This window comes from Syngnathoides biaculeatus, chromosome 14 (assembly GCF_019802595.1).
Source record: "Syngnathoides biaculeatus isolate LvHL_M chromosome 14, ASM1980259v1, whole genome shotgun sequence".
Classification (NCBI taxonomy): domain Eukaryota; kingdom Metazoa; phylum Chordata; class Actinopteri; order Syngnathiformes; family Syngnathidae; genus Syngnathoides; species Syngnathoides biaculeatus.
Window position 1 is genome coordinate 14,658,517 of NC_084653.1, and position 118,176 is coordinate 14,776,692.

Here is a 118,176-nt window from a genome sequence, read left to right on the forward strand (position 1 = left end):
TAAAACCAAAATATTCCCCAAATACTCATGCTGTCATCTTGGATTGGTTAAGATGTCACTTAGCACTTACACTCAAGCGACCAACATGTCAGGTGAGTCAACTTTTCCTTATGTATTATTATTTTTCAATTGCTATGTGTATGTGCATGCACAAAATGTTTTTTTTTAGGCTATAAAAATGTTGTGCTTTCATCAAAAGCCCTCATTGTTCAGGAAAAGGCTATACACGACACACATATGCACTGTTAAATGTTTAACATGTAAAAGTTGCCATTTACACACAGGTTTCTTAAAATGTTTAAAAATGCAGCTTGTTGACATTACATCAGTGGATTTGCTCACAAAAAGGTTTAATTGAGCCAAGAAACATGTTTTATGTAGCCGTGAACGACATCATAAATGGACAAAAAAAATACTGTACTAATACAGTTACTTTCCGTTTCCTAGATATGTGCCGCTCCTACTTTCGTACACGATCTCTTTATGACCAACAGGTGTCGCCGTTGCTTTCAATAGAGTCTGTCACTGCTATAATTGCGAAATGGCAGAAGCGAACGTGTACTACTATTGTTTTACTACACTGTCAAGAGAGTGTTGGTCATGAATGTGCGTGCTTTTTTGTGTTCCGTGTGTGTACGTACAGACGTCTGCGTTCCTGTCCTTGTGTGTAATTTTGACAAGGTTGTCCATCTGTTGTAAGAATGTGCATGCCCGTGCATCTGTGTTGTGTATGTTTGTTTTTTTTGTGTGTGTTTGTGACTACTGTTAGCTTTCTTGTCTTACCTTGTGAAAGCGAGTGTGTTGATAGTTTGTGTTGCTACTGTGTGATAACTTTTGTTTTGTGGTCGTGTGCTGATGGTGGTGTGTGTCATCTTCCCTTGAGTGTGTTTACCTGTGTAGATTTTTAATCATTCAGGTTATGGTGATCCACAGATGTACATCAGACGTATGCACTGCGGTCAGATCAGTGTCATCCATTGAAGTTACATGGCTCATTCAAAGGTTCACATTACATTCTCATCAGAAGATTTTTAAGAACAATTTTGTGTTTTTGCAAACTTAGACTGAAAATGTCAAAAAACAAAAAAATACAGTACAATACAACTACATACCAAGCCAACTATTAGCTATAAATTTGATTTTTTTTTTTTTTTTTTAACCTACAATGATATCCCCGTCTGTTTTTTTGGTGTAAAACTGAGTTATTGCTTGCAGAATATCTTTTGCAATGTATATTGAAAGCGGAATGATTCTCCCAAACAGTTTTAGGGTTAATGTTATGTTATGTTATGTTATGTTATGTTATGTTGTCTCCTGTATTTAAAAGACAGAATTAGCTTTTTGGGCAATGTTATCGTCTGTGCTTTCATCCTCAATCAGGCTGTGCCAAAGTGGAGTTTTAAAATTACACACCATCTCATCCTGCACTTTCTACTTTGGCTTCAGACCAGACCTTTCTCACTCAAAAAAGAGACAATTTCATCCAGTTTCACCACTATTTCTTCTATTATTCACATACCCCAGTGTTTGTAATTATGAGTTTCTTCTTCTTCTTCTTTTCCTTTCGGCTTGTCCCGTTAGGGGTCGCCACAGCGTGTCATCTTTTGCCATCTTAGCCTATCTCCTGCATCTTCCTCTCTAACCCCAACTGCCCTCATGTCTTCCCTCACCACATCCATAAACCTTCTCTTTGGTCTTCCTCTCGCTCTTTTGCCTGGGAGCGCCATCCTCAGCATCCTTCTACCAATATACTCACTCTCTCGCCTCTGAACATGTCCAAACCATCGAAGTCTGCTCTCTCGAATCTTGTCTCCAAAACATCCAGCTTTGGCCGTCCCTCGAATGAGCTCATTTCTAATCCTATCCAACCTGGTCACTCTGAGCGAGAACCTCAACATCTTCATTTCTGCCACCTCCAGTTCAGCTTCCTGTTGTTTCTTCAGTGCCACCGTCTCTAATCTTTGCCCTTCATCCTAGCAGACACTCTTCTGTCACATAACACACCAGACACCTTTCGCCAGCTGTTCCAACCTGCTTGGACCCGTTTCTTCACTTCCTGACCACACTCTCCATTGCTCTGTATTGTTGACCCCAAGTATTTGAAGTCGTCCACCCTCGCTATCTCGTCTCCCTGTAGCCTCACTCTTCCCCCTCCACTTTTGTCATTCACGCACATATATTCTGTTTTACTTCGGCTCATCTTCATTCCTCTCCTTTCCAGTGCATGTCTCCATCTTTCCAATTGTTCCTCTGCATGCTCCCTGCTTTCACTGCATATGACAATATCATCTGCGAACATCATGGTCCAAGGGGATTCCAGTCTAACCTCATCTGTCAGCCTATCCATTACCACTGCAAACAGGAAGGGGCTCAGAGCTGATCCCTGATGCAGTCCCACCTCCACCTTAAATTCCTCTGTCACACCTAAGGCACACCTCACCATTGTTCTGCTGCCATCATACATGTCCTGTACTATTTTAACATACTTCTCTGCCACACCAGACTTACGCATGCAGTACCACAGTTCCTCTCTTGGTACTCTGTCATAGGCTTTCTCTAGATCCACAAAGACACAATGTAGCTCCTTCTGACCTTCTCTGTACTTTTCCACGAGCATCCTCAAGGCAAATAATGCATCTGTGGTACTCTTTCTAGGCATGAAACCATACTGTTGCTCGCAGATACTTACTTCTGTCCTGAGTCTAGCCTCCACTACTCTTTCCCATAACTTCATTGTGTGGCTCATCAACTTTATTCCTCTATAGTTCCCACAGCTCTGAACATCCCCTTTGTTCTTAAAAATGGGAACTAGAACACTTTTCCTCCATTCTTCAGGCATCTTTTCGCCCGCTAGTATTCTGTTGAATAAGTTGGTCAAAAACTCCACAGCCATCTCTCCAAATTGCTTCCATACCTCTACCGGTATGTCATCAGGACCGACTGCCTTTCCATTTTTCATCCTTTGTAGTGCCTTTCTGACTTCCCCCTTAGTAATCATTTCCACTTCCTGGTCCTTCACTCTTGCCTCTTCAACTCTTCCTTCTCTCTCATTTTCTTCATTCATCAACTTCTCAAAGTATTCTTTCCATCTATTTAGTACACTACCGGCACCAGTCAACACATTTCCATCTCTATCCTTAATCACCCTTACCTGCTGCACATCCTTCCCATCTCTATCCCTCTTTCTGGCCAACCTGTAGAGATCCTTTTCTCCTTCTTTCGTGTCCAACCTGGTGTACATGTCTTCATATGCCTCTTGTTTAGCCTTTGCCACCTCTACCTTTGCCCTACGTCGCATCTCGATGTACTCCTTTCGCCTCTCCTCAGTCCTCTCAGTATCCCACTTCTTCTTCGCTAATCTCTTTCCTTGTATGACTCCCTGTATTTTGGGGTTCCACCACCAAGTCTCCTTCTCCCCTTTCCTACCAGATGACACACCAAGTACTCTCCTGCCTGTCTCTCTGATCACCTTGGCTGTCGTCGTCCAGTCTTCCGGGAGCTTCGGTTGTCCGTCGAGAGCCTGTCTCACCTCTTTCCGGAAGGCCGCACAACATTCTTCCTTTCTCAGCTTCCACCACATGGTTCTCTGCTCTACCTTTGTCTTCTTAATCTTCCTACCCACCACCAGAATCATCCTACATACTACCATCCTATGCTGTCGAGCTACACTCTCCCCTACCACTACTTTACAGTCAGTAACCTCCTTCAGATTACATCGTCTGCACAAAATATAATCTACCTGCGTGGTTCTACCTCCGCTCTTGTAGGTCACTATATGTTCCTCCCTCTTCTGGAAATAAGTGTTCACTACAGCCATCTCCATCCTTTTTGCAAAGTCCACCACCATCTCCCCTTCAAAGTTCCTTTCATGGATGCCGTACTTACCCATCACTTCTTCATCGCCCCTGTTTCCTTTACCAATATGTCCATTACAATCTGCACCAATCACAACTCTCTCGCTTTCTGGGATGCTCAGAACTACTTCATCTAGTTCCTTCCAGAATTTATCTTTCAACTCTAGGTCACATCCTACCTGTGGTGCATAGCCGCTAACCACATTATACATAACACCCTCAATTTCAAATTTTAGTCTCATCACTCGATCTGATACTCTTTTCACCTCCAAGACATTCTTAGCCAGCTCTTCCTTTAAAATAACCCCTACTCCATTTCTCTTCCCATCTACTCCGTGGTAGAATAATTTAAACCCTGCTCCCAAACTTCTAGCCTTACTACCTTTCCACCTGCTCTCTTGGATGCACAGAATATCAACCTTTCTCCTAATCATCATGTCAACCAACTCCTGTGCTTTTCCTGTCATAGTCCCAACATTCAAAGTCCCTACACTCAGTTGTAGGCTCTGTGCATTCCTCTTTTTCTTCTGACGCTGGATCCGGTTTCCTCCTCTTCTTTGTCTTCGACCCACAGTAGCTGAATTTCCACCGACGCCCTGCAGGTTAGCAGTGCCGGGGGCGGGCGTTGTTAACCCGGGCCACGACCGATCCGGTATGGGATTCTTTAGATGAACGCTCATATTTGCTTGGCACAGTTTTTACGCCGGATGCCCTTCCTGACGCAACCCTCTGCATTTATCCGGGCTTGGGACCGGCCTACAGATTGCACTGGTTTGTGCCCCCATAGGGCTGCATTGTTTGTAATTATGAGTTTACCCCTTTAAAATGGATGGGGGCGGTGTCAGGTAAAGTAGGAAGTAGAGTGTGTGGCCTGATGTGGCTGAGGAAAAGGTCTTTGAGAGAGCCATTGTGCTGCCATGTTTTAAAAAAAAATAAAAAATAAACGTTTGGCTGTAGTTCACTGCACTGGATCTCTTTTCCTCAGCACTGAGACTGCGCAAATGTGCAGTTGCGCAGCTTAAAGGGAACATTGGTCAAGAGACCGTAAGCAGAAGTAAGTATAGAGTAGCCACAGGTAGAAATTGTACTTTAGAGTACTGTTACTTCAGAATAATGTGAAGTAAAGTAATCTCCCAAATTAATCAAGTATTCACAGAAAAATATACTGAAGCACTGAGTATATGGTAACTCAATTTCATCAAAGCATGAATGTCAGTCAACTTGAGAGAAATATAAAATGGGAAAGTTCAAATTCAGAACTTGCCCAACAATGTTAGACCCTGATAAAGTTTAAGCAAATGCTGCCACATGAAGTTCTCTTTCAGTTCAAAGCACAATAGACTAAGAGATTACGTAGCCATTCTTTTCAGTTGTTTTTGACAGGTTTCACATACAACACCCAGTGAAAGATTTGCTTCTGTGAGCCATTGTGTGTAGTCAAGGGACTGCTTCGTTCTGTTGGATGAATGGAATATAACCAGAGATTATAAGGATTGTTTCTTCTTAACAAAAATACTAATCTTAAAGTAAAAAGCATGTTGCATGAAAAGTACTCTAACAACCAGTACTGTGTATTCCAAAAGTTATAACTGTAATTGAGTAAATGCAGCAGGTTACCTGTTCTGACCCATTAGGCCTGCATAACTCCACATGAATCCTGATCTGAAACGACAACCTCATTTATACACCTTATACCCCTTTATACTTAAACTTATATATATATATATATATATATATATATATATATATATATATACTTTTTACTTTATACCCCTTATACACATTGGGTCCATGTTGTTGAACGTTGGTGTTGATGTCCATCGTGACAGAATGTTTTAGTGTCCTATCATGCATCACTCATGCCCTCGGGCGATATCCTGTTTGTGTGTGCTTATGTTTGTGTGCATGAATAGGAGCGCTTTTGCAGCAGGAACAGCCTGGGCCTTATTCACGTGTGCCAGGCAGGTGTGTGTTCAGCTGGAATCGACACGAGGACGAGCAGGATTAGGAAGATGAGGAGGCGGCAGGGTCGTAAATCCCCACCAAAAACATTTTCTCATCCTTTGCGGGGCCTGAATGCAGCTGAGAAAACACGGTGGGGAATGAAGGAGGTAGGAACCGCTGGACTTGGGCCCGTACACACACGCACATACTGCTGTTTTGTCAATGTTCCCTTATATCATCATGTTAAAAAATAAACGGGGTTCAGCTTGGAAATGGAAAAAAATGGAAACTCAAAACACAGGCATTACTTTAATTTGTTTATTGCTTTTTTTTTTTAATCTGACCTGTTACTGCTAGCTGACGTACCCAATTTTATGGCAAGTAATCCAATTTCCACCCGCGCACAAAGAAGGAAACTTAAATCTTTTGCAATTTATCTTGGCCCATCTGTTTATGATTAAGGGTTTAAATTTGTGAGCCGTTGGACAATAGAAACTACAATGACTTCCCTTTGAACTGGGTCCAAAATGGCAGTTTCTAATTGTACTGATATGGAAAGAAATCCCAAAGACCATTGAATTATTATTAAAAGCACAAGCTTTTTTTTTATTTTTAGGATCTTTCATTTTCAAATTTCATTTGGTTCTTTCAAAGTAACCACGTCATTGTATGCAAAACTGAATCCATTCAAGAGCAGCATCAGTTCTTGTTTAAAGAGCAAAGGAAAATAGTGTAGTGTTTATAGGATCTTGTTCTGTGATGTTGTTCATGTTGATATGGTGACAAAAGAGCTAATTAACCAATTTTTTTTTTTTGCATAAAGAGAGCAAGTCACTAACATTCATGCAAAGTTGCAGTTCCCTTTATGTCGGGAAAAAAGAAGAAATTAGCCCACATGACAACATCCCAGGTGAGAAGTTGCACACGCACACATGACCACAGATGCACACCGCTTTGCAAACAGCACACACACACACACACACACACATGTGCACGCACACAAGCAAACACACACTAGATGGCGTTTGTGCAAAGATAAATGAACTACATTCAGCTACTTGTGATAGTGCAATATACACACACACATACATGCGCGCACGCATGCACTGGTGGTCCCATCTCAGTGGCGACTCCGGCGATGAGCTGCTCGGGCTTTTCCTTGCAGGTTCCGGTCCCACCGCTACGCACGGACGGACACACAAAGAAACACAGGAAGTGAAGTGTTTTTTATCATTAAAGGGACGCACAGACCCAAGGACACCAGGTCAGACAGAAAAACAAGTACGGATGTAAACCATCTGCCCCAAACACACTCTTACAGGGCAAAAACTCCTACCTTGACTTTGCGTCCCATCTTGTCCTTCCACTTTTGCACGATGGAGCCGTCAATCAGCAGTAACCTGCAATAGACACCCCTCCACGTCGTCAGCCACTTCCCGTTACGGTGCGAAATCAGCTAGCATAGCAGACCTACCTGGACGTCTCCTCGTTCTCATATCCCATAATGAGGTACTCCTCTCCGGCAGTGACAGGTGGACATTGGCACGAGGACGAGTAGTGAAGAGTTACCGTTTCTCTGGGGATGTGCACCAGAGAAGACTTAAGGACCTCGCGAACCTCCACCACCGCCGTGGGCTCCATGCCCTGCGTGCGGACCTCACGCACACGTGCGCGAATCACTGCACGGATCACACGTTTGATTTATAACGTGCGAGAAATGAAATTGTCACAGCAACAATATTCACACAGAAGAGCACACTCACTAAGGAAAGGACACAACACAAACATACCAAAGGACACACGCTATTTGAGGAAGATTCCACTTTTGTCTAGTTTAGAAGTTGACATGTTTTCGGGATTTCTACTAGGCCCGTGTGTCCTGTGAGATTCCCACCGGACTAAATTTCACAATTATGTGATTGGGCAGGAACTGGGACCGAAAGTCACTGGGAGTGGAAACCATGATGTTGTTCCCACTCCCGGTGACTTTCAAGGTCTTAATTTATCCAAATCAACAAATATTTTCCACAGTTTGCAAGTGCAAGTAAAGGTCATTTTTACACTTGCCCTTAAATACAACACTAAGGCCAGCCAATTGCAAACATTTCATGCTGGCCTTGCATGACAGCCAAAACCATCTCGCGGCAAATTTCCGATGGTTATAGCAACGAAGGATCGTGCGTAATACACAGTGGGGAATTTGGTAGAATGTAACAGATTTTAGATGGGTGTGTGGGTGTGGGTGCTCTGGGTTTGAAGAGTGGAGAAGATGTTTTGTAAACATTCCCACAGACACGCTCAAAGTGAGGGATGGATGTTCTAAGACACGTAAATCCTGACAAAGTTTTGCAACAAAGCACAGTTCAGTTGAAAAATCATTTTGAGAGAGTACATAAAAATAAACTGAAATAATCTGGTTGCAAAGGTTTGCACACTCACTTGTGTATGACTGGTTGCGTGACTGTGTTCAAAATCAATCAATAACATTCCTAATGACGTTTTTATGGGAGTATCTCTAAATTGAGTTCAGATGTTCTGGTAGACTTTTCTTGACAGTGTTGGCAGCCGTATAATCACAGTTGTACGTACCGTATTTTCCGCCCTATAAGATGCACCGCATTATAAGGCGCACCTTCAATGAATTTCCTATTTTACACCTTTTTTCATATATAAGGCGCACCGCATTATAAGGCGGATAGAACAGACTCTACAGTAGAGGCTGGGGTTACATTATGCATCCATTAGATGGAGCTGCACTAAAGGCTCAATATTGATCTATATTGATTATAAGGCACACTGTCAGCCTTTGAGGAAAATTAAAGGCTTTTAGATCCGCCATAGTGCAGAAAATATGGTACTCCCCCTTGAAAATCTCATGATTTTTTTTATAATTGAGTTGTCCAGGTTATAGGCTGCATTAATGGCTTTGAAAGATTTAAAATGATTTGTCTTTGTCGCTTATCTGAAAAGGGATGTGTAGATTTATTTTTTTATTAATATGCGGACACTGCAAGCTCCATCCATCCATTATCTGAGCTGCTTATCCTCAAAGGGTGGTGGGAATCTATCCCAGCTGTCATCGGGAAGGAGGCGGGGTACACCCTGAACTGGTTGGCAACCAATCACAGGCACATGGAGACAAACAGCCGCACTCATAATCACACCTAAGGGCAATTTAGAGTGTCAATTAATGTTGCATGTTTTTGGGATGTGGGAGGAAACTGGAGTGCCCGGAGAAAACCCACGCAGGCACGGGAAGAACATGCAAACTCCACACAGGGAGGGCCGGGATTGAAACCCGGTCCTCCGAATTGTGAGTCTAACGCTCCAACCAGTCGCCCTACCGTGCTGCCCACTGCAATCTCATACATGAAATATGCTGGGTAATTAGGATGAACTCACCATAGTTGTAGTTGTTGTTCATGTAGGTTTTAAAACTCATCTTGACTGTCTTACATTTGCAGCGATCTACACACACGCGCACACATGGAGAGGGTCAGTTTGTATCTCTCGGTTGGGCCGCTTCCCCAACGTGTAAATTTACCGACGGGTCCTCTGCAGTGAAGGTTGTTGGCGTCCAAGGGAAAGTCTGGACTGGATTCTGTCAATCACATGGAAAAATTCACTTTGTGGAATTGTCTAGAAAGGAATGCTTTTGATACTGTGGGTTTGTACTGGGTTGAATTGACCTGGGTTGCACCTGGCTGGGTCCTGGTAGTACGGATCTGCAAACATAATGACAACACAACTCAACAAAAGAAACTTTCAAGAATAATTCCCATATTATAAAACCCGCAAAGGCAAAATTTTCTAATTTGTTATCAAGTCATCTCATTTGGCATTCATTATTTTACATTCACGCACTTGTTCATATGCAATTGTATTTTTTTCATTCCATATTTTGTTGTTGACAGATCTTGTTCAAAGATAAAGGTGACGAGATATATACTATACGATATAGGTGAAACCGTGACTAAATGTTTATTTTTGTTTTACATTAACCATTTTTTTCATTTTGTGGAATTTGTACCAATGATTTTGAGTACTATTACTCCAAAATGAATGTTTAAAAAAATTGTATTCATTCTTTGTTTTGTCATTTTTTCAATGTTGTTACAGTGTGTGGAAAATGTAATTTGCATTCTTTGTAAGTTTTTCTTGAATGTTTTTTGGGGGTCAAAATTGTATTCCTTCCAACACTTTTTTTTTCAAATGTAGAATCTGACATTTTATGTGGAAATCTCACATTTGAGAGTGATCAAATCAAGGAAAGACAAAAATTAATTTTGACTTTTCATCTTTGAATATTGGTTGAGAAGTTGATGAATGAAGTGAGAAGTTGATGAATGAAGAAAATGAGAGAGAAGGAAGAGTTGAAGAGGCAAGAGTGAAGGACCAGGAAGTGGAAATGATTACTAAGGGGGAAGTCAGAAAGGCATTACAAAGGATGAAAAATGGGAAGGCAGTTGATCCTGATGACATACCGGTAGAGGTATGGAAGCAATTTGGAGAGATGGCTGTGGAGTTTTTGACCACCTTATTCAACAGAATACTAGCAGGCGAAAAGATGCCTGAAGAATGGAGGAAAAGTGTTCTAGTTCCCATTTTTAAGAACAAAGGTGATGTTCAGAGTTGTGGGAACTATAGAGGAATAAAGTTGATGAGCCACACAATGAAGTTATGGGAAAGAGTAGTGGAGGCTAGACTCAGGACAGAAGTAAGTATCTGCGAGCAACAGTATGGTTTCATGCCTAGAAAGAGTACCACAGATGCATTATTTGCCTTGAGGATGCTCGTGGAAAAGTTCAGAGAAGGTCAGAAGGAGCTACATTGTGTCTTTGTGGATCTAGAGAAAGCCTATGACAGAGTACCAAGAGAAGAACTGTGGTACTGCATGCGTAAGTCTGGTGTGGCAGAGAAGTATGTTAAAATAGTACAGGACATGTATGATGGTAGCAGAACAATGGTGAGGTGTGCCTCAGGTGTGACAGAGGAATTTAAGGTGGAGGTGGGACTGCATCAGGGATCAGCTCTGAGCCCCTTCCTGTTTGCAGTGGTAATGGATAGGCTGACAGATGAGGTTAGACTGGAATCCCCTTGGACCATGATGTTCGCAGATGATATTGTCATATGCAGTGAAAGCAGGGAGCATGCAGAGGAACAATTGGAAAGATGGAGACATGCACTGGAAAGGAGAGGAATGAAGATTAGCCGAAGTAAAACAGAATATATGTGCGTGAATGAGAAAAGTAGAGGGGGAAGTGTGAGGCTACAGGGAGAAGAGATAGCGAGGGTGGACGACTTCAAATACTTGGGGTCAACAATACAGAGCAATGGAGAGTGTGGTCAGGAAGTGAAGAAACGGGTCCAAGCAGGTTGGAACAGCTGGCGAAAGGTGTCTGGTGTGTTATGTGACAGAAGAGTGTCTGCTAGGATGAAGGGCAAAGTTTACAAAACAGTGGTGAGGCCGGCCATGATGTACGGATTAGAGACAGTGGCACTGAAGAAACAACAGGAATCTGAACTGGAGGTGGCAGAAATGAAGATGTTGAGGTTCTCGCTCGGAGTGACCAGGTTGGATAGGATTAGAAATGAGCTCATTAGAGGGACAGCCAAAGCTGGATGTTTTGGAGACAAGATTCGAGAGAGCAGACTTCGATGGTTTGGACATGTTCAGAGGCGAGAGAGTGAGTATATTGGTAGAAGGATGCAGAGGATGGAGCTGCCAGGCAAAAGAGCGAGAGGAAGACCAAAGAGAAGGTTTATGGATGTGGTGAGGGAAGACATGAGGGCAGTTGGGGTTAGAGAGGAAGATGCAGGAGATAGGCTAAGATGGCAAAAGATGACACGCTGTGGCGACCCCTAACGGGACAAGCCGAAAGGAAAAGAAGAAGATCTTTGAATATTGGTGTTTTTTTTTTTATGTTGACTGAACTGTGAAAATCACATCATTCCCCTCTTTTGGAATTTTTTTTTATCTGAATTATTTTTGTTCAAATTAATTACTCAAGTTACAACATTTACATGTATTTAATAGCTACATTTTTTTGTTGGAAAACCTTTATCTGTTTGTTTGAATTAAATTGTGTATTACATTTCTAACATTTTAAAAAAACAAAAGTCACACCAGAACAATGCACGCAACCAGTTTCTCCATACAGGAGAGGGCTTGAAGCTGAATTGTTTAGATTTTTTTGTTTAAGTAACTTTGATTTGGGGGATTATTTATTTATTTTACTAAATACTTTGATTATTTTTGGTCTGATTTGTCTTTGTGAAAGTTTGCAATGTATGTTTTAAGTTTTGGTCTGATCATGAGTAAGACATTTTGTGCATTTCTGTGGAAATGTCATAATGTTTTGTTTTGCTGCTGTTTTTTATGCTTCTTTTTCATAAATACCTGGCCCCTCCGCCTTGACGATAGCCTCAGGAGAGATGCAGACACCGCGGTCGTAGAGGGGCAGCTCACTGCAGTCCAGGCTGTCAGGCCAGCTATGGTTGTAGCGCCTCATGACGGGCTCGCAGCCCTGTTTGGCGCGCTCACACACAGCCTTGCACGGCTTGATAGGCTCGTGCTGGAAGTCGATGGTGCAGATGGGAGCGTACATGGCGCACAGAAAGAACAGCAGGTCGGCACTGCATCCCGTGCCTTAAGGTAACAACAACATAGTCACAAAGGCGCATGTACCTAGCATGTTAACGTATGTGTATACTTTTGATATACAGTAGCAAATCAACAGCAGTATCTTCTCATAGGTCCACTTCCATATCACTCAGCTGAAAAGACCCACATTTTGGAAGCATACAGACATTCACAGCCAAAGTTACTCTTGTCAAGAATGTATGTAAAGATGGTGACCCAAGTGGGCAAAAATAATACTTTGGTTGTACCATATTTTTTTCACTAATGAAGAAGATTATGTGTGATACATACAGTATTGAAGCATAAATTTGTGCACTCTACTGCGTGGATTTCGTCCATTGTGGGTGCGATCCGGAGTGTGTGAATGAGATTAAAATTATACCACAATATAACGTATTTCGAAATAGGACAATCATTTAACAAAACATTGCAATGAGTAAAATAAGACTGTTCCTATTCAGGGATAAGTAGCTTGTTTAATATACTGTATGTCAACAATGTATGTTGCATATTTACATAATATTCCATGTAGCATATTGACATTCTATGGATAAGTTTCCAATTACGCCATCTTGTGTGTCATAGAGGTCAGAGAACACTGGTGATAGGTGAAGCGTTAAGTTTTTTCCATCGTTAATTTATCCGATTGGTCTAAGGGACTGTGGTGATGTCATTGGAAACCTCTCCATACATTGTCTATACATTCCTGATTCATCAAACCTACATATTTAGTGTTTTTCACCGATGAGATTGCATTCATATTGACTCAAAATGGGGCGTCTTTCATCCGATTTCTCGCTTTGACTTGCTAGGAAATACTAGAAGTACGAGTGTTGTACAGGTGGCAGTGAAGGCAAATCACTTTTTGACATTCAATTGTTTAAAAAAAGATAGTCCAAGCTGTTTGTCACTCCCAGTTAAAGTTAAATGTTTAAAAAAAAACAAAAAAAAACCCCAGGGAAATAATTTTGTTGTCTATGTAAAACAACCTCCTAACTTTGCCTTTCAGTCCGCTAGCTAATGGTTAACGTCATAAATGAACTAACGATTACCTTCTATTTGGCGGCATTATAATAAAATGTGTAGCACATTACCAATCCTAATTGGAAAGGAATGTGTCCGTGCAGTGACCCTCGTGTGCACCAAATAAGTTGTTAGGCACTGTGTATGGAAGTAATAAGGCCCCTCCTGTAGGTTTCAGTGCTGATGCACTTGTGGCAATTTCAAGGATTTTGTGGAACAGGAGCCTCCATTTTTCGAAATCACTTCTCAAGCATTTTTTCTGCCGATGTTTCCTACTCCTTTTGTCCCCCCCATTGTTTTTAACACCTGAATATATTTGTGATGTTTGACACCTTTTGATGACATACAGGTCGAATGACTGTAACCTGAACATCCACTACTACTACTACTACTACTACTACTACTGCAGTAGCATGGGATACATATCCAATTCATATACATGTACAAAAGAAGCCTGGGCCATATTGTAAAAAATGATAACCGTACTACTGACATGAACATGAAAAAAAAACCTAGATACAGATCACTTTTGGCCTGCGGTATGAACATAGCCTTACATCGGTTGTGAAACTCTTACTCCCTCCCCCCACCCAGACAACCTCTCCACCTCTTGCTTCTGGCCATTGTTTCAACTTGTGGAGTGACCGATAAACATGTCCTTTCATATCGACATTATGTTTGATGTTGTATACGGCTCGGCAGTGTTTTACGTGGGGGCGTGGTGAGGGGAGGACCGTTAAAGGTCAGACCGGTTCAAAGTCCCTCTGAGGTTTTTGGCCCCTCTTTCCGTGCTTTGCTCTGTCATTAGCATTCTTCTGCTCCTCCGTGTTTCCAACCGCTTCCGTCTGGGAAGCAAACCGTCTCCTGACTGACAAACTCTTCATCGCGTTGCCATTGTGGTTTTACAAGGACAAATCCAATCAACACACAAGGAGATGCAAGATGACGCATAAATACGCTAGAAAACTGGCGTCAAACTCAAGGCCAGGGGGCCACATCCGGCCCACCATATGATTTTACGTGGACTGTGAAGGCAAATCATGTGTACAACTTTCATGATTTTTGTTGAAATATGTACCAAAATTTCATATTGTCATATCACAAATGATAACAGATATTGCAAGCATTTTTGTGTTACCAAGCATCAGCATTCGTTGAAAAACCCATTACTCCTGAGTTCTGATTCGCAAAACTAGTTTATGAATTTCACGGCTAAATATGATGAGGCAAAAGATTTTCATGGTTTCACAGTCATAACCTCCCTGTGTGGGAAACTGTAACTACAATGTGGCCCGGGACAAAAAAGGAGTTTCACACCTCGGTGCTAGAGGACACGCAGTCGAGACAAGACTACACATAATCGCCACTAACACGAGACCACAAAAAAAATCTCATGACTACAATGAACAAACAGACAATCAAGACAGCGTTACACATGAGGACACAAGACTTCACAAAAACAATTGATCAACACAAAGACAGATGGGTGCCCGTAGATTGCAGTGTTGTATCGCATTGGAATTTGAGGTCAGAGCGACTTCTGAGTTTGAGATAACCATTAGTCGGTGAATCTCTGCTTGAATCATCGATTATGAGGGCGAGAAATGCCAACACTGTTGAAGTCCGGCAAGTTCAGGCCCCTAAAATTCAGATGTATGTATATGAATGGTGTAACCGGGAATATGTCAGGGTAGGTGGTAGAAAGTGTGTTGCGATCGTGAGAAAAGATAACTCAGTACATCGAGTGGATGGCGAACGAAGTCACTGACGTTCATCTTGAGCCATGCGGTGATTTAACATCACTCACGGCGCATTTCATAGTCGAATATACGGCTCCAAACATATTGGAGCAGCAAAGTAAATTGGTTCTTGTTGTATGTGGAAGATATTTGGGTTTCACATCAAAAGGTGACTATGATACCAACGTTTAGAATTCCAACTTTTATTTCATGCTATTTACATCTTGATGTGTTGACTCAGACTAGACCATCAAAAGTGTTTGAACGTTGACTGATGGATGTTTGTAATTGTGCTTTAGTTTCTTTTTAGATTCATTAGCATTAGGTCATGTTTCTTTTTTTGGCTTTGGGTTTCACCTGGGAAAACTGCATTTGCTGTTAAGTCCGCATGAAAACCAGAGAGCTGCCTGTGAGAGAAAAGCAAACCTTTTTCACGCTGAGAGAAGCGGGTGCCTTCCTTGGCATTGCAATGATAATCTATGCTCTCAATTACCCAACCTCCCCAAAAAAATGTTAAATAGAAAATAAAATAAAATATCAGCAAATAGGCAAGTAGGATTCTTTTGTCATCAAAAACATTTCCTCAGTCTTGTTTTGTGGTTTTACAGTTTGAGGTGTCACAAAAGCAAAAAATATCTGCGTCAAAGTTCTGCTTGACCTAATTTTTGCTTTCTTCACTTTTTGGTTGAAACCAATGTTGATGAAACCAACCCATATTCGACCACTAATTAGAAGAGAAAACCCTATAATCTTTTTTTCACGTGAAAAAATGGACTACTCTTTCTTGGGTAGGTCTGCTGCTTACATTGTTACAGAACACAATATTCTGTGGGTCTTGAAAGATCAGTCAAAATGCTTTCGAACGGCTATTTGGAAAACTCTGCTTTAAAACAGATGCCAAAGAGTTCTTTTGTGGTGTCCACACTTTGACCCTGAAAGCCAAGACTGGTAAAAATGTTTTCAAATGCAAAGGAGTTGAAGGTAAAGTTGAAAAGAGTCAAATAAGATGTTTGCGTAGCAGAGGAATGCGCAGAGCGCGCTGGCTAAAGACCCAGCTAGTCGTGCACAAAAGCAGGTTATCATCTGAGAGCATATAACTGATATGATTGGCTCTGCAGAGATGTTCTGGGAAGACGAAACAAAATGAAGCTTGTTGGATATAATGTTTGAAACCCATCAGGACCCATACAAACGTCTGTGTGACTACAATGTTCATACTTTAACGGATGCACTCATACAATGGACTAAAGCAGTGATTCTCAAAGTGCGGTATAGTGTCACTGCTCAAGTCCGTTCAAGTTGGGAGTGTGCCAAACAAACGACTTGGTGTGGTGACCCCTATTTGGTGCAACACAATTTTCCTTGAATCAGCCCTACTACAAACTGATTCAGTAGTAACACAAAAGAAGAGGAAGAAAAAGATCAAGACCATGAAGACTGTAAAGAGGACCAGATCAAAACTGATTCCAAAGATTAAGCTGATGAATAAGACCGGACTAAAATGAAGAAAAAGAAAATGACACAACAAGATTAAAAGAAGAAGAGGACATTGAGTCCTAGACTAAAACAAATGTGAAGATAGTGAGGAAGTCATAGATGAAGTAGCTAAAAACTAAAATCCATCCATCCATCTATTATCTACTGCTTTTCCGGGTGGGGTTGCGGGGGATGTAGCTTCAGCAGGGATACCCAGACTTCCCTTTCCCCAGCCACTTCTTCCAGCTCTTCCGGAGGGTATCCCGAGGCGTTCCCGATTTAGCCGAGAGACATAGTCTCTGCAGCGTGTCCTGGGTCGTCCTCTGGGTCTCTTTCCGGTGGGACATGCCCGGAACACCTCACCAGGGAGGCATCCGAGAGGCATCCATATCAGATGCGCCAGCCACCTCACCTGACTCCTCTCAATGCAGAGGGGCAGCGGCTCGACACTGAGCCCCTCCCGGATGACCGAGCTTCTCACCCTATCGCTAAGGGAGAGCCCGGACACCCTGCGGAGGAAACTCATTTCGACCGCTTGTATCCGGGATCCTGTTCTTTTGGTCATGACCCACAGCTCATGCCCATAGGTGAGGGTAGGAACATAGATCGCCTGGTAAATTGAGAGCTTCACCTTTCGACTTAGCTCCCTCTTTACCACAATGGACCGATACAGACTCCGCATCACTGCAGATGCACTGATCCATGTGTCGATCTCCCGCTCTATTCTTCCCTCACTCGTGAACAAGACCCCAAGATACTTGAACTCCTCCACTTGGGGCAGGATCTCATCCCCGACCTGGAGAGAGGACGCCACCCTCTTCCGACTGAGGACCGTAGTCTCGGATTTGGAGGTGCCCATTCTTATCCCAGCCGCTTCACACTCTGGTGGGAATCGCTCCAGTGAGAGGTGGAGATAACGGCTTGATGAAGCCAACAAAACCACATCCTCTGCAAAGAGCAGAGATGCGATGATGACGCCACCAAACCAGGCACCCTTTACACCTCGGCTGCGCCTAGAAATTCTGTCCATAAAAGTTATGAACAAAATTGGTGACAAACGGCAGCCTTGGCGGAGTTCAACTCTCAAAACTAAAATGTGAGACTAAAATGAAGACTGAAAGAAAATGAAGCTCTTGACAAAGAAGACAAGGAAGACTTAATTAAAATGAGGAGATGGATCTTTCTGAATGTGACTGGAACCGCAGGTTGCGTACAACCTGCCCTAAACAAAGCAACTCTTCACCAACTTGTCAATTCCAGAAGCTTCTTTGCCCTTTTAAAACCACTTACTACTAACTTAACTAGTGTTTGCCAGAAGTGGGACTTTAAAGAGAGACTTAGTTTTAAAGCAAAAGCTTAGTGTAATTGTAGCGTAATTAGAGTATTTTCGGTAAAGGGTACTGACCGAGAAGTCCCTCGAACTGTTCGATGGCGAGCACGGCGTTGTCCTGCGTGCTGTGGTGCAGATGGTTGGGCATCTTGGTCATGTTCCAGGGCATGGAGCGGCACAGCGGGATCCGCACCGGCTCGCACGCCGCCGCCCTAACCGGTTCTGGACCCCCTGGACAAAGTGCGCACCAAGCGGCCAGCGCCGCCACCAACACTGCCCACCGCCGCATCGCCAAATGAGCACTAGTTACTCGCTACTTGTAGAGTTAGTCACGAATGGGAGTTAGTCAGGAATGGGTGCACACCGGCGATCTGCTGCCTCTCCTTATGACTCCAAGTCCGCTCACACCCGGGATACAAGCGAAGGGAGGGAGGAGAGGGGTGGGGCACTCTTCTTCTAATCCTTCTCCTCCTCTTCCTTATACTTTCTCATCCCTCCTCTTGGCTCTATCCCCCTCCCTCGTCTTTCTCCCCTTATGTCCACTCTTCCTGTCTTTTCTCTGCTCTTTTCTTCCATTTCCCCCGCCCTCCTCATCCTTCCCGCGTTTCCTTTCTTCTCTCTGTCAACTCAGCGCTTTCTCACCTCTCCACCCTTCCGTCATTCACTTCCCCTCTCTGCTCATCTTCCCTCTTTCTCCAGTTCTTCCCGTCCAACTTTCCTCCCCTTCCTCACACATTCCCTTCTTTCTTTCTACCTGTCCAACCCTCCTTTTCCTCCTTGCTTCTCTTACTCTTTTCCTATCTCCCCCCTCCTGTTCAACTCTTCTTTTTCCTCACCCATTCCTCCTCCTTCTGCGCCCCTCCTTCCTTTTCCTCACCCCTGCCCTTCTTTCGCCCTCCCATCTAAGTGTCCTCCTCATCCCTTCCTCCCATTTTCAACACTTTTCTTCTGCCTCCTCAACTCTAACTCCCGCTTCTGCCTTGACCTTCTTCCTCTGATCTTTCCCCATCTTCCCTTTCTTTTTTCTGTTCGTGTCCATCACCTTTCCCTCTTCTGCTTTTTACTTTCCCTTTCTTCTCATCTTCTCTCCATTCCTTTCCCACCCTGCTCTCTTTTTCCTCCCCCTTTTCCCACACTTTCCCCTCACTCGCCTCTTCTTTACACTTTCTTCCTCTTCCTCCCTATTTCTTTTCCATTTTTGTCCCTTCCACATTTGCCGTTTCCCTTCGTTCCACCCTTCTTTTCTTGCCCCCCCTTCTTTCTCACGATGTTCTTCATTTTTTTCTTCTCTTTGGCCCCCCTCCTGCCTAGCGTTCTTCTTCTTCACTTCTCCCTTCTTACGTCCTCTCACATCCAATCCTCTTCTTCCTCACCTTTCATCTTTCCCCTCCTTGTCCTCACCCCTTCCTCCCTTCTTTCCATCTTTCCAACCATTCGCTTCCTTCCTCTTCTGCAGTCTTTTCACTTGACTTTACTCGTTCCTTCTTCCATCTCCCATGCCCCACCATCATTTTCCTGCCTACTTTTCTTTTGTCCTCAGCAGTTTCATCCCTTTCCTTCCCCCATCCTATCAACACCTCTCCTCTTCCTCACTCACATCACCCTTGTCTCCATCTCTCCCCCATGCTCAACCATCCTTACCTTCCTCTCAACTTTCCTCACCCGTGCTTACCATTTTTTTCTTCACTCCTCTTCCTCACTCCTATCCAACTTTCCTTTTCATCCTCCTTCTCCTCGTTCCTCTTCTCCTTTCCGCAAACCTCCTCCCTTGTCTTCCTTACCCCTCCTTCTTCTGTTCAACCCTCTCCTTTTCCCTCCCCCATAACCAGCTCTCTTTTAAGCGCTTCCTTTCACCTCTTTCCTCTTTTTCTCCCTTCTTTCCTAGCGCTTTGTGAGGATAAAAGTAAATGTCATTTAATTTCTGTTTTGTGTAAATGCTAATAATATAAATTTACCGTGACAAGACTAGAGTAAAGTAAACGAGGCTAAATGGTGGATGTAAAAGGAGTGCAGACGTGTGTGATGGATGTGTATTTGATCAAAGTATCAAATGATCACTTCCAGTCACGGGAAACCCGAGAAGACTCTTGCCAAAGCTTCTGAATGTTAACTCATCACACTCCAGCCATGCAACACAGCACAACAGAAGCACATCTAATTACAGTTATTGCTCCATCACACAATATGACGCAATGTACCACAAGCTAACAAATGCAACACAATGTAACAGAAATATGACACAATCTGAAACAACACAAATCTGACCATGTAACAAATATGTCGCAATGGAACAAACGGGACAAAGTAACACAAATACAGGCAAAAATAAATGCAACACACACCACGCAACTCAATATCTCGAGCACTTTAACAACTGCATTATAAGAAAGTGCCCAACATAAAATACAGATGGGTGAATAAGTACTGTAAATAAATGAAAGAAGGTAAGAAATGTGAGGCAACGTAATGTGTAATACAGACATGACAACACAAAGTAACACAATTGAACAACAGAAGACAAAGACACAAGACAACGTAACACAAACACATGACAAAATATGACAATGTAACACAAACTCAACACAATGTCATGTTAATATGACACAATAAGAAAACAGAGCACAACTACGACACAATATAAAAGAAAACAATGTGACACAAACATACCACTATGTAAGTCAACGTCACCCAAAAAGGACACAATGTAACAATTATAATAAAATAGAGCCACACATTGGAGTGTTTTAGGAATTCCATTTTATGAACCACAGATTGAGTTCTGGATGTACGATTTAGAGTTGTCAACTTTTGGACCTGACACGACCAGGACCAGGACCACATGTACATGACTTCTCCTCCGCGGCTTCATATTGCAGTTAGGTGTCCTGAAAACTTTACATTTATTTATCATTCTTAAACATTTTTTTTGTTAAAACATCACGCTAGAGTCAAATGGGAACAAGAACCTATTGAGTAAAATTGTGGCAGTGAAATTTCCCACTTCATTCACCCCATTAGTGAACTCCACTTCCCAGCGCGCTTTGCAGCCCTCACCCATATATGTACCGTATTCATCCTTTACTGACTGACTGAATCAACTTTGAACCCCCAGTGCTTAAACTCCTCTGTTCTGTTAGTCTTCCGACCAAGTGGGATGACGCTGCAAAGTGTGCGTCTGTGTACGTGTGTGCGTGTGATAGCAGTAATGGTTGTCAGATGTTGCAGCAGCAGCTTCTCGTGTTTGGGTTGACTTGCTGCCAACGCGGACACGCACACACAACACACATACTCACAGTGGGTTTTCTGACTCATGTGTCAACACGCAGAAGGGAGTCCGTCAGCACTTTCTTCTCCCTCCATCCTTGCTTTATCCCTTCTCTTTGCCTCCTCTCGTGTCTGAATGTGCTTGTCATGCCGATCATATCAACAGGGAATTTATATCATCATCATCCTCACTGAAAGCCATTGACTTAAGTGCATTTAATTGGACGGCAAGTACAAGTACACAACTAGCACAGCACTGACGAAAATGCATGCGTGTGTGTGGGTGTGGGTGTGTGTCAAGGGCATGGAAGGGTCCAATTAAAGGCAAAAAAGTCTTGCTTTCCCTCTTTTTTTTTTTCCCTGCACTAAAATATTCTCGGAAACTACCAGAGTGTTTTCCAACATAAATACGAGCACAGCTGCACACGCACGCACACGTGCGCAGACACACAGGCATGTGCACACACATGCACGCGTACGAGCTTAGTGCCACATCCAGGAGAGGCCTCGTCTTTCAAAGATGGTAAACGTATGAACAAGCGTAACTTTGCAGGAATAAGTCAGACAAATGTAACTCAATGAGACAAATGCAAGACAAGTTAACATGATGTGACACATTGTAGCACAACTGGTACACATGACTGAAAAATGAAACAACGTAACACGAATGTGACAACATTGATGTGATACAATCGCAATGTGAAAACTTCAAGTCAAATGCAACAATGTGTCAAGTGCGAGCGATGTAGCACCAATGTAACACACTAACACAAAGCAACATGACACAATGGGAGAATTTGACAGTGTAGTGTAATCTTAACACAAATATGACATACTGTACGTGTAACTAAAAGTGACACAAAATGACAAAGTGACACAAATACAACACGATGTTAAAGAACGCCACGCGGTGTGGTACAAATGTGACGTAACGTACACGTAAAACAATGCCAAACAGTAACACAATGTGACACAGTTGCAAACCGGAACAAAAACGTGAGTCAAAGGTGTCACCAGTGTGTTGCAATGTAACAGAATCACAACACATGACAAGCGTAACACAAATATGACACATTGTGACGCCGGGTAACACGAATATGACAGCCTAACAAAACTAAGTGTGACACAATGAAACACAATAGCATGTGCAAGGCTCCATTTCCTTTATCTTTCAAACGTCTTTCATTGAGTAACTTGTGTTAATATTTACAGAAAGTGAAGTAGCGACATTTTAGTGCGAGTGGAACTAAAATTGCGATAGCACAAGCAGTTCATGATGTTTTCTTCATCATATTCTCACGTGTTTCCATCATTTTATAATGTTATTGTTATTAATTGTCTAGATGCAATAAGACTGTTTCCCTTCTTGTATATTTAATGTGTATTTCCTTCAGGTTCCTCTGGTATAAAGTGAGAGTGTGATGGCCTCTAGTGGATATTTTCTATAACTGCATGTCCTCATGTTCCTTTATCCATCCATCCATTTTCTTTGCTGCTTGCCCGGAGAAAACCCGAGCAGGAATGGAATCCAAGCGCATGCAAACTCCAAACAGGTGGGTCCGGGATTGAACCGGGACCTCAGAACGGTGAGGCCAACTACCAGCTTTATCACCGTGCTGCTGTTCCTTTCTCAAGAACTGAAAATGTGAATTGACAAGTCCTCACATCTGCAGTACTTCATATTTGCACATCATAAGCTATAATTTTTGTAACACAATTTAATGTTTTTCACATTACTCAAATATGCAAAATTGAATACAAGTTACCAAATATGTCACATATGTGACACGAATGTAACTAACTCAAATAAAAACAAGTCATGTATTTAACAAAATAAGTCAAATTTAACACAAAATTACATTAATGTACACAAGTGTGACAATGTAACTAAATTCCAATGGATTTACATAACTGAAACACAAATATTGTTAAGTCGACACTTCTTTTGGTGTAGTCTCACTTATGTCTGCAGTGTAATTGTTAGTTGTGTCATTGTCAGTGCATAAACGGCGCCAGGTATCAAGTGACACAGCACCACTTACACGTCACATCCAACACTTGAGGCTGAGTACTGCTCCTGAATGTGGACAAGTTGCAGAAACTGGACCGTGAATGTAAACAAGTGTGTTCTCTTTTTGTTTTTTTTTAGGTGGCTCTCGGATGGACCATTGACCCAGTCTGTGGAATTGTTTGCCAGTTGTGGGACTTAAGTGAAAGACTGAAACACAATCAGGTACGTCTAATTGTGTCTAACGTTGGACATGTCAGCATCAATTGTCTTAAAATAGTTCCAGATCTCTCACTAACATAAGGTGTGACCTCTAGGTGGTGGTAATCATGCCAAGTGAGCTTTTCGAGTGAAAATCGATCCACAAGTAGGAAAACAGGGGACTCTGTACAAAACCTTGAGGTATACTATAGAGACCCATTGCATTAGAGATGATATGCCAAGAAGGCAATGTGGAACCTAACAAGCTTCCTCGTCATACTATTGGACTGCTTGCCATTCCATTAAGCTCTGTAGATGTCTCTCGTGCAGTGGGGGTGCCCAGGCTTTTTTACCCCATGATCTACTTCTCAAACATCCAGCCTCTCGCGATGGGGGGGGGGGGCTTTTTTTATTCTTATTAGAATGACCAATGATGAAATAAAATGACTAAGTCACAAAGATCTACCCACTAGAAAAATTGAAAACAAATTATGTATGTATATTGAGGATTCTTTATGTGTAAATGTATGCTTGTGTGCCTTGCATAACCGCATGAGCCAATATTGCACATTTTTTGTAACTATCTGAGTTCACGTTGATGATCACTAAACACCATACGAATGAAAATGCACACCTGAGCTGTGTCACTCACGTCAGTGGATTCGTCCAACTGCAGTGAGAAACACTCACAATCTCCGATGTCCTTCCACACATCAGCCATGGCTTCAAGGTGCCTTTACAGCTGCAGAGATTTTATTGAAGATAATATTTCCTGCCTTATTTTTAAAAGATCAGAACAAGTCATCTATGCCTCTTTATGTGTGATGTGACAAACCTGGAAATGATGCTTCTGGGCAGCTTTTGCTGTTGAACTATATTGTGTGAAAACTGACTGCTGAGCGGCCAGTTAGGATTTTAGTTCGTTCACTTTTCTCATTCTCATCTTGCTTTTCGGTGGAATGTCGGTGTCGTATTTTCCATAAACAGTTCGAAGATGCCATTCCACATTTCACTACACTGGCAGATGAAGCAAACACACTTCGAAAATGACTTCCTGGAAAAAAAAGCCCGCCTCCCATTCTGTATGAACGTGATACGTTCTTGTCTTCTTTACTGCAGCATCCATACTCATGTTTATTAAGATTTCTTAAAGCGAGAGCTTAAAACGTGGGGAAGGGGAGGACTCATTGACAGCGTGTTTTCCTGTGCTGTCGTTGTTTGCACATGCGTGGTGAGCTAAAGTAAAAAAAAAATGTGGCTTTTTTTTTTTTATCTGCACGCTGTCACGATCGACCGAAACTGCTTCCAGTCGATCGCAATCGACGCATTGAGCACCCCTGCTGTAGTGTGTTTTCACACTGTTGGTTGGTTTGTAATTGGTTAAAAAAAAAATACAAAATGGGTACTTTATACAGAACCTTGAGGTACACCTTGGAGAGAATGCATTAGAAGTGAGGTGTGAGTGGGCAATGTGGAGGGGGCTAAAGCTAACGAGCATCATTGTAACACTGCTTGAGTGATTGTTATTCCACTTCAGCCCTGTAAATGTCCCATCCGTTTTAAAACTGTTGCTTGGTCTACAGATGATTAAAATAGACAGTGGGACAAAATGAGAACTCAGTACAGAACCTTAAAGCCATACCGTATGTTGGAAGACCAGCCAAAGCCAAAGCTTGTGAGTAAACTACTCACACGGCGTATCTTCTTCTTTTCCTTTCGGCTTGTCCTGTTGGGGATCGCCACAGCGAGTCATCTTTGTCCATCTAAGCCTATCTCGTTCATCTTCTTCTCTAATACCCACTGTCCTCATGTCCTCCCTCACAACATCCATCCACCCTTTCTTTGGTCTTCGTCTCGCTCTTTTGCCTGGCAGCTGTAGCCTCAGCACCCTTCTACCAACATACTCACTCTCTAGTGTCCAAACCATCGAAGTCTGCTCTCTCTCACCTTGTCTCCAAAACATTCAACTTTGGCTGTCCCTCTAATGAGCTCATTTCTAATCCTATCCAACCCACTCACTCCAAGCGAGAACCTCAGCATCTTCATTTCTGCGATCTCCAGTTCTGCCTCCTGTTGTTTCTTCAGTGCCACCGTCTCTAATCCGTACATCATTGCCGGCTTCACCACTGTTTTATAAACTTTGCCCTTCATCTTAGCGGAGATGTCGCATATAACACCAGACACATTCCGCCAACTGTTCCACCCCGCTTGGACCCGTTTCTTCACTTGAATCAAAAATGACACCAAATGTGACCCCAAAAAAAAGTAAACCATGTGAACAATCTTGAGGTACCTGGGCCTGTCTTTGTGGAAAGCAAGTGTTACTCTCTCAAGTGTCTGAAAGTGGGAAGGCGTAGTGGCTCTTGTCTATCCACAATGTCAAGCTTCGGTAAGGTGCTGTATTTGTGAAGTGAATGACAAATAAGTGCAAAAACAGCACAAAATGTGACAAAAAGGGGACTCGGTACAGAAGATTGAGGTTGGTGGATGGTCCAAAGCCATCCATGTTGGTTTTCTGTCTCACTTCCTTTCAGAAATCGTGCGTGTAGTCGTCATGCAGTCCCTGGCACAGGAGATCCAGAGTTTCTCACGCACGAGTCTAAAGCATCAGTACACTCGCGTGACATCGCTGAGCGGCCGCCGCATCATCGAGACCTGGAAGGGGTCCGTTGTTACGGTGGTGGAGGACCCCGCTCCCCCGGAGACCACGCTGGGGTACGTCCCTGACACCTCCTGGGACCTCCAGGTGGGGGTCATCCGACCAGATCTGCTGCTGGGTGAGTTGACAAAACCGTGTGCAATCTAACACACGTGAGAAATGTAATAAGATACACAGAAAGCTAAACCCAAATTTAACACATTTAATATAAACAAACGAGCACAACTTAACACACATGTAAAATCAACTGTTACCATGTAACACAATGATCAAAAGGAACATAATGTGACATAGTAACACACAATGTAATGTCACGCAAATGTGTGTATGTGTGTGCAGGTTGTCAGGATGCTGCACACGACTTCAGCACACTGAGGAAATACAATGTGAGTCGCATTCCTGTGATGTCGTCCACATTTTGTGCCGCTTTGGTTCCGATGGTGTCCTGTTTGTTGCGCGTGTTTAGGTCTCACACATCCTGAATGTGGCATTCGGGGTGGACAACGTGTTTCCCGATCTTTTCATCTACAAAACGCTGAGCATCCTGGACCATCCGGACACCCCCCTTGTGCCGTATCTCAAAGAATGCTGTCACTTCATCCAGCAGGCGCGGCAGGAGGTAACTCGGCTGCTCGGGTCGTTGCCAGTTCACACACACTTGTCATATACGTAAAACAAGTTGACCGCAAGCCAGTCTGGTACCAACAAAGTAAAAAGCACCCTTTTTTTTTTGCATTGGAAATAATGCATCATAGATGATTGTGCATGATATCACACAAGTGTCAAAATTAATCACATTATTGTAAAATGTTTTCCTCTTCTGCATTTATCTTGTTACTGGGAAAGCTTGTTAGTCACTTGTTAAAAATTACAATTCATAAACATAAAAGTTCTGCTTGCTGAAAAGTCTTCTTGTGATTAATGCGCATGCGTTACTAAAAGGGGAACTCTGGGTACGTAGCAGACGCTTACTGGGAAATCTCCTGGTCTCATAGTTCCTCTTTTTCTACATAGAGGGAGCTAACTTACGTTATATCCTAACCCTAACCTAACCTGAAAATATAAATTGATAAAAAGATATACACATATGTATGTTTGCTGTGTTCGTCTTTTTGAGACGTCCATAACGAACACGAACGCTCCGAGACAAGTTGTCGAAAGGCAATGTATGTATGTATGAAGCATGTATGGGGATGTTTCAGACTAGCCGGAAGTTTACAAAATATACACACATGCGCGTTAATCACAAGGAGACTTTTCAGCACCGGGGGCGCTCAGACCGTCACACCGACAGCCAGTCCAGGGTGTACCTTGCTTTGTACCCGAAGATAGCTGGGATAGTCTCCAACACTCCCGCGACCCTTGTATGTATAAGCAACTCAAATAATAGATAGTCAGCCACAAGGTGGGCGTTTTGGCACAACAAGGGTGTGTCCTTTGACATGCGCCCTGGTCATGTGACAATTTGGTGGCAGAAAGTCATTGAATGTATTAGCATTATTATCGTCATTATATATTTAAAATCATCCCAGTGCCCAGCATGCAGCGATGGATGGGGCATGTTAACAATCAGAGTAGGGATAGATACATACTGGACAAAACAGACCCTTCCAAAAAAAAATGAGTATCATCCATCCATCCATCCATCCATCCATTTTCTTAGCCGCTTATCCTCACAAGGGTTGCGGGAGTGCTGGAGTATATCCCAGCGATTTTTAGGCTGGAGACGGGGTACACCCTGAACTGGTTGCCAGCCAATCGCAGGGCCCATGGAAACAAACAACCATTCGGTCTCACAATCACACTTACGGGCAATTTAGAGTGTGTGGTGTATTTTCAGAGACTCAGAGGAGCCGCTTCAATTGGTGGTGAATGAAGTGGTCATTCCCACAATGGCACATGCCCTCCTTTTTTTAAATATGCCTGTTTGCACGCGTCTGTAAAATCACAAAAAGCCGTTATTACTCCCTCCGCACAGATTTACGCTACCCGCCACTCTGGGTTTCAACCAGTCCTAAAAATAGAGCCCAAGGTGACTTAATAGAACACAAACTAATCCAAAGGTAACAATGTGTGTGTGTGTGTGTGTGTGTGTGTACGTGTAGGCACGCGTGTGTGTGTTTAGTGTATTGTTGTTTTGAAGAGTGTCAACACAATGGTCCACTTGTAATGGATTATGGGTGAGCGTCTGCATGTGGGACGTCAATAATGCAGCAACCTCTCCTTCCTGTTTTATTGATTAGCATGCAGATCACATGCACCTGAAAATAACACCATGCACCCCCTTGCCCTGCCTTTCCACACACACAAGCATGCACACACTTTAGTGGGCTAGGGGGTGTCTTTGCTTCCAGGAAGTGTGCTTTAATTACAAAGTGTGTACTCTCCAGTAACTCCGCCCTTTATCAAATTGACGCTCTTACTTTGAAAAGCAGCTCGGATTACTCAGCAGGCCATCTGGTTGCTAATGAGCCTTACTAACATTATCAAGGCAACATTATCTGTTTGCGATTGATTGGCAGAGCTGAACAGAGGCGGGGCTTAAAGTGATTGTCATTCAGAGTGACAAGGATTGTTCAAAATCAGGATGATTCCGTTGAAAGGTTTATTCTGAATTACTATAATTGTGACATAAATGTGCTGGAGCCTATCCCAGCTGTCAACAGGCAGGAAGCGGGGTACACCCTGAACTGGTTGTCAGCCACTCGCAGGGCACATTGAAACAAACAACTATCCACTCTCACAATCAGACCTAGGGGCAATTTAGAGTATCCAATTAATGTTTCATATTTTTGGAATATGGGAGGGAAACTGAGTGCCTGGAGAAAACCCATCCATGCACGGGATAAACATGCAAACGCCACACAGGCGGGACCAAGATTTGAGCACCCGGTCCTGAGACAAAGGTTGAGGTCGCTCCACTCTGTCACTCACTGCAATCTCCTACCTGAAATATTATGCTGCATCATGCTTGCAGCAACTGTATTACTTATATAATTCTGCCTTCCGTGAGCGTGCTTTAAATTTTGTATTGACATTCCAGTTGGAGTTCACTGTAAAACTAATCACACAACAAAAATATTACAAACATTTCATCTTGAAATACAAGACATAGTGTGTTTACGACACATAGCTAGCTTAATGCTAGCACTTTGACCGGCTAGTGAAAATTAACAGACACCACAAGAAAGATAAAATAAAATAATGAAAATACAACATGCAAATGGGGTATGTACTGACACAGATAGACAGGTAATGCAACTATACTCAAGGGCATATGTTCGTCCTATTCTTTGAAAAATGAGATTTTCCGTCTTAATGTAATGGACCTTTTCTATGGCGACCTTAAGCTCCGCTCCCTTAGCCACGTCCAACAAACTTTCAAAATGGCGATTGAACAAAACATGTTTGAAGTCGATTCTCTAACGCATATTCCTGATAATATTATGGTATGTTTTTTGCCAAATGCGTCAGACTTGTCCAAGAGAGTTCTACAGAGAGATCTCAACTATTTCACACAAGGATATGTACACGGAATGAAGATTTTGGACGGAGCAGGACGCAATGTCAGAGTTGCAGCGAAACATTGGCGATCAATGCAAAAAAGTTTTGAAGCCTCACAAAATTCATATTGAAATCCAACAGGATAAAATAGTGGAATCATACTGCGCATGTGAAGCAGGGTGAGTACTTTTTACTTGAAAAAATCATGAGTAATATCATTGTAGTGTTTAGAAGTGAGTGGGTGTATTCATTTGACTAGGCTTGTAATCAAAACCAGTGCTCTGTCTTAAAAGTCTGATGCGATACAAATAGGCAAATAGACATTTCTCTTGCATGACATCACGCATTTACGTATCCCTAACCCGACTCTTCGGCATAAAACATGACGCACTTCATTCAGCAGGTCAGTGATACACTAACAAAGTGAAAGTTGTTCTCCTGCAATGTATAAAGCACTGATAATAATTCAATCAAACTCAGAGAAGATACTTCTCCCTCCCTTACATTCAAACATACAGACTTGTGTTTGTTGATATTGCTCACATTTAGTTGTACGTGCGGTCTTCCGCAAGCCTTAATCCATCGTAGATACTTCGTCAACTGTGTTTTAGGCTTTGGAAAATGAATCAACCAGAGCCCTTGTAACCTAGCAGGATATCTTTCAATTCTATCAGAATTGCACGTTCCCCAAGTGCATCGAAGGACCGTTTTCTTCGTAACATTAACTTTTCCAAGCGCACGCTACTGACAACCAGCATTGCATGCGGAACAATACGGCGAGAGAGGCGTGTCAAGGCAGGGGTTAAGGCATTGCGACCATCTGAATTATTGTACGAGTGATTGACAGGTCGGAAAGGTCCATTGTATCAGTTCATGTGTTGCCTTGGCTGCTAAGAGGCCAAATTGCGCATAGCTGATGTATATATATTTTGCTTCTATTTTAATTGTTGTTAGTTGCATAACCCTAATTTGACGGACATCTATCAGAATTGTAATACGAATGCAATGTTGTACCAGATGTAACACAATGTGTCACAAATGTAGCCCAAGTTCACACAAATGTGGCATAGTTTAACAAAGATGTGACATAAACGGGAAATACTTATTAATAACAAGAGTGTAACCTCACAATTTCATTTGTGTAATGTTTGTGTTGTCAGAAAGGCGTGGTGTTGGTCCACAGCAACGCAGGCGTGTCCCGAGGTCCAGCGGTGATGATTGGCTACCTGATGTCCCACGAGCACCAGCCCTTCGACTCGGCCCTGGCGTGCGTGCGTGCCGCCCGACCCGCCGCTTACCCCAATCCGGGCTTCGTACAGCAGCTCAAGAACTTGCACGATGCACAAACAACAATGAACAATAATGCGAAAGACTGAGGGAAGCTTTGTTTTTCTTCTTCTTCTTCTTGTCACAGCACACCATTAGTACTTCTTCAGGATTTTTGCTTCAATGGACGTTGAAGAAACTGCACCCTATAGTGGCACTAGTCACAATGACATGATCAAAAGTGGAAAACAGATTTTTGCCATCAGAGGATGGTGTTTCATAGAGTGGACAAAGAATGGCTTTGAGTCCCATATGACTGATTATCATCTAAAATAATCTACACCCTGAACTGATTGGCAGACAATCACAGGACACTTAGAAACAAACAGCAGTCACAATCACATTTTTAGGGCAATTTATCATCTCCAATGAATGCATGTTTTTGGGATGTGGGAGGAAACCGGAGTGCCCGGAGAAAACCCACCCAGGCACAGGAAGAACAACTCCACACAGACAGGACCTGGATATGATCACCGGTCCTCAGAACTGCGAGGTAGACACTTGAACCAGTTGGGCCATTATCAATTCTATTGAAATCAATTACGATTGGCTGACAACCAGTTCAGGGCACTGCCTCCTGCTTGTTGACAGCTGGGATAGGCTCCAGCACTCTCGTGACCCTTGTGAGGATAAGCGGCTAAGAAAATGGATAGATTGATCCAATAGAACTCAATGGATTACAAAATAAACGGAGTGAAATGAAAATGAAAAAAAATTGAACCAATTTCAAAATGTATTCACAAAGAGGCACAAAGTTCCAATTGTTTGGTCATTGTTTTTTTGGCACTTGAAGAAGTTGTCTGAGTTTGATGTGCCGATCGTTGCTGATAAAAATGAGCTTGTGTGCATATTTCAAATGGTTTCAGTTTCCAGTCTTGTTCTTGTAGTTACAAAGCAAAAATAATAAACAGGCACAATGACATCAGTGCATGTTTAATATTTGATTGATTGCATTTTTTTCTTCACATTTTAATTTACAGTAATGTGTATTTTGTGTGTGTGGCAACACATCCCATAATATGACCCTGAGCACACCTCCCTTCTCCTCCTCCTCCTTTTCCCGTGGCTCTTCTTTTTCTGGAGAGCGAAACATCGGCGACTTCGACGACGCTCGGACTGCGAAAGGATCGCGCCGTATGCTGCCAGCCCGACCGACCTAGGCCCGACCATGGGATCCTTCTGCTCCTGCCTGGACCCCAAGACGACTGTGACCACAGCTACCGACATGCCGAGCGCAGGTCAGATGTCACGTTAGCGCCTCGTGAGCCCTCACCCGTCGTGCACGTGCAGTCGGCGGAGTCAAATGCTTGTCTCCAACTTTTACTGAACTTTTGTCTCTCCATATTTTTAAAATGTGACTGACACAGAAAATAAACAAAGTGTGCATGCACTCTTCTGAATACATTACACGCACACACAATCACAAGCGTAATTGTCCCTCGAGTGTTGATTAGAGAGCGGCAATTACGACTGAGCAATCATGCAGTTGCCATAACGATTCCTTGCAAACTAAAAATATTAACGGGCCAAAAAATTAGTACAAAAAAAATCTAAATTAAGAAGTCGCTTAAGATTAGTAGCATACAATAAAATGTACATGAGAATCATCAAGTCTTGATTAATAAAAAAAAAATGGAAAAATCTCAATTAAAAATCTGAGAAATTCAATAAATCATAATCAAAATTTGAAACTTGAAAATGTGAGGATAAAAATTACAAAATAATTCAATGAAGTCAAATAAATACATTTATTACAAATGTTAAGGAAAAATGCCAATTAAATAATCCTGACTTATAAAAAAAAGATCCCTGAAAAACATTTTTCTACCTCTTAAAGTCTGGGAAAAAAACTAAATTTTCAATAAATAAATACACTTAAGTTCCAATTAAAAATCAAGACAATCTTAATTTTAAAAAATCCATCAATGAAAACAGTCAACAAACAAAATATCTCTTCAAAAAAGTAAACAATTAATGGAAATAAATAAATTCCCAATTCAAGATATCACAATGAAAAGCAAAAGGTTGTATTATTTAAAAAAAAAAAAAAAAAAAAAAAAAGCTGGTAGGTCTCTCTTTGACCAGCAGTGGGAGCCACAATGAAGAGGGCATTCCTTCAGGCACTCATAATTGTTTTTTCTATGTAGGTATAATTACTGTTTTTTCTTTTAAAAAATATTTTTTTTGTATTAATTATTATCGACTCCAGAAATCCCATGTACTGTATTTTTGGGTCAGTTAAAAAAAAAATCCTTGATGATGTCTAAGTTTTAATTTTTTAAAACATTTTATTAATTCCATTCAATAAATACTAGTTCAATTGATTGAGTTCATATAAAAATGAAAATACTACAAAAAATATTAAAATGAATGTTTTGTTAATTTATTGGTTAATTATCGCAAATCAGTGTAAACTCTTAACATTTATTGCCATTTTTAAATCTGCATATTAATATATTTTGCATTGATTTCATTGTTTGAATATGAATTGTAATTACTGTACACATATTTCAAAGCAAACATTTATTCAATTAATCATTAATGTTTTACTCATGGTATATTAGAATAATGTAAGTCATTGAAAGTCCAGTCAAAGTAGTAAGCAAATGTTTCATTGTGCTTCTCTTTCTTTTAATTTGTAAGGATGCTACAGGAACAAAAAGTTAAAATCATTTGTTGCTTTTTTCTTTTAAAAAGTTCTATTTCAACTGTTTCGCTCTCCATCATTCTCCCAGATGTGATTTTCTTGTGCGATTCAAAAAAACCCAAAATGGGACGTGTGTCGTCTCCGTTAGGTGACCTTTTCCCGCCATTGGGAAAAGAGGGACCGACGCGACGAGCGACCAAAAGCAGGCGCAGCATCAAGAGGCGTGTCAACGCAGTAGCAGCAGCATCCAATCACAATGCGGAGAAAATGTTCAAGACAAGGTACGGGGTCGAGGATGTCGTTATCTTAACAAAAACAACTTCACGTTCACAAGGTCCCGCAATGAAAGAGTCCAGAGGAAGGCAGGATGAAAAAGATGAAAATAAGAAGAAAGAGCATGAGGGACAAACCGTGAGAAGGAGGTCATATTTGAAGTGAAAAAGGATGGAGATAAAGGAGAGACTAAACGAGGAGGACAAAGGAGAAACGGAGCTAATTGCAGGAAGGTCAAGCTGGGAAAGAGAAAAGAAAGGAAAGGAGGAAGGTCAGACAAGGAGCAGGTGCGGAGGAGAATACAGATGGAGAAAGCAGAGCATGAAGGAAGGAGCAAATAGGAGAGGGTGCAGGTAAGAAGATGTGAAAGAAAGGACACGAGAAAGTGAGGGGAATGGAAAGAGGAAAGGAGGTGAAGGAGACAATTGTAACAGAAAGGGGATGAAAGCCAGACAGTGGGATGAGTACAAACCAAAGAAAGAAGATAGTAGAGAGGAGACAAGGAGGAGGGAACTGATATTGAAGTAAAAAGGAGAGAGAGCAGACATGAGTCAAATCTAAAGAGGACAAGCAGCCAATAGTTGAAGAGTCAGAGAGGAGGAAGGAAAAACAAGGCAAAGGAAGAAGTTTGGAGAGAGAGAGGTAGGAGCCAAGAAGAAAAGTGCGGAGGGATTAGAAGGGAAGGAGGAAAGGAGGTGGGCAAGGAGAAGGGAACAAGGAGGTAGGAAAGAAAGATGAGTACATGAGAAGGGGAGCTTGAAGAGTGGAGAAGTATGACAGTGCGTGTGTTAGCTGCAGAATTCCATCACTCTTAGCAACGAGCCGCTTTTACGTTGCTACGGTAACGCTGTCTCGTGTGCTCTATTGCTGCTCGCCTCTCTCTCTCTCTCTCTCTCGCTCTCTCTCTCTCTCTCTCGCTCTCTCTCTCTCTCTCGCTCGCTCTCTCAATCCACACCTCCGGTCCACTTCCTGTCTGCTTTGCCACGTCGATACACTCGGAGACGAGGAGTCCGATGCTCCCGAGCGTCCAAACTGTACAGCAGGAAGTCGGCACCTCCTCTTTTCTCACGCTTTCCTCCTCCTCCTCTTTGACGCCTCCTCTTCCTCGTGGAGGTCGCCGCCCACGCAGGAAGTTGATGAACTTCCCACTTTTCATCCTGGCCTCCCATATCTGACGTCCATGTTGTTGGACCCGTGTACTTAAAACTACCTCCTGCACCTCCACCTCCTCATCCACACCCACATGAACTTCCACGCCCAGGAGGAGGCCACGAGACTGCTGGACAAAGAGCTGTGGGAGGAGCAAGGACTGCATGAAGCACGACTGCAGGAGGCACACCAAAGAGAGCAGATGAAAGTTGAGGAAGATATGCAATGGACTGGGGAAGTGGAGGAGGAGGGGCAACAGGAGGAGGTACAGCCAGCCGATGGAGAGCAAGAGGATGAAGAAGAAGAAGAAGAGGAGGTGCAACAGGCTGTCAAAATGGAGCAGGAAGATCAACCTGATGAGATGCAGCAAATGGTTCACCAAGAAAGCAAAGAGGAAGAAGAGGAGGTAGAAGAGGAGAAAGAGGAACACGCAAAGGAGGAGGAGGAGGACGCACACCAAGGAGAGGAGATGAACATGGAGAAGGAGGTGCAGGAGAAGATGCAATGGACGGAGGAGGAGGAGGAGAGATTTCTTTCTGATAAGGTGCAACAGGAGGAGGTACACCTAATTGATGAGGAGCAACAGGAAGAGGCGGAAGAAAAGGTGGTGCAGCAGGTTGTCAACATGGAGGAGGTGGAGCAAACTCAGGAGGTGGAGGTTCAGCAAGAGGGTGAGGAGGTGGAGAAGCAGGAGGATGAACACATGAAGGAGATTATGGAGCAAAGCATGGAGGAGGGGGAACAAGAGGAGGGCCTGCATGCTGTTAGTAAGGAGCAACAGGATCAAACTGAGGAGGAGGTGCAGCAACAGGAAGAGGAACTCATAAATGAGTTGCCGCAGGAGGAAGAGGAGGAGGAGGTGCAGCAGGAAGAGACAGCTCAACAAATGGAAGAGCGACGAATGAAGGAGGCACAACAGGAGGAGGTACAGCTTGCTGACAGGATGGAGCAGGAGTATCAAACTGAGGAGGTGCAGGAAGAGCAACACGTGAAGGAGATGCTACGAGAGGAGTTGCAGCACGGACTGGAGGAGATGCCGCAGGAGGAGGATAATGCTGTGCAGCAAAAAGAAGAGCAACAAATAGAGGAGGAGGTGCAGAAGCCGGATGAGGAACAAATGAAAGAGATGCCGCAGGAAGAGGAAACACAAACAGAGGGGGTGCGGCGGCAGGAATGTGAGGAGGAGGTGCAGGACTTTGTGGACCCTGTGGAGCAAAACCACAACAGTCAGGTTCTCATTCGCCTCAGAGGAATGTAAGTAAATGGCGGGAGTGGGGATGATGTCATCCCCTCTATGGTGACGTCATAATAATGAAGCCATGATGGTGACGCCATAATGATAGAAGGGGACGGATGTGTGTGTTTGTTTTGTGTGTGTGTGTGTGTAGCCGACGTGTGTATTTACATGTGGACCAACAGTAGTAGCAGAGACACGTTGCATGGTTACCGTGGCAACAGAACAGCGTTGCCAGGAAGCAAAGTATCAGTGAAGACTGGTTACATGCTATGTGCTACATGCGAAAACGTTACATGTGTCAAAAACCTTTTTGAAAGTGTACAGGTTACGTGAGGACATCAGATAAGGTAAAGTGGCAATAAGGTAGTGTGACATACAGTGAAGAAAATAAGTATTTGAACACCCTGCTATATTGCAAGTTCTCCCACTTAGAAATCATGGAGGGGTCTGAAATGTCATCATAGGTGCATGTCCACTGTGAGAGAGATAATCTAAAAAGAAAAATCCAGAAATCACAATGTATGATTTTTTTTTTTTTTAACGATTGATTTGTGTGATACAGCTGCAAATAAGTATTTGAACACCTGTCCATCAGCTAGAATTCTGACCACCAAAGGCCTGTTAGTACACCTTTAAAAGTCCACCTCCACTCCATGATTTTATCCTGAATCAGATGTGAAAGACACCTGTCCGCCCCCATACAATCAGTAAGCCTCAAACTCGTAACATGGCCAAGACCAAAGAGCTGTCCGAAGACACCAGAGACAAAATGGTACAACTCCACACAGCTGGAAAGGGCTACGGAGAAATTGCCAAGCGGCTTGGTGAAAAAAGGTCCACTGTTGACTATTGGTAATACACTTAGACGTCATGGTTTCAAATCATGCATGGAACGGAAGGTTCCCCTGCTTAAACCAGCAAATGGCAAGGCGTGTCTTAAGTTTGCCATTGACCATTTGGATGATCCAGAGGAGTCATGGGAGAAAGTTTTGTGGTCGTATGACCAAGATGGAGCTTTTTGTCATAATTCCACTAACCGTGTTTGGAGGAAGACGAACGATGAGAACACCATCCTTACTGTGAAGCATGGGGTTGGTACCATCATGCTTTGGAGGTGTTTTTCTGCACATGGGACAGGACGACTGCACTGTATTAAGGAGAGGATGACCGCGGCCATGTATTGTGACATTTTGGGGAACAACCTGTTTCCCTCAATCAGAGCATTGAAGATGGGTCGTGGCTGGGTCTTTCAACATGACAATGACCCGAAGCAAACAGCCAGGAAAACCAAGGAGTAGCTCCCTCAGAAGTATATCAAGGTTCTGGCGTGGCCTAACCAGTCTCCAGACCTAAACCCAATTGAAAATCTTTGGAGGAAACTCTGTGGTTCTCAGCGGCAGCCAAGAAACCTGTCTGATATAGAGAAGATCTGTGGAGAGGAGTTGGCCAAAATCCCTCTTGCAGTGTGTGCAAACCTGGTGAACAACTACAGGAAACGTTTGACCACTGTGATTGCAAACAAAGGCCACTGTACCAAATGTTAACATTGGTTTTCTCAGGTGTTCAAAAACTTATTTGCAGCTGTATCACACAAATAAATCGTTAAAAAAAATCATACATTCGGATTTCTGGATTTTTCTTTTTAGGTTATCTCTCACAGAGGACATGCACATACGATGAAAATTTCCGACCCCTCCATGATTTTCAAGCAGGAGAACTTGCAATACAGCGGGGTGTTCAACTATTTATTTTCTTTACTGTATGGTAAAAATGCAAATAAGGTAGAGCACAAGTTAAAGTCGACTGCCAGATAAGGTAGAGCTGCACAGCATGACACACAAGGTCGAATGGCAGATAGGGTAGACCAACAGTTCAGGTATAATAGCAGATAAGGTCAAACAACAGATGAACTGGAGCATTAGAAAGAGTAGATGACCTGAATAGGACAACAGATGAGGTAGAATGGCAGAAAAAGTTGAAAGACAGGTGATGAAGAGTGATTGCTAAGATACAGCGACGAATATAAAACCACAGCTAAGGTACAACATCAGGTAAGGCAGACCAGCCAATAAGGTAGAGCCGTAGATAATACACAACAGTAGATGTGGTGTGTGACAGGTAAGCTAGTGTAAATGTGGTAAAGCATCGCCCAAAGGTGCACACAGGTAGCGTTCCATTTGAGGCTTGCGTTGTGATGCCATCCTTGGCGGCAGCCATGTTGAGCTGGGCGTCTTGCGAGGCGCACCTGCCGTGTGGCGGCCATCTTGTCGTCTTTTTCTGTCGTTAAACAAACAAACGAGTGCAACAGGCTGAGGATGCTTTTTGCAATCATGGTGCCAATTCTTGCTCGAAAATACACACACACACACACACCCACACACACAGACGCACAAAATGTGTGAGAAACAAGCAGTGAGGGAGACACGTTTTTCTTCAAGAGTCTCTCACTTTTTTTTCTTTTTTTTTTTTTTTTTTACTTAAAAAAAAAAATGTGGCGCAGAAGTCGCCCGGCAACACCACTTGTTAAGATCATTTTTTCTGTGTCCCTCTGTGGACACAATTAGACCTATAATAAAATATGAAATCTATTAAAAGATCCGGAGCAGCAGCTGAGGGGCAATTGTAGAAAATGAATTTAATTTTGATGTGTTATACGGATGGATGCTTTGTTAGATGATATTATTGTATATGTATAAATGGATTATATTTGGATGCTTTGTTAACATTTCGATATTAGTTACTGTGAGGCCCTTTGAGGCTTGTGATCCAGAATTATAAACGTGCAATTTATTTGAATTGGAGGTAGAGCATCTGAAAAATGTGGTGCAGTAAGACAAGCTAGAATGACAGCTAATGTAAAGCAACAAATTGGGTAGTGCGGGAGATAAGGTAGAGCAGTCGATAAAAGTAGAAAGGGAGATAAGATAGAGTCGCCGATAAATTTCAGCAGCAGATAGGGTTGTGCTTCGGATAAGGTTGTGTGGGAGAGAAGTTGGAGCCTCGGATTAAGATGACATAACAAATAAGGGAGCACAGCAGATAAGATAACACATGAAGGTAGAGCATCAGATAAGTTTTTGTAAAAATAAAGTAATAAAAACAGAATGCAATGATTTGCAAATCGTGATGAACGTATATTTAATTGACACTACATTACAAAGACAAGTTTTAATGTTCAAACTGATCAACTTTATTGTTTTCGGCCAATAATCATCAGATAAGATTTTTGTGGCTGCAATATTTTCCCCCCAATTAAAATCTTTTCAATCAATTTTCCTCAACATACAATCGCAAACAATTTATGTTATCATCTATGATACATAATATCTAAAAGGTTGGGAGAATCTGGGGAAATCACTACATGTAAGCGGCAAGGCCAAAAACCAACATTGACCTGGAATCCGTCAGGCAGCACTGCATCAAAAACTGACATCATTGTGTAAAGGATATCACCTGATGGGCTCAGGAACACTTTAGGAAACCAATTTCAGTAAATACAGTTTGGCTTAAAACTGTAAAATGCAAACCAGATGCCATTTATCAATAACACCCAGAAATGCCGCCAGCTTCTCTGGGCCCGAGCTCCTCTAAGATGGACTGATAAAAAGTGGAAAAGGGTTCTGAGGCCCGACGAGTCCACATTTAAAAAATGTTTTTGGAAATTGTGGATGTCGTGTCCTCCGGGTCAAAGAGGAAAAGAACCATCCAGACTGTTACGAACGCAAAGTTCAAACGCCAGCATCTGTGATGGTATGAAACTGTGTTAGCGCCAATAGCATGGGTAACTTACACATCTGTGAAAGTACCATTAATGGTGAAACGTAGAAACATATGCAAGCAACGTCATTTTCATGGATGCCCTTGCTAATTTCACCAAGACAATGCCACAACATTCTGCATGTTACAGCAGCGTGGTTTTCCGAGTAAAAAAAGTACGGGTTCTTCACTGGCCTGCCTGCAGTCCAGACCTGTCTCCCACTGAAAATGTGTGGCACATTATGAAGCATAAAATACTATAGCGGTGATCCCGGACTGTTGATCACCTGAACTTGTTCATCAAGCAAAAATGGGAAAGAATTCCACCTATAAAGCTTAAAAAATTAGTGTCCTCAGTTCCCAAACATTTATTGAATGTTGTTAAAAGAAAAGCTGACACAGTGGTAACTATGATCCTGTCCCAGGTTTTTTGGAACGTTATAGCCATAATGTTGTTAATGATAATTTCTTTATCGTTCGAACATTAAATGTCTCAGTAGTGTATTCAATTAAATATAGTTTAAACATGATTTGCTAATCATTGTATTTTATTTGTGTTTTACACAATTTCCCTACTTCATTGGAATTGGGTTTGTATCAGTTAATCTAGCGTAGCAGAGAAGGTAGAGCAGTAGGTAAGGCACAATAACAAATGATGATGATGATATTATAAGGCTACATGCTGCTAATTATCACACTACATGCTAATAAGATGCCAGCTATAATGTAATGCTGTACAATAACACACTACGATCATGGTAGATACGAACATGATATGATCATTGTACTAGCTATTATGCTACATGCTAACAATGGTCATTATGCTACATGATGACATGATGCTCACTTTCATGCTACATGCTAATAAGCTTAGACTGTGAATGAGGTTAGACAAGAAGAGAGAGCAGTTTCCTTTTCTTGTATGGTGAAGGACACACTGTCGTCTGTAGTACACATTCATTTTTGTACATCACTGGCCTCTGTGTCCTTGGTGACATTCACAATCACACATAAGTCCAGCACTCTAAACAACATGGCAGAAAAATGCAGCAGTATCAAAACATCTTGACAAGTTGCTTTTGTTGCATTTTGTGTCGCTATTGTGGTGTTCTTAGTGTGTGTCAATTTGTACTTTGAAGCATTTGTGTGTCTTGGTCCTAAAAAAGTGCTTGTGAGGATGTTTATGTGTGTATAACATGAATACATCCACTATTTGAACATAGAATCAAAATGGTTTTGTCCTTCTAAACAAATGTGGTTATTGTTCATTTCAGGGTGATACGTTTTTTTTGTTTTGTGCTTTTTACAGGCAGAAATACAAAAACACATCACAGAGGTAAGACAAACACACACACGCGGACGGACGCATGCTCACACACTCATACACAGGCTATAATTGGTCCTCATAGAGTCATTAACTCTGACTTAAAAATGTGTCTGTCTCTCTGCTGTTGCCACAGAAACTAAAACATTCCATCCAGCCTGGTCGCCATGACAACAGCACAATGCATTTGATCCGCAGGAGTCCAGCAACACTTCACAACATTTCAAACATTACCTTAGACTGCCTCAGCTTTATGTGTGTGGAGCACACAATTACACTTGTGTAACTCCAGGTGGAGTTCCAAGATGTCCACCAAGGCCCAACGATTTATCCTTGCTTGAAATTATGATGCCACGAAACTTTACGGCAAGAGAAAAACAAGACAAGGCGGACAGATTTTTAAATGTAATATTGACTGTATAGGATAAAGATTATGCTGTACAGAAGGGGTGCTCAGTGCGTCAATCGCCATCGACTGGTCGATTACGTGACCATGTGACAATTTTTTCTTTTTTTTTTAATTAAAAAAAATAAGATGTTAGCCTACCATCTATCCCATCGCTGGATTCAGGTGTGCCCAATACGTCTATTGGTATCTACGGGTTAATTGCAAAGGTAGTGTGGCTACATCGGATGGCATTAAAACGAAGACGTTGGCTGTCATCCTCACTATGAAATTTGTCACTTGACTGATGGTCGGCTTGACCAATCTGGCCTTTTCTGACGTGTCACTCCACAGGTGCACATAATTGCGTGTTTTAGCAACCTAGCAAGTTGGCCTCCAATTTATTTCTCAGATTTATCCTCATCTGATGAAGAAATAGCAGTATCAGTTGATTGGGAAGATGGAGGAATACGTCCATACAGATTTGAACCTGTGGTTGTAAATAATGTTGAATATTCAGATGGTTCTTCGGGCAGAATGACACTGAGTCTGACGAGCAAGGTCCGCCGAGCGGCAGAACCGTGAGCTCGCTCCCCGCCGAGCGAGCGTCGGGGAACCATCCAAATATTCAACATTATTTACAGCCACAAGTTCAAATCTGTATGGAAGTATTCCTCTCTCTACCCGATCGACCGATACTGCTATTTCTTCATCAGATGAGGATAAATCCGAGAAATCAGCGCTGGGCATAATGATGTCCCATGTAAGCAAGCGTTTGGAACGGCACGTAACACGCACGTAGGTCATGTGACTCGTGAAAATGACGGCGCACCTGAAAATTTTGAATTGTTGTTGTTGTTGTTGTTGTTAATTGTTCTCAAAACACTATTAAATGAAAGAGGATTTAAGATCACATTATCAAGATAGAGTACGTATTACATGACCTATTGGATACATTGTTACTCCAAACCACCAGAATTTTCCTTTAAGGGTATAAAAAAACAGTGGGGGACCTGGACCAAGTCAAGTAGGTCTTGGGGCAAAAATGTTTGGACACCCCTGCTATATACTATGTGTTCCAGCACTGTTTGTGTTCGTATAGCTTTTCTTTGAAGCCTTCTAATACCACATCACTGATCCCATGTGTTAGCCTGTCTATGGCATTTTGCATCAAGCTTGCTCTCTTACGTTCAAAGCTTTGAGATTTTGGTTGAATACATGTTTAATCATAAGTGAGTAAAGTTTGCTGCCACCATACAGCTCTCCTATATTTTTACCCGCAGGTCAAAGCAAAACAAATCAGCCAAACAATGACTTGTATCCAAAAAATAAAAACAACCAAAAAACACTCATACCCAATGACACCCCAGTATGTTGTGGTGTGGTACGGAGCTATATCATCATTCATTGTGATTTTTATTTTGAGGCTGAAAGCTGTCTTGGATCAGATGGATCGCGGCGTGGTCGACATTCAGGAGCTGCGCAGTAACCTTCAGATGGCGGCCGCCATGTTGGATGCTGTCTACAAGGACGAGACCAGGTAAGATGGCGAGTCAAATATGAAATATCACACAACTGAAATGCTTCAACACATTATACTGTGTTGGAATACTCCTCGGGAGACCACTGAAATGTTTTCATCCTGCTGAAATGCCGTCAGATTCAAATGAAGCGCTCCCATTCACACAGCTAAATTCTCTCACACACAACTGAAAGGAATAAAGTGGTTACACACCACTGAAATGTTCACACATACTACTGAGTCACTTGCACACATAATGCTGGTAAGCTCTCGACTGAAACACTTTCAACCACAATGGAAAACCTCTCACACGTGGCATTGAAACACCATCACACGCACTACATAAATCACTCTCAGACAGACTACCTGAACACATACCACAATGGAAACAGCCTCACACCTACGACTGAAAGTTTCTTATATGCATTCTTGCACATCACCAAAATGGTTTCACACATTTTATTGAAACAGTATCTCACGGAAACTGCTGAAACGCTCTCACGCACACTACTTCCAGCAGACGTCTCCTGGACCCCGAGGACGAACTGAGCGACCTGCAGGCCGAGTCGGTACCCAGGGAGGTCCGCGATTGGCTGGCCTGCACGTTCAGCCGCAAGATGGGCGTGGCCAAGCGCCGGCCCGAGGAGAAGCCCAGATTCAGGAGCATTGTCCACGCCGTGCAAGCCGGGATATTTGTGGAGCGGTAAGGACGAACAATGTCTTTTTTTTTTTCTTTTTTTGGGCCATTGTGACAAGCAAGCTCAACTTATCGTGCATTGTGCACGGCACAAAATCCTCAAGTGCGTACAAATTGTTCTGAAAAGCTATTAAGAAGAAGCTTCCTCACATTTGTTCTTTTTCATTTATACTCTGAACTGTTTTTTGCCAGATTTAACTAATCTAATCTAATCTAATCTATCCAAACAAAACATGCACTATTTTTTAACATATTAAATTGACGAGAATAAAAAAATAATTGAAAATGTATAAACATTTATAGCTATTATTTTATAAAAGTGATTTACTTAATATTTTATACTGAAATGGGATTCATCAGATACCATTAAATATGAACAATATATTTACATTTACTTTAAAAAACTCATTTTAATAAGATCTAAAAAAAGCTTATATTCCATTTCTCAAGAAAAAACTATATATCATAAATAAAATAAAATAAAATAAAATAAATTAAAATAAATAAATGTCATGATTTATTAAGAATTGTACCTAATTAATAAAATAAATATGAAAATTAAATATATACTGTATAAATGTTATTTTAATAAATTATGCGAAATAGAAGGAAAGTTTACACTTTTTCCCGTCAAGAGTCTTCGAAATATGTGAGAAGGATTCAATTACTCAAATATAAGCTACCCTTTCGCTACTCGCAGGGGAAAGGGACTGCAGTGACTGAATAGGTAAGATCTGCAAGTAATTCATGGTTATTATAATTTCTTTCACAAAAAAACTGTGTGTGTGTGTGTGTGTGTGTGGGTATATACACACACATACAGTTATATATGTATGTATAAAATCCCAAACATCCTCGAATAAACAGGGAATTATCACCAGTCGCATCCAAACCTGAACCGTTCACGTTCATTAAGCGGTGATGATGTGGTGGGTGATGTTGACGGTACGGGCTGGTGTGTGCGTTGCGCTTAATGACCCATGAAATGTGCAGTGTGTTTGCAGCATGGTTGCCTTGGCAACTGACAGTCCAGTCCTGCTCGCAAAGTGTGGAGGAGGATGGCTGCACAGCGCTCTATTCTTATTTCTATCTCTGTGTTTGTGTGTGTTTGCATGTTTGTGTCCGTCTTTGCGCACCTGTGCGTGCCATCAGGATGTACAGACGGACATCCAACATGGTCGGACTGACGTACCCTCCCACGGCTCTCGCAGCTCTCAAGGTAACTGAAATAAATTCTGAAATAATTTAATTAAAAGTTTTATCGCTGTGGTTCTTCCAGCAGGAAGTTACACCATGCATCATAATTTGTCCCTTGCAATGATGACGATGGTTGAGTACAAACAACAAAAATGACAAATTGTTTTTTTTTTTTTTTTTTTTTTTTGCAGAAACCCTCCCCCTGATTTTCTGTTTTCAAGCAATTGACACAAACCACACACACACACATACATATATATATGTGTGTGTGTGTGTGTGTGTATATATATATATATATATATATTATATATATATATATAATATATATATATATATATATATATATATAAAATGTATTTATTTGCGTGGGTTTTCTCTGTGCACTCCAGTTTCATCCCACAACCCAAAAACATGCAACATTCATTGGAGACTCTAAATTGCCCCCGAGTCCGGTTGTTTGTCTCCATGTCCCCTGCGATTGGCTGGAAACCAATTTAGGGTGTATGCCGCCTCCTGCCCGTCGACAGCTGGGATAGGCTCCAGCACTCCCTGCAACTCTTGTGAGGATAAGTGGCTAAGAAAATGGATGGATGGATGGATGGATGGATATATATGTGGTGTTCCCCGCTTCTCACCCCAAGTTAGCTGGGATGGGCCCAAGCACTCCCGTTCCCCTTGTGAGGTTAAGCAGCTTGGATAGAGGATGGATGGATTGAATAAAATCAAAGCGAGCTAAAACAAAAAAATGAAAAAAACAGGCATATCAAATGTCTTCTTCTTTTTCTTCTTCTTTTTCTTCTTCTTCATATAATTATGATCATTACACGAAGGCTGCTCCATGTTTATTTCTTCATCTGCTGATTCTTCTTTTTGTGTGTGTTGTCTTGAGAATGTGGACCAGTGGTCCTTCGACGTGTTCTCCCTTCACGAGGGCACGGGCGAGCACGCCCTCAAGTTCCTGGTCTACGAGCTGCTGACGCGCTATGACCTCATCAACAGGTTCAGGGTACACGCATCTTTATGTGGTCACGTGGATGAGTGTGCGTGTAGCAAGTGTATTTGTCTGATGTAGCGTGTGAACTACCTGGGTACCTTGACTTACAAGTCCCCCAAGTTTCATTTTTTTCCAGTTACGAGCCGTCTCTCATTCTATATTTTTTTTTCTTTGGAGTTGCAAGAAAATATTTGCCTTACAAGTGAGCTTCAGAGGTTTTACCACTAGGAGGTTTACAACATCTGGCCACCATCAGTTCACGGTGGTTACCTCACGGTGGCCCTGTTGTAGCTTACTCGACCCATGCCGGGCGGGGTGGGGTTGGGGGGGGGGCTCCTTTCTCCTCCCGCACACGGCCAAACCACTGCCGCGTCGGGGCCAACGCTGAAGCCTTCGCAGGCGAGTAAGCCATCACTGGCGAGAGAGCTGACGCGGAAGCTGTCGCTGGCAAGCCGACTCGCGAAGTGGGGTGCCCAGACACCGGTGGCTGGTGGGGAGAGAGCCAGGCCAACCCACCTCTCTGCCCGATTCACCTCGCGTCAGGGCTAACGCCGGGCCTGGCCTTGCGGCGATCCAGAAGGCCGACTGGGCCTTGTGGACAAGGCCAGCGATGCGCGGAAGCCGTCCGATGCGCACATTGACACGTTTAGCACCCCTTACTTACTTACACGGATCTTTTATTATGTTACGAGAAGATTATGTGTGTCCCCCCAACTATTGTTTTTTTTTTTTTTTTTAAAGTATCTCTATACACACCTACCTGTCATTCGGAACTCATGAAGCTCTCGTCCTTTGCACCTGTGCAATCAATTTTTCACGACGTACCGGATCTTTTTTTAAAAGTATGAAGAGTAAATCCATCTTCCCGAGTGTTCGAACAATATCCAGCAATACGAGCCGGCATTTTAGCTAACACGAAGGACCAACGAGCGAGCTTCCAGCAGGTGAAACTAGTAGAAACAGACGAGGCAGCCCGAGTGCACTGCTCCTGTTAACGTCAATTCCTGCTTCTTCTCCAAAACAAATCCCTCGAGATGATTTTCATGGCAGAAGTGACAAAAAGCCATATAAGTCAAAATCATGTTGTGTGGTGAAAAAACAGATGGGTCCATTCCGGCTGCCCTTTTTTCATTAATAACATACTAAAAAGCATACATTTCATGACAGTGGACCTTTAAAAAGTAACAAAATGGATGAAAGAGGAAAAATCTGAGCAAGGTGCATCAATGTTGACTCCACATTGTTCTGAAGATGGTCTGCCACTCCGTTGCTTGTCATGGAGATCACTCAAAGCAGGATCTTGTTCTTCACCTTTGATCCTTGACCCTGACTTTGTGACCGTTTTTTTTTTAGCCTGTTGTGGCTTCGCCATACGCATTTCGCAACCTTTTGGAACACTTGAGTGGTGATCCCCATGTCAATGGGGCTCATACCTCTGGCGAACGGCCAACAATTACCTTATTTTCAAAATGGCTGAGGGCACAGGGTTAAATTAAACTTTCAGAAATAATTTGTTTTTAGTAGGTTAAATTAAATTAGGCTTCCCCTTGCAGTTATTACTTTGGTAATGTTTCTTTTTGTGCATAATACTGGAGAAAGATAGTGTTTTTTTATTTAAAAAAAAAAACTCGTTATAAATATTTGTGTCGTTTGGGCGGCAGGGATGAATTAATCGCAATTTTATTCATTTCAGTTTCATAACTGACTTGATATTCAAGTGATTTGAGTAATGAGCGTAAGTCTGTTGTTCAGATTCCGGTGCCGGCCCTGGTGCAGTTTGTGGAGGCTCTGGAGAACGGCTACAGCAAACACAAGAACCCGTATCACAACCTGGTCCACGCCGCCGACGTCACGCAGACGGCGCACTTCCTCATGCTTCACACCGGAACCATGGTAATGCAACGCAGTGCTGCTACGGTGCTTAAAAGGAAGTGCTTTCAATATAAAATGTCAAAGCAAACAAAATGAAAAGCTCTGAATTTGTGTGTGTATTTGTGTAGCACTGGCTAAGCGAGCTGGAAATCCTAGCGATGGTTTTCGCAGCGGCCATTCACGACTTTGAGCACACGGGAACCACAAACAATTTCCACATCCACACAAGGTACAGCCCCACCCCTGTCCACCACCATTTTGTGTGTGTGTGTGGTGTGTGTGTGTGTGTGCAACTGTGTCCTTTCTGTGTATGTGTAGCGCCTCTCAAGTATCTAATACTTTGACGAGAGGTGACCTGAGTTCTTTCCTCAATCAAAATTAGCAACTAATCAATTAACACAATGATAATTGTTCCAAACTTCTATTACAACATTACTCTTTACTGAAATAATATTTCCCCTAATGAGTTAAGGTTATCCTAATTTAAGTAACCAAACTACCAAATAAACTCCCAATTTTTTTAACTGTCTTGCAGATAGTCAAATAATAGACCCGGCTATGTAACAAAAAGTGTGAACATTTAATAACAAAATGAAGGATGGAAAATCAAATCTGTATAAAAAACAAACAAATAAAAAAAGTCAACATAACAGGTACACATTGCACACATAGGCTAATCTGAGCTAACTTAAGGGCTCATACACATATGAACATAGACGGCAAATCAAACGAAATTCAAACCCCAATGTCTTTATTTCAAACGGCAGGAGTGACAAACATCGAGGGTTGTGTCCTATGGTCCAGCCTCATCCAAGTCCTCACGGTCCAATCCGTTGCGAAGCTTTTTCCTTGTGCTCCAGGCCTCGCTAGCGTTTGCTCGTCGCTGGCGTCCTCGTCTTCTTCTTCGTGGTCCAACACAGGCCTCGCTAGCAGGTGTTAGCTTGTCGCTAGCGTGCTAGCAAAGTTCCATGCATCCACTTACTCTGTATTAGCGGCGAACCCCACCACGTTAGGGCGTGATTTGAGTAGTCCACTCAAACGACACACGATCACAAGTGAACTGTCAACAGTCCTTGTCGAACACGTTGATCAATGTTGTTAAAGGTCCGTCCTTAACTTTCCTTTTTTTCAAACAACCACTCGTACTTTGCACTTAGCTTTCTTTTGCTCTCTTTCTCTCCTCTCCTGCGTCTCCTATAACTTCATTTCTACTGTATTTATTTTCATTTTTAACTGTAGCAATCTTTTAACTGGATTACATGTGTGTGCACGCGTTAGGTCAGAGGTCGCCATCTTGTACAATGACCGCTCGGTACTGGAGAACCACCACGTGAGCGCCGCCTACAGGCTGATGGCGGACGAGGACACAAACATCCTGGTCAACCTCAACAAGGACGACTGGAGGTAAGCGCACATAAAAAGCATGCACACACGGACATACGTAAACACATAAACATACACACTGACTCACATCCACGCACACATATATATGCAAATGTACATTCCTACACACTCATTGGTACACACACATATCTACTGTATATTCTCTTGTACACACATCTGTATAGGCACACATATGCATGCACTCATACAAACACACACACATGCATTCTCGTATACACACAATCACACGCACTTGTATAGGTACAAGTACACACATGGGCAAAACCATATCCATATAGACACACTTTCTCTCACAGTCACACAAATACGGATTCATTGACACACAATCCGAGGTACACACACATGCACTCAATCGCACGAATACTACACACAAACACACACATGGATGAATGTGTTTTTATTATCTGTGTGTGTGTGTGTGTGTGTGTGTGTGTGTGTGTTGCTGTGCAGGGAGCTTCGCGCGCTGGTGATTGAGATGGTGATGTCGACGGACATGTCGTGTCACTTCCAGCAAATCAAGACCATGAGGAACACCCTCTCGCAGTCACATGGGTCGGTCAACAACTTTTGATGCTCAACATCTGCATTTTCGCACAAATATTGAACTTTTGGAGCCAAATATAGGATTTTTGTGACAGAATTTGGAGGCCAACTGCGACCCTTTTATGACAAAATGTAACTTTTTGTGTTCAACCATTGCATTTTGGGTCCAAATATTCCACTCACTTTCTTGTTCATTTTTTTTCTTTACTTTATTTGTGTTGTGGTTGGTTATTGATGTGGCGTGTGTGTCCAGTGTGGACAAGGTGAAGGTTTTGTCTCTGATGCTGCACGCCGCTGACATCAGCCACCCTGCTAAAACATGGCCGCTGCACTACCGCTGGACGCATAGCCTCATGGAGGAGTTTTTCAGACAGGTATATGCGCACACACACACACACACACACACACACACACACTAGTGCTTGCATCTCAAGTGTGTGTTTTGTGTCGCAGGGAGACAAAGAAGTGGAACTGGGCCTTCCTTTTTCTCCTCTTTGTGACCGCAAAGCCACCATGATCGCACAGTCTCAGATCGGTAAGCAACAAACCAATCACAAAAACAACAGCGCCCAGCGCTAGTAACTTGTTGAGATCAAATTTTTGTATCTTAATGTCAAAGTACAGTGACACCCCCCCCCGACAAAATAAAGGTTTGTGATTAATGATTAGATTTTGTTCTGTTTAAATATTTATTAGAACCATGTATCAATTTTCTGAGCCTCTTATCTTGGTGAGGGTTGCAGGAGTGATGGAGACTATTCAAGCTGTCATCGGGCAGGGGGGAGGGTACACTCTGAAATGGTTGCCAACCAATCGTAGCGAACATATAGCCAACCATTTACTTTCACACCTAGAATGAGCATTTTTAGTGTCTTCAACTGCACCACATACCACGCATGTTTCTGGCATTTGGGAGGAAACTGGAGTACCAGCAGAAAACCCACACAAGCCTCGGGAGAACATGCAAACTCCACACAGACTGGGCTGGATTTGAACCCCGATCCTCCAAACGTGAGGCAGTTGTACACCCTGCTGCCTAGATGTGTTTTGCCCGTGATATAGTTTGAAGCATTTATTGTTTTTAACATTAATTATATTTTTTTAAATCCAGTGGAACCTTGCTAGATAGTGTTGTCCAATGTTGCCGATTTTTCATTACATAGAAGCACTTTTTTTGAAGGTCATATGCACTCCTATTACTGAACTGTTCAAAATGATTGTTTTGTAGGGGGTCTTTTTTCATGGCCTAAAATGCCCAGTACAATACAAAGTTATTGTTAATAAACATTCAAAAAGTTTCACATTTTATCCAAATCTACCATTACAGTGTTCTTGGTCATCATAGCCAACTCACTACATTTACAATAATTTTGTACTATGTTGGGTGTTTTAGGCCACTGGGGGGAAAAAAAACTACAAAATATTAATTTTCGTGTTGTACCGTAATATAAGTGCATAGGGTTTAAAAAAAAATGTGCCTCCATCTCATGGACAACTGGGTAAATCAGACAACTCTCAGCCCCTATTACAGTGTTTGGTTACATTGAACTTCAACTGTATTGCGTTTAGGAGCTCAGTAAAGCATTTTTGTTTTCCAAATGTCACTTTTTGCACGCATAAATATTATTTAATTGCTGTAGTCCGACCTCTGATTGCTCAATTAACTGTCAGGTTTCATCGACTTCATCGTGGAGCCGACGTTCAGCGTCCTGGTGGACGTGACCGAGAAGGTGATCGGTCCCCTAATAGACGAGGAAAAGAAGGCCCAAGAGACGGGTAACCGACGTCCTAGGTATCAAAAGCCCAGCGCTCACACCCCCCCCCCCCATCACCCTCTATGACAATTGATAGATTGAAGGTCAAGCGTCATCCCTATAAACATTCTAAAATAGATATTGAAATGAGAAATACATATAAGATTATTCACTTCAATGTCTACATGAAAAAATAAATATGAGCGGAGAGCGCGTCACCCATGCGCAAAGTTGCAGAAGTGTCATTCAACGACATCCAACTGGTCGCCATATTGGCTGCATCTCCTGTCCGTGACGTCACCCCGGACATTCGCCATCGAAAACACTACTGTGGGACACGCCCCTTCTGACACGGAAGCTCTTTTCGAAGAAGAGAACATCTCACAACCGAGTGAAGTGACGCTGGCGACTATTATCACGGCTTATCACGGCGCCGAGCCGGGCTGCTGTACGATGTTGTCGTCGCACACGGCTGAGTGTTCCATCACCAGCAGCGTTGTTCATAGGCGCTGCCATCCGGGAACCCGACGCGGCAGCCTTCACCGGTGAGCCCGACGCAGAAGCTGCCTGATGCACGAATCGACACATTTAGCACCCCTATCATACATACGCGGATCTTTTGTTACGTTATGAGAGACACCGCCCCACACTATTCTTTTTTTTTTAGTAACTGTATACACACCTACCTGTCATTTGGAAGCCACGAAGCTCTCGTCCTTTGCACCCATGCAATCCATTTTTCACGACGAACCGGGTCTCTTGGAAGCTTATGAAGGGTAAATCAATCCTCCCGAGTGTTCGAGCAAAATATCCAGCAATGCAACGAGCCGACATTTTGGCTAACACGAAGGAACAACGAGCTACCTTCCCGGAGGTAAAACTAATAGAAGCAAGTCCACTTGAGGGCGGTCCTGCCATGTACGTCACTTCCTGCTTCTTCTTAAAACAAATCCCTCGAGAGGATCTTCATGGCGGGAGTTACAAAAAGCCATATACATCAAAATCATGTTTTGTGGTGAAAAAAGAGATGGGTCCATACCGGCTGGCGTTTTTTCATTAATAACATACTAAAAATCATCCATTTCATGACACTTGACCTTTAAAGTTCCCAAGAACCATTGTAGTTGCTCACCACAGATTTACTTTGAAATGTTTCAAATGCTAGTTATTTCCTCAGCCTGACAGGCAGCGGCTCGGTCACGGTGGAGTCTGTCCAGAGACACAGCAGCTGTCGCCACGGCAACCGAGATGACGGACAGATGGACTTCTCGTTGACCGCCATTGACCTGCCTGCGCTAAGGAAGCACTTGAGTGATGTCATCAACAGGAACAAGGACAGGTGGAAGGAACTCTCTGTGGATGGTACACGCAAATGCACACAGACACACGCATGCACACACGCAAACTCACACCGTAATAATGTAAAGTGTATCTATATACGGTGAGCAGAATTGGCCACGAAGGAGCAAGATGACCAGGAGGAGGTGGAATCTAAGCTCAAAAGCCATACGGCTGACCAATCGCTGCACTCGCCTCCAAGCGCACTTGATGAAACGCGTAACCACGACAACCACGACCAAGAGTCACCTGACATCCAACCTGAAGACCACACCAGATGGAACGGTGCATTACACACATACACAAACTGACCAGTGTCGCGAATGTACATTTTCTGCCCAAACAAGTTCACAGTTCACATCACCACTCCAAAAATCAACTACTTCATTAGTTGTTGTTTTTTTTTTTTCTTCTAATGTATTGTATTGCTGATAAGACTCTTAATTGAATACTAATTCCACGTAGGTGTGCATGTGAGTGTAAATGTTTGTACGTGTCTATATTTGCCCTGCGAGTGACCGGTGACCATTTCAGGGCGTAGTCCGCCTTTCGTCCAAAGTCAGCTGGGATCGGCTCCAGAACAGGATCCAAGCGGTGTTGAAAATGAATGAATGGATGGATGAACTGTTTGATTGTGCAGCATTTTTATTACCTGTCGATGACGTGTTGCTTTGATAACTCTCCTAGGGGCCGGGCCGGGAGAGGAGCACGAAGACCAGGAAGTGCCTGAAAATGCCTAATTGGGACATCTGCTGTGCATTCTGCTAGGGAAACTGTCACCATGGTGACAAATTGTAAGGTGTCCCGCAGGGGTCCTGGCAAAGGCCAGTGGATCCTTTCTTTTTGGACTGACCTTGAAGGCTTTACGCCATCACGACTTCCTGTGCAAACAAACAAAACAATCTGTTTGACAGAAAGTGTTTGATTTTACACATTGAACACTGAACAAGCATTTAGCTTAGCACCCATCAAGCTAGCTGGATACCTAGCTTAGCGTGAGCGTTACAGACACATGGAGCGCTTGTTTGGATCATCACATCGCCATGGTAACCGTCTAAAAAAAGCCAGAAGCCAATGAAGCACTGTGAGTGCGTGTTCGTGTGTGTGTGTGTGTGCCGTTATTGTAAACTTTGTGTGCGTGTGTATGTATGTGTGTCTGTTCTACAGATGTTTTTGTGTTTAAATTGAAATAAATATTCTCAAGATGACTCACTCATGCATCAAGCACTTCATTAGGTACACCTTCATCCGAAGCCCTCATTGACTTGGGCACACGCACAGACACACGCGTGCATACGAAAAACATGAATACACATGTAGACATTGACATATATACACACATATATATATATATATATATATATATATATATATATATATATATATATATCACACATACACAAACACACAAATGCAGATTTTAACAAAGAGCCGTGCTCAGGGTGCCAATACTTTTGAGCATATATATTACCTTTACTGTATGATATAAAATCAGGCTAAACTTTTCCTTTTAGGTCAGTTTGATCATTAGGTTACATCATTGCTAAGTTCTCATCATACATAAAAAGACACACTAACACATACATGCCTACGCATGTTTTCATACTAACACACGTGCACACACACGTTGTTACATATGTGGCAGAATCACGTGCGGCCACGCATACGTGTCCAATAACATACATGAACACACTAACACGGACAGTTCCACTCACAATCACAAATACACGCTATCACGTACACTCAGAAACGCACTAAGAACGGAACACAAACTTGGACACGTGCAACCAACCTGATCGTGCGCCTGCACCACATGTTGAGACCACCAGGTGTCAGTAGATCGCCGCCAAGAGGAACCACCGGAACCAGCCAACCGAATGACCTCTTCGCAAAAAAAAACTCGACCAATCAGAGGCGACAAAGCTTCCCCAAGGTAAATCATGTCACTTTTTGTTGGTACGTCGTTTATCGTTTAATTTTTTTGCAACATACATACTGTATTATTTATTACATGGATTCTTTCTGAATAAGAGCAAAATACAAGAGGTGCAATATTTAACTGTAAGTGTTGCTAATTTAACGGTGCTCTTGATGGATACCGCAAGTGTACTCTTTAGATTGTTATTATTCTATGTTCACTTGGAGGTTTGGACAGTATTTGGTTCTTTCTCTCTTAGAAAAGCACAGAGAGGGAGGAACTTGCACTTTTCTTATAAATGAGTAAAGGAGAAAGCCGGTACCTGAACTTGCAACAGAGAATACTCTCTCCTGTATACAGTCTGCTCCTACGTCATTTATAATTTACTGTTGCAAGTGCAATTTTTCACTTTTGTTGTTTGACCCATCTGCACATTGGCACTTAGGGTTAATGGTTGACTAATACAGTATTATTACATGATGGTATTATTACAGTATCTTATGGGACCTTACCAGCCTCAACAAATTGACCTATGACTTCTTTGAATACTTTGTGGCCCTTTACAATTTGCATTTGACTACCCTTGCGTTTGAGCCTTCCACAGACCAGTACTAGTACTTTTTCAAGTGCGCGTTATCCTCCGTCAAACATTGCTTCACAAAGCGCCATGTTATGTGATATCATGTGCAAACCTCTGTTTGAGTCCACGTACACGGGAACATGGAACACTGAGGTCAAATATTTGATCGCGTTTGTGCTCAGAGCAAGTCATGCAGATAGCAAACTTAAAACCTGCCTCTTAATAATTTCTTTAAAAAGTGTCACATAGGAAGTTGTTCATAGTTCTGTTCCTCTCACCTGCAAAATATAAAGTGCATGACAAAGCAAGTTGTCACCCCTAACTGTCATTTTACCAATTCAAAAATCTGAAGAAGGTCAAGGGGAATTTTGGAATCAGGCTGCGATGTCACATGAAAATAAGGTTAATTTAAAAAAAAAAATATGAAACACAAACTAAAAGTGTCTCCACAGTGTGATGTCATCAAAAGGAGACAAATCCAAAAAAGTCGTTTAATAGAACTCCATCCACAAAGCGGCATAATTGAAAACTGCCCTGTGGGTAGGTTTAATTGACCCCTCCGTACAGGGCACTTAACCACGCCTCCTGAAGTGACGTCACGCCACGTGTGCTGACGTAAGACAAACAATTCGTAAAAAATGGCAAATACAATACAATACAATACATTGTTAGACATGCAGACGCCATGCTTCTGATTTCATTCAATCATTCACACGTAGCAATGTTATGCTAGTGAAGAACGTCTCATTCATTTTTACGAGACGTGTATTAAAAATCAAATATAGGGCATATCTTCGTGCAAACACAGTCTGGTTAACTTTCGGCCGCGAGCCAGCAAGAAATCAATACGTTTGTGCAGTCCGATCATCGCCATATATCGCTCAACAAAGAATAAGTGTGTCAATCGTTCACACGTAGCAATGTTTTGCTAGCGGAGAACGTCTCATTCATTTATATGAGACGTGTATTAAAAATCTAATTTAGGGCATATCTTCGTGCAAACACAGTCCGGTTAAGCTTCGGCCGCGAGCCAGCAAGAAAGCGACACGTTTGTGCAGTTCGATCATCGCTAAATATCGCTCAACAAAGAATAAGTGTGTCAATCGTTCACACGTAGCGGTGTTATGCTAGCGGAGAACGTCTCATTCATTTATACGAGACGTGTATTGAAAATCAAATATAGGGCATACCTTCGTGCAAACATATGTGTTCCGGTTGATATTAGATGGATTTAGTTGATGATGCGGTCTTCCACAAAGTTTGATCCATCAAAGGCATTTTTCGTACTGGGTCTTCGGTTTTGGAAAGGGTATGAATCAAACTCCACCAAGTAGCCTTTCAGGATACCTGTCGTCACTATTGCAAAGTCCGTGACTACACCTCTTAACCATACCTATGGTTAAAGAACCCAAATACGCGATAAAACGCTAACAAAAGCTATACTGGACCATGCAATGTTGTCTGAGAAGATGGCGGGAGCAAAAACGGGCTTTGGTTTATGCAGATCTCTGGCCTCTGATTGGTCAGTGACGCGGATTGCGCAATATCCACGGAGGGGTCAATTAGTATACAAAAATATATATACACTGAAAGAAAACCCCAAAGTGGGATCACGTAAGGCAGACATCGACGCCCAATGACGATGTCATCAGCAGAGGACGAACACCCTACCCCAAATTCTATTTTTCCCTTTCAATTCCATGCACAGAGGTCCATTCACAAAAGAGGCGATTAAAAAAAAAAAAACCAACAACTTTTACTGGACTTGTAGACTAACTGTTCAGGAAGGTCCGTTTTATATGTGTATATATATATTTATAACTGTCAATAATGAGGCAGTCAAGTCAAAAAAATGCTAAGACAGCAACGCACAATGATGACGTCAGCAAAAAGTAGACAACCCCCAACATAAGGAAGATTACGCTGAAAAGTTGAGTTCCCACGCGCATAGAAAAGCACACGTTCATAAAAATAATAGCGTCGTCTACATTGAACTGAAGCACATCAAATCTCTCCAAGCGTGACATCAAAGACATGTTCACCAATAAAATATCATTGTGGGATTTTTTCATGGGGCCTCCACATGTGCATTTAGGGTGTAGGCCTTTATTGGGGATTTTATAAAACATACAAAGTTGAATGTAAAATACAACAGACTGACTAGTAAATGTAATAATGCTCCCAGATCACTGCAGGCGTGCCTTGCTGGATGGTATTTGTTGGCACGTCTATGGCATTTCCTAATATGTTTGTGTATGAAGTATGAAGTTATACTCATATTCGAGTGCTTCTGCTCGCGTTTAGGCCGGTAGGGCACATAGGTGACGTGAGTGGCGTCTCTTTTCAGCTTGTTGTTCCCTCCTTTGTTTGGATGCTTCCTGCCTTTATTTGCAAGCGGCGGAGCAGCTGGCAGCGACACGTCACCGCCTTTTGAGCTCGTCTGTGTGCTGGCTGTGCATACGCACCAGCGCTGTCGTGGACTGGATGCTCTTAAAAACAACAACAGGGGCCACTTTCTTCTCACACGATGGCTCCCGAGGGGAGGGATGAGCGCTGTCATATTAGTTGGAATGGATGAATGAGGAATGCCTCCTGTTACCGTGGCGACGGTCTGTTGACACCTGTTGATCTACAAACAAGCAGGGGAGGGGGACATCACGGGTGCCTTGAATAAGTGGTAATGCTGGATCATATGTAACAGAGCATTTATAACAATCTCCAGATATGAGCAGTACTTGGGCATAACATTAGAGGAAATTAAATCAAATATTAAACAGTATGAGATTCCTACAATAGATCTGAATTTAGATTATCCATCCATCCATTTTCTTTTGCCACTTGTCCTCACGAGGGTTGCGGGGAGTGCTGGAGCCGATCCCAGCTGTCAACGGGCAGGAGGCAGGGTACACCCTGAACTGGTTGCCAGCCAATCGCAGGGCACACGGAGACAAACAACCGGACTCGGGGGCAATTTAGAGTCTCCAATGAATGTTGCATGTTTTTGGGATGTGGGAGGAAACCGGAGTGCCCGGAGAAAACCCACGCAGGCAACGGGGAGAACATGCAAACTCCACACAGGCGGGGCCGGGATTGAATCCGGGACCTCAGAAATGTAAGGCTTTACCACCTTCACAACCATGCCGCCCGAATTTAGACTAAAAAAATTAAATATTAAACAGTATGAGATTCCTTCAATAGATCTGAATTTAGATTTCAAAGAAATGCTTTTGAGAGTCAATTGACAATAAAGTTTCATTGTATTGAATATTGGGTAATCTTTTCCTGTTACAGCATAGTGTCAACGTTCAAATATGACATACTATTGCTACGTCTACCAATAATAATAATAGTAGTAATAGTTATTACTATATTACTTATAGTTATTATTACGTTATCATATTACGCTGTACGTCAATGGAACCAAGAATTCTTTGAAATGATTCCTGTGGAAATTAAAAAATATGTATACAGTATACATATTAAACTTTGTTGAGATTATACAATGTAATGTATGGTTGATTGTTTTATTACTTATCCCGAAAAGTAAAAATGTAAAACCATTTAAGAATATACACGAGTAAAAAATACCTTAGATTATTTTAAAAATGTAAAACAAAAATAATTGCACGTCTTTATTGTTTTGTGTATGTTTTTTTTGTCGATAGCATTTGCCTCAATATTAAAATGAATAACAATGATATATGTGAGGGAGAGCTATATTTCATGATGATACGAGATCGATAAATATTTCCCACTTGTAGCTAATTGGAACAAATCAATTCCTCTTGAACACGATCAAATTCGAATTCCTGCTCGTTTTGGACTTTAATCGAGTGTTATTTGGTGTACGAGCGTCCACGTGCTCCGTCGCGACGGTCCGTAGGTGCGGCGGCGCTGCTGACGTCCTCGCGGGGAGCCTCCTCCTCCTCGACCCGCCTCAGCCCCTCCCTGGCCGGGTGACATCAGCCGGGCTGGCCGCTGGCCTGGCGGCGCTCTCAGCTCAGGCGGTCGGCCGCTCACTCGCTCCCTCCCTCCCTCCCTCCTTCGCTCGCTGGCGGAGCCTCCAGCAGAAGCAGGCCGACGGGCGAAGCTCTACGACGGCGAGACGGGACGCACTAGCCGGTGAGCTGCCATCTTTTCTTCCCCTCCTCCTCCTCCTCCTCCTCCTCCTCCTTCTTCTTCTTCTTCTTCTTCATCTTTATCGTCGTCATGGCGGAGGATTTATGGAAAGTTTGCGACCCCCGGAGCAAAGTGGGGAAGCTTGACGACTTCAAAACACGGACTTTACGTGGACGTGGAGGTTGTTTTGTTGCTGTTTTGACTAGTCGTCGGGGAGCCCTGGCTTACCGAACCGAATCGGTACCGAAGCCGAGCTCCTGCAGCTCGTCCGACACATAACGGTGTCGTAAGGTTAAGCGTGTGGTCGCCATGGAGATTCGGAACGCGGATGCTCGGGAGGCGTCTTCGGACTCATCCGACCTTGATTGATCCGTGATTAGTTTAATTAGAGATCGATACTTTCTCGACGAACTCCGGACGTGTTGTCGCTTCCAGATGCTTTTGAGTGGAAGATGTTATTTCCACGCCGCGCCACCAGGGGGCGACATTGAGAACGATACGGGATGCAAACGTAAATGAAACCACGCTCACAGGTTAGCTTTAAAACATTTCATCAAGTAACAAACAATTACACGTAATTATGATGAGTAACTAATAAATACAAATGATTCTTAATTGATTTTATGGACCAAACCACAAGTTCTCCAACTTTTATTTACATTTTATTTCATTTCTTCATTTATTTATGACACCTCGTGTCTTCAAATCAAAAAAATGTCTTGCCGAGTGCCCCTCAAAATATATTTGAACTGTTTTAAATATCATTCAAAGTGACTGGAACATTTTGTACACGTATTACACAGCGTTGTGGAAAAATAACAACTACGAAAAGTGTAACAATTAACAGATTAATGAGCAACTACTCGATTATCAAACCAACCAATAACTTTTTTGTTTTGCTTATTGATTAATTGAGTCGAGCAATTGTTAAACTTCAAATTGTCAGACTCCTCTGATTTAAGCTTCTTAACAGTAAATGTTTTCACATTTCTGTCGTACACAATGAAAGCAGACTGATTATCTGTGTTTAATTAAACATTTACAAACTTCATTTTTTCATGTGAAAAACAATGACTGCTACATTTTTTCCCTTTCCAGTTACTAGCTTGGAGCATAACAATCCAAGCTAGTAACTGAATCAGTCCAATCCTTTTTATTTGCAGCCATGGTATAAAAAACTTGTAATTGACATGTAGTTGAACCTGAGGCAGCCTCGGAAGTCAACATCAACCTACTGCAATAATCCTTCACATTAATCAGTACCCAAGACGTTAAGTAACTCAGTTTCACAAAGTTGTTTAGTACATTATCACAGCCTCAAGTGGGATATTCCTTTACTCTTGTTTATTTGGCTTTGTTTGCTTATCAAACAATGACAAATAAACAATTATAGTCAGTAATACTGTAAACACTATGCGGAATTGTTGATTGTTTGACTACTTGATGGAATAATAAACTCGAACGTATGCAATATTAGCAGCCTTATTTATTATTAATCCCTATTATGAACTCAATATTTTTTTTACAGGATTTTTTTCATCATCGTCATCAAATAGAAAATTGTCATTTTTGCTAAAAAAAAAAAAAAAAAAAAAACCCATTTTATTTTCTGATTGTACTGTATTTTCAGTTCCCGGTTGTTTGGTGCTGGGCAACACAGTAAACGACCGGTTAGAGCTTCGGCCTCACAGTTCTGAGGACCGGGGTTCAAATCCCGGTCCCACCTGTTTGGAGTTTGCATGTGTTGGTTTTCTTCGGGCACTCCGCTTTCCTCCCACATCCCAAAATCAAAGCAGACGAGTTCAGGGTGTACCCCGCCTCCTGCCCGTTGACAGCTTGGATAGGCTCCAGCTCTCTCGCGACCCTTGTGAGGATAAGTGGCTCAGATCATGGATGGATGTTAGGTGGTTTTAACTGTCATGGGGGCGACATTTCACCATATACCTACAAATTATAGTGAGTTGCATTGAATAACTAATAAATGCACATTATAGTCATGCAATTTGTTGCAATAAATTGCATAATTTGTAAGTTTTTTTATGAATGTTTTTTCAGCCTCTTCCAATTGGATTTTTTTGTTTCTGAATAAAAACAAAACAGAAACAAACTGTTTTGAGGGCATATGACATCAGCAGCATTTCATTGGACTTTTGCTCATCTGAGATTTTCATGAAAGCCGCATTAATGATAAAAGAATCAACCCCCCCCCCCCCCCCAAAAAAAAAAGAAAAAAAAAACATGGAGAAAAGGAGCACTGAGTACAAATGTTTAAGTAAAGACAGCTCAAAGACATTGAAGTATGTTCTGGCCAAATTGAAGCAGTATTTCATTGCATTATTCCTCATCTGAGGTCCAGATTCCTCATTTTCTTGAGCACAGCAGAGCAGGAAAAAGAAGTGCGAGGATAGAAATTCCAACTAATGGGGCGAGTAATAATGTTGATTGACAGGTGAGTCAAAGAGCGTCGCCTCGGTAACATCACGTCTCGGCGTGACAGCAGGTATTGACTCTGGAGAGTTTTTCTTTTTTCAATAAGATGAACAAAAACACCCTCAATTGATGCCCCACGGGGGACATCTTACTACTTACACATCCTTTAAGGTCAAACTGTCTCAGAGTGTCGTGCAATGAAATCAATTAATAGTGGATAATAGAAAAGTTCACTAAAGCTTGAAGAACATTTCAAATGCTCACTGTGGTGTTTTTACTGGAGAAACTTGAGATGTCAGACTGCCCATGAAGGCAGCAGCTGAGTAGACTAGGCTACGATTTCAGACTGTCTGGTGGGTAGGTAAAGAACTGTGATTCCAATCTGCTCCTGAAAGCAGCACCAGAGCCGGGCTGATAGGTGGGTCGAGAGGTTGTCACAGATGTGTGATTTGAAAGTGTCTCAAATGGCAACAGTAAGCACAGTGTAGCGCGCCGGCGCCATTGACGTTTGGGCAAAAGTTGTGCTGATCTCGGGTTGCTTCTTGAATGAGCTTCATTGTTTCGAGCAACACATGTGATCTTAGATAAGCCTCATCGGACCCCCCCCCCCCCCCCCGTTCTCTCCCTCCCTCCTGGTCCCGCTCCCGGGAGTGGGGGGAAGTCACGTCGCAGCCTGGTATCACCCAGCGAGCGTGTGACGACTTCACACGCAAACATGTTTGTTTGTTCACCTGCTGCCCGATGCCACCATTGTTGCATGCGTGTCTATGCTAACCAACGAGGCCCTTAAACGCCGTCCATCCTGCCTGGAGAAGCAACAAAACATTTTCATAATAATCTCTTTCGCGACTGCAGTCCCTTGCATCCTGCCTGTAAAAGTCTTTCATTTTACATTTTGAAGCTGCTAAACCCTGCTGTCATGCAAAGGAGCAGCGAAAAATGTTTTCAAGTCTTGAGTCTCAGGTACCTACAGAGCGCACCTGGTTATAAGCCTCACCAAGTACATTTGTAAAGGAAATACTATTTAGTACATACATGGGCCACAGCCGTGTAAAAGCTGCAAGTGCCGACATTGAAACCGACATTGAAACGCAAGATATTTACAGAGAAAGATGGTACATAGAGAGTGTAACGCTAGTGCCGCCGCCATGCTAACGCTAGCACCGCCGCGCTAACAGCGGCAGTTAAAAAAAAAAAAAAACATACTGTTAAAAATAACTGAGACACACCAGTAACACGCTAGGGCAGCGCTGACAGAGCCGGACCGGTAAAAGTCACTTCCTCGGCACATATATTCGGGGCTCACTCTTACTTTTTCCGCTCGAGTGCCCCCTTGCGGCCGCTAGAAAAAAATGCACAAATATTCCGCATCGCCACATAACCGCAGGGTTGAAAGCATGTGAAAAAAGTCGCAGTTTATAGGCCGGAAATTATGTGAGATAAACCATAATTTTACCGGGTTTAGCCACAACAAATATTTCTATCTATCTGACACCATTAGTTGATTGATTAATTAAGATTCCAGCAGGATCATTATAACACCAACATGTGGCTAACTAGCTAGCCACGTTTAAATTGCCTGTCAAAACAGACTTTTGTTTTTTAACATAATGATAGACACAGGGAAATAAAATGAATCAACAACATTGATCAAAACCATCTTTTTCACTCGACAGGCTGCTTAGTTGTCAGTCTGTGATTGGCCAGCTAACTGGGAAAATATAAACAATGATGTCAACAGTGCGTTAGGAAGAGTCATCTCACGCAAACAATGTGTGTGTGTGTGTGTGTGTGAATGTGCTGATGTAAGGAACAAGATGTACAGCGGTGACAAAGAGTACGGTTTCCCCTCGGTGATGGCAGTGGTGGTCGCGGTCGTCATGGCCGCAGCCGCCACGCTGCGCTCCTCCCGAAAAAGTCATGATGTCATCCCGCGGGCCGACATTCCTCACATTCCTCCCGTACTGATCCCGGCGCTCTGCTCTGCTTAGTTTGGAATCCTCTCAGGATCACACCCAACCTTATTTAGAAATATTAACAACATTTTTACACCTGAAAGTGGAAGGTCCTGGTGAGGTGCAAAAAGAAGCTCTTCTAAGGTATATGGGAAACTTTTTTTGGTGCGGTGGGAATGTTCCTTTAAAGTTTAAAACAACAACAACAACAATTCAGTTCAAATTGTAAACTGTCATCACATTTTTAACTGGTTCACTTTAACGCTGGCTAACCTAGCTAACCAGCTAGCCATGTAAACTCCTTTCATACTGTCTGTACAACTTCCATTGGGGTTTCAAGCTAAAAATAAGCATCTCATACAAACACGCACGCAAAAACGACCCTTTTTATCGGTGACGGATCGGAAGTGGAAAAAGTTCCTTCGATATTCGTGGTCTGGATTTGGATGCTAGCTAACCACCTACTTCACTAAGACGTGACACACTTTATCCCCTTAACATTGCCTGAGAAATCAATTAAAATCGCACTGGTTTAAAAAAAAACAACTTTTTTTTCAGTTGAAATGATTCATCGAGGCGGCACGGTGGATCAGCTGGTAAAGCGTTGGTCTCACTATTCTGAGGTCCCAGGTTCAATCCCGGACCCACATGTGTGGAGTTTGCATGTTCTCCCCGTGCCTGCGCACTCCGGTTTCCTCCCACATCCCAAAAACCGGCAACATTAATTGGAGCCTCTAAATTGCCCATAGGTGAGATTGTGAGTGCGACTGTTGTCAGTCTTGATGTGCCCTGCGATTGACTGGCAAGCAGTTCAGGGTGTACCCTGCGTCCTGCCCGTGGACAGCTGGGATAGGCTCCAGCACTCCCTGCGACCCTTGTGAGGATAAGCTGCAAAAGAAAATGGACGGATCATTAATAGAGCTTAACATAACTGCAACATAAGGACCCATCAGTGTGTAAACATCTACAAATCTAGCAAGTAGATGCAAACTAAATCGCCTCATTTTACTTTTATTCAACAGTTTACTTCTCTTTGGACCTGTATGCCTGTTAGGATTGTTAAAAAGTAACTTTGCCTGTACAGTCGATACATATTTGACCATGCCTGACTGCAGTTTGACCCTGCAGCAGAGAATTTCCAGTTGTATTATTTTCTATGGATGGGAAAAGATTTCAGGCTCCACCGCAGCCACAAACTCTTGGCGGCTGAGTCGCTAACTAGGCTGCTGGGTGGGGTTTAACTGCCTTCAGGTGGCTGAAAAATATTTGCTTACTGTTAGCATATGCTAACACGAGAGAAAAACACGTCTTCTGACCCCCCAACACACACACTGAGGGAGTATCTACCTTCCAGTCATCTCAGACTGTCATCACAAAGGCATTTCCTCCTCAGCCGCTCACTTCCTGCTTCCCGGCAAGAGGCCCAACATGGACCAAACCCCTAATCCCCCCCACCCCCCACCCCCTACTGGACCACTAGGACGCTTCTATTACAGTGGGGTGTGGTGCTTTCATCGCTGCGGATATTGTATGGCTATATGGACATTGTATACTTGTATTACTTATATTAATATATATTATATTATATATACACAATATATACTTTCCCCCGTAAGAAATTGTGTAACTTGAAACGGTTGTACAAGTGTCCATGCACGATTTTTTTGGTTCCTATTTTTATAATAATGTGTTGAAAAAAAGAAAGAAATAAATTTTACATAGATATATAGAGTTTGATATAGTCAGTACAAAAAAAAAGCGAGTGCCCCGATGTGGGTCAGTGGAACGCAGCAGCAGAATTCATCATTTATCATTCCTCATTTAAAATTTATTAGCATGTCTGTGCTGCTACGGAAAGAAAAAAACTCTAAAGTCCTCCGATTGTCATCATAAATGCTAAAATCGTGAACATATTTGGTGCATAAATGCTGTTTGGTAAGCTGTCATAAACACTTTTTAAAAAAATTGAAGCCATGCCGTCGCCATGGCAACTGCAGCTGAGGCTCAGACGTAAACATCCGAGCGAAATTCCCGCAGTGTGTCAGTTTGTGTGTGCCCTTCACTGGTTCTGACCCAATAATAAAAGCACTAACACTTCCTGCACGCTGCAATTTTACAGAGGAGGCCTGGGTGGTCCACTATCAACGGGACCACCCAGGACAGCACATGATGCAGGGTGGAGAGGCAGGGGGGGGGGGGGTCACATTGAAAATGAAAATGCAAATCATCCACGAGTCGATGTATAGCGAGTTTCTTCCCAAGATTCTTCTCGGCTTCTTCTGACGTGTGAATGGAACGGACGTCTTCACACCAGGATATTTTAACTGACCCCCCACCCCACCCCCATCCTCACTTATCTCTTGCTGGCCTCCACTCACACATCATTTAGACAGGCCTCAATGTTTCATTTTGCTAAGTGAAAGGGGCTCAAGTATGGGCAGGCCCTCAAATTGAAGCAATTTCAAGAGGCCCTAATTAAAAGTTGTCGATCAAACGGGGCGAAAACGCTTGATGAATAATGAATGTTGGAACTAATGAGATGAAATCTCCGTGGTGCCTTTCAGAGATGACGGGAGCAGGACGCTGCTGACCTTGCATTCTGCCGCCAGAGAATCGGCTCCAGCGATGGCCGCCCATCGGATTAGAGCCACGGCCAGCAGCAACACTTCGCTGCCTCGCTGCAGGTCCGAGGGGACGCTGATTGACCTCAGCGAGGGGGTGTCCGAGTCCAGTCTCATTGACGTCAAAGGTAAGATGTGACAATGCTAGCGGGCGTTGCAAACAGGCTAAAACTGTTAAAAGCCCAACGCAACAGGTTCAAGTGTTTGGTAGAGAATAGGGTTGAGGGTTATGGTTTAGAGTTCTAGGTTAGGGGTTATTTTAAATCATGGTTAAAGATTAGGAGTCCAGCCATAGGAGGAAGGACCGAATTAGAGTTCCGACGACTGGTGTCAAACACAGGGCTCGGGGGCGAGATCTGGCCCGCCGCATAATTTTATGTGGGCTGCGAAATCAAATTATGTGCACCAACTGTTGTGATTCTTGCTAAAAATCTGTACCAACATTTTCAATTGTCACTAACTGAACAACCTCGTATCCTTGGTTTCTAATTTCAGAATTGGTTATTCATCTATTTGGTATATGCAATAATATCAGCTTTTTTTTTTTTTTTTTTTTTTTACCAGGATCAGCTTTAATGGCCAAGCATGTAACAACACACGACAAATTTGTCTGGCAGTCAGTGCCGGCGCGGTACGACATTCATGTTGAGTATGGAGAAGAAGAACGAGCTAACAAGAATGAAGAACAATGATAATAGGGAACTATTCTTTAGAATAGTCACGTGTGCAAAGATCCCTTCTAGCATTTAGAGCAGTTTGAGTGCGTCATCCCCCCACCTTATGTTGAGCTTATACAGAATGCCCTTAATCATTCGCGGTTCACCGTTACAGACCAGTGCAATGACAACTGTGCAAAGGCAAAATATTAGGCGATAAACCATTTACATGGCTTCACAGTCGGAACACCCCTCTGAGGGAAATCGGAACTAGAACGTCAGCCATGACAAAAATGACTTTGACACTCCTAGTGAAAACTGAAGTTTAGGTTTAAGTTTAGGGCTTGATTTGGGTGGGATAAGATTTAGGTATTAAATTTAGTTTTAGAGCACGGTGCTACAGCAGAGAAGTGGAAGCAACATGCAAAGGGTAAGGATTAAAGTTTAGGTTCAGGGACTCAGGGCCCTTTGACTCTAAACTTAGTAAGGCGCCAATGACGCCCTCAACTTTCCCATTCATTGTGTGTATACTGAGGGGGGTGTCAGCGGGTTTTTTCATGTCAAGCCGACCGTCACATCAATGCAGAAGGCGTCTGACGTCTGACGCTCAAATTTGCATTATTGAATAGAAAAATGTTTGATTCAGGAGCGTTGATGGGAAAAAAAGGACAACAAAAAAATAGTAAAAAGAAAAAACAATTGTCTTGGTCATGTCCTAACAATTCTTTATATCTTTAAAATCTGGATGAAAAGAGAGGAGGGAGAGAGAGGTGGAGAGATGGGTTGTATCGGGGTTAGGGGTTTGGTCAGGATTAAGTTGAGAAGTGTTAGGTTCAAACTATATGTTAGGGTTCTCTGGGTAGGGGTTGGTTAGGGATTAGGGTAAAGTTCATTGAATGGGGTCTCGGAGTTAGGATTGGTTTTAGCTGTTAAGATAAGGGAAGGTGTTTAGTTCGAAATTCCAAATTTAAAGTTAGAGTTGGGTTGTCTGCCCTGGGGTTAGATTTTGATTTTGCTTGTTACATATGCAGTATTTTGTTCAGCGCTTGGTGTTGACACTGCCATACCTGACACTGTCCCTGATCTCATGTTCCTAGTGCCTTCTCCTAGTGCCTTACGCCTGGAATCTACCACCTCGTTTGGCACGGCCCGTGAGGTGGTGGCCATTAAGGACTACTGTCCATCCAGCTTCACTACGCTCAAGTTCTCCAAAGGCGACCGCCTCTACGTCCTTGACACATCGGGCGGCGAGTGGTGGTATGCCCACAACAACACAGAGATGGGGTACATCCCGGCTGCCTATGTTGAACCCATCAATTTCAGAGACTCGTCCTTCAGCGATAGCGGCATGATTGACAGCGCAGGGGACACCAGAGAGGAGACAGCCTCGGAAATTGACCTTCTCGGGGAGTGGGCTGGTGTAATTCTCAAACCCACCGCTTACCATAATGGAAATCCTTTCACAACCACTCATACCTCAACCAACCCGTTCATCCACAGGGATCCTGAGAGCCCACTGGACCAGAACAGCAACGAGAAGTCAGTTGATCTTCTTCTCTTTGACACCCCGTCTGTGTCAGAATCAGTCAGCAGCACCACGGACCTCAACACTTTTGGTGGGATTGCTTTAAACCCCCTCAGTAGCACACCAGGGATGGGGCTTCGAAGGGACAATCCATTTTTCAGAAGCAAGCGGTCCTACAGTTTGTCCGACATGTCCATACTGCAGGCTCAATCGGACAACCCTGCAATTTCCAGCAGCTTTTTTAGCAGCCTTAAAGCACCAGCTCCGGAGCAGTTCCAGAACAGGGAGGATTTCCGGACAGCGTGGCTTACCCACCGCAAACTAGCTAGGTCCTGCCACGACTTGAACTCACTGGGCCAAAACCCGGGCTGGGGTCAGACACAGCCAGTGGAGACCAGCATCGTTTGCCGGCTGGACAGCTCAGGAGGCGCTGTTCAGCTTCCAGACACCAACATCAGTGTCCATATCCCTGAAGGACATGTCGCAGAGGGGGATACCCAGCAGATCTCTATCAAAGCTCTCTTAGACCCACCTTTGGAGCTGAACAACGACCGTTGTACGACCTCTGGCCCAGTTGTGGAGCTCAAGCTCAGCAACATGGAGACAAAAAGCAGCATTACACTGGAGATGAAAGTATCCGTGGTGGTCAAGGCAGAAAACCGGGAGACCACACGGATCCTGTGTGTCAGAAGCGACTGTAAAGAGGGGCCTTATACTCCCATCTCACAGACTTTCATTAATGGGGACACGGTCCAGGTGGCCTTGGACAATCTGGAACCATGCATGTATGTTTGTGTGGTAGTGCAGTCCCAGTCTACATCTCCAGACTCCACCGTGTGGGATCACGTGGTCAAAAAGATTACACTAGGTGTGTACGGTCCCAAACACATTCACCCCTCATTCAAAACAGTTGTAGCCATGTTTGGTCACGATTGTGCCCCGAAGTCGCTGTTGGTGAGTGACGCAGGTAGGCAGACGCAGTCTTCGCCACCTGTTGCACTACAACTGTGGGGCAAACACCAGTTTGTCCTGTCCAGACCCCAGGACCTCCGGGTTGGGGTGTACTCCAACATGGCCAACTATGAGGTTAAGGCCAGTGAGCAGGCAAAAGTGGTCCGGGGTTTCCAGATCAAACTGGGCAAAGTAAGCCGGCTTGTTTACCTGATAAGCTCTCGCAACGGCACGGATGTTTCAGACTTCACTCTGAGGATCCAGGTCAAGGACGACTTTGATCTTATACTGGCCCAGTTTTGTGTTCAGACCCCCACGCCCCCACCCAAAACGGGTCAGAAGACATCCATGCAGCGTCGCTTCTTAAAGAAGAAAGAAGTGGGTAAGATTGTCCTCTCTCCACTTGCCATTGCCACCAAGTACCCAGTGTTCCAGGACCGCAGGATAACCAACCTGAAGTTTGGAAAACTGATCAAGACAGTCATCCGGCAGACTAAGAACAGTTACCTGCTGGAGTACAAGAAAGGAGACTTTGTGGCACTTTTAAGTGAAGAGAAGGTCAAGCTGAAGGGTCAGTTGTGGACCAAAGAATGGTACATTGGGTACTACCAGGGCCGGGTGGGACTGGTCCACACGAAAAATGTACTGGTAATGGGCAAAGTCAAACCCATTTATCTGAGTGGGCCAGAGCTCACCACCTCCTTGTTACTGGAGCAGGTCCTAAGGCCTTGTAAGTTTCTAACATACATCTACGCCTCGGTTCGCACCGTCCTGATGGAGAACATCGGCAACTGGCGGGCATTCGCGGATGCCCTGGGGTACCAGAACCTGCCCGTGACGCACTTCTGCAGGGCCGAGCTGGACAGTGATCCAGAGAGGGTGGCTTGTGTCCTAGAAAAGCTGAAGGAAGACTGCAACAACGCTGACAGCAAAGAGCGAAAGTCCTTCCAGAAGGAGCTGCTCATGGTAAGTCTATAAATCGCGATGTGTAAAATCATGGCACAAGTAAGTCATTAGCACTGGTTTCTATAAGTGCATGATAAATAAGTTCCTGTTCTACGTCAAGCTATGTCTAGTCTGATTTGTGTTTTTAGCTGAGTTGTAGTTATTTCCACTTCTGCTGTTTTAGTCTCAAATTGACTCTTGGTGAGTCACTTATCTGACTTATTTTCTGGTGTACTATGAGTTCATCACTATCAAATACTTATTCTGCCATGAGTTAGTTCGTATTGTACTTTCAGTAAGTCCCAGGTCTGTACGAGGTTTATGTATTTTACTATGAATCACTTGTCTCCTACAAGATAGTCGCAAGTGTATTAGACATTAATTAGTTCTTATTCTACTCTGAGTTACTCGCTTGTCTACTATAATTCATATAAAACTATGAGTTACGAGTCAGATATTAGTCACTGTTATGCTTATACTACTAGGAGTTAGTCACTAGAATCCTATGAATTTCTCGCTTGTCTACCTTTGTTTGGATCACCAGTTAGTCATTAGTCTATGTTGTGTTGATTAGCTCCTGTTCAACGTACATTGGGTTAGTCTCTTGTCTATGTCATGGCATTTCCTGTTCTTACCAGAATGAGAATCCTCTTTATCTGACAATAGCTAGACACTCAATTGTGACGTAAAGGCATTGCGGTAACAGTCACGGGGCAATAAACGCTGCTAGTAATCTGGCAATGATGGTTTATATTCCTAAAATCCAAATGCATCGATCTATGCTTGGTGAGTTAACCTTCTGAATGAAAATGTATCAGTTTAAAGGGGAAATCCAGTGTTTGCGTTAACAATGTATCCAATAGGTCATGTAATATGTATCCTCTCTCATTGAATAGTGTTTTGAGATGATTTTTATCGAATTACGAATTTTCAGGGGCGCTGCCATTTTCACAAGTCACATGACCTACGTGGGCGTATGTGACGTGTTACGTGCCATTCCAAACGCTCGATTACACGGGACACCATGATGCCCAGCGCTGATTTCTCGGATTTATCCTCATCTGATGAAGAAATAGCATTGTCTGTTGATCGGGAAGACGGAGGAATACTTCCATACAGAGTGGCGGAGTCGCGAGCTCGCTCCCTGCCGAGCCAGGAACTCGGCGGAGCGAGCTCGTCAGACTTCGCGTCATTCCTCCCGAAGAACCATCCGAATATTCAACATTATTATGGCTGAGTGAGCTCCGGGGCTCGGTGGGGAGCGAGCTCACAGCTCACGGCTCTGCCGCTCGGTGGCATTATTTCCAGCCAAAGGTTCAAATCTGTATGGAAGTATTCCTCCGTCTTCCCGATCGACAGAGAGCCGCTAATGGCTGTGCCGCTCACGGCTGTATATGGAAGTATTCCTCCGTCTTCCCGATCAACCGATACGGCTATTTCTTCATCAGAGGAAGATAAATCCGAGAAATCAGCACTGGGCATAATGGTGTCCCATGTAATCTAAAAATCTTCTCAAAACACTATTAAATGAGAGAGGATTTAACATCACATTGTCAAGGTAGACTACATATTACATGACCTACTAGATACACTGTTAATGCAAACCACTGGATTTCCCCTTTAAATCATTTTGAAAGGTAAATCAATTGATTGTTTCGATATTAGGAAATAACCCACACAGTAGACATTATTCATTTTACTTACATTTGTGTTTCAGTTAGCATACAGTAGTCCGCCTCCACCAGCGTACTCTCGTACAACGCTACCTTCCTCTTTGTCTCTTTTCTTTCTTGTATCCCGTCTAGTTCAACATGACACTCGTTTCCATAGTGCCCCTAGTGGTTGGACCGTGTTTGTGTGTTTTAAGCAATTCTATTGATAAAGGTTATTGCACTATTTAGTGGATGGAGATGAGACAGGACATGGACATGAGAATGTGGGGAGCGAGAAATGATGCATATGGAGGTGTGTGCCTCGGTGCATGTTTAAGCCTTTAATGATTGCTATCTTAGCTTAGCTCGCTAACCGCTAACAGAGACGTTGTCGCACGTCCTGAGCGGGATCTGCGACGTCAACAACCGGATGCTGTTTCCTAGCTTGACTTTGTTGGCTTACAAAGGGCAGTTTGTTACTTGTTTACTAGATTCCAACGCTATATATTATAAACACTTCTGCTAAAAGCTTTTCCTTGTGCGCTGTCCAGTGTCCAATTATTTATTTAACAGTCTCACTGGCTGGGTTTTTGAGGAGAAAAAGCACCGAATTGCATTCAAGCCACTGAATCATTTCGGATGATATTGTTGCAAATCACAGGTGTCAAACTCAAGCCCCCGGGGCCAGACCTAGACCATCACATCCTTCTATGTGGACCATGAAAACAAATAATGTGCATCAAGTTCCATGATTATCGCTAATATGTTATACACATTTTCTTATGTACTAAAAAACGTGTAATAAATAATGTTAAAATACTCCAAGCATTTTTGTGACCAAACCGCTGTTGATGTTAACTGAACAAAAGTAGCTATCCATCACTTTCTTGTATATGTGAATATTTATTTTATGTATGTGTGAATATGATGAGGCGTTTTGGAGTCATAAGGTTAACCCTAACTACAATGTGGCCCGTGACAAAAAGGATTTCTAAATGAACCAATATCATCCTTGAATTGAACCGGCAACCAGCAATGGTGATTCAAATCAAATTGTTGCTAAAACAAAATCGTTATACACACAGTTAATTCCTATACCGAGTTCGTCAGGAACAGCGTAAACCTTGTTTATGCTGTGCATAGTTTGTGAGCCAAAGTAATATTTGTTAGAAAATCATTTTTGTGCACTGATTTGATTTTTGAACCGAGGTTCCACTGCAGTTGCCGGGTTCTGCGTTACTCACGAGTCTATTATGTATCAGCTGGGATCGGCTCTGGCACTCCAGTGACCCCTGTGAGGATAAGCGGTTTCTATTCTGATTTAGCGGTTTCTATTCTGACTTGGCAGTTTCTATTCTGACTTAGTCACTAGTCTATTACAAATGTATCTTTATCATCTACGATCAGTTATTTACTAGTTTACTGAACATTAGATCCTAATCTAGTGCCATTTTGTTTCCTGTCCACTAGGATTTACTCACTGAAAGGCTTCGCCAAGTTAATTTCTCAAATGTGATGCACTTTATTTCAGAGAACCAGAACATTTTATTCATGTCCTTATTTAAAACTTTGTACAGGCAGCTTGTTGATCTGTTATGGTGTAATTTATGGTAACTCTGTTAACGTGCGTGAAAATGCCAAATGTTTGTTGTAAAGAGAAAGTATCAGTAACATGAGCATATTTCCCCGTTGTAGGCGCTAAACTTTGCAGATGAAGCCGCGTTTTCAGCACAGACTGTGATTAAACATTTATAGCAAGTGAAAAGAACACACTCGAATCTCGCGAGTGTTTGTAGTGGTCGCTGGTGCAAAAGCAGCAGCAGCAGCAGCAGCTCTTGTTTCTTTTGGATCCTAACACAGTGGGTCCTGCTGCGTCCACATGACACAGAAGCCTCTCTTTGATTGGCTGCTGTACACACTGGTGTCTATTTTTAGGCGAAAGCAACAGAAGGAAAGCAGCCCGGTTGTTACATCTTCTGATCCCCCCCCCCCCCCCCTCGTCCCCACACACACACACCTCCCTGTCCGAGTTAGTTACTACTTTGCGATCTGCTTCACTCTAGTCGAGTTATTTCTTTTTCAGTGTTGTGTACTAGTTGTATTGTAAGTTAGTTGCTACTCTGCTTAGACTTAGAATTAGTACTCATTCTATCATGAGCTAGTGACTGGTTTATTATTGGTTAGTCACTTGTCTGAGATAATTCCTATTCCACTATGTGCTAGTCATAGAGATAGGCCATAGTCTATGTGCGTTTTAATAGTCATTAACCTTCTATGAGTTAGTAGTCTTCTTGTCTATTTGGCACGTCCTTAGTATTGTAGTAGGAATTACTCACTAGTCAACTACGTGTTTTATTAGCTCTCATTTAGTTCTGCTGCTGGCTTCTAGTAAGCCCCCTCTCCTGATTGCTGAAGACCAGAAGTAGTCCAGACTGGATAACAAACTTTCCCATAGTCATTCCTCTAAAGCACTGACATGTTCCAGAGCCTGTACAAGTCTCGCAGTCCAAGAAGACAGCAAGGAGGGAGGATGAAGCATCAGGTGCTGCGATCTTGTTCGGAGGCATCTCAAGGCGGCAGATGTTTCCTGCCTCATTGTTCTCAATAAACAGAAATAAACAGAAGAAGAAGTTTGCGGACCAGCAGGCGCCGGACTCCCAGTACCAAATCTTACTCCTCTCCCCCTTACTATACAGTGGCATCAGACACACACACACGTTCGACCAGCAGGGGACTTGTGTTACAAGAAGCTAGTTCCAAAAGAAAGTGGCAACCTTGTGTCACAATTTAGGAGTCATGAGTCGTCGCTTCATTGATTTTCTTTTTTTGCTTTGTGTTGCGAGCCAAAACGTGAGATACGAGCCTCCGCTCGAGTGGAATGAAAAAGAAAATGGTTTGAAGCTGTTGTTCAGTGCTAGCTTTTCGGCTCTGCAGCCACTAACAGGCTTGGAGCTGGTGATGATTTTGTAAAAACGTGGCGTAGCGATTCAAGAGGAAGTGATTTCTAGGCCGATGTCTTTAATGGTAGACGACTGGAAGTGCAAAGTGCGAAGTAGCGGCCTCCGAGCTTGCATTGTCACCATCAGTCGCCCCGCCAGGTTCATTTTCCCTTATTTGAAATTCAGCGGGAGGGTGGGGTGCGTGCCAGAAGAAGCCGCAGTACTAAAAGTACATTGCATAGAATACAAACCACAAGTCAACTTTAGACAATCAGCAATATTATTTGTTTTGAAAAAAGAAATACAGGTTGATGTAATAAAAACATCAAAATGAACTTCCAAGACATATCTGGGCAAATTGTTCAGAAAGTAAATTTTTACACCTCGGCAGCTTTGCGTATCTCAACACTGCATATACCGCAGACCCCCCCCCCCCCCCCCAACTACCCCAAACCAACTCCCGACGAGCACGTCTGCGAGGATTTGCTTCGTAGTGAACTCTTCCCGTGTCCATTAAGACCAAATATGAGAGAATTCCAGAGCTCGCTGTGAGCCAGGACACTTCGGAATCTTTGGCTTGACCTTCCGGAAACATTCCTTCTTAGATTAGATAAGAAGTCTTATTTGTGGATAACAGCTTTGAAGTCCACTGAGAACACTTGCTCTCATTTTTCTCTCCTTTTTCCATCTTTGTTCCCATATGTCCTCATTTTAGCATCCATTTCCTGACCCTCCACTGTGGCCTCGCCCCGGGCGGGGTGGGAGAATATGGCCTGGTCAGTAATGCGCGAGTCATTCCAGTCCATCAGACATTAGGGTCAGAGTTCACACACACACACACACCACACACACACACACACACACACACACACACACACACACACACAACACACACACACACACACACACAATGAGACGTAAGGAATGAGGTCGGAATGTCACGGATGGAGCAGTGGACTGAAATCGAAAAATAACAATGAGAAGAACAAGGGAAATTATAACATATGAAGGATGGAATCACACGGGACGAAGCTTGTTGAGAAAAGAAGACGCTGCCGCTTGGGAGAAATGCTAGCGTTCAAACCATGTAAAAAAGTATTAGAACACCTCCTGGAAGGGTTAAGCGGGGCAAAGAATTGCATTTTGTCATCTTTTTTAAGATAAATAAATACACTTTTCTGACAAAATATGAGTTTATGTTCAAAACGATAGCATTTTGGCTTCCAAAAATAGTGGTACCTTAGATGAGCTCATGGTTTTGGAAATACCAGCTGTCACTCATTTTATTTTTTTTTCTTTGCTACCCAAAACTTGAGACGTGAGCAAACTTCAGAATGCTGCAGAATACAGCCAGTTCTTTCAGTAGGAACAATTATTGTATGAGTGAATTGACTTGGGAGCAATATGCAATTAGTATTTTTTCTTGTGTGACAACAACAAGTTTTGTGACAGCATATGTCATTTTTTTGGTGACTTTTTGGGGTCAATATATACTTCCATGCCAAAATATTATCTTTGTGTCCAAATATATTACACTACTGTTGCTTGACCCCTTGAGATGCAACATTTCATTTTCCGAGGGGGTCCTGTACAATGAGAGACACGACAGACAGAGCAACCCAAACTATAACACTAAAAAAACTTTTCTTCTTTCTTGATAAGTTCAACATGAAAAACATTGCTTAATGTTTTAGTTTGGTCAAGTAATAATTTGTTTTTAAAAAGGCAATTCTATAAACTATTCATCAATGATTCTTGAACAGAACAATCTGGGAAAAAAAAGGTGAAGGTCATGATAAAAAAGCATATGACGACTAAAAAGAAGCGGAGCCAAGGTGGATCCTTGAGGAACACCGCTAGATTGAATTAGTGAATCAATGCTTCTCTGTGCTCATGCGTATGACGACTGTGCTGGACATCACTGCGGCTATCCGGTACATTGCTTGCCTTTATACTCGAGCGACAGTTTTGAAAATGTGCAGCAGTACTTCTCCAAGTCAGAGGTGTCGCTACAGCTGGTAGTGGCAAGGATGACAGCATGGAGTTTCGTCAGCACAATTTTGCCGCTTTCCCCCTTTCCTTTCTGTAACCGGGAACAAAGCAACAATTGTGACCGTGGAAGAGTGTCTAGTTGAACAAATGGACCTAAATGATCAGATGATCCGTTTAATTGATCGAGGAGGGGGCGGCAGAGGTGGTATGTGGAGCTGGCAGGAACGGACCAATTACAAGAGATGAGCTCCATGGCTTTCCCCATGCAGCAACTTTTTTTTTTTTACATGTGTCTGCAGCAGGCTGCGCACAAGCTACATAGAGGTGTGCAATGCGTAGGTCATGTGATACAGTGGAGTATTTAAAAAAATGACCTTTATGGTGACAGAATAGCATTGTATCTCCTATGTCATCGCATTATCCAAATCACTTATCCTCACAAGGGTTGCAGGAAAGCTGGAGCCTATCCCGGCTAGCTTTAGGCGAAAGGCAGAATACACCCTGAACTGGTCACCAGTCAGTCACAAAGCAGATATCGACACCATCACTGAGCGGGAATCGATCCCACGCTGCCCGCATCAAAGGCAGGCGCATGTACCATTACACCATCAGTGACTCTGTTTCGCCTATGTAGATAACTAAATCACAATAAACCATGTTGAGAGCAATAGGATTTGTCTTTTTGCATTTCAACTTCTTGTCATTTTGAGCATCAACTTCTTGCGGTGTGTCTTAGGCTCTGCTAAAGATGGACTGCCAGGGCCTGGTTGCCCGTCTGGTGATGGACTTTGTGCTGCTGACCACGGCGGTGGAGGTGGCGGGACGCTGGCGGGAGTTGGCCGAGCGCCTGGCCAAGGTTTCCCGCCAGCAAATGGACGCCTACGAGGCGCCTCACCGTGACAAGAACGGCGTGGTCGATGGAGAGGTGACCGCTGTGTTCTCAACCTTCTATTCTCAAGTGCTTGATGTGATGTGTAGTACTTCATGGATGAGTTGCAAATTCTTTTCAACCTCTAGTCAATTGACAAAATATTTCATTTTAAAACTGATGAACTTTTTTTGAGGGGTGGGGGGCCGTGTACGGGGCAAATATTCTCTTTATCGTTCATTGGTATTTTTTTCAGTCAGGTGTTTTAAGTCAGATGTGTAGGTTGGGTGTTAAAGTTGGCTGTAAAAGGCAGGTGTTTCACTTGAGTGTCTTAATTTGGATTGAAAACCTTTTAAAAGGATGTGGCCACTAATACAAGACCCCTCTTGAGGAAAATTAAAATAAATGGATATAATGACTTCTATTTTTACTGATGCTGCTGATGTGCACGTTTAGGCCATGTGGAAGCCGGCCTACGACTTTCTGGTGACGTGGGCGGCCCAGATGGGCGACAGCTACCGGGACGTGATCCAAGACCTCCACGTGGGCCTGGACCGGATGAAGAGTCCCATCACCAAACGCTGGAAGCACCTGAGCGGAACTCTGCTTCTGGTACACTGCCTGGACACCCTCCGAAGTTCCGCCTTTAGTCCCGTCTCCGCCACTTGTTCCTCGCAGGACGATTTCGCCATCTGACAATTTTTTCTACCTGGATTTTTTTTTTTTTCTACATGCACCGCACAGCTATTTATTTTCATCTGGTTCTGTATCCTGTGGTTCTGATCACGCTTGTGTAATTTATTAACGCCGCTGACCTGCCAAACACTTGGAACCGGACTGTCATGGGCTACCCTTCCCTTTTTCGCATCACGTTTTTTCGGTCAACTTTATCATCCTTACTTGTTTTTAAGCTTTAGCCACCCGGTTCTGGTGTGATCAGTTCAGTTATGATGTGGTCATTCCAGTTTCTGATGTAATTGGGTCCATTTCAGGTCTAATCAGCTTGGTTCTGATGTGATTCTGTCATTTTCTATTGCAATTAGGTCCAATTCCGTTATGATCAGTTTGGGTGTTGTTGGAATTAGGATGGGTTCAAATTCCATTAAATCAAGTTCTGATTGGATCGGATGTGCTTCTGGAGTTCTCAGGTGCCGCCTAAAACAGAACCGGCCTCTCACGGAACACACTCGCTGTTTCAGAGTGGTCGTCAACTTTCACATTGTTTGGGGATCTGATTGGGAGAGGTTCTGCAAATTAGGTGTGGGGTCTGGGTCAGGGTCTGGAAGGTGCCACTGGACTTGTTTCTAGTGTGATCAGATCAGGACAAGTTGCCATCAGGTCGAGGTCAGGTGCTATGGGGTCAGTTTCTCATTTGAAGGGATGAGATTATGATTTGTTGCAATTGGTACCGGGTACCAATGTCCGCTGGAAACCAAGACAACAGTGACACCTGCTTGTCGTCATGGTAACCACAAACAAGTCAAAACTCCGAAACAAAGCAACATTTCTGAGTTCCTGCTGTCTGATTTCCACATTTCCTGTTTTACATTTTTTTTTCTTTTTTGCCAAAAAGGACGTGTGACATCATCACCGCTATTGCCGCTCATCAGAAATAAAGTGTAAATATTTGCACATTGGACAGCCTTGGCCTTTAATGTCCGAGTAAATGTGTGCGTGACTGTGCATGCGTGTGTCATTTATTACACAATTATGTGCAAACTTTGCAAGCTTTTCTAGCGTGTGTGAAGATTTTGCTATTTGTGAGGTAATGGCAAAATATAATTGCCAGCCAATCGCAGGGCACATCGAGAAAAAACAGCCGCACTCACAATCACACATAGGGGCAATTCAATTTTTGATGTTGCTAGTTTTTAGGATGTGGGAGGATACCGGAGTGCCCGGAGAAAACCCACGCAGGCACGGGGAGAACATCCATACTCCACACAGGTGAGTCTGGGATCGAATCCAGGACCTCAGAACTGTGAGGCCAACGTTTTCCAGCTGATTCACCGTGCCGCCACAGTATATCCTTAAAGAAAAAATATAGTTTTGGGGAGGTGATTTTGAAATCACATGTAGTCGGCTAATACAGCCCTTTAGTGGACAAATGTCGTGTTTTAAAGAAAAACCATTGTACTTAGATGGTATGGACTACTTTGCACTATTTTTTTGTATGTGTGTGTGTGGGGGGAGCAGCAAGGGGCCATAAAAAATTATATTATATACATACAATTAAAATTACATTAATGTCCATAAAAAAAACACTTTCGCAGGTAAACATAATATTTCTCAAGTTTTCATTTTTTTCTGGGTGGGGGTAGTCTAATATAACTGTCATGTTTTTGTCCACAGGTTTATTATTTTTATGGCAGAATAGAGCATTTAACCTGGGAAACCAAACAAAACATTCTACTTTTGTGACCATTTTTCTTTTGGGAGGCAAATTAAATCGCGTTTTTACCAAAATCGAACATTTTGTGGTCCTTTACGTGTATTTGTGTGCAATTCTTAAGGCTTTCTGTGACGTACTGGAAGATGTGACAGCCCTGATTACGAGGTAACCGAATTTTCTTGAGAGAATCTTATCTTTTGTCTTTAATTTCATCGTGTCTGAGGAGCACTCGGCAGCAGCCGCTGAAAGGCTCTTTCCTCGGCGCCATGGCAACCCTCACGAAGGGCGTCCACGTTTCCATGGCAACCAACCAACGAATGCTAACGATGAAAAAAGGCACTCTTTTTTTGTCTCGACTGCAACACTGAGTTTGTTCACTTAAAACAAATCGATTGCATCAGTTTGTTTGTTTGTTTTACATTAATTGTGTACAAAGAAGCCAAGAAAGAAATTCATACGAAAAAAAAGTTTGAATGTGAACTTTTCAAAGAAAATCTCAGTATTATGAGAAACTTTTTTTTTTTTTTTTGAAAAAAAAAATGCATTACAGGCAGAGTGAATTTTTTTACATTTTTTTTAGTGGAGGTGAAAATTACGATTCTAAAGAATATATTTAATTTTTCTTGTGACAACAGGCACTATTCCCAAAGTAAAAGATATTTTTAGTCATACATAATGTGGTATAATACGTTTTAAAAATGTTTTGTTGCTGCGCTTAGGAAAAAAAGGTCTCAGAAGGTATTTACAACTTACAGAAAGCCCTGTTATAATTGAGAGATTTTTATTGTTATTATAATTATTATAGAAAAAAGATCATTTGCATGTAAAATATTTTTTCTAAAACCTGATTAATTACTGTATTATATACTATTTTTTCTTCTAAAAAACTTCTTTTTAGAACAATATTTCTTAGCGTTTCCCCAAAACGTGCAAAATTATATATATATATATATATATATATATATATATATATATATACATTTTTTAAGCAAATGTACAGTATTTATTAAAAAATATATAAAAATAAAAATGTACTTTACCGAGAAAAGCAGGTAAAATTACACCAAAAATAGATGTTGTGAAAAAATGTGCAATATTTTAATCAGTTTTTTTTTTTTTTTTTTTTTACAAGACGTGTGTCTGAAGATTGTCATACTACTACTGCGACAGTGAAAACAAAAGTCAAAATGAAACACTGTTTTTCTCTTGTTAGATTGAATAAGAGTTGAATTGCAAAGTTGTCTAGGACGATTTAATTGCACTTTTTGTTTACACGATTTACTTTACGAGTAATTCTGTTTATTTCTTAGAAAAAGGTACAGTATAATATTCTCCTCCAGCACAGGGTCTTTCCCTGCGTTGATGGGAAGACCAATTGTGAGTTTGGGCTGGAACATATCATCGTCCAGTGATTTGAGTAACTTCTTTTTACACGATAAATGCCAGGAAATCTAGATCACGTTCACTAGTAACCCGCACGATTTATTACAACTTGCAGGATCGACGCCATGTGGTACTGGAATTGCATTTTACGTCAACTGTGATGCTGCTCTGGTTCCAACAGGGGGAGATAAAGCTTTATTTTACAAACAAACCCCAAGAAACCGATGGATAGATCACAATTAATATCCTTCCACCCATCCATTTTCTTTGCTGCTTATCCTCACAAGGAACGCGGGGCGTGCTTTTCTTGCGTGTGTGTAGATTTGCTATATATGAGGTCTTCTTCTGTTTCCTTCGCCTTGTCCCGTTAGGGGTCACGACATCGTGTCATCTTTTTCCATCTAAGCCGATATTGTGCATCTTCCTCTCGAACACACACTGTCCTCATGTCCACCAAACTTTTCTTGGGTCTTCCTCTCGCTATTTTGCCTGGCAGCTCCATCCTCAGCACCCTTCAACGAATATACTCACCTCTCTCACCTTGTCTCCAAAATATCCAACTTTGGCTGTGCCTCCAATGACCTCATTTCTAATCCTATCCAACCTGCTCACTCCAAGCGAGAACCTCAACATCTTCATTTCTGCCACCTCCAGTTCAGCTTCCTGTTGTTTCTTCAGTGCCACCGTCTCTAATCTGTACATCATGGCCGGCCTCACCACTGTTTTGTAAACTTTGCCGTTCATCCTGGCAGAGACTCTTCTGTCACATAACACACCAGACACCTTTCGCCAGCTGTTCCAACCTGCTTGGACCCGTTTCTTCACTTCCTGACCACACTCTCCATTGCTCTGTATTGTTGACCCCAAGTATTTGAAGTCGTCCACCCTCGCTATCTCTTCTCCCTGTAGCCTCACTCTTCCCCCTCCACTTTTCTCATTCACGCACATATATTCTGTTTTACTCCGGCTAATCTTCATTCCTCTCCTTTCCAGTGCATGTCTCCATCTTTCTAATTCTAATTCGAATAGTTTTGACTAAAATCAAATATTCCTGTTTTTGCAGGGAATCTCAACTTTTTTTCTGCCAACTTTCCTGGCATGACATATTTCAAAGAGACATTTTACATTGTATCAGTTACACTGGGAACAAAAACTCAGTTGCCATTCCATTAGCTAGCAATGTGTCCAAGTGCCCAATTAGCTTATTAGCTCATAGCTGTGGCGTACATACTACATAGAGCGATTCAAGGGGGGACATTGAAGCATCACCTATCGGTCAACCATTATTTCATAGATTGTGTCAGTGTTGTAATCAATCTTTACCTGGTGATTGGCGTTCACATATCTGGAATGGTGACTTATACGCCAGCACGCTGCAGCAGCCAAGCCAACTAACCAACCAAGTAAACTTCCAAAGTGGCCGCCATGTTGGGAAGGTAGTGTAGCCACAACTTGCTCATTTTTCTCCCGATTTTCCCAGGGTTGACGTTTTTCGCCTCTGAAAATCTATTATTTTATGACAGAAAATGTTACCATATTGAAACAAATTTGGGGTAGGCTTCCATCACTGCCCTTCAATGTTCATTTGAATAATGAATCCCGAATGATCACGTGACATTCTCGCTCGTGTGGGCGGAGCTCTCCCTGAGCCGGGCAGTCCGCGGCTTTTCCGGGTCACTACTCGAACTTCTAACCCCGGCGGAGGTCGCGCCATCGAGGAGGAGAAGCCGAAGAAGACTCCAGATGGGGGTCGGGGCGTCCGGGCTGACGTCGACCCTGCACATCGTCATGCTGGGTCTGGACTCGGCGGGCAAGACGACGGTGCTGTACCGGCTCAAGCTCAACGAGTTCGTCAACACGGTGCCCACCATCGGCTTCAACGCCGAGAAGGTGCGCCTGCACGGCGGCGTCGCCTTCCACGTGTGGGACGTGGGCGGCCAGGAGAAGCTGCGGCCGCTCTGGAGGTCGTACAGCCGGGCCGCCGACGGGCTCGTCTACGTCGTGGACTCCGTGGACGCCGAGCGGCTGGAGGAGGCGCGCACCGAGCTGCACAAGGTCGAGCGACACAACACGGGCCCGCCGCCCTCGCGTGCGCAACTGACGTCGTTGTTGTGGACCCGAAACGCCACCGCTGTGGTCCGCAGTTTGCCATTTTTTTCTCTCCTCGTGCCCATCTCGATGACACTCATGACATCTCTTACCTCTTGTGTGTGCTTTGGGGTTAAATTCAACCATACTTTGGAGCAAAATGCAACTTTTCTCTCCCCCCAAATATTTGGAGTCTCTAGAAAGTTTCACTTCTGTACCTAAAATCCGAGACTTTCCCCCAAAACATAGCCCAAAAATACTCAGAAGAACAACATATTTGCTCACAAAGGGTAATGTGAAGCCCTGAAAGGTTCAACTTGGCGCGAGCAGTACCAAAAGGGATACACACTGAGTAGTTTACCTAAAAAATATTAGTGAAAAGAACCCACTTTTTTTCCCCAAATCTATCCATTGCAGCTGCTTCTATTGAGTGACCAGTAGAGATGGCTACAACACGTCAGTAAAATACAGTACTGTAAATTAATATTTGCAAGGCGATGAAAATTACGAGCCTGTCAGTACCGTAAACCAATAAGTAATCACAGATTCACCAGTTTGTATTGTTTTTTTTAACTTTAATTGTTTTCAAATTTTCCAATGAGTTAATTTTCTTTTTTCGAGGGTAGGGAAACTAACCCCTAAAGTCCTTAGTTTTGGTTCGTCCTAATTTATCCAATTTTTTAGGGGTCATTTTTTTTCCACCAATCAAATTCTAATTGGCATTCTCCCCAAGAGTACTTGCGTCAGGAATGGCATCCGGCGTAAAAACTGTGCCAAACAAATATGAGCGATCATCTGAGATGTTACGCTTTGGGGACCCCTAACTGGACAAGCTGAAAGAAAGGGGGGAAAAAAAATCTAATGGGCATTAGTTACCTGCGGATTCCGCTATCTTTCAGAGTTCAGATCCCCGCCACAAATAGCGGAGATCCACTGTACTGTTATATTGTCTGTCTACAGGTGTTGATGCACCACTTGTGTTTAGATATCCCTCGCTTCAACGATTAGAACACTGCAACTGTCGGTGTGAGCAGGTCAATGGCGTTTTTTGTGACGTGTTAGCATTAAGCCAAAGTCTTGACTCTCAATGCGTTACTGCATTTTCCTTCTTAAAGATCTTCCATTTTTAAAATTCCTATATGATTCAGCTCATCCATGAAAACTGCTAACCTGTTGAATTTTGCACACGTGTAGGTGACGCGACTGGCCGAGAACCGCGGCGCCCCGCTGCTCGTCATCGCCAACAAGCAGGACCTGCCGCGCTCGCTGACGGTGGAGGCCATCGAGCGGGGCCTGGGCCTCGGGGAGCTGGCGCCCGCCACCCGCTACCACGTGCAGCCCGCCTGCGCCATCATCGGCGAGGGGCTCCGCGAGGGCATGGACAAACTCACGCGCATGATACACGACCGGCGAAAAAGCCTCGCCGGCGGCAAGCGGCAACGGCACAACGTCAGGTGACCAGAGGGGGAGCCTGGTGGTGCTGATGTGGTTGCTGTGATGAGACAAGTGACAGGAGGAGTGGGAGGGGCTTGGGCGTTGTGAAGTCATCACTGTGTTGACGTATGCAGTAGAGACACAATTACATTCACGCACCCTTACTTTCAGACTCATGCATTTATAAACACACACATGTTAACAAATACATGCGTGGATTATGTACACATTTACAAACATGTACGCACGTAAGTAGGTAAATAAACACAGTCGCTCACTCACACAGATGCACATAAACGCACACATTCACATGGACTGTTACACACGCACAATGCATACAAACCCTGTCTTAAATATTCACACACATATTGAGGGTGGAGAGTACTGTAGACTTTGAAGGAGGGTGATGTCATCCCGGTGAAGATCAGGAAGCGAAACAGAAACAGGCGGGCCTGTTCATGGTCGACTTCCTTATATGGACTTCCTTATCTGCACATGCTAACCAGCACATGGTGTGGACTAAAGTTTTTGGAGAGTATTAAACATTTCAAAGTCACATTTGGGTGTTTATTTGTCGTCACGTGCAAAGGGTACACCGGCTGACCTCCACTTCATAAAAGACACATTTTGTCTCTAGTAGTTGGAGCTGCGCTAGTATTATTTGGATTCAGAAGCCATTTTGGCCACGTTGATCTTTTCAATTTGTCGTTCACATTCCAAAAACATATGCAACTTTTGATGTGGATGGAATGGGTCCGTGACGCGTGTGCACGGACACAAGACGTGGCCTCTCGCGTGGGTCTCATTTGGAGGACCTAGGACGCGTTTGTGGCTGTTACCCGGTTTTCCATTCGTCACCATCTCGTCATGTGCGTGCGTGTTTAACAAAAGGCTGATGAATGTGGCGCCGTGCTGCCAGTTTAGAGTCTGAGGGTAAAAACGTGTGGACACCCAACAAAGCGTTACACTCACGCACACACCGACACACATACTTTTAAAGGGTGACTTGCAAAGGTGGAAAAGGAAGTATGGAATTGGAGGAAAGATGATAACAGTAAAGCAAAAGTTGTTTCTGCCAAGAAAAAGATTGTTGGGGGAAAAAAGTACATTTTTGTGTTAGTTTCTAGCCCTTAGAATGTTGTACTATTTTTATTCCTCTGGGTTGGAGTCTTCCCCCTAAGTGTGAGTTCTCCCTGGAGTGGAGTTTTTGAGTTTAAAAAAAAATGATTTAATCATTTTTTTCTAAGAGAGAAAATACTGTTTTTCAAAAAGCCTTTACAATTTTTATCGTTTTTATTTGTGAGAAAAAATGATTCTGAGTTTGACTTTAAAATAGTATTATAGTGATATTTTTTACAAAATAAAAAAGAAATGTGTATACATTTGAAATAACATTTTCAGCATGGGGTGTGGAGAAAACTTTTGCTGAAATATATTTAATTTTTCAGACTTCATATAAAAAATCACCTTTCCCAATATTTCAACTGCATTAATTTTATTTTTTTATTTATTAACATATTCTTAGAGTTGGATTTTTGTGAGACAGTTTTATTTTCTGTATGAAATAAACAGTACTTTCCCCCCCAAATAAAAATGTTTCAATTTCTTTTTTTTTTCTGAGAAATATTTTTTTAATGGATTTTTTTTTTGGGGGGGGGCAATATTATGAACAATTCACTTTCCATTTTAACTTTTAACTTTTTTCACTTTACATTTCATTGGGTGTTATAACAAAATCGCAGAATTACTTTCTTTTTTGGTAACATTCATAATGACATGTCGCTGGAGAACTGGAACTCGCCCCAATGGCTGGCGCCGCATTGTCCGTGCCCGAAAGCTGATAGATGGGTCCCCATGGCGACTGGTCAGCTGTCGGCGGGGCGGGGGGGACGAATGTCGGGACCCCCGGGACAACAAAGCCTCACCTCACGCCTTGTGGGAAAGAAAAAGGCCATCAAATTCCACCGCATGGAAGTTTGCCGAAAGTCAGCATTTGCTAAACTTTGCCACACAAATGAAATATTTGTGCATGAAAAGGATCTATTTGGCCCATGACCTACATTGTTCACAAAAGGACTGCATTTGAGCAGGAACAGGGAAAGGTAAGATTCAGGAAAATGTACTTTTGTGGCTTAAGGTCTTTTTTATTTCACCACAAACTGGCAACACTCCCTGATGTGTATTACGAAGGCCCCCCAATCCTTTTGTTTTGTTTTTTTTACCATCTTTGGCAAGATATAGTCTTGTCAAATAAAAGATATGAAAACTGAGAGACAGAGTGAAAATCTGGGGGTCCTGTGAGACCTGCCATGTCCTGGGGGTGGGCTGGGGTAGGGCGAGTACATCAAGGTTTGTTTGTGTTTCCCACTATAGCGCAATATTCACAACGAACCCCCCCCCCAAAAAAAAAAAAAAAAAAAACAACAACCCTTGTCTTGATTTGTGCTGGGTCAGGAGGTCACTTGAGGGAGGGCAGCTGATCGGGGTCAACGGTGGGGGAAGAGGGCATGTGGGGGGTTCTCACTACACTAATTGGAGGCTGGGAAAGCACAACAACCAATGAAAGAAACCTTGTCCCCTCATATCCACAATTTTGTTCTTTTGGTTACAGCCCAAAGTTCGGAACCGAAGGTGAGGGTGGAGAACGTAGATCGGGTATTAAGTCGCCCCAACCGTTCCATCACCGAGTCCGCATCACTGCAGTCGGATTCCATTAATTCCTCACTTGCGAACAAAAGCCCCAAGATACTTCAACTCCTCCACCTGGAGCAGGATCAGAGTCCTGACCCGGAAGGTACACGCCACCCTTTGGCAACTGAGGCTCATGGCCTCAGATTTGGAACTGTTGATTGTCACCGAGAGTTGAAGATCGCACCTTGATGAACCCAACAGAACCGCAATCATCTGCAAAAAGCACAGACTACACAAGTACTTGAAGTGTACTGTCGTGTATTATGACTCCTTCTGGAGAAATCCTGACCCAAGACTTCCTTTCACTGTCACAAGCTAAACAAACTGCCTCTCGGCTGGCTTGCCACCTCTGACTTGAGATTTCGGCCTGTTTTATTGCCGCTTCCCCTCTCTTCTCCCCACCTCCTTTCCCGCTCGGAACTAGGCTAGGTTGCGATGATCAAAGCAGGATTTTGCTTTGACAGAGCAGGACAAGATCTGAGGAGGAACCACTTTCTGGGTCTGTCGCTTTATTTTATGAAATGAATTTGCCAATTTACTGCCAGCAAAGTGGACCAAACTTTAACGCTGCTCATGTCAAGACCCAACAAGCCCCTATTAGGGGCTTCCGGCACCGCTTACAGAACCTCCTACCCACAAATATGCAGTCAAGAAAGTCAAATTGTGTTACGATGTGGAGGTCACATGACCAAGTGTCACAAGTCGGGAACATTCCACAAGATGCCGGAGAAGTTGAAACAGATCCTCGTCGTCATTCATATTCTCAGTCAGCATTGTTGTGTTGCAATAAGTGTGTGTGTGTGCGTGCTTGGACCGATGCGTGTGTACTCGTCTTATTTGTGGACTTTTTGCGTGAGTCACGTAAGCAAAAGACGTGAAACAAGGCGCAGTGCGTTCTTCGTGGCGTTGGTCAACTTCCCGTGTGACGCGTTTGCTTTACGGGAAGAAAAGAAAAACCACAAGAGAAGATTATCATTTTTTTTCAAACCCACATTTCACATTCTGACCTTTGGGCTAAGAGATTGGGGTGGGGGTGGGGTCGGGGTTTCCTGTCTGGTCCGCAGGAGTTCCTCTTTTCTGGTTCATCAAGTGCTCAGTGAACTCTGAAGCCACCAAAAGATTCATTATGTAACTTCACTCACGTGTTATGAAGGAAAACGGTGTTACTATTTTATTTGGAAATAGTTGATTTGCATTGTTGCAGATGTAAAAAAGCTCTAAAATGTCTAATTAGTTGCAGTGAGCCCCACTTTTTTCAACACCCACACTTCTCGCGCAGTTCACCTTCATCGCTTTTTGTTACGAGATTCGTGGGTCATATCAGTTGTCATTTTAAGTACATGACGTGGGCCGCAGGAAATCGTTGGTGGGCCGCAAATGGGCCTCGAGTCATAGTTTAGACACCCCCAGCCTAGCGATTTGAGGAGTAGTCTAAAGAAAGAAAAGGTGATGAAAAATACTGTATAAAAAAATGTCTGAGAATTTTTTTGGGGGGGACAGGAGGGACTATGTGCATCATGAAGGCCCTTTGAGCTAATCAGATGTCTGAAGAAATGAGACATGAGAGTGCCCTGATTTTCAGAGTTTTTCAAGCGATGATCTGTTTTGAGCAATGGGTTCACTTGGGACTCCCACCGGAGAACACGTCACGACACGCAGCCACCATCAATTCACATTGGGTTCCTTGCAGCGGAAGACGAAAAACAAAACAGTACATTGGGTGCACGTTATATAGCGTGCAAATGTTATTAATTTGTGTTTTATACAATACAGTGCTGTTGAGGGCAAATGTTGTTATGAAAAAAAGTGGAAATGTAGGTGTTTTTTAGGGTTTGGGGCTGGAACATATTATTTGCAATTGCATTTATTTCAACAAGGGAAAGTTGATTTGAAAAACAAACATTTTGGGATGTGATCACAAAATAAATTAAACCCGTATGTCAAGGCGCCACTGTATAGCAATGCAGTATCGCTTTCTATATGGCATCCAATATTGATATCAAAAGTGGTAATTCGTAATGCTGTATTGTACACAAGTCAAATACTGATATTGCAAGACCCACCCACCCATCCATCCATCCATCCATCCATCCATCCATCCATCCTCCATCCATCCATCCATCCATCCATCCATCCATCCATCCATCCATTTTCTTTGCCGCTTATCCTCACGAGGGTCGTGGGAGTGCTGGAGCCTATTCCAGCTGTCAATGGGTAGGAGGCAGGGTACACCCTGAACTGGTTGGCAGGCAACCACGGGGCACATGGAGACAAACAGCCGCACTCACAATCACACCTAGGGGAAATTTAGAGTGTCCAATTAATGTTGCATGTTTTTGGGATGTGGGAGGAAAACAGAGTGCCCGGAGAAAACCCACACAGGCATGGGGAGAACATGCAAACTCCAGACAGGGAGGGCTGGGATTGAATCTGGGTCCTCAGAACTGTGAGGCCATATTGCAATATATCATATATATTTTTTTTACTGTGCTGTATCGTACACAACGACAACAGCAACTTTGTGACGCATCGGGGTATATTTACACTGAAACACCTTAAAGGTCAGATATTCCCTCTAAATGTTGAGTGTGATACCGTAGTAACAGCATTGAAAATCTGATCAAAGAAATTCCCAACTTTTAGCATTTGGGCGCGTTTAAAGTTACGCGTCGACGTGGCAAAACAGAGCCTGGGCGAGCCCGTCAAAATGGCCGCAAGAATGGGCCCGAAGGCTTCTTAAATTAATAAGTACATTTCAGTTGCTAGTGTCGGTAGCGCTCGGAATGGATTGCAAGAAAGAAACAATGCATTTCCCGAGTTTCATGGGTTTCAAGTGAAATGTTGGCTAAGAGGACGACGTGAGGTGCGAACGTGTTTGCTGGTTTTGTGGGCCGCTGATGTGTTGAGGCTCGTCCGGGCTGCCAAGTTTCAAACGGCTGACAAGTGTATGTGTGGGCGGGGGGACAAAGGAGAAAGAAAGAAACGTGTTCCGAGGTTGACCTCTAGTGGTCAAGGTTAGTACTGTGTGTATATATATATATATATATATATATATATATATATATATATATATATATATATTTTACATAGTGTTTTTGGTTCTATAATTTTAGCATTATTTGCATTTTATTGTTATTTATAAATACATCTTTACATTTTAATTGCGTCTTTTGAAAAGTACACATTAGAATTGTATACACCATAATATTTAAAAGAAGTTTTTTTCCCCATTTGAAATCATACTAACACCTCCCGTGTGTGTGATTTGTACTATTTAACTGTTTTATACATTTTGGTTCACGGATATAAATGTAAATGTTTGCTTTAGTGTTTAGTGTTGGTATAATTCTATAGTTGTGAAAATTATGTGGGGGGATGATTTTCACAAATTAAAAAACATAAATCGTGTTAGTCAAGTCAGGTATGGACGCTGTCATTTATATATTTATATTTGTGAAATCTATATTTATTACAATTTTTAGACTTTAAAAAAGTTTTAGGTATAGTTTTTTTACTTTAATTATTGAGTATAATGAATGAATATATTTTTTTTTGCTAAATTTGAAAATTTTAAAAGTTTTATTTGTACTCAAATCATTTAAATGATATATGTTACAGTAATAGTCATAAAGATAAGAATATTAACTGTCATGTCAATCATTTATAAGTTTAACAATGCTTTTAGCATGGAGTTTCAATGATGTTGTGAGTCACGTACAAAATTTATTTTGTTATGATTCTAATAATAATAATAATAACAATATGAAAAATAATCTTTCAGTCTTCAGAGTGACACCGTGCAGTCCAACAAAACAAACAAACAAACAAACAAACAAACAACAAACAAACAAACAAACAAGCACACAAGCAAGCAAATAAATAACAAAATAAATAAATAAATAAATGGACGAAGGAACGAATGAATGAATGAATGAATGAATTACTAACTAACTAACTAACTAACTAACCAACTAACTAACAAAATGACAGATTTTTTTTAAATAAATAAATAAATAAATTGATAAGAGTCGTTGTCGTCCTCTGCTGGCCAATAAAAAAAAAATCCCTCTCAAGTCTTATTTTTGCATGATTTCACGGTTAAAAAAAAAAACGATCATGTACACAAATGTAGATAAATAGACAGAAAACTCAAGTTAACACAAAATGGAAGTTTTAAATTGTGATTTCATTTAATAGGGGAAAAATAGTTCATAGCTACCTGGCCTTGTGTTTATACACACATAAAAGTGAAAGTATTAGATATTGTAACAGCCAGATCACTTCTTTTGTTTGTATTGCACACTGAAGACATTTGGATTTCAGATCAATAATGAATATGAGAAAAAGTTCAGAATTGCATCTTTGATTTGATGATACAGTATTTACATCATTTGACGCGTCCAACAACTCAGGGCAGAGCAGCCACTTTTCAAGTGGCCCAAAGTATTGGCGCAGACATGATTTAATTAACTTAAAGTGGACGACATTTCACATTTGGTGGCATTCATGACAATATAACCCTTTAGAAAACCTTTTCCAGAAGAGAAAAGACTGGCGGGCTACAGCGCGTTGTCCCCCGAGGAACCGGGCTGCAGTATTCGCAGCGTGACGATGTGTTTAACGGCTCTCCTAAACCACGGGTACAACCACACATATATCAAAGGATTCAAACAGGAGTTCATGTAGTACACGTTGAGCACGTGCGAGACACTCGGCGAGCTGTCGCCAGCTAGCGTGACGCAGTAATACGGGCAGAAGCACATCAGGAAAACCAAGACCACCACACCGAGAGTCCTGGCCGCTTTCAACTCGGATTTCTTGGCTCGCATCGGGAGGGACGTCGTCGCTTTGCCGTGCGTGACACGAGAGCGCGTGGCTCTCGCCTGGGAGACGGCGACCACGAACACTTTCATGTACAGAACGACGATGACGCTCAGAGGGAGGACAAAGGTCATCACCAGGTCAAAAACCGCCGCGGTGTAGTCAATGTGGATGACGCACTCTCCGTAGCATGAAGAATACATTCCGGGATGCACAAGATCGTCCTTGATCAAGATGCTACTCAAGAGGAGAGACGAGAACCAGCAGAGACAAACACAAAGTTGAATTCTTTTCACGGTCACTCTGCCGGTGTAATGCAGAGGATCGCAGATGGCAACGTAGCGGTCGGCCGATATCAGCACCATGTTGCCCACCGAGGTCGACGTCACCGTGAAGGAGACGAAGTTATACACGGAACAGGGAATATCTCCGTGAGTCCAGCAGGATTTTTCCAGGTAGACCTCACCGGGCCACACCAGGAGGCCCACCAGTAAGTCAGAAACGGCCAGAGAGAGGAGGAGGAAGTTGGTGGGGGTGTGGAGCCGCCTGCACACAAATCAACCCGACAAGCTGTTGAAACCGCTGCAAAAAAATACAAAAAAAATAAAAAGAGCAAAACATCTGCAGGCACATTAAGGGTTAGTGGAAAAAATGCATGTGCCTGAAGTGGGAGATTGAGGTGATGACAAGCACGTTGAGCAGCACGGTCACAACGCAGATTAAGTACCGCAGGAGAGTCAAAAAAACACCTTCGGACCAACCGGACGAGGGCTTCGCGCAGGAGATGTTGGCCAGCTGTGGAAAGCAGAGCTCCGATTGGTCCTCGGTTTCCATCGTGAGGAAGAAGAGACGGGACCATGGAGCTCTGCCGACTTCCTTTCTGTAGCGTCTTCACTTTATCTACGCCGGTGACTTGGTCCCTCCCTTTGTCGTTGGTGGACTTCCTCCTTCATCTTCCTCTGATTGGTCCTCGTCTTGGCCTCTTTGCGATGTTTGCGGGATCAACAAATGACATTGAGGTTTGGCCTTGGTGACCAGCCATGTCAAGACCGTTATTGTCATGTACAGTGAAGAAAATAAGCATTTGAACACCCTGCTATATTGCAAGTTCTCCCACTTAAAAATCATGGAGGGGTCTGAAATTTTCATCGTAGGTGCATGGCCACTGTGAGAGTGAGACTCTAAAAAGAAAAATCTAGAAATCAGAATGTATGATTTTTTTAACGATTTATTTGTGTGATGCAGCTGCAAATAAGTAGCTGAACACCTGTCCATCAGCTAGAATTCTGACCCTCCAAGACCTGTTAGTCCGCCTTTAACAGTCCACCTCCACTCCATGTATTATCCTGAATCAAATGCACCTGTGTGAGGTTGTTAGCTGCATAAAGACAACTGTCCGCCCCATACAATCAGTAAGACTCAATTTTGTAACATGGCCAAGACCAAAGAGCTGCCCAAAGACACCAGAGACAAAATCGCACAACTCCACACGGCTGGAAAGTGCTCCGGAGAAATTGCCAAGCAGCTTGGTGAAAAAAGGTCCACTGTGGCAGCAATGATTAGAAAACGGAAGAAGCTAAACATGACGATCAATCTCAATCAGAGTGGAGCCCCATGCAAGATATCACCTCGTGGGGTCCTTGACCTCTGTAATTGCAAACAAAGGCTACTGTACCAAATATTAATATTGTTTTTCTCAGGTGTTCAAATACTTATTTGCAGCTGTAAATATAAATACAAATAAATAGTTAAAAAAAATCATACATTGTGATTTCAGGTTTTTTGTTTTTAGATGATCTCTTTCAGTGGACATGCACCTGCGATGAAAAAAAATTCAGACCACTCCATGATTTCTAAGTGGCGGAACTTGCAACAAAACGGAGTGTTCAAATACTTATTTTCTTCACTGTATCAGGAGGCCTGGTTCGGGTTGGGGTTGTTGGTTTGGTCCACAAATTAGGACTCCAACCAAAAGGTCGACCGGAAGCAGGTGCAGGTCCTTTAAATCACGTTTGATATGTGTCTTGATATGAAAAGTAAAAACAAAAAACAAAAGTAAATTTTACAATAATGCTGCAATTATCAAGCAATTCTTCAAAAAGTGGTATCAAGGTGTTTAATGCCACATCAAACAGAAAAACAAAAACAATTACACACTTTATTTCAAACAGATACATAGCTTGCCTTGTAAAGTCGTCTTAGCTTAATGCTAACAGATGGGAAAAATGTTATTGACATGCTTATTGTTGGGATCAATAGTCACTTTTAGAACCCTTTAATAATGACTATTGGAACACGAATGGTTTTGAAACACAGGCAGACAGACAATATAACAATAGTCACAGGCATATATTCGTTACCTGCTGTGAAAAATGATGAATGTTACTGAGTTATATGTGAAGCTCTTCTTTGTTTGTGTCGTTATGTCTGCGTAACACTGCCGTCTGGTGGCCAATGCACACACAAACATCAAAGAATGAGCACACTGCCCACTAAACTGAAGAAAAACATTTGACAAAAAAAATGTTAAAAGTCACATATGTGTTTTTTTTTTCAGGGATGTGTGTGTGTGTGCTGGAATGGATTAACAGCATTTCCATTCATTTCAATGGAAAAAAGATTTCAGAAAGTCAAATTCTGACCACGGTGGAACAGCTGTAAAGCGTTGGCCTCGCAGTTTTGAGGACCTGGGTTCAATCTCCACCCTCCCTGTGTGGTGTTTGCATGTTCTCCCCGTGCCAGTGTGGGTTTCCTCCGGGCACTCCGCTTTCCTCCCACATCCCAAAAACATGTGACATGAATTGGACACTCTAAATTGCCCCAAGGTGCGATTGTGAGTGCGACTGTTTGTCTCCATGTGCCCTGCGATTGTCTGGCAACCAGTTCAGGTTGTCCCCCGCCTCCTGCCCGTTGACAGCTGTGATTGGCTCCAGCACTCCCCGCGACCCTTCTGAGGATAAGCAGCTAAAAAAATGGATGGATGGATATACACACACACACACTGATACATAAACACATATCTCAAGTCCATAACTGTAGAAAGGATCCCTGAAAAAGTTGAGTTTAAAGTTCTTCTCCATCCACATTAAAGAGGCAAGTCACTATCATGCACCAGGAGGAAGCTGGATTAGGCTTGGAGGTTAAAGGTTAAAGTTTAGCCAAACAAAATGTGTGTGTTTTTTTTGTTTGTTTTTTTTTTTGTCGTAGCGCGTAGGTGCCAAAAGTTCTGCAGGAATCTTTGGATTGCTTGATAATTGAACACCTGAACCAGGTTCCTGAACCTAACATAACATGGAATTTGTTTGGCATGTCTGTCACGAGGAGAACCATGAAAAAATTCTCAGGAGCCCATGTCGTAAAAGATACAAGAAATCGGCTGTTTTGGTTTGAAGTGGCCTCCTAAAAAAGCAAAGTCCTGTTTCAGTGTGATGCCGAGTTTTTGCCATAGTGCGAAGGTAAGTTTGATGACTTGTCTAAAACTGCGTGGAAATCTTAAATGTGTGAGTTTTGTGCTTGCTCTGAAAACAGAAAATGGGCTTTTCGTGCTGAGTTGGAATTTGGGAAGTGTTAATAATCCAGCAAGGCTCTGTAAATTGAAAAACAAAAAGAAAACGAAAAAAAAGCGTTTAATCAGATTTTGGTTTCGAGGTGCAAGCAGCTAAGTTTTGAGAAGATCGGTGGTATGCATGTGAAGCATGAAAAAAAAAAACCAATTTCAATCCCGAATTTGCTATAATTTCTTTCAAGCATAATTTGCATGCGCCTCGTGTATTCCCTGAGCGTTGGGACAGCCATGTTTTTGTCGCTGCTTCACACCTTAGCTCATTAGTGTGCAACGATGACAAAGGTTTGCAATTAGAGGTGTGAAAAGAGAACAACAATGTGAGGCAATACTTGTCCCCCCCTCCACTTCCACCCCACCCAGACAGACAAACAGACAGCATGAACTCAAGGACAAGTTAGCTCATGAATTGTTTTATAATTTGAACTTGATAACATCACATTTGGAAGACTATGCCTATATTAAGTAGAACCACAAAAAAATTCCGAAGGGGCTGTGCTTGAAGACACATTGGCACTTTATTTCAAAGGAAACATGTTAGGTCATTTTGATTTTTTCCAGGCATCCTTCCAGAGCAAAGATGTAGGTTTTTTTTTTTCTGAATATTAATTCACTGCAGAGGTTATTTGACTTAGCAGTACAAAATTTAGCAGACGTGTTTATCATAAGATCCTACTGTGAAGTGTAGGAACTTGAACCCAGATCAGCAGGAAGGTGAGATTCAAGATTGGAGTACAAAAAGTGACCACTTCCTATATATGGAGACATAAACCAGATGGTTCACACCGAAGGCCTCCTAGATCCTCTGTAGTAACAATCACAAGTCCTGGTAGGACAGCGCGAGACTGCTCTGCCTGGCGGGGCTCACTGGTAAGAATCCATCCCACTTTGGTGTAGTGCTTTTCAAGGCCCTCAAACACGCTTTACAACTAACCGCACGCATCATTCGCGCTCCACAGTCACAATGTCAGTGTTGGTAAGCTACTAGTGTAGCCACATGTGCCCTGGGGCTGGCTGACCAAAGCGTGGCTGCCATTCTGCACCTACGGCCCCTCAGATCACCACCACACATCCAACCGTATTCGTTCATAGCCAATGTGGGTTAAGCGTCTTGACTGGGGACGCAACAATGACATGCGCTCTGGTGTGGACTCGTCTGTCCAGTCATTTGTCGCCGTCCCAACCAATCATCCCTTATATTGCCGTTGATGGAGATTGAGGATGAGAGATATTCTGTTTAAACTATGCATTTTGTACTCATCCTATCCACAGAGGTCCGCTGCACACAACTGAAGTGTACCAGCGTGCTAAAGTTACAGTCGAAAGGCTGCAATTCCGTAGACTGCAAGAGTGCAAACGGTGGCGCATCGAGGCTCATTTGGCCGTTTGCCACAACGCGCTGCACCAAGATAAGCGCAACGATGTCGTTAGGCTGTGTCCTGTGACCGGTGGCAATTTGGTGACTGAAAGTCGGTCTAACCCCAGACCTGCTCGGGGCATGTTCAACTATTGGCGGAGCTGCTCTGAGGCCATTCTGGTGAATTCAATGGTGCTGCAAACAGACGGAATCAAAACTATTTGGATTCTTTGAACACATGATTATTATTAGCATCATTATTACCATGATTTCCGGCCTGCAGAGCACACCTGATTATAAGCCTTACCCAGTACATTTGTAAAGGAAATACCATTTGGTACATACATAAGCTGCACCTGTGTAAAAGCCGTAAGTGCCCACATTGAAACTCAAGTTGAAACACGAGATATTTAAGAAGAAAGATGATACATACAAAGAGTTTTCAAAGTTTTAATACCTTAGCTTAGCTTAACATAGCAACAACACGGTGGCACGAACTGGGCTGACAAAAAAAACAAAAAAAAAAAAACCAGCCGCGGCAGTTACATAGTAGCTACAGTGTTGGACACCACTAACAGGGCCGGTTAAAAATAAAAAACATTCCTTAATCACTGAGACGCAGCTTTAACAGCAGCAACGCACTAGCGCAGCGCTAACAGGGCCGGTTAAAAAAAAACATACTGGAAAAATCACTGAGACACAGCAGTAACACAGAAACGATAGGCTGGCACAGCGCTAACAGGGCCGGTTACAAAAAAAACATACCACTAAAAATCTCTTCCTCTGCACATATATTCCACCGGTGTCACTCTTACCTTTTCCGCTCGAGTGCCCCCGAGTGCGGCCGTTCGAAAAAATGCACAAAAATCCATGTCACCACTTAAGGCGCAGGGTTGAAAGCGTGTGAAAAAAGTCGCGGCTTATAGGCCGGAAATTACGGTATATTTTTTAACTATTCTGTGCAGCCATGGATAACACGAAGTTGCGGACTTATCAGTACTCACGAAAGTTTCAATGCTCAAGTCACGCAGGGGCTGCCAGACGTCTCCATGGAAAATTAAAAAAATAATAATTAAATCGGAGAGAATCGGAGTCGGCTGTGGTGACATCGGTTGTGGATTTCCCGCCTATCAATGCGATGACCAAAACCGCGACCGGCTCGCTTCTTTGCGGATTTACGCCGGTCATGAAAATAAAGCTGGGAGACTCTCTATTAAGATGAAACTTTTCAAATATCAACATTCTTTCAAAAGTCTAACTGAGTGGAGCCTTTTTGAAAATCTCAGACAAAGTGTCATGTCCCTGCCTTCCAGTCCTGGCTGGGCGTGGCCAGCAGATTGGGAGGCGCACACTCGCGCCTCATACGATCTGATGAACCCCGGTGTGCATATAGAGGTCCCTGGGGACGACTGGTCCTTCGCCAGATCGTTGCCTTTGATGCCTCGTTCCCGCACTCCCGTTTGCCTGACGTCTGCTTTCTGTGTAGCGATCCTCGCCTGTCCCCTGACCACCCTTGTAAGCCTGCCGCTACGGGTACTTGTGTTCGTTTGGACTGACTTGCTGGTAACCGACCTCGGAACAAATAAAGACCCCCTCTGTACTGCCCGCTTGCCTCTTGAGTCGTGCATTTGGGTCCACCCTCGAGCCTCGTTCGTGACACAAAGTATTACTTTATCAAAAAGTGAGGCTTCTGGCTCATATTTAGAAAAAGGTGCCAATCACTAGCACCTGTTTTAAAAAGAGAATAAAAAGTCAGTTTTGTGTCAAATGCAGCTAAAACTGTAGTCATCAAAATTGGTTTAGGGACCACGGTGCGTTCAATGTTTCCGCTTTTTTCCATCAAATGGCACCAAATGCTCCCTGTTATTATTTTGAAGGTGGGGAGATGAGAAATTGGTGGTTGCACTCCAGTAGACAACAACAACAAATATGCTCAAAAGTTTCCCTTCTTATTGTTTTACAGTTCTAATTCATCATGATTGACTTAGATTTCAGTGCAAGAAAATTTGATTTGTGTATCACTCGTTTCTGCAATTATACTGTCCATTTTGATATACAGCTATTCTGTACTTTGAAAATCTTCGTAACATACAGTACAGTATGTCTTGTTCTGAAGTTGCGTGTAGCTCATCCTCACTTCATACTTTGACAAACTTTGGTCCAATCAGATTTTCTTGGGGGCGGTACTAGAACACATAAATGAGGTGCGCAAAAAGGAGGTTCGGACAGAATGCTGTCTGCGCTCCAGCTTTTCGATGGAGGCCGAGGCCCGATGGGATCTGTGCTTTCCGCAGCTGGCCAACCTCTCCTGCAGGAAGCCCTCGTCCGGGTTATCTGACGACGTCCTTGTGAATGTTGGGCTGCCCGTCGTCTGCGTCCTCACTGTGCTTCTCAACTTCCTGGTCATCATCTCCATCTCCCACTTCAGGCACATTTTCTTTTTCCAGGCTAGCGGTGCCATTTCACACAACTTTTCTTTGGGTGTCTGCCATTTGGGCCTCTGACATTGATTGCTACAGATTGTTGGTTTTTTTTCCTTTTCGTTGTCCAAATGAGAACATTTCCTTTCTATGTTGTCGAATTTTTGTGTGTGTGTGTGTCCTTTGTGTGCGCAGGCAGCTCCGTACTCCCACCAACATCCTCCTCCTCTCCCTCGCCGTCTCCGACTTCCTGGTGGGACTCCTGCTGTGGCCCGGCGAGATCTACATGAGCACATCCTGCTGGGCTTTCGGTGATGTTTCCTGCTTTTTGCATCATTTCGTTTCCTTCGCCATCACGTCAGCCTCGGTCGGAAACATGGTCCTGATATCGGCCGACCGTTACGTGGCCATTTGTGATCCTCTGCATTACAACCTCAAGGTCACCGTGAAAAGAACTCAAATTTGTGTTTGCCTCTGTTGGTTCTTGTGCTTTGTGTACAGTAGCGTCATTTTGAGGGATCAGCTGGCTCACCCCGAAAAGTGCAGCTCCTGTTACGGAGAGTGCGTGATCAATATTGACATTGACGGGGGGATTCTTGATCTGGTTGTGATTTTCATCCTTCCCCTATGCATCATTGTCACGCTGTACCTGAGAGTGTTTGTGGTCGCTGTGTCTCAGGCGCGGGCCATGCGTTCTCACGTTACATGTGGCAAATTACAACATTCCGCCCCGTTCAGAGCCAAAAAATCTGAGCTGAAGGCGGCCAGGACTCTCGGCGTTCTGGTTCTCTGCTTCCTCATTTGCTTCTGTCCGTTTTACATTGCATCTCTCGCAGGCGGTTCGACCTTTTCGTCGTCCTCGCAATATGTTCTTTACCTGTTTGATTTCAATTCCTGCGTGAACCCTTTGATCTACGCCTTGTTCTACCCGTGGTTTCGAAGAGCCGTGACACACATCGTCACGCTGCGGATTCTGCAGCCCGGCTCGCGTGAGGCCCACGTACTGTGATACCCTTGCATGTTGCCGACTCACTCTCAAATGTGCTTTTCTTATACTGCGTGAACGTGTGTGCGGAATAATAATTGAATGATTCATCCGAGCAGGACAGCGGGCTGTTACTTGTGGTGATGAAATTTAAGAGCACTGTGGACAATAAAATATTGTGTATGCCCTCAGTCATGGTCTGTCGCTTTTAACTCAAACCCACATTAGCATAATTCCATTAATATGAGTGCGAAGTGATCCTTATCAGTTATTTCAAAAGGAATAATAATTATATAGAAAGAAATTGAGACATCAAAGCTGTACAAGAAAACCCCCACAGGTTGTATTAAAACACATCATATCGGGGAAATTCATGGATTTGTTTTGAAACCTCTAATCTCAAACTTTGACATTGTACATCCATCCATCTATCCATCCATTTTCTTAGCTGCTTATCCTCGCAAGGGTCGCACGGAGTGTTGGAGCCTATCCCAGCTGTCAACGGGCAGGAGGCAGGGGACACCCTGAAATGGTTGGACATTGTACATATTGCAGTAAATGCTATTATGGCCTCTCATTAAATAAAAAACATGAAGCCATCACGTATCAAAAATACACCCTGTGATTAAATATAAAATCACGGAATTGTATTGAAGCTCTTCCACATGCAGAACTGCAGGAAGAGGATTAAAAAAAACAACAACAACCACGGCACAAGGTAGAAACAGAAAACATCCAAAGAATGAAAAATACTTTTACATGTTTAATGTCAGTAGTGTATGCTCCTGATCATGTGGCTAATTTGCACCTGATCAACCCTCAATAAATGAAAACTTTTTTTTTTTTTTTTTTTAAATAAAACCCCATTGAGACTGAGGTCTCTTCTTCTTGCCGAGATGGTGCGCCACGATTTACGTCACAACAATACAGTGTATACATAAAAGAATGCAGTACAACTACAAGCACAAAACTGCCCAGAATGGAGAACAGTAATTAATAGTGATCAAAAGTGCAAATTCAAGCACGGATAGACATTGACTGCTGATTGTGCATCGGCGTCTGTGCCTGTTTTGATGTAGATTCTATTCAATTCCATCTAAAATGTGCTCTGTTTCTAAAGTATATTGAGTACCCCCTCTGTGCTTAACACGTTGCAACGTTCCGATTTTTGAGACAGATTAATAAAAAGCTTGTTGTTCTTTCCTAAAATGCTGTACGTTTGAAAAGAAAAAAAAAAAAGGACATGTGGCCCATTATGAGACAAAATTAATCTATAACGCTCTAACTTAACAGTTACCATCCCTCGGAAGTGGAAAGCAAGCGTTCAACTCTGCCAAATTTATTTAGCAAGTAAATAACATTTTCTTCCAACCAATGCACGCTACACCAACCCTAATATGAAACTCCAAACCGCATCATAAATCCTAAAATCATGTTTCCGTCTCATTCATAGGTGTCCAACTCAAGGCCTGGGGGCCAGACCCTTCTGAGGCCACATCATTTTACGTGGCCCTTTAAAGCAAATAAAGTGTGTCAACTTCCATGATTTTTGATAACATTTTCTATATAAGATTCACAACTGTTACATCCATCCAGTGGCGGAGCCTATCCCAGCTGTCAAGGGGCAGGAGACAAGGTACACCCTGAACTGGTTGCCAGCCAATCACAGGCCACATGGGGACAAACAGTTGCACTCACAATCATACCTAGGGGCAATTTTTAATGTTGCATGTTTTTGGGATGTGGGAGGAAACCGGAGTGCCCAGAGAGAGAACATGCAAACTCCACACAGTCGGGGGCAGGATCGAACCCAGGTCCTCAGAACTGTGCGGCCAACGCTTTACCAGCTGATCCACCGTGCTGCCACAACTGTTACATGTAATGCACAAGTATATATTTTCTGCCCAGGAGACATAGTTTGCCAAACCAATGCGATGTAATATTGGCTCTGTGGCGCCTCAATAAACGTGAAAAAAAAAAAATTAAATCATGCATGCATTCCTGAGTGACAGACCAAACCTTTCGAGTTGATCTACGCCATGCGCGACGATCTCCACCTACCTCTCCGCTCCTGAGCTAGCGCTGTCAACATAGATATGCGTGCTTCCACAAGAGAGTCTCTTCAACACGGAGGAAACCAATCAGAGAAAAGGGGGCAGTCTTTGCCAAAAAATAGATAAAGCAGATACAAAACTGGGTCAAACAGAGGTAGCTGATGGAGGAAACCTTTCTGGACACTTGAGTGACAAAACCAATGTGTGTTTTTTTATTTGTATTTTTTAATAAAATTCACACTTTTATATTAAGTCCAGGCAGAACAGTGGCCCAGCTGGTTAGAGCGTCTGACTCACAGGTCTGAGGACTGGGGTTCCATTCAATTCACAGAGTAATCAATATTATCACAAACAAAGAATTGTTTTGACCAAAAAAGCTCCTTCACCTGAATTGCGGATGAATGCTGAAAGGGGGCACAGGTTGGGTCAGGGCTAACGCTAGATGCAAAGACTGACTCGTGTACTTGGGAGCAAACTGTGTAATTTGGAAAATTAAATTAGATATAGTGCAGCGCCGAATTCTTTAATCTGACGTTAAAAATCAACCAGCGTCCCTCGTAATAATACGATGCGGGGATGATGCGCTACACCATCAGTGACGCATTGTGGCTGGACCGAACCCCACAACTTTGGGATGGATAAGAAAAATTTGTGAATGAACTGAGGTTGAATATTCATTCTTATTACTGTTGATAATTAGAACATCTGGAGTATCATACTTTGAGCCAATCACATTCGCTTGGGGGAGGTACTAGAACACATAAATGAGGTGAACTGTACAAGACAGAACGTTGTCCGAGCGCCAGGTTCTGGATGGACACCGAGGCCCAATCTGAGCTCTGCTTTCCACAGCTGGCCAACCTCTCCTGCAGGAAGCCATCGTCTGGTTTATCCGAAGGTGTTCTTTTCAATGTTCTGATGCCCATCATTTGCGTCTTCACTGTGCTGCTCAACCTGCTCGTCATCATCTCAATCTCCCACTTCAGGCACATTTTCTTCATTCCAAGCTCTCAGCTCCATTTCACACACTTTGCCCGCGACTGAATTGAGTATGGATGTCGGTGCTTAGTTTCTCTGACGCTGTTGTCAATGTTTGTCCTAATGAGAACGGGTGTTGGCGATCACGTTGTTATTTTTTCTTTTTTGGGTGCAGGCAGCTCCACACTCCCACCAACTTCCTCCTCCTCTCTCTTGCCGTCGCGGACTTGCTGGTGGGCCTCCTGCTGATACAAGGATGCACCTTTGGTATATCAAACTGCTGGTTTCTCGGGGACATCCTGTGTTCCCTGTATAGCCTAATGACATTCTCGGTGACGGCCGCCTCCATAGGCAACATGGTGCTGATATCGGCTGACCGCTACGTGGCAATTTGTGACCCTCTGCAATATAACATCAAAGTCACTGTGAAAAGAATTCGAATCGCCGTTTGTCTCTGTTGGTTCTTATCTCTTCTGTACAACTGCATCATTTTCACTGACCAACTGGTGCAACCGGGCAAGTACAACTCTTGCTACGGAGAGTGTGCTGTCACTATTGACTACCATGCAGGTCTTTTTGATTCACTTGTGACTTTCATTCTTCCTCTGAGCATCATCGTCGCTCTGTACACGAGAGTGTTTGTGGTTGCTGTGTCTCAGGCCCGAGCTGAGCGCTCTCGCGTTAAATGTGTCAAACTGCGACATTCTGCCCCTTTCAGAGCAAAGAAATCCGAATTGAAGGCGGCCAGAACGCTTGGTGTTCTCGTTCTTTTCTTCCTCTTGTGTTTCTGTCCATACTACATTGTCTTCATCACTACTGACAGCAGAATCATAACTCCACTTCAGATTTCTGTTCTTTATTTATATTCTTTCAACTCATGTGTGAACCCCCTGATATACGCCCTGTTCTACCCGTGGTTCAGAAGAGCCGTTCGACAAATTGTCAATCTGCAGATATTGCAGCCTGGCTCCTGTGAGGCCAGCGTGCTGTAGACTCAAGGTCAAATCTTCAAATCAGAGGCGAACACAGATAGAACTTGACTTTTGCTGCTGCATTGGCACTTTTGACCTGGATGAAAAAAAATGTCATTTTGCATGGAGCCCTTCTGTACTACTATTATTGGTAACATTATTTTTCATTTAAAAAACAAAACAAAACACAACTGTCATCAACCCCATTCATTGGTGCCCCTCACTGATCTGCGGCACATATGCTGACACCTTGCCCCTCCCCCCACAGTCCGTTTGGGTCTCACGCAATTCCTGACTCAAAGTGCACAGCCACAGGTAAGCAGGAATCATTTTTGTTGTTATTTTTTTGCTGAGCTGGAGAAGCTTGAAGGAGAAGGCTTCAGAGATGATGGACTTGAACGCAAAGATGAAGCCGCCTACCAGGCCCTCCACAGCTCAATGCTCGGCCGATAGCCTGCGAATAGCAACGTTGAAGGCTGACGACAAGTTCTTGGCAAAACTCTGCTGCGCGGTCACATTTGTATGAACATAATATGTGCACACACTAATAATAAAATTTGTTGTATTTAAACATTATAAAAGTGTTCCTATTTATCTATCCTACAGTGCTATCATGTGTTGTCCAGAACAGACAAAACACTGATGAAAGTGAATACTAATAAGCCAGTATAATAATGCTATGATGATATGGTTAGGGTAATAAAGCGGTCCAGTTTTGAGCCTGATAAAAATGCAGGGTGGTGTTTAGAGGAGGGAGCACCTTACATCCATCCATCCCTCCATCCATTTTCCTAACAAGGGTCACAGGCGTGCTGGAGCCTATCCCAGCTATCATTGGGCAGGAGGCTTATTGATGGAGTTAAATTCTTGCTGCCTGTGACTAGATGCCTCCTTTCTAGCTAGCTCTCGTCATTTGCCACAGTGTGCTGGATCCTGTACAAGTGGCTTTCATTCATTCTGCCGCAGTCACTTCCTTTCTGGCTTCCTTTGTGAGAGAATATCTGTGCGGCTAGATTTCTGTGGAAGGCTCTACCTTTTTGCAGCCATTATCTATTAGTGCAAAAATAAGATATAAATAAGATATAAATGCCAAAATGTACAGAACCTATGCACAGTCAGTCATAAACAGATTAAAAATTGTACCAGAATTTGGATTTTTTTAGATGAACCAGGTATAGTAGCAGTTGCAACCCCCCCCCCCCCAGAATAAATCAGTGTGTACTCATTATTAGTTGTCATTGGTAAAGGTCAACGCAACCAGTTTTTATCACCACCTAAAAAAATCTAGAAAATTTAGGGGGTGAAAAAGAGTTTAAATGTACTTCACAACAATTTACAAATAAACTGTCCTAGGTCTTTGCGCGTTTTCAGCACTTATCTTCAAACATCCATCCATTTTCTTTGCCGCTTATCCTCACGAGGTTTGCGGGGAGTGCTGGAGCCTATCCCAGCTGTTAACGGGCAGGAGGCGGGGTACACCCTGAACTGGTTGCCAGCCAATTGCAGGGCAGGGCACACGGAGACAGACAACAGTCGCACACACAATCTCACTTAGGGGCAATTTAGAGTGTCCAATACTGTATTGCACGTTTTTGGGTTGTGGAAGAGAACCGGAGTGCCCAGAGAAAACCCACACAGGCTTGGGGAGAACATGCAAACACACGTGGGGCCGGGATTTGAACCCTGTTCCTCAGAACTGTGAGGCCCATGCTCTAACCAGCTGATCCACCGTAACGCCCTAGATGGCTCCATTTTTAAATATCTTGCTGTTTTTTGACATTGTATTTAGTCGTTATAGGCATGGATGGTTAAGTATGTAATGTGTTTTTTTTTTCTCTCGTTAGTCATTACTTATGTCTAATTGGTCATAGGATGTGTTTCTATATGTGAGCTTGGTGCTCAAGTCAAATTTGTCTCATTCCTTTTGAAATGACACAAGCAACACTTGAGCAGTGGTCGCACATTCACGTTGGCCTTGTCTTATTTATGCACGTATGAAAATATGACGATAAGGTGGGGCGTTCAGTTGAAAATGAGCGACCTGGTTAAATGCATACGAATCCACACATTCTAATCATATTTGAAAGAACACAATAATGCCCTTAAATGAGAGTTTCTTTCGGCTGGTCCCTTCCGGGGCCGCCACAGTGTATCATCTCAGATGAACGCACATATATATGTCTGGCACAATTTTTACGCCGGATGACCTTCCTGACAAAACCCTTCTCAGGGAGTGGAGGCCCCAGTGGGATACGAACCCCCAACCCCTGGTTTACCAAACTAGTGCTCTACCCACTGAGCTACAGGGACTCACAATAATGCCCTTAAATATAAGCCTTTATTGTGATGGAGGTACCCCTTGACACACAAATATAAACATAAACATGTTGAGCAAATCTTTCCTGACTTTAATCACCTCGCCTACCCCTACCTATTACATACAGAAAATAAGCACGCAACTGAGCTTTATGGAAATGTGCAATCATAGGTCATAACAGCCTTATCATATAAACAGAGATTTTTTTCAATATATATTAACGGTTATGTACATGCCGGCATAGATAGATACATTAGAAACTGTATTTAATAAAATTAAGAAAAAAAAAAAAAAAAAAAAAAACAAGATACAGACAACAAAACGTGCTTTTTAGAAAACTTGTGGCAGCATTTCTTAGCAGGCGCTACCACAGAATATATTGGATAAAATGGAGTGATTTGAAACTAGTTTAGCTCCGAGATCCAATTTCACAAGCTGATATATATATACTGTATATAATTGTTTGGGGTAGCGAAAGATCGGGTGTACAGTGGCGTAACACGTGTTCAAATGCATGACTTGAAAGATAAAAAGGGGAGTGATGGAAATAATGGATTTACCCAAAACTATTCAATCTGAATGCAGGTTTATATTTTAAAGCACATTAAAGTAACAATGCAGCAGGAGCAGAGGAATAAAACTACACAGCACACAGTAATAATGCTTTTAAAACCTCAAAGTGTGTGGCTCTCCTCAGATGGAACATTGAAGCACTTGTATTGAAATGACTCGCAAGCAAGACTTCAGCAGTGCTCGCACATTCATGTTGGCCTTGTCTTATTTATGTACATTTGAAAAGATGACGAGGAGGTGAAGGTTCAGTTGAAAATGACCAACCTGGTTACACGTATTATAACCATATTTGAAAAAACACATGCACTCAATAAGACCCTGATATATAAACTTTTATTGTGTTATGGAGGTACAGCTTCAGATGAGATTTAGAGTGGTTTTGTAACACAAATACAAACATAAACACATTTTGACCAATCTTTCATCATCTCGCCACCCCGAGCAATTACATACAGAAAATAAGCCCATTTTAACCACAACTGCGTGCAACTGAGCTATTTGGAAATGTGCAATCATAGGTCATTACAGCCATATAACAAAGATAGACAGATTTCTTTGAATACACTATGTATATAAATGGTTATGTACATGCAGGCATGGATGGTTGATACATTAAAAACTGTACTGAAGAAACTCAAGAGCAAAAAAAAAAAAAAGATATTTTTCAAAAACAGACAAGTAAGCCTGCTTCTTAGAGCACTCGTGGCAGCATTTCTTAGCATGTGCAACCACAGAATATATTGGATAAAATGGAGTGATTTGAAACTAGTTTAGCTCCAAAATCCCATTTCACAATCTGTTCATTATCTTTCAAAGCACATTTAAGTAACAATGCAGCAGTAGCAGAGGAATAAAACTACACAGCACACAGTAATAATGCTTTTAAAACCTCAAAGTGTGTTGCTCTCCTCAGATGGAACATTAAAGCACTTGTGTTGCACACACACACGGAGAAAGAAAGCACATTTGAGCGTGAGCCTACAGTATGTTGACCTCAGAGGAGCCAGACCGGAAGATGCGCAGAGTGACAATTTGTCTTACGGCTTTTCGAAACCATGGGTAGAACAAAGTGTATATCAAGGGGTTCACGCAAGAGTTGAAAGAATATAAATACAGAAAATAAGACTTAAGGGGAGTCATTTTCTTGCTGTGATTAGTGAGAGAGAAAATGTAGTACGGACAAAAGCTCGTGAGGAAGACCAAGATCAAGACACCGAGAGTCCTGGCTGCCTTCAATTCGGACTTCTTTGCTCTTAAAGGGACAGAATGATGTAATCTGACACATTTAACATGAGAGCGCATGGCTCGCGCCTGAGAGACAGCAGCCACGAACACTCTTGTATACAGCGTGACGATGATGCTGAGAGGAAAGATGAAAGTCACAACTAACTCAGCAACACCTGCATTGTAGTCAACAGTGATAACACACTCTCCGTAGCAGGAATTGTACTTTCCTGGATCCGTAAGCTGGTCATTCAAAATGATACAGCAGGAGAAAAGAGATAAGAACCAGCAGAGACAAACACCATGTTGAATTCTTTTAACAGTGACTTTGACGATATAGTGCAGAGGATCACAAATTGCCACATAACGGTCAACTGATATCAGCACCATGTTGCCTATGGAGGCAGTCGTCACTGTGATCATAAATACACGAAACAGAGAACACAGACTATCACCAAGAAACCAGCAGGATGCTTGATTGTAGAGCTGTCCCACTATCATCAGGAGACCCACCAGCAAGTCAGTGACGGAGAGCGAGAGCAGGAGGAGGTTGGTCGGGGTGTGCAGCTGCCTGCACACAACACGATCCAAGTGACATATTCCCATTTGGACAAAAAAAAAACAAAAAACAATAAAAGTACACTTTAACATTAACGTCAGTGTCACAAAGCACAGACAGAAACTGGTGCTGGGAGCTTGGAATAAGATGATGTGCCTGAAGTGGGAGATGGAGATGATGACCAGGAGGTTGAGAACCACAGTGAGGACGCAGACGACGGGCAGCGTAATATTCAAAAGGATGTCGTTCGGTAACGCTGATGAGGATTTCCTGCAGGAGAGGTTGGTCAGCTGTGGAAAGCAGAGATCCGATTGGGCCTCGGTGTCCATCCAGAACCTGGTGCTCAGACAGGGTTCTGTTTGATTCTTTCTGTTGCACAGTACGTCCCATTTATGAGCTCTAGTACCTCCCTCAAGTAAATCTGATTGGATCAAAGTATGACATAATGAACAGTAATCTGAATATGTGTTTAACATAACTCATTAAATGTTTTCATTAATAAATTGATTTTATTTGACCCAAAGTCAGGGTGTTAGGGTCCAGTCACGTAAAGGCAGTCCATGTCATGCACCAGAAAGATGGCCAGTTATGGGTTTTAAGGCGGTGTTTAATGTTTGGGGTTCAGGTTGGTCGTGGTCAAATTAGGTTAGGCTAGGCTAAAACAGGAGATCCTTTTTGATTGAGATTAAATAAAAACATCTGGTCATTTGTTGACTGTCGAATCGTTAGTGCACGAAACATTTTGAAAAATTATGGTGTATGGAGGGACAGAGGGATGTTGAATGAAAATGAGAGAGGGTTGGGAAAGAGGTAGAGACATCCGAAAGAATTGGGCTCAGATTTACTGAACCAGAAAATTGTTCGCGTGTATGTTTTCAGGCCTCTGCAATATCATCCGGGAATCAAAAACAACAACAAAAAAGAGGGTTCAGAAGAGTATGGGCCAGAGTTTCTCACTCCCACTCACTAATATACAATCCATTTATGTATAGTCTGGGGAGAATCTGTAGCTCATGGCAGTTCCCTGGCTGCAAAGAGGTTATCAAAAAGAAAATCATTCTGGGATTTGAGTGATTAAAAAAATTTCAAGTACATAAACAGAGGCTTAGTTCTCTCTGCCCTGAAACACTGAAGGTGCTGAAACCATGTCCAGGTCAGTATGCTAACTGGGACTAGATGATATAGATGCTTTAATTAGATCAGCACAATGGAATTGGTGGAGATGTCCTCCTGGGTGGGGGTAGTATTGGAAGCAGACCATCTGGTGGCTCCAATACCACAGACCAGTTGTGCTCCCTGGCCTCATTCAACGCTTCGGCCTTTCATTACAATCCACCATGACTCTGGGCTGTCGCACAGGCAGAGCCAGTGACGGCCTCTTTGGGCAACAAGTTGCAAACTCTTTGATGGTCGTCCACTGAGTCTGTCCTCTGATTCCAGCCTCTTTCAGTCACCTTGTGGTGGAGCTAACTAACCACTAGCCCACCTCCTCTGGCCCCACATATGCGTTCCAGCCCCGAACCTCTGCTTCGGCAGCCAACTTTGCATTTCAAAAGTTTCTCCTTTTGAATGTCTCATCGACGGCTTCTCCTCAGGGGACTGTCAGCTCCATGAAGAAGACAAGTGGCAAGATTCGGACAAAAGGACCAGGTCTGGCCGCAGCTTGGTTGCTGCTATTTCAAGAGGGAAGATGATCTTCTGGTTCAAGTCTATTGGCATTTCCCAGTCAAAGGCTACATCTACTGGGTGTGAGTTGGTCGGCTGTTTTTCCCATTCCCGTACGAAAGATGTTGGTTGCTGGAAGGGGGTCTGACCTTTTAGGGGCATGGCAATGGTGGTTACCCTAACGCTCTCTCGTGCAACAGCCGGCCACTTCAGCACCTAGTTGCGGTGCCAGGTGTATCTGCTTTGAGTAAGGCTGGTCTTGCAACCGACCAGTATGAGTTTCAGTGTTGCCGGGGTTAGACACTAGTGACACGCTCCAAAGCAGAGATGTATTGTAGGTTGGTTGGAGAGGTCAGAACACCATACGTGGTTGGACGTGATATTCCACACTACATTAAAGGTACTCTGACTAGTACATCCATCCAATTTCTTAGCCGCTTATTCTCACAAGGGTCACGGGGAGCGCTGGAGCCTATTCCAGCTGTCACCGGGCAAGTGGCGGGGTACACCCTGAACTGGTTGCCAGCCAATCGCAGGACACAATGAGACAAACAGCCGCACTCACAATCACACCTAGGGGCAATTTCGAGCGTCCAATTAATGTTGCATGTTTTTGGGTGTCATGATCCTGCCGCTTCAGCATGAGCTGTGCGGGTGCTCGCGCGGCTGCGCTGATTGGGAGGCGCACACCTGCTCCTCATGCGGGCTGATCATCCCCTGTATAGATAGGACCCGGTGACGACTGGTCCTCGGCCAGTTCGTTGAGCTTTATGTCCCGTTCCAGCACTCTCGTATTCCTGATTGATCCTGCGTGTACCGACCTCCGTCCGTTGTCTGACCAACCTTGTAAGCTTGACTCCTTGATCCTTCCGCCTGCGTTGAAGGTTTCCCCGTGTACCGACTACTGCCTGCCCACTCATCTGCTCTCGTCGCCCGACGCCCCAACAACCGCTGCTGCACCGGACTGCCTGCTCGATCCCCGACCTCGGCATACAATAAACGTGTCTCTTCTTGAACTATCTTGCGTCTTCCGAGTTCCTGCATTTGGGTCCTACTCTCGTTTCCGATGGGACGTGACATTGGGATGTGAGAGGAAACCGGAGTGCCAGGAGAAAACGCACACAGGCAAGGGGAAAACATTAATTCCATACAATTGGGTCCCAGATTGAACCAGGGACCTCAGAACTGTGAGGCCAGCGCTCACATACACATATGCTGTGCCACCCTGACAAGTACAGTTGATCAAAAATGTGACTTGATTAAATGTAACGGACTAAAAGTAACATGTTACCACCCACCACCTCACTCCTCTTTTGAGGAACTCAAAGTAGTGTCTGTATTTTCATTTTGAGTATGCCAATCCTGTCACGAACCTCCGGTACGGGAGTGGACCCAAATGCAGGACTTCGAGGCAGAGGCATAATCTTCAACGTAGTTTATTCGGGAAACTGAGTCACACACGGTGTAGCAGTCCGACAAGGCAGAGGTACAGAAACACTAGGCTCGGCGGGATCCAAAAGAAATGCAACAAGGTCCGATGACTCTGGGGCAAACTGATAAAGTCAACAGGACAGGAGCAAACTAAAGAGCACAGAATCGCTGTGACTAGGGTTACTCTAACTTACCCGATGAAGCAGAGAGTCCCACAGGCAGTGAATGCAACTCACTAATGCAAGGCAGCAAACTGGCAAATGCCAGTGACAAAACTCCAACTTAAATGCCTGTCTAATTACAGTCTCAATGTGAAACAGCTGTGAGCGGTGACAGGTGTCACCGCCTAGAGCAGTGCCGTGGCCACGCCCCTCTTGGCAGTGGCAAAGTCTTGCTCATGACAAATCCCTCGTCACCGTCCATTGTGTCTGTCTGTGTCGGCACAGGCTACTCAGGCACACTTGAGCTGATTGACCATGTGCAGAAAACATGTAACTCATTACTTGATGTTATTGCCTCAGACGGCTACATGCATCCATTTTTCTGAGCCGTATATCCTCACAAGGGTAGCAGGAGTGCTGGAGTCTATCCCAGCTATCATTGGCCAGGAGGCGGGGTACACCTTGAACTTGTCGCCAGGCAATTTCAGGGCACAAAGAAACAAACAACTAATCGCACTCAATCACACCAAGGGGCAATTTTGAGTCTCCAATTAATGTGTGTGTTTGGGATGTGGGAAGAAACCGGAGTGTCCGGAGAAAACCCACGCAGGCATGGAGAGGACTTGCCAACTCCACACAGGTGGGGCCGGGATTTGAAGCCCAATCCTCAGAACTGTGTTGCAAACATTTATAAATATTTAGCTATTTTTTGTCATTGTAGTTAGTCGTTATGGGCATGGATGGTTTAGAATGTAATGTGTTTCTTCTTTCTTGCTAGTCATAAGTAAAGCAAAAGCTGGAAATTGGTCTACATGTATGACATAACATACTCTGTGACTGAATCAAGTAATTGACTTGCATCATACTAGTAAACATCGCTTACTATGTCATTTGAGACTGGAGCTTCAGTACGGTTATATGATTTTCTAATCAGCCATAGGATGTGTTTCTGGATGTGAGGTTAGTGTTAAAATCTAATTTGTCTCATTCCTATTGAAATGACTCGCAAGCAAGACTTGAGCAGTGCTCGCACATTCATGTTGGCCTTGTCTTTTTCATGTACATTTGAAAAGATGACGAGGAGGTGGAGGTTCAGTTGAAAATGACCAACCTGGTTACACGTATTATAACCATATTTGAAAAAACACATGCACTCAATAAGACCCTGATATATAAACTTTTATTGTGTTATGGAGGTACAGCTTCAGATGAGATTTAGAGTGGTTTTGTAACACAAATGCAAACATAAACACATTTTGACCAATCTTTCCCTACTTTCATCATCTCGCCACCCCGAGCAATTACATACAGAAAATAAGCCCATTTTAACCACAACTGCGTGCAACTGAGCTATTTGGAAATGTGCAATCATAGGTCATTACAGCCATATAACAAAGATAGACAGATTTCTTTGAATACACTATGTATATAAATGGTTATGTACATGCAGGCATGGATGGTTGATACATTAAAAACTGTACTGAAGAAACTCAAGAGCAAAAAAAAAAAAAAAAGATATTTTTCAAAAACAGACAAGTAAGCCTGCTTCTTAGAGCACTCGTGGCAGCATTTCTTAGCATGTGCAACCACAGAATATATTGGATAAAATGGAGTGATTTGAAACTAGTTTAGCTCCAAAATCCCATTTCACAATCTGTTCATTATCTTTCAAAGCACATTTAAGTAACAATGCAGCAGTAGCAGAGGAATAAAACTACACAGCACACAGTAATAATGCTTTTAAAACCTCAAAGTGTGTTGCTCTCCTCAGATGGAACATTAAAGCACTTGTGTTTCACACACACACGGAGAAAGAAAGCACATTTGAGCGTGAGCCTACAGTATGTTGACCTCAGAGGAGCCAGACCGGAAGATGCGCAGAGTGACAATTTGTCTTACGGCTTTTCGAAACCATGGGTAGAACAAAGTGTATATCAAGGGGTTCACGCAAGAGTTGAAAGAATATAAATACAGAAAATAAGACTTAAGGGGAGTCATTTTCTTGCTGTGATTAGTGAGAGAGAAAATGTAGTACGGACAAAAGCTCGTGAGGAAGACCAAGATCAAGACACCGAGAGTCCTGGCTGCCTTCAATTCGGACTTCTTTGCTCTTAAAGGGACAGAATGATGTAATCTGACACATTTAACATGAGAGCGCATGGCTCTCGCCTGAGAGACAGCAGCCACGAACACTCTTGTATACAGCGTGACGATGATGCTGAGAGGAAGGATGAAAGTCACAATTAGCTCAGCAACACCTGCTTTGTCGTCAACGGTGACAACACACTCTCCGTAGCAGGAATTGTACTTCCCTGGATCCGTCAGCTGGTCGTTCAATATGATACAGCAGCAGAGAAGAGATAAGCACCAGCAGAGATAAACACCGAGTTGAATTCTTTTCACTGTGACTTTGACGATATAGCGCAGAGGATCACAAATTGCCACATAACGGTCAACTGATATCAGCACCATGTTGCCTATGGAGGCAGTTGTCACTATGAAGGTCATTGCACTAAACAGAGAACACAAACTTTCACCAAGGAACCAGCAGGATGCTTGATTGTAGAGCAGCCCCACGATCATCAGGAGACCCACCAGCAAGTCAGTGACGGAGAGCGAGAGCAGGAGGAGGTTGGTCGGGGTGTGCAGCTGCCTGCACACAACACGATCCAAATGACATATTCTCATTTGGACAGAAAAAAACAAAAAAAGTACACTTAGACATTAACATCAGAGTCACAAAGCACAGACGTGAACTTCAGCTGCCAGTTTGGAAAAAGAAGGTGTGCCTGAAGTGGGAGATGGAGACGATGACCAGGAGGTTGAGAAGGACAGTGAGGACGCAGACGACGGGCAGCGCAACATTCACAAGGACATTGTCAGGTAACCCGGATGAGGACTTCCTGCAGGAGAGGTTGGCCAGCTGTGGAAAGCAGAGATCCGATTGGGCTTCAGTCTCCATAGAGGAGTTGGAGGTCAGACAGCAATCTGTCTGAAGCGCTTTGTTGTTTGCCTCATTTATGTATTCTAGTACTTCCCCCGAGAAAATCTGATTGGACCAAAATTTGTCATCGTCTTCAAGTATGGCGTCGTGATGACTACTACTAATTATTGACAGTAGTATGAGTATATTGTCAATCTCACATCATATTAGCAATGTTTTCATTCAATAAATTGTTCTTATTGGACCCAAAGTCAGATAAAAGACCCATTTAGGGTTAGGATTAGGATAGGAGGCACCCCTCATTGTTATGCAACAGAAGCCCTAACCCAAATTTTTGTTCCATTTGCACAGATATTTATTGCTTCAGACCCCAAACGCAAAGTTTTGGTCGCCACGTGCGTGTGGTGCGCCAGCAATCTCAACACAGCAGACCACGAACATAAAGATTCCGTTGCACCGCCAATCTCGAAAACTTCCCTGAAATCTAACAAAACAAAGACAAAGTAACACACCCGGATATACGTCAATGTTTTCCGAGTGCACCCGAAAAATCTCAAACACAAAACAACATTATGTCAGACATTTCTCTTTTCATCCTCCATCCGTTCCATGTTGGTCAATCTTTGGCGCCTCTTGGTTAGCTACATTCTGCTCAACGTCACCATTCTGCTAACTGTCTAAACCTTTGGCCCAGTGCACACAAAGAAAATCAGACTTGTTTTGTCCTTATTCTGCACCTTCCTGACCAACCTCCTCAAATCCCGGACAATCTTAAATCTTTTAAGATTATCCTTTAAGATCATCCTCAGGTCTTATGTGTGTTAAGCGTTGATTCGTTCCAATTTTAAGAAACAGGTTTGGGCCAACAATTTTAAATAACGAATTAGGACAGAAACTCTTTATGTGTGTGGGAAAAGCCGACTTCTCCTGCGAGAATACTGACGTGGAACAGAATTTCTTCATCTTTGGTTTTGTGAGATTACTTGTGATTATACGAGATTTTGAGTTTAGCATTCCATCTGAATCTTTGTGTGTGATGACCAAAACTGTTGCCCTATTTTTCAAATCTTTATGTTTGTCTGGAGCAGAGAAAAAAAGCTTTAAAGAGCGTGAAAATCTTTATGTCTTCCAGCCGTAGTGTTAGTTTAGTTTTTTTTTTAAATATCAAAGGTCTTCGGAAATCCAATTGAAATTCGTCGAAGTTCCACGATGGATGTGCCTTCAGCGGGGAATGAAGAAGATGTTTTGGTGCGACAACGGTTGCAGTGGAAGTTGTGTCCAATGGAAGTGCAGCCAGAGAAATTCAGCAGCGGTACAGCAAAGTAAATCTGCCACTGGATGGTGGAAATCAGGAATGACCAGAAAAGCATAGTGACAGCCATACAGCAATGTCGTTGACCCGCATGACAGCTATAGACAGAGGCGGGAGTCTTCCAGGTAGGCTCACGTTCACCCACTTGATCACAAGGGGCAAGAACAACAACACAGATGTAGTCTGTAAATGGAAAAGATAAAACCTTAAAATTCCACTGCAGGTGGGCAAAACTAAAAAAAAAGCTGGCAAAAGCCAGGATCGATCGACAGGAGTGCAGCAGGAGCAAACCCAATCAGCGTTCACTCATCTGGATGTTTACCAGCACTGCTCTGCCGGCACCCGCCACTTGACCCGATTGCCTGGTCAATGCACGGCCGCCCACCGATACAACCCTGTGATAACCCCTACACTTCGTGACCTAGCTGACCTCCTGAACTGCCAGGCCAAGTGTGTCACGTCGGCTGGCCTGAACGACCACCACACAGACCCTGAGGGGCAGCCTCTGAACCCGACTCCAGGCCCCCCTTCTGCCCACCCTGTTTTAACTTTGGGGATCAATTTCTTTACTTATTGTGTCCGCCCGTTCTACCTGTCTACTTTTACCTTGTGTCGAGCAACCGGCTCCCTCCAGCCACTT

The 118,176-nt window shown here is 43.1% G+C and overlaps 11 protein-coding genes across 15 annotated transcripts in view; 7 read left to right on the forward strand and 4 right to left on the reverse strand.

Moving 5' to 3' along the window:
* The window catches only part of dnajc10 (DnaJ (Hsp40) homolog, subfamily C, member 10), a 16,653-nt gene extending 16,616 nt beyond the window's left edge, over window positions 1-37 (forward strand). The window contains exon 25 of the mRNA XM_061841871.1: window positions 1-37. This exon is cut by the window's left edge and continues 222 nt beyond it. The gene's annotated coding sequence lies outside the window, so the exon portion shown is untranslated.
* Window positions 38-6,167: 6,130 nt separating this feature from the next.
* On the reverse strand, window positions 6,168-18,443 carry frzb (frizzled related protein). Its single transcript, XM_061842398.1, has 8 exons — window positions 18,085-18,443; window positions 12,199-12,447; window positions 9,488-9,523; window positions 9,343-9,399; window positions 9,201-9,266; window positions 7,273-7,477; window positions 7,135-7,198; window positions 6,168-6,978 (listed from the first exon to the last, which is right to left on the reverse strand). Exons 1-8 carry the CDS (start codon window positions 18,296-18,298, stop codon window positions 6,919-6,921), a joined length of 951 nt encoding a protein of 316 aa, XP_061698382.1. The 5' UTR covers window positions 18,299-18,443; the 3' UTR covers window positions 6,168-6,918.
* Window positions 18,444-22,673: 4,230 nt separating this feature from the next.
* On the forward strand, window positions 22,674-32,127 carry LOC133512416 (dual specificity protein phosphatase 19-like). The gene is made up of 6 exons (XM_061842023.1): window positions 22,674-22,826; window positions 23,423-23,506; window positions 26,017-26,259; window positions 26,481-26,527; window positions 26,608-26,760; window positions 30,806-32,127. The coding sequence occupies exons 3-6, from the start codon at window positions 26,037-26,039 to the stop codon at window positions 31,019-31,021; spliced, it is 639 nt and encodes a 212-aa protein (XP_061698007.1). The 5' UTR covers window positions 22,674-22,826; window positions 23,423-23,506; window positions 26,017-26,036; the 3' UTR covers window positions 31,022-32,127.
* Window positions 32,128-34,637: 2,510 nt separating this feature from the next.
* On the forward strand, window positions 34,638-54,261 carry pde1a (phosphodiesterase 1A, calmodulin-dependent). 2 transcript variants are annotated; one of them, XM_061842021.1, is made up of 16 exons: window positions 34,638-36,294; window positions 41,343-41,369; window positions 43,169-43,282; window positions 43,782-43,967; window positions 45,114-45,180; window positions 46,048-46,164; window positions 47,905-48,045; window positions 48,153-48,253; window positions 49,303-49,428; window positions 49,879-49,980; window positions 50,225-50,345; window positions 50,425-50,506; window positions 51,643-51,763; window positions 52,903-53,087; window positions 53,175-53,348; window positions 53,751-54,261. In XM_061842021.1, the coding sequence occupies exons 1-16, from the start codon at window positions 35,135-35,137 to the stop codon at window positions 53,801-53,803; spliced, it is 2,877 nt and encodes a 958-aa protein (XP_061698005.1). In that variant the 5' UTR covers window positions 34,638-35,134; the 3' UTR covers window positions 53,804-54,261. The 2 variants fall into 2 exon arrangements, with proteins under 2 accessions (XP_061698005.1, XP_061698006.1); XM_061842022.1 differs by having other exon boundaries at window positions 43,785-43,967.
* A 3,311-nt stretch (window positions 54,262-57,572) lies between these two features.
* LOC133512004 (SH3 domain-binding protein 4) lies at window positions 57,573-79,850 on the forward strand. Its single transcript, XM_061841178.1, has 5 exons — window positions 57,573-59,683; window positions 66,630-66,814; window positions 68,440-70,784; window positions 78,083-78,271; window positions 78,671-79,850. The coding sequence occupies exons 2-5, from the start codon at window positions 66,691-66,693 to the stop codon at window positions 78,908-78,910; spliced, it is 2,898 nt and encodes a 965-aa protein (XP_061697162.1). The 5' UTR covers window positions 57,573-59,683; window positions 66,630-66,690; the 3' UTR covers window positions 78,911-79,850.
* A 3,763-nt stretch (window positions 79,851-83,613) lies between these two features.
* Window positions 83,614-87,082, forward strand: LOC133512005 (ADP-ribosylation factor-like protein 4C). Its single transcript, XM_061841179.1, has 2 exons — window positions 83,614-84,044; window positions 85,272-87,082. The coding sequence occupies exons 1-2, from the start codon at window positions 83,733-83,735 to the stop codon at window positions 85,533-85,535; spliced, it is 576 nt and encodes a 191-aa protein (XP_061697163.1). The 5' UTR covers window positions 83,614-83,732; the 3' UTR covers window positions 85,536-87,082.
* A 5,324-nt stretch (window positions 87,083-92,406) lies between these two features.
* On the reverse strand, window positions 92,407-94,003 carry LOC133512344 (trace amine-associated receptor 7e-like). The gene is made up of 2 exons (XM_061841881.1): window positions 93,773-94,003; window positions 92,407-93,569 (listed from the first exon to the last, which is right to left on the reverse strand). The coding sequence occupies exons 1-2, from the start codon at window positions 93,880-93,882 to the stop codon at window positions 92,762-92,764; spliced, it is 918 nt and encodes a 305-aa protein (XP_061697865.1). The 5' UTR covers window positions 93,883-94,003; the 3' UTR covers window positions 92,407-92,761.
* Window positions 94,004-100,152: 6,149 nt separating this feature from the next.
* Window positions 100,153-101,528, forward strand: LOC133512343 (trace amine-associated receptor 13c-like). Of its 2 annotated transcripts, none has more exons than XM_061841880.1 (2): window positions 100,153-100,370; window positions 100,558-101,528. In XM_061841880.1, the coding sequence occupies exons 1-2, from the start codon at window positions 100,198-100,200 to the stop codon at window positions 101,369-101,371; spliced, it is 987 nt and encodes a 328-aa protein (XP_061697864.1). In that variant the 5' UTR covers window positions 100,153-100,197; the 3' UTR covers window positions 101,372-101,528. The 2 variants fall into 2 exon arrangements, with proteins under 2 accessions (XP_061697864.1, XP_061697863.1); XM_061841879.1 differs by having other exon boundaries at window positions 100,168-100,464.
* Window positions 101,529-103,761: 2,233 nt separating this feature from the next.
* LOC133512193 (trace amine-associated receptor 8a-like) lies at window positions 103,762-105,377 on the forward strand. Its single transcript, XM_061841567.1, has 2 exons — window positions 103,762-104,387; window positions 104,555-105,377. The coding sequence occupies exons 1-2, from the start codon at window positions 104,215-104,217 to the stop codon at window positions 105,369-105,371; spliced, it is 990 nt and encodes a 329-aa protein (XP_061697551.1). The 5' UTR covers window positions 103,762-104,214; the 3' UTR covers window positions 105,372-105,377.
* A 3,179-nt stretch (window positions 105,378-108,556) lies between these two features.
* On the reverse strand, window positions 108,557-113,419 carry LOC133512345 (trace amine-associated receptor 13c-like). 2 transcript variants are annotated; one of them, XM_061841882.1, is made up of 3 exons: window positions 113,314-113,371; window positions 110,180-110,444; window positions 108,557-110,035 (listed from the first exon to the last, which is right to left on the reverse strand). In XM_061841882.1, exons 2-3 carry the CDS (start codon window positions 110,350-110,352, stop codon window positions 109,219-109,221), a joined length of 990 nt encoding a protein of 329 aa, XP_061697866.1. In that variant the 5' UTR covers window positions 110,353-110,444; window positions 113,314-113,371; the 3' UTR covers window positions 108,557-109,218. The 2 variants fall into 2 exon arrangements, 1 of the variants encoding a protein (XP_061697866.1); XR_009798170.1 differs by lacking the exon at window positions 110,180-110,444 and having other exon boundaries at window positions 109,896-110,035; window positions 113,314-113,419.
* A 1,024-nt stretch (window positions 113,420-114,443) lies between these two features.
* Window positions 114,444-116,281, reverse strand: LOC133512658 (trace amine-associated receptor 13c-like). Of its 2 annotated transcripts, XM_061842477.1 has the most exons (3): window positions 116,070-116,254; window positions 115,876-115,933; window positions 114,444-115,792 (listed from the first exon to the last, which is right to left on the reverse strand). In XM_061842477.1, exons 1-3 carry the CDS (start codon window positions 116,143-116,145, stop codon window positions 115,117-115,119), a joined length of 810 nt encoding a protein of 269 aa, XP_061698461.1. In that variant the 5' UTR covers window positions 116,146-116,254; the 3' UTR covers window positions 114,444-115,116. The 2 variants fall into 2 exon arrangements, with proteins under 2 accessions (XP_061698461.1, XP_061698462.1); XM_061842478.1 differs by having other exon boundaries at window positions 114,444-115,933; window positions 116,070-116,281.
* Window positions 116,282-118,176: the final 1,895 nt, after the last annotated feature.

Bases quoted from the DNA above. Each gene is read 5' to 3' on its own strand.
- frzb (XM_061842398.1), bottom strand. From the start codon at position 18,298: ATGCGGCGGTGGGCAGTGTTGGTGGCGGCGCTGGCCGCTTGGTGCGCA. The intron at 9,524-12,198 runs GTATTTATGAAA...TTATGTTTGCAG, and splicing joins CGTCAAGGCGGAGGGGCCAG to ATCCGTACTACCAGGACCCA. The intron at 7,199-7,272 runs GTAGGTCTGCTA...TGTCTATTGCAG, and splicing joins GAGAACGAGGAGACGTCCAG to GTTACTGCTGATTGACGGCT.
- LOC133512416 (XM_061842023.1), top strand. From the start codon at position 26,037: ATGCAGTCCCTGGCACAGGAGATCCAGAGTTTCTCACGCACGAGTCTA. The intron at 26,260-26,480 runs GTGAGTTGACAA...ATGTGTGTGCAG, and splicing joins CCGACCAGATCTGCTGCTGG to GTTGTCAGGATGCTGCACAC. The intron at 26,528-26,607 runs GTGAGTCGCATT...GCGCGTGTTTAG, and splicing joins GCACACTGAGGAAATACAAT to GTCTCACACATCCTGAATGT.
- pde1a (XM_061842021.1), top strand. From the start codon at position 35,135: ATGAACTTCCACGCCCAGGAGGAGGCCACGAGACTGCTGGACAAAGAG. The intron at 45,181-46,047 runs GTAACTGAAATA...TGTTGTCTTGAG, and splicing joins CGGCTCTCGCAGCTCTCAAG to AATGTGGACCAGTGGTCCTT. The intron at 46,165-47,904 runs GTACACGCATCT...TCTGTTGTTCAG, and splicing joins ACCTCATCAACAGGTTCAGG to ATTCCGGTGCCGGCCCTGGT.
- LOC133512004 (XM_061841178.1), top strand. From the start codon at position 66,691: ATGGCCGCCCATCGGATTAGAGCCACGGCCAGCAGCAACACTTCGCTG. The intron at 66,815-68,439 runs GTAAGATGTGAC...TCATGTTCCTAG, and splicing joins CAGTCTCATTGACGTCAAAG to TGCCTTCTCCTAGTGCCTTA. The intron at 70,785-78,082 runs GTAAGTCTATAA...GGTGTGTCTTAG, and splicing joins TCCAGAAGGAGCTGCTCATG to GCTCTGCTAAAGATGGACTG.
- LOC133512005 (XM_061841179.1), top strand. From the start codon at position 83,733: ATGGGGGTCGGGGCGTCCGGGCTGACGTCGACCCTGCACATCGTCATG. The intron at 84,045-85,271 runs GTCGAGCGACAC...GCACACGTGTAG, and splicing joins CGCGCACCGAGCTGCACAAG to GTGACGCGACTGGCCGAGAA.
- LOC133512344 (XM_061841881.1), bottom strand. From the start codon at position 93,882: ATGGTCCCGTCTCTTCTTCCTCACGATGGAAACCGAGGACCAATCGGA. The intron at 93,570-93,772 runs GTGTTTTTTTGA...ATTTGTGTGCAG, and splicing joins CTCGTCCGGTTGGTCCGAAG to GCGGCTCCACACCCCCACCA.
- LOC133512343 (XM_061841880.1), top strand. From the start codon at position 100,198: ATGGAGGCCGAGGCCCGATGGGATCTGTGCTTTCCGCAGCTGGCCAAC. The intron at 100,371-100,557 runs GCACATTTTCTT...TTGTGTGCGCAG, and splicing joins ATCTCCATCTCCCACTTCAG to GCAGCTCCGTACTCCCACCA.
- LOC133512193 (XM_061841567.1), top strand. From the start codon at position 104,215: ATGGACACCGAGGCCCAATCTGAGCTCTGCTTTCCACAGCTGGCCAAC. The intron at 104,388-104,554 runs GCACATTTTCTT...TTTTGGGTGCAG, and splicing joins ATCTCAATCTCCCACTTCAG to GCAGCTCCACACTCCCACCA.
- LOC133512345 (XM_061841882.1), bottom strand. From the start codon at position 110,352: ATGGACACCGAGGCCCAATCGGATCTCTGCTTTCCACAGCTGACCAAC. The intron at 110,036-110,179 runs GCACATCATCTT...TGTTGTGTGCAG, and splicing joins ATCTCCATCTCCCACTTCAG to GCAGCTGCACACCCCGACCA.
- LOC133512658 (XM_061842478.1), bottom strand. From the start codon at position 116,242: ATGGAGACTGAAGCCCAATCGGATCTCTGCTTTCCACAGCTGGCCAAC. The intron at 115,934-116,069 runs GCACACCTTCTT...TGTTGTGTGCAG, and splicing joins GTCTCCATCTCCCACTTCAG to GCAGCTGCACACCCCGACCA.